At 40.8% G+C, this 126,020-nt stretch overlaps 2 protein-coding genes and 2 long non-coding RNA genes across 7 annotated transcripts; 1 reads left to right on the top strand and 3 right to left on the bottom strand.

Moving 5' to 3' along the window:
* The first annotated feature begins 5,606 nt into the window (after positions 1-5,606).
* MBL1 (mannose binding lectin 1) lies at positions 5,607-12,490 on the top strand. Of its 2 annotated transcripts, none has more exons than XM_084993207.1 (5): positions 5,607-5,677; positions 7,183-7,375; positions 8,054-8,170; positions 9,207-9,281; positions 10,229-12,490. In XM_084993207.1, exons 2-5 carry the CDS (start codon positions 7,192-7,194, stop codon positions 10,600-10,602), a joined length of 750 nt encoding a protein of 249 aa, XP_084849333.1. In that variant the 5' UTR covers positions 5,607-5,677; positions 7,183-7,191; the 3' UTR covers positions 10,603-12,490.
* A 9,172-nt stretch (positions 12,491-21,662) lies between these two features.
* SFTPD (surfactant protein D) lies at positions 21,663-39,393 on the bottom strand. 3 transcript variants are annotated; one of them, XM_005671145.4, is made up of 9 exons: positions 39,352-39,370; positions 38,380-38,464; positions 36,360-36,561; positions 29,333-29,449; positions 28,952-29,068; positions 28,535-28,651; positions 28,068-28,184; positions 27,360-27,443; positions 21,663-25,222 (listed from the first exon to the last, which is right to left on the bottom strand). In XM_005671145.4, exons 2-9 carry the CDS (start codon positions 38,398-38,400, stop codon positions 24,837-24,839), a joined length of 1,161 nt encoding a protein of 386 aa, XP_005671202.1. In that variant the 5' UTR covers positions 38,401-38,464; positions 39,352-39,370; the 3' UTR covers positions 21,663-24,836.
* A 21,354-nt stretch (positions 39,394-60,747) lies between these two features.
* Positions 60,748-125,595, bottom strand: LOC110256704 (uncharacterized). Its single transcript, XR_014828216.1, has 4 exons — positions 125,404-125,595; positions 116,053-116,234; positions 63,247-63,366; positions 60,748-62,210 (listed from the first exon to the last, which is right to left on the bottom strand). It is a non-coding gene; the product is annotated as an uncharacterized LOC110256704 (long non-coding RNA).
* LOC110256703 (uncharacterized) lies at positions 119,136-123,407 on the bottom strand. The gene is made up of 3 exons (XR_014828215.1): positions 123,301-123,407; positions 121,997-122,401; positions 119,136-121,144 (listed from the first exon to the last, which is right to left on the bottom strand). It is a non-coding gene; the product is annotated as an uncharacterized LOC110256703 (long non-coding RNA).
* Positions 125,596-126,020: the final 425 nt, after the last annotated feature.

The raw sequence follows: 126,020 nt of genomic DNA, 5'->3' as shown, positions 1-126,020 counted from the left end.
TTGTGTGTCATGACACCATGCCTCCAATTCTCCATCCAGCCCCCTGGATATTTTCCATAACCCAACAGTGTGGCATTCTGGGCTCTGTGAGCCACTCAGGTCTGCATGGAATGGAACCATGGCCCCCATGCTCCAAGGCTGTGTGGGAATCAAATCATGTCCCTATTTGCTGGTGACGGCAACCACATGTATGTCCCATCACCAGAAAACTCCCCACTTCTCCCACCTGCACCTCTTCTAATGCTCTCCCTCACTGCATATGCTTCTTTGGTGGGGGCAAGAGAAAGCTCTGGATCACAACCCCCAAAACTTGATGGGATTGAGCAGACATATTTCTCATTCTTTTATAAAAGTGAAAAATTTTTTTTAATCTGGTTACCCTGCCACATGTGCTTAGGGCCCAGCACACAAGTTATTGAGTCTTCCTAAAAGTCAAAAAAGTATTTTCCCTATTTTATAGATGAACAGTCTAAGCCCCTGAAAATGGTTGTCCTCTCATTTCTCACTAGGTTTATGTTTATGGTATTATTATTGGTAACTATTGTTACCATGTTATTTTTATTACATTTTAAGTTAATTATTGCTAATTTATAAGAGAAGTACTGATTTGTTTTTAGTTGATCTTTTTTTTTTTTTTTTTTTTTTTTTGGTCTTTTGTACTTTTAGGGCCATACCCATGGCACATGGAGGTTCCTAGGCTAGGGGTCTAATCAGAGCTACAGCTGCCAGCCAATGCCAGAGCCACAGCAACGCCAGATCTGAGCCACATCTGTGATCTACACCACAGCTGACAGCAACGCCAGATCCTTAACCCACTGAGAGAGGACAGGGGGATTGAAACCACGACCTCATGGTTCCTAGTTGTGTTTGTTTCCGCTGTGCCACAATGGGAACTCCCTATTTTTAGTTGATCTTTTATCCAACCATCACTTTGGATTATCATTTTCCCCTTAATATTTCTAATATAATTGATTCTCTCTTTTATAATTATATGGTTATATTTATAAATGACAGAAATTTTCCCTCTTCCTTATGATATTTGTATTTCTTATATCTCATTCTTATCTTTCTATAGGGTCCAGGAGACCCTATATATTGGAGAAGACAGTTATAAATGATATCTTTTGGGGGCATTGCATGTATAATGGAAACATTTCCAAAATTTTTCCATTGAAAATGTTGCTCCTTTTATGTTTCCTTCTTTCCCCCCCCCCCCAGTGGCAATGAAAAAAAAAAAGCGTGTGGAAGTTCTCAGGCCAGCAGTTGAACCCACTCACAGCTGCAGCCTGTGCCACAGCTGTGGCCACACTGGATCCTTAATCTACTATGCCAGATGGGAACTTCCAGGTTTCTAATACCTTTTATCAAGGCAGAGAAGTTCCCTCCTTTTCCTCTATTCATTTTCATCCTGAATGTGTATTGAATTTTATCAGTGTTTTTTTATTTGTTTATTTATCTGGGGTTTTTTTGTTGGTTGGTTGGTTGGTTGGTTTTTTACATTTGCTTTAGGCTATTAACATCAAACGAATGTCAAATATGGGTTGAGTCATTGCCTGTTCCTTGGCACCTAGAGCCCATGGGTGAGATCAAGAGGCTCTAGGTGACTCATCTTTTAATGATTCCAGGGGGTTCCAGGCACCCCACCATGGAACCTACAAAGAGAGGGCTGTTCAACAGGAGCATTTCGTAATTCCCATTCTGCTGTCAGTATAAGGAAACTAAAGAGGGGAAAGCAAACTGACCTATCTTGGGTGACATTTGTACTATTATCCCTTCCTCTCCTCTCCTAGTGAGATGAGGAGGGGACTGTCCTATCCTAACCTTTACAAATAGGGATGCCCACATTACTTTGCCTTCCCCAGTTAAGTCACCTAAGGCAGGAGTGGGGGATCATCTTCTGTTCTAAAATTGCTAAAGTGCTGAGCCAGCAGAGGGCCTGAGCTTGCTGAGGCATGGAGAGATGTAAAAAGGGGAGAACAGAACTGTGAGCAGGAGTGTTCTGGGGAAATGTGGATTTCCTCCACTTGGATGGAGTTTCTCAGGAGCTGTCAATATCAATATCAACATGTCACTCGCAGCATATGGAGATTCCCAGGCTAGGGGTCGAATTGGAGCTGCAGCTGCCGGCCTACACCATGGCCACAGCAACACCAGATCCAAGCCGTGCCTGTGACCTACACCACAACTCATGGCAATGCCGGATCCCTAACCCACGTGGGAGGCCAGGGATTGAACCCAAAACTTCATGGTTCCTAGTCGGATTTGTTTCTGCTGTACCACAACGGGAACTCCACTCTTGTCACACTTCTTGCTAGGCACTATACTTCTATTAACACATGCAGTCCTCATTAACCCTATTATGTAGATGCTATTATTATGCTCAATTTACAAATAAGACCATTGAGACACATTAAGGTTCAAGTGATTTTCCAAAGATCACACAACCAGTTCATGGCAGACATGGGCTATGAATACAAGAAGTCAAATTCCAGGGATTGTGCTATTAGCCACTGATGCATGACTGGATTTGAATAGCTGTTTTTTACTTCAAGCTTTCAAGGGGGGTTATGTTTGCTTCACATCATTTAATTATTCCGATATTATAGCTACTAGGGACATAGTTTTTCAACATGTAAAGCTATAAGTGCATTTAAAGCTACTGTTCCCCTGGTGTCTGCTCACGGTCCCACAGCCAAGCCATATATCAAAGGGGTTGGGGATTTACGTCACATACTCTAGTGGGAGGCTCTGTAAAATACCGTGACAAAGGGCGTGGATATATATCTGTGATTAGACATGAAAAATCAGAAAATGAATTACCATGGTTACATTTGCCAAGATTTTTTTGGTAAAAAACCTTTTTTTTTTTTAATTTTATCAATAGCTCTATAGTTATTTTCATATTCTAGTTCATTAGTTTTACTGTTTTTTATTTGTTCCTTCCTTGTTTATTATTCCTTATTTATACTTTTTCTTTTTTTTTTTTCTTTTTATTGTCACACCTGCAGCATATGGAAGTTTCTGGCCTAGGGGTCAAATTGGAGCTGCAGGCCTACACCGCAGTCACAGCAATGATGAATCCTTAACCTACTGAGTGAAGCCAGGCATTGAACCTGCATCCTCATGAATAATATATCAGGTTCTTAACCTGGTGAGCCACAACAGTAACTCAATATACTGTCCTTTTAAAACTATCAACTTATCTATTGTGTAGAGATGGTAGGCCCTGGAGGCCTATTTTTAAGTCTTATATCAGTCATTTTTCACTCTACTTACTCCTTGCTCTGAGGTAGTTTTTACAAAATGAACTCAAATTTACCTGATCTCCATCTGAGAAAATCCTGAGGTGCCTGGGTTAAGGGTAAGATCCTCCATTGCTTTTGCAACCCCATGGTCCACTAGGCTGTAATGAGCTGGGACACTAGAAAAAAAAAAAACCAATTTTTCATCCTGGCATAAAGGGCAAAATTCAATAATAATAGTAATCATAGCAAAGTAATACTAATAAGCATAAATTCAAACCCCAGATCTATGAGAGGACAGAATTAGGGAAATATCTTCTCGAGGGAGGGTCTTTTTTCCCACCAGAGTCAAGTACTTTTTTTTTTTTTTGCTTTTTAGGGCCCTGCCTGAGGCATATGCAAGTTCCCAGGCTAGGGGTTGAATCAGAGCTTCAGCTGCTGGCCTACACCACAGCCACAGCAAGTTGGGATCCAAGCTGCATCTGCAACCTATACCACAGCTCACAGCAATGCTGGATCCCCAACCCACTGAGCAAGGCCAGGAATTGAACCTGCATCCTCATGGATACTAGTCAGATATGTTTCCTTTGTACCACAGTGAACTCCTAGAATCAAGTACTTCTTATTGTCCCTTTGCTCACAGTGCACACCCCTCCTTCCTCTGTTCTATACTCTCCCTTCTTCCAAAGCCACCCTTCCTCTAAGTCTGTGGGATATATAGGGTCCTGGTTTTATGCGCATTCCTCAGTTCCAGATTTCCACCTTTCTGGAAGATCTGCTCATTTGCCATTATGGTTTGAGTGTTCTTTGTCTTCTGAGCCTATGGGCCTTTCAAGTTGTATGGACGGCATCAGGAAACAGCCCTGAGAGGGGTCTTCTTTGCAATGGGCCCCTCTCAGTGCCTGGCAGGTTCCTTTATAACAGGAATCTGGGAGGCTTGCCAAACAGGGTATGGTGACTTGAGTACCCAAGGGCTGATGACCCTTGAGGAGCCGAAACCCCAATCATAAGGCAGAGTAAAGGGAAGTTGCCCCACCCCTGCTTCCCACCAGGGAAAAAGCAAACCTCTAGAGTTGTTTGGTGAGACTAAGTGTTTCAAAGAATGGGTGTAAGTTTTGGGAAGGCAGGAACCAAAAGTTACCTCAGGAACTTGAAAAAGGCCACTTCATTGGAATCTGGAGATAAGGACCAGACACCCCTGGAAACTCAGGCCTGGAGGAGCCATGGGCTGATCTGGTATCTGCCCCACTCACGGTCTCTGCTTCTCTCCTTACTCTCTCAAGGGATCCTCCTGGTGCGCCCAGGTTGGGTTGTACCCTGGAGACAAGGAAGTGAATCAAATGCATCGCCTGTGCTAGAAAAGTAAAAGCACTGTGAAAGAGGGTGTTGAAAGTAGCTCAAGCTGGAGGGAAGTCAAGGTGGTTTGGGGACATGATGCTGGAGGATTCCTTTGTTCCATAATTTTTTTTCTTTTTTCTTTTCTTTTTTTTTTTTTTTTTGAGCCCTGATTTCATTTCCAAGCCCTCTTCTAGGTGGGATGTTATATCCCTGTTCTGGTAAAGTTGCTGAAATTCTTGTCTTTTTTTTTTTTTTTTTTTTTTTTTTTAATGGCTGCATTTGCAGTATGTGGAAGTTCCCAGGCCAGGGACTGAATCCAAGCTGCAGTAAACCTACGCTGTACCCGTGGCAATGCTGGATCCTTTAATCCACTGCACTGGGCCTCTGTAGCAACCTAAACCACTAGTCACTTAACCTACCATGCCACAGCAGGAACTCCTGGAGTCCCTATTCTGAAGGAGTGGGATGGTCAATAAATATGTGACCAAAGACATAAGACAATTTTACATAGGGGTGAATCATAGGCAGCTAAAAAAAAAACAGCATTATAATTTTGTGATAGAGTAGTTAGGGAAAGCCCTTTCTCCAGAAGTGATATTTAAGCTGAAATCTCAATGACAACAATTATGCAAAGAAGGAGGGACATGTCCTCACCTGATACAGCGGTGTGTCCCTGTAAGTGTGGGTGTGTCCCTGTACGTGTATGTGTGTGCACGTGTGCATGCACGCACACGAGCATATGTTTGTTCAGTAGGATGTCCGTGCACATCTCTTCAGAAAATAAACATTCTTTGGAAAGAACTATCTTCTGTGATTCTGAACTGTGATCTGAAACTCTACAATTCTGGAGGGTCAGAGAGTCGAGAGGCAGAGTCAGGAGCCATTGAAGGAGGAGTTTGGGGGCTCACAGTAGAGAGCTGCCCAGTGCTAAGCTGGAGACCCCACCAGCAGCCCTGGAGAACTGCCCAGGATGGTTGTTTATTAATCTGGGGTTGAAGACCAGTCCAGCAGGCTCCCTGGTCACCAGATTAATTGGGGCTGACATTGCCGAGACATCTGCCAGAAGCCTAGGCTGGAGGACCAACTTCCTTGCCATAGCTTCCATGCTCTGAGGAGGCCCTCATAAGTCATCTCTGAAGGACAGAGGTGCAGCCCTGGGTCAGGAGTCTGGCTACTTGACTTGATCCCGGTGAGTCCCAGGCAGGGGCTGCGGTGGGGTTGTCAGGCCCACTGAGGGCCTCTGTCTCCCTCTGACCTGTGGCCTTGAACCTTTCCTGGATCCACCTGTCCATCTGCAAACTGAAACATAGCCTTTTCAACCAAAGGGAAGAATGAAGTGGGGGTGTATATGCCAGCAACATGTTTAGCCCTGGCTTTGGACTCCAGCAAAATCAAGGGAGGTTAAAAAAGACAGAAATAGGAAAGAAGGAGAACAATATGATCAAAAAATTTCCCTTCTAACTTGCTGCTTCTCCCTGAGTCCTGGGAAGGGAAGGGTTAAAGGAGATGACAGGCCAGGGTAGGCAGAGGCAGATATAGTCCTTATGCAGCAAGGTCAGAGATGCTGGGATTAGAGGCCAGAGAGGAGCAGAGGGAGAGGCCCTTGGGGGCTGGGCTGCAAAGGCTTCCTGGAAGGGGGCCCTCTTGAGCAAACTAGATGGGATTCTGATGACCGGATGGGAGCACAGGGCTGGAGAGGCAACTGGGAAGCACATAGAGAACCTTCCAGGAGAAGAAGAATGAGATGACCCTGCCAGGCCCTGGGTGAACAAGTGTTAGAGCCTGGGTTCTGGCTGGAAAAAAATGGCCTCTCGGTGGAAAACTTCAAAGGAAGGAGGCAAATCTAAGACTCAACTAGCCAGGATCTATGACCACAGAAGATCCCATTCCCAGGGTCAGAGCCATACCTCCAGGCACTCTGGGTTCTGAGTCCCAGCAAATGCTTATCACATGGTAGAGACTTTATTAGACAAGTTGATTGACAGACTGTTGGAGTAAAGGCCGTGGTTTGGAGGGTAGTTGGGGCCCTGGAGTGTAAAATGGATTTTTATGTGAAATTATACAATGGATGTTATAAAACAGTTCCCACCAAGAAATGGGCCTTGTGGGACCTTGGGTCACTTGCTATAATTTGTCTGGCTTTAGGGTCCATAGGAAGGGGAGGAGAGGGAAATTTAGGCTCCCTTGGATTTCAATAAAGGGAGTTGAGAAAAAGAGCAGCCAAAGCTCACACAAGCATGAGTTCTCTTTGCCAGGCCATCAGGCACAGGGCTTGTTTGTCACTTCCAGACACTGTGAGCTCTTGTGCATGGGGCTGCCTAACCCACTAAGTCTTGTACCCACAGAGCCTGAGAGCCCCAGAGAAAATGGGCCCCTATTATATGACTCTGGCATCTATATTTTTTTCAGTGCTGATCTAACTCTAATACATTTTACCTGTCCGTCTCCTTAGTAGCCTGGCAGTGACTCAGAGCCAAGGGTTGTGATCGTCCCCTCTGTGTCGGCTGCCCTGAGCACAGGGTCCAACACATCAGAGATGGTAGCAAATATTGACTAAGCAAAGTGGGATGGATTTATTTTCTTTGACTTTCTCCACTCTAAGGTAAGGACCATGCTCCTGTTTTCATCACTTCCTGTCCTCCTTCTGTGTGTGGTGACAGCATCCTACTCAGAAATAAAAACCTGTGAGGATGCTCAGAAGACCTGCTCAGTGATTACCTGTGGCATCCCGGTCACCAATGGCACCCCAGGCAGAGATGGGCGAGATGGACCCAAAGGAGAAAAGGGAGAACCAGGTATAGGAGAAGCTGCTCTGACTTTTTTTTTGTTTTTTGCTTTTTAGGGCTGTACCTGCAGCATATGGAAGTTCCCAGGCTAGAGGTCAAATTGGAGCTACAGCTGCCGGCCTACGCCACATCCACAGCAATGCAGGATCAGAGCAGCATCTGCAACTTGGATCCTTAACCCACTGAGTGCGGCCAGGGAGCAAACCCACATACTTATGGATGCTAGTCGGGTTCTTACCCCAGCCCCTGAGCCACAGTGAGAACTCCCATAGGCTCCTCTGACTTCTTATCTCTTTAACCCCAACAGGAGACCCTTCTCTCTAAGGGGTCTAGCACAGAGGTGTGACAAACTCTCCTTTCATTATGATGGATGAGACTTCACTCAGAATAATTTCTGTAAAGGGTCATTCTCTACACAATAAAGATGCATCCCTGGGTCCCCAGGATCCCTCATTTCCACACAAGAATGGGTGATGTGCAGTTGTCCTTATAGAAGGGGTGTCTTGCCTATGTAGGGAGCTGGCCCTTAGGACAGGCCATCCCCTGGGATGCAGGAGGCTCTTCCTTCTTTGCATCACCACTAGTTGACGGACAGTTTCTTGGGCTCAATGGGAATGAAGTATTGAGACTTTGGAGAAAGAGAATGAGTGATGGTTCCTGGGTCGCCTTTCCTTCCTCTTCCAACAGGGCCAGGGTTCAGAGGCTCACAGGGCCCTCCAGGGAAAATGGGACCTCCAGGAAATATTGGGGAGACTGGGCCTCTGGGACCAAAGGGTCAGAAAGGAGACCCTGGAGACACTTCAGGTGAGGAGTTCACTCTAGCATGTGGTGTGGGCTGAGGGGACCCAGGGCCCTGGGAACTTCAGGGATTGGGGGAGGTGGCCTTTGTCCTGCTGCCTGCATGGGAGATGCTCAGCTCTGCTTCCCACCTAGTATCCTTGACCCTCTCAGCTCCTCGGGGGCCTGAGGGGATTCCCACAGTACCTGGGGACTGACCCACACCCCACTGGCCGCTCCCTCAACAGGCCTGTAGGCCACATGCCTTAGCTTATCTTTAGCAGAGACAGTTCAGTGAGTGGTTCCAGGCTGCCACGGGGGAAACCGGTCCTCTCTGCTGTTGGTGTACATCTGTTGTCACAAGAGTGGCATGAAAAATGTTGGCCTCAAAGGTCCCCTGGATGATGGGGAACATCATAGCAACTTAATTCAGAGTTCTGTAAGTTCAGCAACAACAAAACCGAAAGGATGAGCTTTTACTAATATAGTCCATTGGCTCATCAAAATATTAAAGAGTTTGCTTGGAATAAAAATGAAAACAAGATTAAGAAAAATTTTCAAAACGGGAATAAATAGTTGGGTCTTTCCTTTTTTCTCTTCTTCTTTTTTTTTTTTTTAATCTTTTTTTGGTTCTGTGCACAGTACATGGAAGTTCTCAGGCCAGGGATCGAAACTGTGCCACAACAGTGACCTGAGCTGCAGCAGTGGCAACACCAGATCCTTAACCTGCTACACCACAAGGGAACTCTAGTTGGGTCCTTTCTTATAAAAAAATTATAATATTGCAGTACTTAAGCAGTATGTGAAGAAAAGGACCCAGAGCCATCATTTATAAGTTATTTTTTTATTATTTCCAGAATTATAGTTTATAATAGTTACTAAGTATATCTAAAAGGGCAGGATTACAGTTTTTTTCCCTTTTGCTTCTTGTTGGCTTCCTATTTTTCTAGAATAAACACACTTTTCAGTAAGCTAGTCTTTTTTTGTTTGTTTTCCATGATACCCTGCTCTCTAATTTAGGGTCTTCTTCTCAATAAAAACCCTTCTCCCTATTGCTTTCTAGGTGTTGAGGCTAAGCTGGCAAACTTAGAGGGACAGATAAGGATCCTGAAATCAGAACTGGATCATGTCAAAAAGTGTAAGCTTTTTTTCTGCCCCTGATGTGTTCTTGGCTCCTACTTTTTTCCTCCAGAGTGCCCTAGGTTTTGGGACGGGTGGAAAAGAACTAGTTTTTGTGACCACTTTTCATATACCAGGCCTGGGTTGGCATTTTCTTTTTTTTCTTTTCTTTTTTTTTTTTTTGTCTTTTTGCCTTTTTCTAGGGCCGCACCTGCTGCATATGGACATTCCCAGGCTAGGGGTCTAATCAGAGCTACAGCTGCCGGCCTCCACCAGAACCACAGCAACGCAGGATCCGACCCACGTCTGTGACCTACACCCCAGTTCTCGGCAACACTGGATCCTTAACCCACTGAGTGAGGCCAGGGATAAAACCTGCAACCTTGTGGTTCCTAGTCAGATTTGTTAACCACTGAGCCACGACAGGAACTCCTAGGTTGGCATTTTCTCATAATATGGTATCATTCAATCCTCTTGCCATCCCTACTTGTGGGTATTAAGCCAATTTTATTCACAGGCGAAAAAAAGTAGGTCCAGGAAGCATAGTGTATTCATTCAACAGCACACACTTGGGAGGTGGGGGGGAGGGTGGCACGGAGGTCTGCTGTCTTGGGAATCTCTGCTCCTTCCTCAGCATCCACTGTCCTCAGATGGCCGTCCATGCCTTTCTCATCCCAGGACCCAAACCTGGCAATGGAACCTGAGCACATTTCCCTCTGTCCACCTGTACTGGGACAGTTTTTAACAGATATTTGTCATAAGGATGGGAAATCCCAGGAGAGCCCCGGCTTGCTGCCAGGGATGTGCTGTCCACCTGAGGAGGCTCTCTTACTAGGACCTGCCCAGAAGTGGTGGAGCACAGGGCTCAACCTCAGACTCTTGAGTTCCCAGAGCAGGGCTTTTTCATCTACTATCCTAGGCTGGGCTCCAAGCCAAATCAACCTCATCTATTTTTTGTGATTTCAGTGCAAACCTTCTCCTTGGGCAAAAAGTCTAGGAAGAAGCTCTATGTGACCAATGGTGAAATGATGCCTTTTTCCAAAGTGAAGACTCTGTGTGCTGAGCTTCAGGCCACCGTGGCCACCCCTAAGAATGCTGAGGAGAACAAAGCCATCCAGGACATGGCCCCCGACGTTGCCTTCCTGGGCATCACAGATGAGGTGACCGAAGGCCAGTTTATGTATGTAACGGGAGGAAGGATGACCTACAGCAACTGGAAGAGTAATGAGCCGAATGACCATGGTTCAGGGGAGGATTGCGTGATCCTCCAAAGAGACGGGCTCTGGAATGACATCTCTTGCTCTTCCTCCTTTTTGGCAGTCTGTGAATTCCCAGCCTGAGGAGGCAGGCGCAGGTTTCTCCACCCGCTCCTTGGCTCCCTGCTGAGCTCTCTGCTGCTCTGAAAGAGAATTCAGTGTCACTTTTCCCCTGCCCAGTGCTGACTCATTCTTGGGGATGGGAGGAAAGTGAAGGGGATGTATTTTATTGTGGGATGAGGCTGCACCAGAGGTGAAAAGAGGCTGACCTTGGGGCATGAGGGTTTCCAGTCCAGTCCATGGCAGAGGACACCATCTGTCCTGCCTGAGAGCACAGCACTGGGTCAGAGTCATAGAAAAAGAAGTTCAGACCCCTCTCTTTCTCTCTCTCTCTCTCTCTTTTATTTTTTTTTTTTAAGGTTGCACCCATGGCATATGGAAGTTACCAGGCTGGGTGTCAATTCGGAGCTGCAGCTGTTGACCTATGCCACAACAGTAGCAATGCCAGCTCTAAGCCGCATCTGCAATCTATGCTGCAACTTGTGGCAATGCCAGATCCTTAACCCACAGAGGGAGGCCAGGGATAGAACATGCATCTTCATGGATACTAGTCAGGTTCTTAACCCACTGAGCCACAACAGGAACTCCAAAACCTTCTTTTTTGAGTGAGGACACTGCAGCCCACTAGATGGATCAATGGAGGACCACATCTGGGTCAGAGCAGGCAGTAGCCCTCAGCATCCAAGAGATACAATTCCTATTTCTCTGAGTTACCCCTACTTGGTGCTCAAGTCTCCCTCCCATGGCTATCCCAGCCCTGTCTGTGACATGAGTGTTGTTTTAGCTGTTCATGAGCTGCACCAGAAAACCCTTCACCACAAGGCTGTAACACTCAGCAATATCTAACATGAGCAACAGTGAATAGTCCTGGGAACCCCCTCACCTGCCCAAGAGGCCATGGCTTCCCTATAACCACTAGAGTGATCTTGGGGACAAAGCAGCCATCCCTCCCTGCATACTTTTAGGGGGGTGATCGGATAGCATGGCATGTGCCAGCATCACAGGAGGAGGAAACAGTCAGACACGCTGTGTCCTTCCCTACAGGGCATCATTGATCTTAGTCCCTCCACGTGCGGCATCCCCTTCCTCCTTGACATCCTTTTCCCATTATAGGTCAGTGGGTCCATTATTAGTAGAGGCAAGTGGGAAAATCTCCTGAAAGGTAAATTTTACACACTGTGTGGGAGGCAAATTATGCAGCACCATCCAGTCAGCAAATCAAACCTCTCTTCTGAGGAGAGTTCTGATGCTGACAACCATGGACATTCTTGAACAATCTCAGGGTGGATGGAGCTGAGATTTTACAGAGCCCAGGCAGCGGACTGAGGGAAGAGAGGGAATTCCAGCTCTAGTTGTATGCCAGTCACAAAGTGAGATTGAAAATATTTCATGAGGAGTTCCTGTTGTGGCTCAGCAGGTTACGAACCAGATTCCGGTTTCGATCCCTGGCCCCGCTCAGTGAGTTAGGGATTCAGTGTTGCCATGAGCTGTGGTGTAGGTCACAGATGCAGCTTGGATCTTGTGTTGCTGTGGCTGTGGTGTGGGCTGGCAGCTAGAGCTCCAATTTGACCCCTAGCCTGGGAACTTCCATATGCTACAAATGCAGCCCTAAAAAGCAAAAAAACAAAACAAAACAAAACAAAAACAAAAAACAACAACAACAGCAAAACCAAAAACCCAGAACAAGAGAATTATTGTCACTCAACATTAAAGTTACATCTGAATTTTCTCATTGCCAGGACAAAAATCAGAAAATGGGCAGGTAACTATTATACCTTTCTTTCTCTTTTATGTGTGTGTGTAGGGGGCAAGGACCATGTGTCCCCAAGATGACTGTCTCCTTTGTTTGTACTGTGCATTAAAGATGGTGTCTCTAGCTGTAAAATTGTAGACAATACAGTCATGTACTTCATAGTAATTGCTTCTCAGTGTGTAATGATTGACCCCTCAGTCAGGGAAGTGCAGTAAAAATCTGCAGACGAGTTCAAATTCTTCCATTTCCCCTTTAGGCTTCTTCTAGTGTCTTCCATGGTGCTCCCTTCCCCCTCCATCCCTCAGTCACTGGAGCCTCATTCTCCTCCTCTGAGAGCTTTCTATGCCCCCACTGAGACCTGACCCTGCTCCCCTACCCATGAGCCGTCCCCACTGAAGATCCCCGCCGGTTCTCTCATCTGTGACCCACCTCACATGCATGAAGACTTCTCCCCAGGCTTTTGGATGGGTGGATAGAACCACTTCTTCCCCTGGTCCAGCACCTGGTCATCTTTCCAGAATTCCTAAATGTATCCCTTGGCCTGTGTTCTTCCCCCTGTCTAGGATTGAGGCAACACCTCCCTGTATTCGCTTCCCAGTTCTTATCAGCAAGCTGTGGGGCCCCATGCAAGTTAGCTCAAGAGGAGGTAGAAGAGGAGTTCCCATCATGGCTCAGCAGTAATGAATCCGACTACTATCCATGAAGACACAGTTTTGATCCCCGGCCTCGCTCATTGGGATAAGGATCTGGTGTTGCCGTGAGCTGGGGTGTAGGTCACAGATACGGCTTGGATCCCACGTTACTGTGGTTGCGGCATAGGCTGGCAGCTATAGCTCCGATTCAACCCCTAGCCTGGGAATTTCCACATGCCATGGGTTCAGCTCTAAAAAGCCAAAAAAAAAAAAAAAAAAAAAGAGAGAGAGAGAGAGATGGTAGAAGATAATCCATCTAATATAAAGATGCTGGATTCTCAGGAGAGTCCAAAGATAGAAGTTGCTATTCATCCAGGCTTCCCAAGACCTGGACCAAGAGGGAAATTATGGATTCAAGATGACTGTCCAAATCATCTCTCTCAAACTCAAAGGCTGAGGGCAGGTTGTTTCCTTTACTAAGGGACATATGATGATTGACATCTCTTGCCCAGGGGACCTAAGAAGCCAGGTGCTCCGAGGACAGATCTTAGGAGCCTCAGGCTGCACACTCTCCTAGGAACATCAGAAATGGAGACGGGAGCTTCAGGACTCTGAGCAACCTCTTGAGCCCTTTTGTTGGTTCTGATGGAATAGCAGTCTTCACCATGGCATGCTGGCTCCCTGGGCCTCAGTCTCCTTATCTGTAAATTAGTCTGTAAAGGCTTCTCCCTTTTAACACTGGATCAATCAATGATCACACCGAGATTCAGAACTGCAGGGCCCACTTCGGGGGCAAAGCTACAGGATCTGAGAACTATCTTCTCTTTTTGTTACCTGCCAACGTTTTCCAAACTCATTGTGGTCTGAACACTTATCACCAATTTCTCAGGTTCATAGAAACCAGCCTAAGTGCATTAGAATGGCAATTCTAACAGACCTCTCCTCTCAAGATGGGGACTTTGAGTTTAAATTGTGTTTGTAAGCCACACGTATAAGCGGAAGTGTAGATACAATGTGATTGTGATTTGCTTCCTGTACCAGGAGGAAAATAACTACCAAAGCTGACAATATTCAAGGCCCAAGCGCCGACCTGGGTTCTGAATCCTGGTAGGGCAAGGCTTTGCTCCTTCAGGATAATCTTTCTTTGGAGTCTTCCAGCTCTACTGTTTCTTCACTTTTAGCCATGCCCAAGCCAGAGGATAGGTGCTGGGGGTGACAGCTGAAGACCTAGCATTCATATTCTTCCAATTCCCTTTCTGCCCAGGATTAGCCCACCTCCCTTCTCTGTGGCTGTCAGAGATGGGCCAGCACCAGGGGTCACAGTTTGCTCCTTGTTATCAGGGTTGTTTGCTCATTATTGTGTAACTGAACTGTGCTTTACAACCTGCCAGGAATCAGGGATTTTTTTTTTTTTTTCTCATTAACCAGGAAGGGATCAAATATTATCATGGAGCGTGCGCTGGAGATATTGGGAAATGGACTTTGAAAGCAATGTTGTCCTTATAACCCTGAGTGGCTGGTGGGGAGCTGGGAAGAGAGGAGGAGCTCCCGGGAGGTGGTCCACCTGGAAGGTGTGCCCTCAGCCCTGGCGGCAACTTCTGTGGGGAGGAGACAATGTCCCCAGCTGTGGACCCATGGTTTGTCCAGCCAAATTCAGTTGTCATGCTCAAAAGAAATGAAATGCAAGTAACCATTTATTAGCCAAACAAACACTTGGGCTGGGCCAGCCACCCTCAACCCCAAATCCAGTCTGCCCTGTCCTGACCAGCACAACACTTATACCACTTCAGGCAGCTCTTCAAAGCAGTGACCAGCAGAATTGCCTGGAATGTTCTACAAAATTATAGACTCTCAGCTCCACTCTGGACCAGTGAATCAGAATCTCGGAAATCAGTTAACTTCAGGAGGCCCCAAAGTGACACGGGTGTTTGGCCAGTTTCGGAAACCACAGCTCTCAGAAATACAGTCACCATAGCAGCTTTCTGCCTTCCCCTCACTTTTACAAGAGGGCCCAGAGGCAGTAAGCCAGGCTTCCCCTTTCTTTGCAGGCCCTTCATGAGGTGAACGGGGTCCTGCTTCACTCTCTGTTGTCAGACCCCAAACAATCTCCTTCAGCTGATCATGTCCTGCTGATGAAAAGCAACTGCTGACTAAAATCCTTCCCTGTGCATCTCCAGAGTCTTCCTGTGACCTCGGGGAGTGGGTCTGGGCCTGGAACGGCCCTGTGGAATGTCAGAGAAGGTGAGGCCTGGGCAGGTGAGACTCTTAGTAGGGAATTGTGTGCTCCCAGATTTGGGAGTATTTATATGTATTTTTGTGCACATGTGAGTGTGTGAGTGTCTGTAAGAAAACCAAGAGACCTGGTGCTTAAAATTTGCAACATCCTCTCATGAGGGGCTCAGCCTCTGCCCTCCCGCTAGCCTGTGCCCAGGACGCTCTCTGCACACCCCTCACTGAGGACCACTGGCTCTGGGTGGTTCCAGGGGTTCTGGGCGAGGGGTGTGGGTACTTGGTTATGAACTAAAGGGTCCACAAGTGGCTGTGAGCTGTGCACTGGGACCACCTAAGGCTCAACAGAGATTGTCTGGGGGCTAATGTGATTGCCCTCCCTAGCCAGGTCTTGGATTGTATGTCACCATTATTCCCTGGCTCCAAAGTCCTTATTTGACTACTGAGTCAAGGTTGGCCCAACCCCAGTCACCCTCACAGTGCCCTATTTTCCCTTCTTATTAGCAGTTACAGTCACCTGAAATCATCTTGATCATTTACCTGTTTAAGTTATGTCAATGTAGCAAAGTTAATTAAGAGCCAGACTGCCTGGATTCAAACCCTGGCTCTACCACTATGTAGCTGTGTGACCCTGGGCAAGTCACACACACTCTCGGTGCTTCAGTTCCCTTTTGGTGAAATTGGGATAATAATAGTGCCCACCTCACAGGGTTGTCCTGAGGGTTAAATAAACTGATAAGAGTAAGGCACTAAGTAAAGCACTGGCCTGCAGTAAGTGCCACGTGAGCATTTATTCTAGCTTCTGGTATGATCATTTTAAAACCCTGTAATTCACCTCTGCAGTTCTGGGGCCTAGAAAAGACCCGCATGCACACTCAATATCTGCGAATGAATAAATGAATGAACAGATGAATGGCTAATTCTCAGTCATCCCCAAAATGTGTGACCTGATTCCCTTCTCTAGAGCTCTTCTCAGCTCTAAGCTGGATCCAAGAGAGAAGAAGCCAAACTTCTGTTGCAATATGGCTCTGGGCATTGCCTCCTTTCTCAGGTAATTGGATTCAGTGTCTTTGTACCCCAGGAACTGTGGCCTCCTGCTGCCTTGTGCTGGTTGTCTCTAAGACAGAGCTGGCACATTCAGAGATCGCGTGGGGAGCCAGGCGAGAGGTGAGCCTGTCTGCAACTTTAGATGATCCTACTTTCCTCCTCTCCCCCTTCTCCCTGGTTGCTACACTTACTTGGGAACCTTTCCCTAAAATCCCTTCCCTGCAGGGCCCAATCCAGATGCCCTCTCCCACTGGGTGACCACACGTCTCCCACACCCTGGACCCAGACAGCCCTCACTGCTCAGCAAAGCCCACAGTACTGGTGGAATTCTCTGCTCCTTGTCTGTGTGTCTGTCTCATTTCCAAACAGAGGGGACTTGCATGCTGCCCCCACACTCCCTGTTCTGCTCACTCTCTCAGATCTCTGTGTCCAGGGTCATTTGAGATCCTCCCAGGGACGGGACTGCACTCTGCTCCTGTGTGGGCCCTGTGGGGGCTGAACACGTGGGCTTCTCCCTGGGTTCTCTCTGTGGACTTTCGGGGTATCTCTCTGAAGTCCTATCAGAATCAAGCCCCAGGCATTTTTTGTTCCCCTCTCAGCATTAGCAGGAAGAGATTCTGAGCTTTTCTGTGAATCAGCTTCTTTTGGAGAACACTGCCGAGTGTTTACTTGTGATCTGAGTGTTTAATTGTGACCCCATGCCCTCTCAAAAACACGGAGGAGGAGGAGGAATTCCCCTTGTGGCTCAGCGGTAACAAACGTGACCAGTATCCATGAGGATGAAGGTTTGACCCCTGGCCCTGCTCAGTGGGTTAAGGACCCGGTGTTGCTGTGAGCTGTGGTGTAGGTTGCAGATTCGGCTTGATCTCAAGTTGCTGTGGCTGTGGCAGCTGCAGCTCTGATTTGACCCCTAGCCTGGGAATTTCCATATGCTGCAGGTGTGGCCCTAAAAAGCAACAAAACAAAAACAAAAACAAAACACCACGCAGGAGTTGAGGCTGAGGGTACCAGCAGCGGGTCCAGCCTGCAGTTGGTGGTGATCCCTGGAGGTCTCGAGGGGAGATGAGTAGAGATGACCTTGCTGTCCCACCTGCTGTCAGTCTGTGTTGTAACTCTGTCCTTGGGCTTCCTGGAGGCCTGGCTGATGGAAGTACCATGATTCTTACAGAGGACCTAAAGGTGCCTTCACCTGGCTCCCTGATGAAGCTCAGGGTCCTCCCCATTGATGGGGTCCCTCAGGTTCCACAGAGAAGCGTCCTCTTAAGGCAAGAATGGCAAACACTAGCACACATGTTGCTCCCTGCTCCTGTAGCTGGTTAGCAGACATAGTGCCACCCACTAATTACCTCCTGCTCAGCCTGAATGAGACCCTGGGAGTCATTTTAACCCTGTGGTTACTACCAAGGGATCTGAGATGGTATGTGGAAAAGAACTCACTGTCCAACCCTGCCTGGTGCTCCCAAGTCCAGCTTCCTGCTCACATGAGAACCTGTGGCCTGGGTGATCAGAAAATACCATCAAATGCCACATGCATCTGTGACCCTTTCCCCAGGTGGGCATCCTCCAGAGAGCTGACCTTGTTCAGCCGGGCAGGCCCTTCCCTGGGCGCTGCCTGGGAGCAGCTCCTGGGTGAGCATCTCCCCTTACAGTGAGGAGATCTGGCTCCCAAGCACTCCAAGAGCAGGAATCAGTAAAGGCAGTATGCACTTTGGATTCACTATGTGAACAGGGCATGGGGAGTCCAGAGGTGGAAGCACCTCTGAGATGGAGGCTGGATGGACACTCCTGAAGTGGCTTAACAGCACATTCACTGTTACATGGTCATTCTTGACCAATGCACTAAGGTCATGGGCTACATTCCAGACCAGAGAAAAAGTAGTACAATGGTCCTCCTTGGCCAGGGAGCTAAACCCCACCTGGGGCTCCAAGGCGAGAGGGGTCAAATCTGACCCCAGGCCACAAGGTAAAAGTGGGGGAGGGCTGAGAAGAGACGCCAAATTCCCTTCATCCTTGCCTTGGTTTGTTTAATTATGACCAGTGCCTTAAAGGAGATGAATCCATAGATTGAAAGTTGTCTGGGTTTATTTATTTATTTTTTTGGCTGTGGTGTGCGCCAACTTGATGTGGAATCTCAGTTCCCAGGGATCAAACCAAGGCTGGGGTGGTGAAAGCACTGAGCTCAAACCACCCTCTGCCTTAAGGGTCTTCTAATCTTTTTCACATTTGTGGTTCCAGCACTTTTCTTATCACTACTACTCTGCAGTTGGTGTTTTGTCTTTTTTTTTTTTCTCATATAGTTTTATCAGGATACATTTTTCAGATTTGCCTTTAAAAAATTCTGGTTTCTAAGTTAATTTATCATTTCTCTTATATATATATATATATATATTTAAATATATGTGTGTGTGTGTGTGTGTGTGTGTGTATATATATATATATATTTTTTTTTTTTTCTTTTTACAGCTGCATGTGCAGCATATGGAAGTTCCCCTGGCAAGGGGCCAAACTGGAGTTGCAGCTACCAGCCTACACCACAGTCACAGCAACACCAGATCTGAGTCACATTTGCAACCTACACCACAGCTCATAGCAAGGCTGGATTCTATAACCCACTGAGTGAGGCCAGGGATGGAACTCACATCCTCATGGATACTATGTTGGGTTAACTGACTGAGCCACGATGGAAACTCCTACTTTTTTACATTTCATTCATTTCACTTTTAAAGTTATTTCTTTTGTCCCTTTCTGTTTTTAAAATTTTTTTTAAGGAATTCCTGGCTTGGTTCAGTGGTATATGACCTGACTAGCAACCATAAGGACACGGGTTCGCTCCTTGCCCTCGATCAGTGGGTTAGGGATCCAGCATTGCTGTGAGCTGTGGTGTAGGTTGCAGATGCAGCCTGGATCCAGTGTTGTGTAGGCCTGCGGCTATAGATCCAATTCAACCCCTAGCCTTGGAATCTCCATGTGTAGTGGGTGTGGCATTGAAAAGACAAAAGACAAAAAAATAAAATTAAAATTAAAATTAATAAAATTTGTTTCAAAAAGATAAACATTCAGTTCAATTATTTTCAGCTCACATTTTTATGGTTTTTAAATTTTTATTAATAAAAGTAAAATATATTTTCCTCTGAGTATAGCTTTAGCTCTAGCCCATAGGTTTTTGGATACTTACTGCTGTTTAATTTAAGCTTCTTCAATTACTACTAAGAGCATGCCTTTTTTCATGTTTCAATATTATTAGCCATCAGTATTTCTTCTTTTATGGATTTCCTCTTCTTACTCTTACTAATCCCATTTTTTTCTACTTAGATATTAATTTTCTTCTTGATTTATCTGTTGTGTACTTTGCAAATAAATCATACTTTTAATTTGATTTTATATCATGTTTTATTTTTTGGCAGAGATGTTTTATATACTTTTTTGTGTAGATATATCAATATTTTAATTGGGTTTTCTTCTCTGATATTCTTGGATAGCTCTTTTCCCTTCTAAGACTAGATAATCATTACTTATATTTTCTTCTCATTTTCAGTTTTTTATTTTTGGGGGGCACTGCATGGCATATGGAAGTTCCCAGGCCAGGGACAGAATCCAAGCCGCAGCCGGACCTGTGCTACAACCCCTGCATTTGCTTGGTTTTCCAGAATCCTGATTTTGATTTTTATATGTAACTAAAGAACCTGCTCTCATTTTTCTTCTAAATGCTTAATCATTTAGCTCAGCATTATCAATTGAACAATTCATACTTTTCCTACAATTTGGGTATTCTATTTTTATCTTTTATCATATATGCATATATACACTTGGACCCACTTTTGTTCTTTGTGGGTTTTTACATTGTTTTGTCTCTTCCTGTGTCAGTAACACACTGCTATAATTATGTTAGCTTTTTAAAACCCTTTAAAATAAAATAACCACGTCAAAACTTGTTATATTTTTAAATTAATCTTTACGACTATTCTAGGATGTTTATTCTTTTATAAGAGCTTTAGAATTATTTGTTGAAGTCCTTACAGCCTCAAGCACTTTTTGGGGGGAGTTGAGTTTTTGGAAAATTCACATCTCTTTCACTCAGCAGACTCTTTCTACTCTCCCAGACTCAGCAGCCGGGGGGGCCAGGCATCCCAGGCTTGCTCAAAATCCCACCACTGGTTTTCCTCCCCTTTCTGCGCCTGTCCAATCCTCTAGTCACAGAATGCATTTGCTTGGCCTGAGTTGTCATCTGACCTTTCTGCTCTGGCCTGGCCCCAGCCACTTAGACCTGAAATGAAGTTTTCAGGGAACTAATAAATGGGCAGAAAGGCTGGCCATGAGGACACAGTGCGATTTCTTCATATCAAAGAGCCTGGGAGCATCTTGAAACCACTTACTTCAAGTCTACAAACAGACTTACAAGTAGGAATTATGGCTTCTATTCACTCAACTCTTCCACTTATTCCCTTTATTCATTCTGTCTCCTTACTAAATAAATATAAAAAGTGCCACTCTGCTCAGGCAGGGTCCTCTTGAGTCCCTCTGTGGCTCAATGTTGTTTCAGCCAGGCAGTCTGAGAGAGACTACATTGCTTAAGTCAATGGAGGTCAAAGATGTGAATATTCAAAATGTATCCAGTAAGGATGGGCTACATATGCTGTAGGAACAACCCCCAAATCTCACTGGAAATCCAAGTGAAAGTAGGTGATCCCCAAGGGCAGTTGTTTCCTATGCATTTGCTCAAATTTCCAAAATCTCAGATCATCCAACCTTATAACCACCGATGCTCCTGTGCTCACCATGGCAATAGAAAAGAGTGTGTTTTAGAAAATTACATTGGCTCTCATCTGCTTCTACCCAGAAGCAACAGTAACACCTTAGTGAAACTGTAGTGAAAAGCAATAAAATCTACCGAAAGGTACCAGTTATCAGCTATACAGAGCCCTGAAGGTCACAGGCCTCTCTTAGTGAACCATTAGTGAAAAGCAATAAAATCTACTGAAAGATACTAGTTATCAGCTATACAGAGGCAATTAGGTTGAACACTAGTAAGTGTCTTGTCCTCTGAGTCTTTTGGTGCTTGCACAAGCGGATGGCTCCCCTCTATTCTCCTGGTTAAAAGGTTTTATAATCCATCCACTCATTCCCAGTCTACCCCTTGGATACCTCCACTGCCCACTGCTGATACACAATTCTGCAGCTCATTTCTGACGTTAAGGAAGTACAGGGCTGTAACATGTTATGGGGGCATGACCACTGTTGTCATCTGTGTATCCAGTGCTTAAATAAATATTTGGCATATAAATTAATGTTTTATTTCTCCTGGCAGGTACCTTGTTTCTTTGCTCTGCTATACAGAATGCAGGTAACCAGAAAAGGTCCAGCACACCATTAAATTTGCATTAAGGACATCTGGAAGGTAAGAATGATTGAGGATGCTCTGAACGTAAGTGACTCAAATATCAATGTTTTATATGAAGGAAATTCAGAACAAAGACAGGATCCTAGAAAAGTAAACATTAGAGGGCTTCCCACAGGATGTTCAGTATGGGATGTGGGCTGATGTGGTGACAGAAGGGTTGAGAATCAGGAGGCGACTTGAGAATATACTATAAAACAAGGGGCTTCCCTATGAAACTGCTATGGTTGTCCCCCTTCCATTCATGGAAGGATTCAGAGTGTTCCCATGATGTCACCAAGAGATGCCAACATCTCTTGAGAATGTGAGAGTTATATAGCTCTGGCTTCACTCGACACCTAGGGTACTAAACCAGGGACCATGGCTACTATGGCTGGGGTGGGGCTGATGCTGTTTAAAATCTATGTTGACCTTTGCCTATGAGTGTTGGCCTAGGAAAGACCTCTGTGCTCAAAAATTGGTAAGGACCTGCATTTTCTGAAATACTTTCCTCAATCCGCTGCTTTAATCAGATTGCCTGCAGAGCTTAAATAACCCTTCTTACTTGCTCTCTGTGTTGGAACGCAAACCAGACCCCCATGGCCCATGGTTTAGGTTGACCTGAAGATTCTTCCTAGGTTTTGAGGGTCTCAGCATTCCTAGCCTTCAACATCATAGATTTTTTTTCCCTTCCCATGGAATCCATAGTTCTGCCACTCTTTCCCTCTTATCAAGAAATAGACTTGTTTTACATACTGGGATGCATAGTGATCACTTATAGAGCATTTGCCCAGACCACCATGACCTCACATGGATCCCAGTGGCCATACTGTACCTTGTGGTCCCCTCTCTGCCAGGATTAGTTGATTGTACCAGAGATATACCTGAGGCGAGCAGGTGCATTTCCACAGAGTTTTGAATTGATACCAGGCAAGAGTTCCTGATCTTTGGGACACACGATTCACTATGTTGGGCAGTTGAGAGAGCTGGAGGCAGAGGAGGTTGGCATGTAAAGGAGGGAAAGAAGTGAGAAGAGAGAGAGGCAGAAGCCAGAGAGTTGGCATGACATTGCCTATGCACCACCCTCCACCCCCTCACCAGTCCTTCTTGAATTATTCAAAATTCTCTCTTCTCAGAGAAAAAAAAAAAAAAAAGCTTACCTGGATCCAGTTGTTTTTTCCTATTTGCAATAAAAACAGACCTTTCTAAACTCCCTTGATAAGTGTACCCAAGCAAGGCATTTGTACTGGAGAGTTGTTTGCTCATCATTGTATAACTGCTTATGTTTCAGAAGATGCCAGGAATTGGGTTTTGATTTTTTTTTTTTTTTCAGTAGCAGGAGAAAAATCTTAGAAGGGCGCTTAACTGCATGCTTCTGAGAGGTGTGGCTTTTGTTTTCAGACATGCTGTCCTATAAGTGAAGTGCTACAAGAGTGTTGGGAAGGGGGTAGGGCTTGGAGGTCCCATTCAGAAAGGGCCAGAGAGGCCAGTCCTCCTGATCCCTGGGAACAAAGGAAAGAGTGGTTTCCTGACTAGGGGAGGGATATCCATTGCCCCCTCCATGAGCCTGCGACATCATTCCAATTTCTTTAGCACATGTGCCATTGAAACCTTTTTTTGCTGTAGTGTGTCAATAAAGTCAACTATGCAGAGATCTCATTGTTGTTTTTATTTGGCTGCCCCCAAGGCACATGGAGGTTCCTAGGCCAGGGATCCAATCCAGGCACAGCACTTACCTGAGCCACCGCAGTGACAATGCTGGATCCTTAACCCACTGAGCCACCAGGGAACTCTAATACATAGAGACCTTCAGCCTAAAAATGTGCAAGCCAGAAGTACAAGCTTGGGGATCAGATGGCCTTTTTCACAAGTGAGCTGTGGCACTGATACTACCTGTGTAAGTCCCCTCCCTCACTGTCTTGGTGTCTATGTCCATAAAACGAGGAGGAAGATTAGACTAGATTATCTCCAAGGCAGCAGGGAAGAACATCCCTGTAACCGCCAGGCAGGAGGAGGTTTGGGGATGAGTTGGAACATGGCTGCACATCCTCTGGGCCTGAGATTTCAGGATTAGGATTATACAGATGGGGTTAGGATTATGCAGATGGTATGCTCTCGCATGAGCCAAGGGTGGTCACGCTAACATGGATAGAGGGGGATCCTGAGTAGTTAAGGATGCAGGGGTGTGAGGCCATGTAGTCATGTAGTCTGGCTGGAGAGGCAGGTGCCTCCCTGCTAGGTTATGCCTCCTTACTGTGCAGCCTCCAAGGCTCAGGGCTTGAAGCAAGAGGCAGCCACTGAGACCTCCCAGCCCCGGGGCTCCAGCTTGCATTGGCTAGAGGAATCTGGGACTCAGGGAGAGGTTCTGAACAGGGATCCACCTGGGAAGCCATCAGTAGAAGGAATTTAAAGTCATTGTACAGGAGTTCCCGTGGTGGCGCGGCAGAAACAAATCTGACTAGGAACCATGAGGTTGTGGGTTCCATCCCTGGCCTCGCTCAGTGGGTTAAGGATCCAGCATTGCTGTGAGCTGTGGTGTAGGTCACAGATGCGGGCTTGAACCTGGTGTTGCTGTGGCTGTGACCTAGGCCAGCAGCTGTAGCTCCGATTAGACTCCTGGCCTGGGAACCTCTATATGCCTTGGGTGCAGCCCTAAAAAAGACAAAAAGACAAAAAAAAAATAAAAAATAAAAAAAAGTAAAGTCATCGTACAGAATGAGCTCAAGCATGGAGTATAAGGAGAGAAGGGAACCGGAGTTGAAGTTCCAGCGGTCCTCCATGGTGTGGTCCAGAAGAGGAGAAGAGGCCTGCAAAGGCAACTGATGCGGAGCAGCCAGGAGGATAAAAGATAGCAAGTGAGAATGGTCGTCCTAGAAACCACAAAGAGGAAAAGGGAAGGAGGAGGGCGTGATCCCCTGGGTTGACTGTGGCCGATAGCTGGAGGCAATGGAGGGCTGAGGCAGAGACCCTGGATTTTACAACAGGGAGGTCTCATTTTATCCCTCGCACCTAGGAAAGCGGGCTGGCCCCTCCTTCCTCTGACAGGTCTTCCCAGTGTGAGGCCAGTTTCGTACTTTATTCTGAGGGAGGCGTTCCATAGGCTCCCTACCTTCTGGCCTCGTCCCACGGCTCTGTGGAGAAGCCCTGGCCAGCAGAAGGTCACCTATTTATTGGGACGTTGGTAGCACACAGCTCTGGACACCGCCCCTCCCTCCCCAGGGGCTCAGAACTCGCAGATCACGAGGCGCAGTTCTCCGCAGGCCTTGTCATTCCACTTGCCATTGGGAAAGATCTCCACACAGTTCTCTGCTCCGCTGCTGCCACCATTGTTGTTGGGCTCCCCAGGGGCCCAGTTGGCATAGACCAGGGGCTCCCCCGTGGGGTAGGTGAAATTGCCCTCCGTCTTGATGTCAGTCATGCTCAGGAAAGCAGCCTTATTCTGAGCTGTGACCAGCTGGCTCAAGGCCTCGTTCTCAGTCTCAGAGCGTGGGGAGGCCATCTGTCCCCCGGCCTGTGTGCATACCTGCTGAGCATCCTGAAAAGTCTTTTCAAAGCCTCCCGTCTTGAAGATCTTCTCCCCGACACCTCGGCCATTGGGGAAGAGCTCCACTAGGAGAAGGGGAGAGTCAGGGTGGGGTTGTGGCAGGACCTAGAACTTTGTGCCCCAACCGGAGCCCCCAGCCTCCCACCCAGGGTATCAGCAGGTTCCAGAGCAGCCCTGGATCGGTGGTGTGCCCTGCGAGGGGTGCCCCGGTCTCCAGTTACAGTTCCCTGGAACTGAGGGAAGTTATATAAGAGGCCCAAAGTCACACAGCTGTCAAATATAGAGTTAGGATCAAACCTTGTTTGTTGTGACATCTAAGCTGAGACGTGCACTTTCCATTTCATCCCATGTCATACACGGGCCAGAAGTGCTTTTTCAATCATTACGTAGGGTTGGAATGACTTTGGCCAGAGAAATGACACCGTGCAGCCTGGGGCAGTTCTTGAGAGTGAAGAAAACAGCCTGCAGGGCCCCCCACCTCCAAGCCTGGCTGGGGTCATAGGGTTGTCAGAGGCGGGGGAGAGGGGTGTCTCTGCTGCTTGAAAGGATGAAGGAAGAGGAGAGGGTGGAACATCTGAGGACAGCAGCGTACTCATCCCTACATTGCATGCAGCCCAGTGCTGGCCTCTTGACGTGGGTGATGCCCCAGCCAGTCAGCCTCCCTGGATGCTGGGCAAGGGATGAAGTCATCTGAGAAGTATGTTTGTGAGTGGGCGCAGGGGTGGGATCAGCACTGGAGAGAGCCCTGTTTGTGAGTCAGAAGGCCATGTGTTCAGCTCCCATTTGGCAATGAGGGTCCGGGTGGGCAAGGGAAAGCCACTTCCCTTTTCAGGGTTTCCCAGTCCCTATTTCCAAAGTAGGGGTATGCTACACACACCTGTGCAACGAGTCAATTATTTCTTTTTATTCCATCCCATCCCCATCCCTTTGACTTCTAGGCCCATGCATGGAAATTATCATGGCCCCAAGAGGTCTCAGGGACTGGTTAGGAGTCCAGGCTGCACCCTGACCCACTGCCCCTCTCCTCTGAGTAGCTTCAACGAAGACTCAGGGCCCAGAATCGCCATGGAGTCAGGATGGCACCCAGAGCAGCTCTGGACCAGGTCAGTGCAAGTTCATATGCCATGATTGGGACATGTCTGGCTAGGCACACATGTGTATGCTTCGACATATCCATACATCCATCTGAAGGTGCATGAGTGTGAATATTTGTGTCGCATATGTGTGTGTGTGCTCATGCATGTGGATGATGTGGAGTAAGGGTTGGTGTTTACACACACCTGTGGCAGGTATATTTCCCACGTTCTCTTTTGTTTTCATTAGTGTACATATGAGTGAGTGAAGACATATGCAGAGATGTCTGAGGATGAAGGCAGACATGCCAAAAGCTGGGAGCTCATCCTTACTACCTAGGTATTTAGTTGGCTTGCGTCCTTAGGACTCACCCATCAGGCCCCTTTATGCTTATTCCTTCAGAAAACTCTTCTTTTGGATCAATGAGTTTTGATGAATGACATGGACTCAACTGATGTTGGTGAGAGCAGAGAGGTAGGAGGGGCAGTTGGGGACTGAGGTGGAGAGTCCCAGAGGCACAGGGCACTCAGGTGTGTGCTCTTAGAGGCCTCTGCTTCCTTAGGAGTCCCATATTAGGGAAAAATCTCTGCTTTGAGCACCTAGGGATGTGCAGGGAGGGTCCAGCACTGGCCCTGCCAGACCCAGGAGCATCTTTAGAGTAAGATACTCAGTAGCCATACACCAAGGTCAGACCCCCACCAGCCTTGAACACCATAGGCAGCATCCCAGCCCCTGCTCTCTGGACAGTGCCTGGATTCTCTGCTGCCTTGGGGGTGCAGCTGCATCTCTGGGCACTTGCACACCTGGCCCCACAGTGGGAAGGAATGCATCCTGGGTTGGGTATCCCTTGTCTATCATTGGGACCTGCCCAGGGGCAAAAGTCTGCCAAACTGGTGGTAAGGACTATATCCTCCTCCTGTCCCTTGTATCTATTTGCAGCTCCTGCAGTACATGGCTGCACTGCTCCGTCCCAGCTCTATCCTCACCCCGCTCCCTGCCCCAGTTTCAGTCCAATGGTCCCAGCTAAGTCCAATTTTAGACCCAAGCCCAGCCAACTCTAAGTCAAGACCTTACCCAGTCTGAGGCCTACCCTTGGTGCCTGGCCCAGGTTCAGGTCCAGGAACTCACCTTTCTTATACTGAGAGAAGGCCTTCTGGAGGCGTTGTACCTGCCCCTGTAAGGTCTCCACCTGTTGCCTCAGAGCAGTGATGCCTGCAGGTGAAAGAGGCAAGTGAAGACTAGTCCAACACAGCCTGGGATCTGCTCAGAGCCTGGCCTCAAGGGAAGGGTGCCCAGTTGCAAGCACATGTTGGGGGTGGGGGAAAAGGACTGGGATGGACCCCAGGAAGCCTGCATCTGCTGATACAGCTGGCTCCTGCTGCCCATGGGATTTTCTGTGGTTCTCCTGTGAACAAAAGGTCTCCTGAGTAGGTACCTGCACCTCACTGACCCTGAACCACATGGCATTTTAATTTCAAATTCTAGCCATCTGAGAGCACTTCCTTTTTGTGAGGAGAGGAGTACATGTAGCTTAAGTCCTTCCCATCCACTGGGTTATTTGAAGTTCAAAGCGATCTGATGCATTGGGAAGGGAGGTATGTTTTTCCCAAAAATTAGATGGAAAACCTGCTAAGGTTGCCCTCCAGCGAGTAGCAGAGGCTAGGACCAGGGCCCACGTTACCTTCCATTTGGTCAGCCTTTCCTGCTTCTTACCCACTTCCTGTAACTAGTGGGAACATCTGAGAAGAGGGGCTGAGTGGAAAAGGGCCTCCCCCAGCCTTCCCTCCCCACCTGCGCCCTAGTAGGGGCTCCCAGAGCTAGGGGACACTGCCTTACCTGGGAGTCCACTCTCTCCCTTTGCTCCTCTTTCTCCGGGAGGACCTCTGTCCCCTTTCAGTCCTGGGGGACCCCTGGCACCTGAAGGGCCCTGAGGGCCCGTGGCTCCAGCAGGCCCTGGGGTCAAAGAAGAAGAGTTGGGTGAGTTCTGTACACACTTTCCAGCATTTTCACCCTCCCAGTATCTGGACTGTCTTACTGCGCAGCAGTACACCCTCCCCATAGACATAGGTCCCTCTGTTCCCAGAACCCAGCCTTTCATCCTGGACACCAACTGTCCCTGTCACCCAACAACCAACCTTCCCTGGAGTGTAGACCGTCCCTGCTGCCCACGCTGCCCTCCCTAGAGACAGATAGTTCCCAGTGCCCCGCACCTGCTGCCCCCCCAGGAAAGCTAATCCTGACCAGATGGCTGGCCATGGTGGGCATAGGAGAACAGGAGTCCAGCCCCAACTTCCATTGCTCACCTGCTGCCCCAGCACTTCCAGGGGCTCCACGCTCACCGGGGGCACCTCTCTCTCCTTTAAGACCTGCAGGGCCTCTTGCCCCTGTAGAGCCCTGCATGCCCAGGGCACCCACTTCTCCTGAGGAAGGAACAAATTGAGATGACCACAGCCAAGAGTGCCTTCATCACACACCATTACCAGACTTTTTGCCCACAGCTCCGAGGTGAGAGAGCAAACTGGGAGACTGTGCTCCTTACTGCCCGGCCTCCTCTGGGGAGGGTGAGGGGAAATGTGGGGGGAGAGGCCCCGACCAGGCCTGCCTGATATGGATGGTCTGGGCTTTTCCAGGCACTTTGTGTATACTTTAGGTACCATCACTCACTGCCACTGTCATCCCCCCTTCCTCCCTCCCAGACCCACCGCATACCAACCACCTACCTTTGGGCCCAGTCTCTCCTTTGGGGCCTGGTGTGCCTGGAGGTCCTATGTTCCCCTGCTGCCCTGAGGGACCTTCTTTTCCGGCTGGACCAGGTATACCTGGAGGTCCTGGAGGCCCTGGGGAAGAGGACCAGCCCCCTCAGTGACACTAAACTTCCTTGGAAGTGGGAGTGCATGAACAATGAGGGCAATACCAGAAATCAGAGAGGCAGCTTCTAAAGATGATGGCCAACAGTCGTTCTAGTCTTCCCTGAAATAACCCAGTGCCATCTTGAGAATGACCTTTCTTCTTCCTGGGATGAAGTCTGTGCCTGCCTACTGGCATGTCCTAGTGGCAGCACACCACTTGCAGACATCTGCATTCCAAGCCCAGCTGCTCACCGCATGGTCCAATGTCTCCCTTTGCTCCGGGTTCTCCAGTAGAGCCGTTGTCCCCTTTGGGCCCAACTGGGCCAGCCAGTCCAGGCATCCCCGCTCGCCCTACAGCTCCTGGCAAACCTGTAGCAGCAGAAGAAATGGGCAAAATCCTAGCCCCGGGCCCAAAAGAGCCAGCTGCCTGCAGGGTCAGGCCCCTGGTATTCTTTCAGGGTTTTACAGGGTATAAACACTCCTTCTTTACACTTAGTCCAGTGGTGACCTAAGAATGAAGGGCCACATCCTCCCTTTAGAGGTGAAGAAAGAGACTTGCCAGGGTTGAAGGCAGATTCAAAGCAAGACCTGTCTGACTTTCCATGCAATGCACCTTCCCCTGCCCCATGGCTACAGTGTGCAGGGCAAGCAGTCTGTTGGCATTTACCTTTGATCATGGACTCCTTGCCCTCCCCTTCCCAGAACCAAAGTTTATATCAGAAATGACACTTGATACTAATCATCAGGAATATGCAAATCAAAACCACAATGAGATACCACCTCATACCAGTCAGAATGGCTTTAAAAACAAGACAACAAATAAGTGTTGGTAAGGTTGTGGAGAAAAGGGAAACCTCATGCATTGTTAGTGGGAACGTAAATTGGTACAGCCACTAGGAAAACAGTATGGAGGTCCCTCAAAAAAAATTTTTAAATGGAACTACCCTATGATCCAGCAGTTTTACTTCTGGGCATTTCATCGACGAAAATGAAAACATTAACTTGAAAAGATATATGCGCCCCCATGTTCATTACAGCATTGTTTATGGTAGCCAAGACATGGAGGCAACTAAGAGCCTACGTATCTGTTGATGGATGAGTGGATGGAGAAAATGCAGGGTGTATATTCAATGGGATATTATCCAGCCATAAGAAAAAATGAAATCTTGCCATTTGCAACAGCATAGGTGGACTTTGAGGGTCTCATGCCAAGTAAAATAAGTCAGAAAAAGACAGCATATGAGCTCACTTGTATGTGGAAACTAAGAAAACAAAACGAATGTACTCATAGATATAGAGAACAGATTGGCGGTTGCTAGAGGTAGAGTTGGGGAGTGGGCAGAATGGGTAAAGGTGGTAAAAAAAAGTACAGACTTCCACTTATAAAATAAATAAGTCCTGGGAATATAATTTATAGCAAGGTTACTATAAATGCTGTTACATGCTTGAAAGTTACTCAGTGAGTAGATCTTAAAATTTCTTGTCAGACACACACAGATTGTAACTGGGTGTTGATGGAGGTTGACAAGATTATTGTGATGATCATTTCACAATATATAAAAATATAAAATCATTACAGTGTAGACTTGAAACTAATATATATCAATTATATTTTAATAAGAAGAAAAGAAAAAGCTATATACTATGCTCTTAAAGCTACAGAAAATAGACCAAATTATTATCTACTACATCAAGTGATAAAAGCATGTCATAAATATGACATTCAATATGATTCTGTTTCATAGATATGTGCATTCATGTGTAGGGTGTGCACATGTAATACACGTCAGAAAAGCCACAAGAACAGTGTATGCAAAAGTGTTAACAGTTGCTTTTCTAAGTGGAACAGTTATGGTAATTTTTATTTTCTTCTTCTTCCTTTTCTTTTTTGGCCACACTCGCAGCATATGGAAGTTCCTAGGCCCAGGATCGAATCCTAGACTCAGCTGCAACCTACACCACAACTGTGGTAACGCAGGATACTTAACCATGGCTTAGGGCTGGGATCTCCATGGAGACAAGCCAAATGGATCATTAACCCACTGGACCACAGCAGAAACTCCTCAGTTTTAAGAATTTTACACACAGTTCTATGATTGGTTATTCTTTCTTTTATTGAGCTGAAATTCATGTAACAAAAAAATTAATCTTTTAAAGTAGGCAATTCGGTGGCATTAGCACATTCATGACATTCAACTACCACCTCTATTTATTTCAAAAATATCTCATCAACTCAAAAGAAAACCACATACCCATTTATCACTTCCTCCCTGCCACCTCCTAGGCCTGGCTTTCTGTCTCTAACCTATTCTGGATGTATTTTTTATTTTCTTTTATTTTTTGGTCTTTTGTCTTTTTAGGGCTGCACCCACAGTGTATGGAAGTTCCCAGGCTAGGGGTCAAATTGGAGCTGCACCTGCCAGCCTACACCACAGCCACAGCAATGCAGGATCTGAGCTGCATCTGCAACTTACACCACAGCTCATGGCAATGCTGGATCCTTAACCCAGTGAGTGAGGCCCGGGGTGGAACCCACACCTTCATGGTTACTAGTCGGTTCTGCTACGTCACAATGGGAACTTCTGGATGTATTTTTTATTCAAGTACAGTTAATTTACAATGTTGTGTTGGTTGCAAATGTATAGCAAAGTGATTGTTACACATATATTCATATATATGTATTCTTTATCAGATTCTTTTCCATTATAGGTTATTACAAGATATTGAGTATAGGAGTTGTGCCTCAGTGGGTTACAAACTCGACTAGTGTCTATGAGGATGTGGGTTCAATCCCTGGCCTCACTCAGTGGATTAAGGATCCAGTGTTGCCCTGAGCTGTGTGTAGGTCGCAGACGTGGCTCAGATCCTGAGTTGCTGTGGTTGTAGATGTGCCAGCGGCTGCAGCTCAGATTCCACCCCTGTCCTGGCAACTTCCATATGCCACAAGTGTGGCCCTAAAAAGCAAAAACAAACAAACAAACAAAAAAAACTTCCCTGTGCTATATAGTAGGTCCTTATATTTAACCTATTTTATATACAGCGATGTGTATATATTAACCCCAAACTCCTAATTTTTCTCTCCTCCCCCTATTCTAGATATTTTATATAAATTCATATAATATATGACCTTTCGCATCTGGTTTTTCAACTCAGAATGACGTTCTTGAGACTCATCCAACTTGTAGCACATCTCAGTATTTCACTCCTTTGAGTGGCTGAGCAATGGTCTATTGTGTGGCTCCAACCCATTTTGCTTATCCAGCCACCAGCTGATGGACATTTGGGTTGTTTCTATCTTTTGGCTATTGTGAAAAAAGCATTCATGTGCCAAAAGACAAGAAAAGAAATGACATCTGTCAGGTCCTGCTAACTGGTTCATTTACTTCTTTGTTTCTTTCCTCATTATTTCATGTATTTGTTCACAAAGAAACTCTGTGTGGAACATACTTAGCCCGGGGCAAGATGTAAATGTTAGCACCAGACCCTGGTCTGCAGGGGATTTGTAATCAAAGCTGAAACTGTGAGGCATGGGTAACAGGGAGGAAGATAATCCTCGCCCATCATAGCACCACCGACCCTAGCACACACGTACCTGGAGGAAAGGGTTCTTCAAGGGTGAAGAGGATTGAGAGAGTCTTGGAGAGAAGGTGATGTTTCAGATTTGGAAACTGCTCCCTCAGAGAAGGAGGAGCCAGGCCTGCCTGGAGCAAGAATATGCTGGGGGTGGGGGCTGGGTACATTTGATGGGTGGCTGCAAGGCTTTATGCAGGGCATTGGGTCCTGCTTTTACTTACAATCCTCACTAGGAATGAAAAGGAAGCATGGAGGATGGGCCCCATATCCCAGATCCTAGAGTGCACCATGCTCAGCTAGGGACGCTCTGGCCCCAGGTTGAGCATCTCTTGAGCGTCCCCCATCTGGAATGACAGCAGGGAGATGGGCCAAGGGAAAAAAACATTCCTTAGAAGAGAGCCTGAGGAGTTCCTGTTGTGGCTCAGTGGTTAACAAATCCAAATGGGAACCATGAGGTTGCAGGTTCGATCCCTGGCCTCTCTCAGTGGGTTAAGTATCCGGAGTTGCCATGAGCTGTGGTGTAGGTCGCAGACGAGGCTCAGATCCCATGTTGCTGTAGCTGTGGTGTAGGCTGGAAGCTACAGCTCTGATTAGACCCCTAGCCTGGCAATCTCCATATTCCATGGGTGTGGCCCTAGAAAAGGCAAAAAGACCAAAAAAAAAAAAAGAGAGAGAGAGAGCCTGAGAGGGTGCCCATCCTTGGTGCACAAACCATGGAAGCCATGAGAACACTGAGGTGGAGGAGGGGCCAACCTTTTCAGCACAAACACCATGCCCCCAAAGCACTCATTTTGCATCCCAGCATCCCCCAAATGCCTCAGCCCATGTCTTCCTGCTACCCAAAGTGAAGCTTTATGGGCCAGCAATGTGGCCAGGCTTAAGTGCCCTACAATTCCTCCTCTCCTGGCATTCATTCATCCCACAGGTATTCACTGAGCTGCTACTAGGTACAAGGCCCTGTACTAAATGCTGGTATGTAGTATTGAAAGAAACAGACCAAAAAAATCAAATCCCTTCCTCAGGGAGCTTAACCTCAACTGTATAGAAATAGATAATCAAAATCAAAATGTACAATATATGGTGTTTTTTTAGATCAGAATAAGTGCCACAGAGGAAAAACAAAGCATCGAGAGTACTGGCGGGATGTCTTCTAAGGATGGTCAGAGAAGGACTCTGTGGGAGTTCTGGTTGTGGCTCAGTGGGTTACAAACCCAACTAGCATCCATGAGGACGAGGGTTCAATCCCTGACCTCGCTCAGTGGGTTAAGGATCTGGCGTTGCCTTGAGCTGTGGTGTGGGTCACAGATGCGGCTTGGATTCTGAGTTGCTATGGCTGTGTGTGGCCAGCAGCTATAGCTCCAATTTGACCCCTAGCCTGGGAACTTCCATATGCTGTGGGTTCAGCCCTAGAAAGCAAAACAAACAAAAAAACACCAGAGAAGGGCTCTGTGAGTAAAGCCATGAAGGAAAGAAGAGTGAACCAGGGGGATGTGTGTGGAAAGAGCAAGGACAGGGTCCTGGGAGGCAGGGGGCTGAGGGTGCTTAGAGACCAGCTAGGAGCCAGTGAGGTCAGAGCCCAGGGAGCCTGGGAGGAGGAGAAGAAAGTGAGGCCACAGAGGTCAGCAGGGTGGAGAGTGACCTAGGGGACGGCCCAGGGGTGAGGTTTTATTCTAAAGGAGATGCATGCCCCTGGAGGGACCCCCCTTCCCTGAAATATAGCCTCCCCAGCAGGGGTAGGGTCTTATCGGCCTAGCATGATATGCCACCGTGGCCCAGCTCCATCCTCCACCTCTGCTCGAGGGTCTCTCCTCTCAGCCCCACCTTGTCCTTTATAGCAAGTTCTTGGGACCATGTGCATCAGAATCTGCCGGGGAGGTTGTCCCAAGTGCAGACTTTGGCCCCACCCAGACCTACTTGGTTCAGGATTCTGAGGATGCTCCAAGGTCTCCAGGAAATTCTCAGCCCCAGAATGGTTGAGTGACTAAAGTGCCTGGAATTGAGGAGCCAGAGTGGAGCAAAGCATTGCAGTGTTTGCTCTCCAAGCACCAACCCGAGGCCAAGCTTGGAATGCACTAGAAAGGGGGCTCTCAGCCACACATCATGCTGCTCAGAGGGCCACTGTAGGAAAGGCTTCAACCCAGGGCCCCTCTGCTGGAAGCTAGAGAAAGCTGGGATTCTCTAAGAGAGCTGGTGCCTTGAATACCACCCCTCTCCTGAGTTCACTTCCAGGCAGCCTTCCCCTAACCCCAGTCCCTTCACTTTGGGAACCACTTTCTGTCTATAAAGGACAGACAGATACTTGTTTGTCCCTTACCCTGCAAAGCCTGGGGAATGTTACCTATTCTTTCCCACGTAAATGTTGTTTCCTTCCTTCTCAACCAAAATGCAAACTCCAGAATATAAAGACCACAACTGATCCCTCCATAGCCCTAGCCCAGTGCCATCATGGTCCCTTCGTCCTTTTGGGTGGTTCATTGAATTCTTACTTCTTAACAATATAAGACCCAGATTCTCCCCTGTGGTGCAGTATTTCTCTAATGATTCCCTTAATAATCAGTGCCTTTGGAAACCTCAGGAGAATTCACCTAATTGATACAGCAAGGAGATGCAACTTTATTCTGAAGACTCAACAAAAAATGAAGCCTTGGCTCAATTACTTGTTACTGTGTGGTGATATTATACCCATCTACAGATGAGCAGACTGAGACTCAAAGGCACTGAGGGGCTTGTCCCGGGGTGGGGTGTCTGGGGAGGGGGAGGTCCCTACTGTGGAGATGGAGCTAGCAGTCAAGCACAGATGCATCTGATGCAGAAGCCCAAGTCCATTTCACCTTCCAGATTGGCTGTCATTTTTTTTTTCTTTTTAGGGACACACTTGCGGCATATGGAATTTCCCAGGCTAGGTGTTGAATCAGAGCTACAGCAACACCAGATCCAAGGCACGTCTGTGACTTATACCACAGCTCCTGACAATGCTGGATCCCCGACCCACTGAGCGAAACCAGGGATGGAACCTGCGTCCTCATGGATAATAGTTAGGTTTGTTACCGCTGAGCCACAATGGAAATTCCCCAGACTGGGTGTCATTTAGCATCTCTCTGTCATAATTTTCTTAACTATCAGACAAGGTTAATACATCCCTTGTAGACTTTTGGTAACTACTCAAGTGAACATCCAAGCACAGGGCTGGACAAAGGCATGTGAGCTCCTCTTCCTTCTCTCCTTAATGTATTTAGGGAAAATCCTTTTGATCAGGCCTGAGTATGGGACCACAGACCCTCATCCCTTCCCACCCTTCATGGGATAGATTTAACTAAATATTTAAAATATTTAACACTCTGCAGAGGCACCATTTACTCAGAATGAACAATGGTTAAGTGATGGAGCAGGTTCTAGAGGTGCCCAAATACCAGTCATTTACTTACTGTTTGCTCATTCTTGGAGTGGGTGGAGTCAGAAGACCCTAGAGGAGGAATCAGGGCAGGTGGTGATGGGGGGAGGCACTTGGGGGCTCGGGGCAGCCTGTCTTTGCCAAGCCAACCAGCCAAGCCATGTTTTGGGTGGGCTGAATATCTGGGAGAAACCCACCTCCTTGGGAAGAAGACCATCTCCAAAGTTTCCACAGCAGAATTCTCAGTTTCTGGGTTGGTTACAATTCCAGCGCCCACCCCTCTCCACCAAGACAAGCCCGTGGGCCCAGCTGTACCTGGATCCCCCTTCTCGCCCCGAGGGCCCTCTCTCCCATCCCGACCATCACGACCAGGCAGGCCATTCTCCATGGGGCTACACATGACCAGGGCGCAGGCGTTGGCCACTGCTCTCTGGGAATAGGTCTTCATTTCTGCTCCCAGTGACCTCGGGGGCTGTGTGAGCAGGATCAGCACGGAGAGAGGGAGGAGAAGCATGTCCTAGGCAGGTGAACAGAAAGAAAGAGGAGGTGCTCTTGGTCCTAGCACACAGATGAGGGTGTGGTCCAGCTCCTGGAGGTCAGGAGAAGCCCCTCCCCCAGCTCTTCTCCCCATCTCTGGGACCAAGAGCAGCAGCGCTCTGGAGGCAGTTTAGGGACAAGGTGGCAATAAGTTCTGGCCCGGGAAGGCATGAGTTAACCAGCTGGATCTCTGACATGGGCTGCCAACAGCAGCCACCTATTCTCAAATACTCTGTATCACCCCTTTTTGTGACTCCCCTTGGGCACTGCCAAGGGCACCATGGCTAGAAAGTAGAATTCCTCACTGAGGCCATTTGTCACCTCAGGAAGGACTCACCAAGGGCCCTTAGGCAGCACCTTTCCCCTCTCCAGACTTTCTCTCCCTTTCCGATCCATCAAGGTGATTGGCTCAGCTCCAACAAGGCAGAATCATTTCCTCTCTCTTGCTGCCTTGGATGGACTAGTCCTGGTCGTCTGCGCTGCTGTCTGAAAAGCAGCCAGAGACCTGCATGCTTGGTGAAATATGTCCTGGGCACCAGATGGCTTCATGTTTGTCAGGAGACTTGCCATTTCTGGGCTAGACACTCTCCATGAGGAAAGTCCCAGAGAGAACCCAGGCGAAAGTTCTCAGAGACACTAAATTAGTGGCTGGAGAGACCGTGGGACACCTAGAGCCCTGCTCAGACCTCCTGAGAGAACTTGGAACAGGGGCCCCTTGTGGAGGAAGGGGACACAAGAGATGGGCCCAGTCAGAGGAAGGCTAATTCTGAAGGGCAAAAAAGAGCAGATGTCCCACAAGGTATCTGGTTACCATCTGAAAGGAACTTAGGAACTAAGTGAGATTAGGGGGGTGTTCAGGACAGGGGTCACTCCCACTACGGAGCTTCCTTCCTCTCTTGGAGAGAAACGGTAAAGTTATGAGCAGAAAAGGCTCATAGGAGTTGGAAGCTGGTAACAAAGCCCGCGAGGGACCTGCCAAGGGGAGGAGAGTCACCAGGCTGGCTGAGGTGGTGGGAGGGGAAGGGCTTCTTGGCCAGAGAAGTGCTCCTTCCCTGAACTGCCAATTCATTGCTGTGGATGAGCCCTATTGTGCACTAGCCTCTATCGGGTTTTTTGTTTGTTTTTTTGTTTGTTTGTTTGTTTGTTTTTGGTCTTTTTTGCCTTTTTCTAGGGCTGCTCCCACAGCACATGGAGGTTCCCAGGCTAGGGGTCTAATCAGAGCTGTAGCCGCCGGCCTACACCAGAGCCACAGCAACTCGGGATCTGAGCCATGTCTGCAACCTACACCACAGCTCATAGCAACACCAAATCCTCAACCCACTGAGCAAGGCCAGGGATCGAACTTGCAACCTCATGGTTCCTAGTCGGATTCGTTAACCCCTGAGCCATGACGAGAACTCCCCTCTATGGCTTTTTAAATTTAATTTCTTTTTTTTGGGAGGGGGGCACCTGCAGCATATGGAAGTTCCTGGGCTAGGGGTTGAATCGGAGTTGTAGCTGCAGGCCTGCACCACAACCACAGCAGCGCCAGATCAAGCTGCAAGTCTGGATCCTTAATCCACTGAGTAAGGCCAGGGATCAAACCCACATCTTCATGGATACTATGTCAGGTTCTTAACCTGGGGAGAAACAATGGGAACTCTGTCTTTCACTTCTTTTGGCTGCCCTGTGGCATATGGAATTCCCAGGCCAGGATTCAGACCCAGCTGCAGTTGAGACATAAGCTGTAAATGTGGCAGCACCAGATCCTTAACACACGGTGCTGGGCTGGGGCTCAAACCTGGGTCTCAGTGCTCACCAGACGCGCCGCTGATCCCATACCACAGCAGGAGCTCCTGTCTTCACTTTTGAATCCACCACTTCCTCAGGGATCCTGGGAGTCTCTACAAATACCCAGATGGGTTCTCAGGCCAGCTGCAGTTGCCTCATTGTACTTGTGGCAGAGCTCAGTCATGGTACCAAAGGACCCAGGCCAGCACCAGGACATTTGACCTCTGACCTCAACACTGGGGCCCGAAAAGCAAAAGGTATTCTGCCCAATGGCTCAAGATGGGAGGGAACGTATCATCACCCACTGTAGCAGGAAGGGCCTTGGAGAGAGAAAACTTACAGGTTTTCAGACCAAAAATTCAGATGAGGCATCTTACCTGGGACAACAGAGAGAATGGGAAGATCCATAGCCCCTTCAATATACATGATGTTCTGTTTATACCAAACTTTCAGGTTAAGATTTTATTGGGGAAAAAAACCAATGACCCCTCTGAAAATTGGTCGAAAAATCAGTGACCTAGTCCAGAAAGCTTTTTAAGATTGAGGCTGAGAGAAGCAATGTTTATCCATGCCTCACGGTCATTAGATACCGGGATGGACTTAGAACTGACAGAGGGACACCTGGTCTGTTTCTCGGCTACTACTCTCTCTGAAGAAATCAGGGATGGAGAGGAGCCAAGAGGAAAATGAACTGCATTTTCCACGGGGGCTTCCAACAATGGCATTTGAGGTCTGGTTGGGTATCATACCCAATTCACCTACCCTGTCCCAGACCAGGAAACAAATCTCCCCCTGAGTTAAGAGAGCAGAGTGTGGGGAAGAAGAGTGCTCCTTATTACCCCACTGTGCCCCCCACCTCCAACACCCACCCTCCTAGGCCTGAACAGCTCCACAGACCCTGCCTTCCTCAACACTGGTAGGATAAGCCACCCATAGAGGCAGGGAGCTACTCACTGGACATCAGGAGAACAAAAGGAGATGCAAGACCAGAAACACTCACAGTTGCGTCCTCTAGAGCTCCAGAATCTCCAGGCAAACTAAAGTTTTCTGGGCAGGCACTGGCTATTTATGACTGCCCTGTAACCTGGGCCTCCCAGCCCCAGTTTCCTGAGAACCCTCTTCAAGAAGTAGATAGAGCAATTTTCTTCCTTGTTGACTCACTCGATCACCTGCATTCTGGACACCTGCCACTGATGTTCATAACACTACACACCCATCACCTTAGAGTTTATAGAGCACCTCAGTCCACGCTCTCATCTGCATCTCATTGCAACCCTTGGAGTTAAGTGGCAGCAACAGTGTCTGTATTTTACAGATGTCCAGGAATTCAAGGTCCAGAGAAGACCAGCCAGTTGCACAGTGACCTACAACTATTGCAAAAGCAACCTGCATCTGCAGAATCCAAGAGCCAGCACCTACTGTGCCCACTTCTCTTCCCCCTTCACCTCAACATTACTGCCTAGATATTAGGAAAGAGCTGGGAGCTCCTTGTATACCTGAGTGGGAGTAGCCTTGTAGAGGAAGTGCTAGGTAGCAGCCTGGGGTGGGGGCAGCGGTTGGAGGAGCTACCACCTAGCAGGGGTCACTCTTTTGCTCTCTGCTCTGGATCTAAGAGTGCCCCCTGCCACTTGCCTTTTGTGGGATGGCCTTCCTTGCCCAAATCTCTCCATCTCTTTAGCTTGTGTTTGCCCATTACATTGCTCTAGTGGCCAGTTTGGACCCCTGAGCTGCTGATACACTGTCGTAACCATCCCCAGGGTAACTCTAACTTCTAGTGACTGTAGGGCATTTCCCCACCCTACTGCTGTGGCTGTCAGCTCTGCTTGCTTTTAGATCCTTGTGACTTTATCTCTTCCATCCACCCTTTGCCTAGGTCTATACACCAGCAGCCGCATGTTTCCAGTCCTTTCCTATGGGCACCCCCTTGGAGGTGCTGACTTGCTCCTAGCTTTTGATGCCATCACCTTGTATACTGTGGAACCTATAAAGCCAGTTTTCCTCAGTTGATAAGAAAAGGTCTTCTGTTTCCCATGTTGCAATTTTTTGAAGCAGGATCCCATAGCAGAGCACCTGGGCCCCTAATGTTTGAGCCCTTTCATCACTAACACAGCCCCCTCTATTCTAGGATGTTCTTGTGCCCCTGGAGATCTAAGTCAGCATGGAGGCTGAACTGAACCCTTGTTCTCCTCTCCCCACAAATCCTAATTGTCAAGTCTTATCCTGGTGGCTAGACAAAATTCTTATTTAGGATGACCCTTATTAAAGGAGTCCTATACTTTGTTTCTTCCTGCAAGCTGACTTCTGTTAACTGCTAACTCCTAGGGTGTCAGATTCATCCCTCACAATGCCCTTGGACCCCATTATAGCAAAGAATATGGAGTTTCTTTATCTAACTCCACATTCCACCAAGGTCCAGGTCTACTTATGATCCAACCCAGACACTCATGTTCCAGTGAAAACCTTTGCTTTTCTCAGTTACACAAGTGAGAAGAATCAGATTTGATCTGATTTTATATTTTGGGCTGCACCCACAGCTTGTGAAATTTCCTGGGCCAGGCACTGAACCTGAGCCACAGTGGTCACAATGCCAAATCTTTAACCGCAAGGCCACCAGGGAACTCTGAGAATCAGATTTTAAATGGTGATCACAATGGCTTTCATGCAGAGGATCACTGGCTCACCCTCTCTTCCCAAGATGAGGTCAGGATAACTACATGCTTTCTTTGGGAGCTAGTCACCACTGCTGCACTGCAGCCCAGCAATATCAGAAACCCCTGGTGGATTTCATTAGCTGCACCTTTGTCAGAGCTAAGCTGTAGCCTCTGGTATTTTACCAGCTGATTGCCCACATTACTGTGGAAACTCCCAGCTCAGTGGACATAGGTATAGTCAGGTCATCCAAGACGGCTGTTCTCTTGCTCTCTGTACATCACCAGCTCGGCCAGACCCTACTTCACTCATGTGACTATCCAATCCTTTTAATTATAGATCTTAATTGGTAAGTACCCACATGCTTTCCCCTGCTCCAGCTGCTGGTTTCCTTGGCAACTGGTGAGCCAACTTGACGTCAGTTCCCCCATAAATGATAGCCTCCTCCCACCAGCAATGAAGTTTGCTGACTGTCCTGCCATACACAGTGGGGGTGTTGCTCTAGGACCCTTCTGCTTTGGAGATGTAAGATCCCCTGTCCAATAAGCCACTGATGGCTCTGTCAGTGTGTCTGGGCTCTTTCTTCCATCTCAAGGTTGGGCAACTACAAGGCTTGCAGGCCTGCAGTGGGTGGGCAGCCCAACAATTGAGGAGCCAGCCAAGAGGCCAAGGAAACTCCTGTGAGTGCCGAGATGTCAAGAAATAAGGAAAAGGTATGGAAAGTTAGGGGGGTAATCCTGAAGTGGTCGTCCACTGCCATGTGGGGTCCTGTGGCATCTGACCACCATGAGAGATGTCTTTCTCTTCCATTATATTGACATTGTTAGCCACAGAGTCTCTTTCCAGCTTAAAAGTAGCAGCCTTGTGCTTGTGGTTTGTCTGATGGCATGGGGATGGCTGGTGAATCCAGACAAAAACTCAAGGACCTAGATTAGCCACAAAATACAAGCATACCCCTGACCCAACACCCCTAAATAATTGGAGACATAGACGTTAGGGATATTATCTCAGAGATAGGCTTATGGATTGGACATGGCCAGTTTCCCAAAAGGGTTTGGTTGTGGCCTGTGGCAATGGCAAAATAAGAGTATCCTTGGGTCCCATCTGCAGAAGGGGGCAGAGCAACAAGCAATAGTGTGTGCTAGAACAACAGCTGTATGTAGTCTACAAAGTGTTTCAGCAGGTGGACGGCATTATAAAAGGCCTACCAGAGTCATCAAGAAACCCTAAAAAGCCCACTTTACTGGCCAGGAAGTTTTGGAATGGGCCAATAAAAATGCCATTCCCTGACATTTCCACCTGCCCTACAATCCTGGTGCTGCCGGGCGAATTGAAGGATGAATGAACTCCTTAAATAACAGAGGCTGGAAGCCTACTTTTTCAATGGGTGGACCAGGAAGCAAATCAAGCCTACAAACTGAACATGCCAAGAGCAATCAGCCCAGGGCCTACACCATGTTAACCCAGAGACAACTAGTCAACACCATCTGAGTTCAACTGTTGACCACTCAAGGACAAGTGCCAACTAATGGTCAGGACAATAACTCACTTTTGCCCTTGTCACAGGATCTACCCTCGGGGGGACATATTATTATAAATGGCCCTGGAACTGGCAGATAAATCCTCAGTGGTATGGATTTGCCACCCCCGTGTGGATTAGGACTAGAAAGGGACTTGAAAGATTTCACCTGTCTTCTACCCAACCTAGGACTACTAAAGTAATTAATCCAGGTTCCCTACTGGAGAAAGGCACCATTATATTAACCCAGTGGTCTGTTGTTATACTGCTCCTCCAATATTCAGCACAGGCTGTGGGTGGGCAGGTGGGATGGTACTACTGCAGGCCAGGTTGAACAATAGGCAGGGTGGTATGATCTCAGAATGATGATCATGCTTGTATTTTGCTTCATGGTCATGATCGTCTGTATATTACGCCTGCTAAACATCTTAAATTTCATCTCTAATCTGAGTGATGGGAATCTAGTCTCAGACTGGGCAACAATGGTGGCCTCATTGTGAAGTGAGTTTGATAGCTGGGTCAACCGAGAGATGCCACTGTCGTCCTTCTCTGGAACTCCATTCAAAATTGACATGATAAGCACCTACTCCAGTTTGTCCACCTGCTGGACTCTTGATAACCCTTTAGCTGCTGTTGTCTGTATTGCATTTGCTCTATTTGGTTGCAGTGCACCTCTACTATACCTGACTCTAGGGATACTGTGGAAGAGGGTGGACAAAGATGGTAAGGGCTGTGCAGGATATGCCAAGGTGAAGTGTATGGTCAGCCTCCTCCCCCCGCAAGATGGCTGTTCTCTTGCTCTCTCTACATCCCCTGCTCCACCAGACCCTGCTTCCCCTCTCATAACTAACCAATCCTCTTAATTACATGGCTTAATTGGTAACTGCCCACATGCCTGCCCCTGCTCCAGCCATTAGTTTCCCTGGTAACTGATGAGCCAACCTGATGTGAGTTCACCCTATAAATGGTAGCCTCATTCTCCCTCAACTCTCCAAGATTGCTGCCATGTCCTGCCTGCCATCTGCTATCCATGGTGGAGTATTGCTCTAGGGCCATTCAGCTTTGGATGTGTAAGGTCCCCTGTCCAATAAGCCACTGATGTCTCTGTCACTGTCTCTGGCTCTTTCTTCGGTCTCAAGGCTGAGAATCTATAAGGCTTGCTGGCCTGGGGAGTGCAGCTCAACAACTATGGACAGGTTGCTTTTGCCCCAGAAAACATTAGGGCTTTCTTCCAGGTCATTCATGAACACACTTCTGCTCTGCATGCTGAGCTCTTTGGTTCTAAAACCCTATCTAGGACAGAAAAAAAGTTAGGGACGTCAGAAGTGAGAGTCCAGCTCTGTTTCCCCTGATCTGTCCAGCAGAGGGCAATGTCTATTAGGCCTACTCTCAGGGATTCTATTATACCTTTCACCTGGTCCTTGCAAACTAGGTGCAATTTCAGGGCAACTGTCCACACCTGGCTAGGAGTGGCTCCTACACTGGTCGGCTAGAAAGCAGGCTCTTCACACACTTTCCATTACTTCACTTGCCCTTTCCTTTCCTGGAACTTGATGTCTTAATATCACCCACGTTATTATGAATCCTATGGCAAATAGCGATCTGCCTCCCCTTCCCTAGCCAGAATACTCCAAGTCCTCAGGCATAGAGGGAGTCCTTAAAACCTCTCCCCTGTCTGCTAATAGCTGTGACCCAAATGAAAAATCACCTTATCTGGCTCAGATGCATCCCTGGTTCAGGCCTGTGTCCACTTGATATGTCTACAAGCCCATCTCTTATGGATAGACGTAGAGACACAGGCAGCCACCAAATCCAGATGAAAAACACCTGGGTCTAGAATCAACAGACTATCCTCAAGTCAGGAAAGGAGCTCTCCTGATGAGGCTGAATTTCTTCTCCAACCATAGAGAACAGAGGTGAGAACTCAGGTTCTGGCAAGCCATTTGAAATAGAGTCATAAGTTCTGGGATACGAATGAGAATTTTTCAGACTGTTGTGATAAACCTTCAAACTTGCTTCCTAATTCATATACCCCAAACCACTGTCTCCATAACAGTTCTCAACAGGGGCAATTTTGTCCTCACTCCCAACCGAGGATAAGGCCAGTGGCCATAGATGATTAAGTTATCCTGAAGAGTAGCGGAGGTGGGATTTGGGGCAGAGTCTGAATGGGTGCCTAGGGTCCTCAGGCCCAAGATGTTGATAAATATTACCTCTGTTTCCATAATGATTTACTTCAAAACTTACCAGATGGGTAAGCACAGAGGGTACCTTGGAGGTAAGGAATAAAGGAATAAACAATATGCCCAACTAGCCTACTCTTTCAGTGTTTCATGGACTTTCCTTCCTGATCATCAATTCAAATACGCTTGGAGGCACTCGGCCACACTATGGCCAAATGTTCCCAAGGAATGCACATTCGTCACTAGCATTTGAGTAAATGCTGTCTTGGACACCCAGAAATTGAGCATCAGGAGAAATGTCTTCTACCCACCATGCCCTCTGACTGAAGTTCCTGTAACCCATGGCTTATTAGGAACCGTAACATTTGAAAAAATCTGATCTCGAGAACTGCTTGAGTAAATTATTTGTGGCTAGTCTGAAAATGGCTTTGCCTGAAATAATTATTTTCTATCCAACGGTCTCTTTGATCACTAGATATGTTCCCATTCCTTTTAATATTGATTATTCCATTCAAAATTATTCTCTTTGTCTGTAATCTGTCCTGCCTGTCAAAGCCATTAGAAATGGTAGTACGAAAAAGGAATCCTGGCCTGAAAACTGGGAATATAGGTACCATTTCAATCCAGAGTCCTCAATACTACATACTGTTATTCTGTAGTACTGATTGCAGGGGTCAATAACATCAAACCAGGATCATGTTGACTTTATTGCTCATATTCTCTATAGTGTCCACATGTGACTTGATTTTCTACTGTGAGGTGAATATCCAGTACAATGCCCTTACCCCATCAGTGACTGCACCAAACCAAGTTCTCCTCCATGGGTAGAAGATGTAGACAAATTTATTGTATTTAATCCTTCACAATGCATAACATGCAGAAACCTTTTAGGAAAATACCTGATAGAAGATACTGAGTCAAAATTGGTAGCCCGGACTGTCTCTTTACCTTAACCCTAAGAGACAATGAAAGAGAAGTTTAAGCATACCTGGATTCTAATTTCTGAAATGCCAATTTTTAAAAAATTGACATATATTTGATATACAATACTGCGTAAATTTAAGGTATACATGTTAATTTGATACATTGTATATAATATGATTGCTGCTGTGATAATGAGCACCTCTATCATGTTACATGATTATCATTTTTAATGGATTTAGTGGATTATTAAATTCTAGTCTATTGCATGTTTGACTGTAATAGAATGTTGTTGCCTATATTCACTATACAATGTATTTGATCTCTAGGACTTATATGCTACGCATTGCAAGTTTGTACACTTAAAAAGGATCTGTTCTAACCTCCCACCCATTATCCCTTAGTAACCAACATTGTACTGTTTTTATGAGTTTGGCTTTTTTTAGATTCCATGTATAAGTGATATCATACAATATTTGTCTTTTTCTGTCTGGCTTATCTCACTTAGCCTAATGTCCTCAAGATCCATCCATGTGGTTGCAAGTGGCAGGATATACTTCTTTTCATGTCTGAGTAATATTCCATTGCACATGTACATATACCACATCATTTTTATCCATTCATTTGTTGATGGGCATGTAGGTTGTTTCCGTATCTGAACTGTTGAGAATAATGTTACAAAATACATGGGAATGCATATATCTCTTCAATATTGTGTTTTTCATTTCCTTTTTGTTTATGCCCAGAAGTGGGGTTGCCAATCACATGGTATATCTATCTTTCACTGTTTTGAGGAATCTCCATATTTATTTCCATAGAAGCTGAACTGACTCCCATTCCCATGAATAGTGTACACATGTACTCTTTCCTCTGCATCCTCGTCAACACTTGTTATTCCTGTCTTCTTCCCCCAACCTCCCCCCCACCCTCCTGCACCCACAGCATATGGAATTTTCCAGCCAGGGACTGATCTAGAGCTGCAGACGTGACCTATGCCACAGCCGTGGCAATGCTAGATCTTAACCCACTGAGTCAAGCCAGGGATAATACCCCTTTGCCACAGAGACAACACCAGATCCTTAACCCCCTGCACCACAGCAGGAACTCCTATCCCTTGTCTATTGGTGATAGCCATTCTAAAATGTGTGAGGTGATAGCTTATTGTGGTTTTGATTTATATTTTCATGATTAGTTACCTTGAACATCTTTTCATTGGCATATTTTCCTTGGGGAAAATTTTTTTTTTCTTTTTTTTTTTGTCTTTTTAGGGCTGCAGCTGTGGCACATGGAGGTTCCCAGACTAGGGGTCGAATCGGAGCTGTAGCTGCTGGCCTATGCCACAGCCACAGCAATGCCAGATCTGAGCCACATCTGGAAACTATACAACAGCTCACAGCAATGTCAGATCCTTAACCCACTGAGCAAGGCCAGGGATCGAACCTGTGTCCTCATGGATACTAGTCAGATTCGTTTCCACTGAGCCACAGCAGGAACTCCATCCTTGGGAAAATGTTTATGTAGTCCCTGTGCCTATTTTAAAATCAGATTTTTCATTGTTGCTGTTATTGAGTTGTATGAGTTCTTTATTTATTTTGGATATTTACCCCTTATCTGATATATGGTTTACAAAAATTTTCTCCCATTCTTCAGGTTGCCTTTTCGTTTAGTTAATTGGTTCCTCTGCTATGCAGAGACTTTTAAGTTTGATGTAGTCCCATTGGTTGTTTTTGCTTTTTTTTTTTTTTCCCCCACTGCACAGCATGGGGATCAAGTTATTCTTACATGCCTACATTTTTTCACCCACCCTTTGTTCTGTTGCAATATGAGTATCTAAACATAGTTCTCCATGCTACTCAGCAGGATCTCCTTGTAAATCTATTCCAAGTTGTGTCTGATAAGCCCAAGCTCCCGATCCCTCCCACTCCTTCCCCCTCCCATCAGGCAGCCACAAGTCTCTTCTCCAAGTCCATGATTTTCTTTTCTGAGGAGATGTTCATTTGTGCTGGATATTAGATTCCAGTTATAAGTGATATCATATGGTATTTGTCTTTGTCTTTCTGGCTCATTTCACTCAGGATGAGAGTCTCTAGTTCCATCTATGTTGCTGCAAATGGTATTATGTCATTCTTTTTTATGGCTGAGTAGTATTCTATTGTGTATATATACCACCTCTTCCGAATCCAATCATCTGTCGATGGACATTTGGGTTGTTTCCATGTCCTGGCTATTGTGAATAGTGCTGCAATGAACATGCGGGTGCAAGTGTCTCTTTTAAGTAGAGTTTTGTCCGGATAGATGCCCAAGAGTGGGATTGTGGGGTCATATGGAAGTTCTATGGATAGATTTCTAAGGTATGTCCAAACTGTTCTCCATAGTGGCTATACCAGTTGACATTCCCACCAACAGTGCAGGAGGGTTCCCTTTTCTCCACAGCCCCTCCAGCACTTGTTATTTGTGGATTTATTAATGATGGCCATTCTGACTGGTATGAGGTGGTATCTCATGGTAGTTTTGATTTGCATTTCTCTTATAATCAGCGATGTTGAGCATTTTTTTCGTGTGTTTGCTGGCCATCTGTATATCTTCCTTGGAGAACAGTTTATTCAGGTCTTTTGCCCATTTTTCCATTGATTGATTGGCTTTTTTGCTGTTGGGTTGTATAAACTGCTTATATATTCTAGAGATTAAGCCCTTGTCGGTTGCATCCTTCAAAACTATTTTCTCCCATTGTGTAAGTTGTCTTTTTGTTTTCTTTTGGGTTTCCTTTGCTGTGCAAAAGCTTTTCAGTTTGATTAGGTCCCATGGGTTTATTTCTGCTCTTATTTCTATTGCTTTGGGAGACTGACCTGAGAAAATATTCATGATGTTGATGTCCGAGAGTGTTTTGCCTATGTTTTCTTCTAGGAGTTTGATGGTGTCCTGTCGTATATTTAAGTCTTTCAGCCATTTGGAGTTTATTTTTGTGCATGGTGTGAGGGTGTGTTCTAGTTTCATTGCTTTGCAAGCAGCTGTCCAGGTTTCCCAGAAATGCTTGCTGAATAGACTTTCCTTTTCCCATTTTATGTTCTTGCCTCCCTTGTCAAAGAGTAATTGATCATAGGTGTCAGGGTTTATTAGTGGGTTCTCTCTTCTGATCCACTGGTCTGTCTGTCTGTTTTGATACCAGTACCACACTGTTTTGATGACTGTGGCTTTGTAATATTTCTTGAAGTCTGGGAGAGTTATGCCTCCTGCTTGGTTTTTGTTTCTCATGATTGCTTTGGCAATTCTGGGTCTTTTGCTGTTCCACATAAATTTTTGGATTGTCTATTCTAGTTCTGTGAAAAATGTCATGGGTCATTTGATAGGGATTGCATCAAATCTGTAGATTGCTTTGGGTAGTATGGCCATTTTTAAAATACTGATTTTTCCAATCCATGAACATGGAATATCTTTCCATTTCTTTACATCTTCTTTGATTTCTTTGATTAAAGTTTTATAGTTCTCGGCATATAGGTCCTTTACCTCCTTGGTCAGGTGTATTCTGAGGTATTTGATTTTGTGAGGTGCAATTTTAAAAGGTATTGTATTTTTGTATTCCTTTTCTAATATTTCATTGCTGGTATACAGAAATGCAACTGACTTCTGAATATTTATCTTATATCCTGCTACTTTGCTGAATTTATTAATTAGTTCAAGCAGTTTTTGGGTGGAGTCCTTAGGGTTTTCTATGTATAGTATCATGTCATCTGCGTACAGTGACAGTTTTATCTCTTCTCTTCCTATATGGATGCCTTTTATTTCTTCTGTTTGTCTAATTGCTGTGGCTAGGACTTCCAAAACTATGTTGAAGAGCAGTGGTGAGAGTGGGCATCCCTGTCTTGTTCCAGATTTGAGTGAGAAGGCTTTCAGTTTTTCCCCATTGAGTATTATATTTGCTGTGGGTTTCTCATAAATAACTTTGATTATGTTAAGGAATGTTCCCTCTATACCCACTTTAGCGAGAGTCTTGATCATGAATGGATGTTGAACTTCGTCAAATGTTTTTTCTGCGTCTATTGAGATGATCATATGATTTTTGATTTTTCTTTTATTAATGTGGTGTATGACGTTGATTGATTTGCATATGTTGAACCATCCTTGTGAACCTGGGATGAACCCAACCTGGTCATGGTGTATAATTTTTTTGGTATGTTGTTGGATTCGGTTGGCTAAGATTTTGTTGAGAATTTTTGCATCTATATTCATCAATGATATTGGGCGATAGTTTTCTTTTTTGGTGGTATCTCTGTCTGGTTTTGGAATGAGGGTGATGGTGGCATCATAGAATGTCTTTGGGAGTATTCCTTCTTCTTCAACCTTTTGAAAGAGTTTAAGGAGGGTGGGCACCAGATCCTCTTTATATGTTTGATAAAATTCTCCTGTGAAGCCATCTGGTCCTGGACTTTTATTTGTAGGGAGTGTTTTATGACTTCTTCAATTTCATTTCTAGTGATCGGTCTGTTCAGTTGGTCTGTTTCTTCTTGATTCAGTTTTGGCAGGCTGTACGATTCTAGAAAATTGTCCATTTCTTCCAGATTGTCAAACTTGTTGCCATATAGTTGTTCATAGTATTCTTTTATGGTTTTTTGTATTTCTGCTGTATCCGTTGTGATTTCTCCTTTTTCATTTCTAATTTTGGTTATTTGAGTTTTTTCTCTCCTCTTTTTAGTGAGTCTGGCCAGGGGGTTGTCAATTTTGTTTACCTTTTCAAAGAACCAGCTCTTGGTTTTATTAATTTTCTCTATTGTTTTTTGAATCTCTATTTTATTGATTTTGTCTTTGATCTTTATAATTTCCTTCCTTCTGCTGACTTTAGGTCTTTTTTGTTCTTCTTTTTCTATTTCATTTAGGTGGAGGGTTAAGTTGTCAATTTGGGATCTTTCTTCTTTTTTTGAGAAAGGCCTGTATAATTTCCTTCTGAGCACTGCTTTCGCAGCATCCCATAGATTTTGAGAGGTTGTGTCTTCATTATCATTTGTTTCAAGGTATTTTTAAAATTCCTTCTTGATTTCTTCATTGACCCATTCGTTTTTTAGTAGCATGTTGTTTAGTCTCCATATAGTAGGTTTTTCTCATTTCTTTTCCCATGGTTGATTTCTAATTTCATGGCGTTGTGGTCAGAGAAGATACTTGAGATAATTTCTATGCTCCTAAATTTATTGAGATTTGCTTTGTGTCCCAATATGTGTTCAATTCTTGAGAATGTTCCATGTGCATTTGAGAAGAATGTGTATTCTGCTTTTTTTGGATGTAGTGTCCTGAAGATATCAATGAAGTCTAACTTTTCTATTGTTTCCTTTAGGATCTCTGTTGCTTTATTGGTTTTCTGTCCAGAGGATTTGTCCATTGGTGTGAGTCTCCTACTCTGATTGTAGTCCCATCAATTTCTCCCTTTATGTCTGTTAATATTTGTTGTATGTATCTGGGTGCTCCTATATTTGGGGCATATATGTTGACGATAGTAACATCCTCTCCTTGGATGGATCCCTTAATCATTAAATAGTGTCCTTCTTTGTCTTTCTTTATGTCTTTTGTTTTAAAGTCTATTTTGTCTGATATGAGTATTGCAACTCCTGCTTTCCTGTCATGTCTATTGGTGTGAAATATTTTTTCCCACCCCTTCACTTTCAATCTGTATGTATGCTTTGTCCTAAGCTGAGTTTCTTGTAGGCAGCATATTGAAGGTTTTTGCCTTTTTATCCACTCAGCCACTCTGTGTCTTTTGATTGGAGCATTCAGTCCATTGACATTTAAGGTGATAATTGATAGATGATTATTTATTGCCATTTTGAACCTCGTGTTCCAGTTGATTCTATGGTTCTCCATTCTTCCTTTCTTTTCTTTTCTTTTCTTTCTTTTTTTTTTTTTGGTTGGATGGTCTCCTGTTGTTATCTGCTTGAGTGTATCTTTTTTTTCCATTTTTTGCAAATGCAATATTTGGTTTTGGCTTGTGATTGCCCTGTTTTTTAAGTATGCTAACCCCTTCCTATAATTGTGTGTTTTAGCCTCATGGTCCTGTAGGTTCAAACACTTCATTACTATATTAAAATTAAGAAGAGAAACAAACAAACAACAAAAAAGGGTGTATGTATTTCCTAACATCCCTTGCCCACATTTTATGATTTTGATGACTCTTTTTTTTCTTTTTAATTTTATTTTGTTTGAAACATGTTCATGATTAAATCTGTATGCTGGCTTATTTGAGTGACTGCTCTCTGATTGTGGTTTCCTCAATCCTAGTTCTTCCTCTTCTTCTTCTTTTTTTTTTCTTTTTCTTCCCTTTCTTTTTGGTTTAGAGAAGCCCTCTCAGTATATCTTTTAGTCTGGGTTTTGTATTGCTGTATTCTTTTAGCTTTTGTTTGTTGGAAAAAAATTTTTATTTCTCCTTCTATTTTAAATGATATTCTTGCTGGATAGAGTATTCTAGGTTGCATATTTTTTTCCTTTTAGCACTTTAAATATCTCTTGCCATTCCCTCCTGGCCTGTAGTATTTCTGTAAAGAAATCAGCTGATAACCTTATGGGGGTTCCCTTGTAGGTAACATTCTGCTTTTCTCTTGCTGCCTTTAGGATCCTCTCTTTATCACTTACTTTTACCATTTAATATCTCTTGGTGTGGGTCTGTTTGGGTTCAGTTTGTTTGGGGCCCTCTGTGATTCCTGTATCTTGAACTCAGTATCCTTTAGATTTGGGAAGTTTCCAGTGATAATTTCTTCAAATATATTTTCCATCCCCTTATCTTTTCCTACTCCTTCTGGAATTCCTATTATGCATAGATTGGCTCGCTTTATATTATCCCATAGGTATCTTATATTGCTTTCCTGTTTTTTGATTCGGTTTTCTGTCTGTTGACCGGATTGAGTGATTTCCATTATTCTATCTTCCATATCACCGATTCGTTCTTCTACATTATTCATTCTGGTTTTTACTGCCCTTAGTTCAGTTTGTATCTCTGCAAATGAATGTTCTAGTTTTTCTTGGCTCCTCCTTATATTTTCTAGTTCCTTTCTGAGGGTATCTGCATTACTGTTCATATATTCTCTTAATTCCTTCAGTATCTTCACTATTTCTCTTTTGAACTCCAGGTCTGTCAGACTGCAGAGATCTGTTTCATTGTTGACTGTTTTAGGTGAGTTCTCCTGTTGGTTTGACTGGGGGTGCTTTCTCAGCTTCTTCATCTTGCTTGTTGTTTTCTTTTTCCTGGTGGAGTTGTACTCTCCATGGCTGGGCAGTGTTTGCCTTGTCACTGCCATGGAATGTTTCCTGAGGGCTGGCATTGTTGATCAATCTTCTTTGAGGCAGTGTGGCTTTTCTGGAGGGTGGATGGGGCTGGCAGAGTCTCTCTGAAGCAAAGGAGGACTTCCTGAAGGCAGACAGGACCGGGAGGTCCACACTACAATGGGAGCAGATTTCACTTGGCCAGGCAGAGCTTCTGGTGTTTTTGGGCTGTGGCACTCTTGCAGGGGGCTGGCGGTCCTGGGCAGCTGTTCCTCAGGAGTGCAGTGCCCCCCAAGGGCTGGAGCAGCTATCTGGGTCACTGAGAACCCAAGAGGCTCTTCCCCAGGGCAGCCCGACTCAGAAGGACTGTCCAAGAATGTAGGCAGATCTTTTCACAGCCCAGCCAAGCTTGTTCTAGTTTTTCTGGGCTGCGGGGGCTCTTTCAGGAGGTTTGCAGTGCTGGGGAGCTGTTCCATGGGAATGCGGCACCCCCTGAGGGCTGGAACTGCTAGCTGGGCCACTGTGAACCCAAGAGGCTCTTCCCCAGGGCAGCCCAACTCGTAAGGACTGTTTGAGAATGTAGGCAGATCTTTTCACAGCCCGGCCAAGCTTGTTCTAGCTTTTCTGGGCTGCAGGCCTTTTCCCGGGGGTTGGCGGTGTTTGGTGCTGCTCTGTAGGGGTGTAGCCCCTCCAAAGGGCAATAGGCCAGGGCAGGGACAGCCCCTGCAGTGGTAGGCTTCTGGCAATTGTTGAGGCCAGCCCTCCCAGATGGCAAGCAGCCCCAGGGGTGGCAGGGGTGGCAGGGGCGGGGGATGCACTGGGAAGCACAGCTTTCTGATAGCTGGGGGGCCAGTAAGCTCGCTGTGGCATGGGGAGTATTCTATGGGGGCCCACCCCTTCACTCCCCTCTCCAACACTGGTGCAGACCCAGCTCTTCTCCCAGGTTCCTTCTGATGTGGCTTTCTACTTCCCTACCCTTAGCGTATTGCTCCCTCCCCCCGCGAACACTCTACTTACTAGTCTCGCAGGCAGTCTCTGCCCTGTCAAACTTGACAGACCAGTTCCTAGATCTCCCAAGCAGTCTCCACTCTGCCCCACCCCAGCCCTTTCCCGGGGAATAACCTCTGGAGCCGAGGTCTTGGTGCCCAGCCCCCACCCAAGCATCTCAATTTTTGGTGACTGTGCCAGTAGTTCAGATGATCTGTTCGGGTCTCGCTCTGCTTTTCAGAACTCCGACTTACTGCTACATTCTTCTCTGCATCTGGATATTCCTCTGTTTTAATTGATATTTCCGTTGAGTAGGTGACTTTCCAGGGTGTGGATCCCTTTCTCCTCCACAGTTCCCTTTCGGGAGTGCCCGTCCAGCTCGGATTCACCTTCTCTCACTCTCCTCTTTTCTCTTGTTTTACCTAGAAATGTCCCTAATTCTTGCCATTATTGGAGTTTAGGTTCTTCTGCCAATGATTTGTTGCTGTTCTGTGCAAGTCGCTTATCCTATAGATGTGGTTTTTGTTGTTGTTGTGTTTGTGGGAGAGGGCAAGCGTGTCCCCCTATTCTTCTGCCATCTTGCCTCCTCTCCTGTTTTTGCTTTTGTCTGTGCTTTTGGTGTCATACCTGAAAAATCATTGCCAAGAGTGATGTTGAAAAACACCTGTTTTCTTCTAGGTGTTTTATGAGATTAGGGCTTATGTATATAATTGATTTTTAATTAATTTTTTTTGGCTTCTTAGGGCCACACCTGTGGCATTGGAGGTTCCCAGGCTAGGAGTTGAATCAGAGCTGCATCTGCTGACCTACACCACAGCCTCAGCAAAGCAGGATCCAAGCTATGTCTGTGACCTACACCACAGCCCATGGCAATGCTGGATCCTTAACCCACTGAGCGAGGATAGGGATGGAATCTGCATCCTCATGGATGCTAGTCAGATTTGTTACCACTGAGCCACAATGGGAACTCCTCAAATTAAATTTTTATAAGTGTCCAATTTCATTGTTTTGCATGTGTTTATCCAGTTTCTCCAATATCATTGATTGAAGAGACCATCCTTTCCCCATTGGGTGTTCTTGTCTCCCTTGTCAAATATTATTTGATCATATATGGAGGGTTTCCTTCTGGGTTCTCTATTCTGCTTCACTGCTTTATGCATCTGTCTTTATTCTAGTACCATACTGTTTTTATTACTATAGCTTTATAGTATATTTTGAAATCAGGAGGCGTGGTCTTCAGTTTCGTTCTTTCTCAGGATTGCTTTGGATATTCAGGGTCTTTTGTGATTCCATTCAAATTTTGGGATTTCTTTTTTCTATTTCTTTTTGATAGGGTTTGTATTGAATCTATAGATGTTGATGGTAGTATGAACAGCTTAACAATATACTTTCAATTCATGAACATTGAACATCTTTCAATTTGTTTTTGCTTCTTTTATTTCTTTCAGCAAAGTCTTGTACTTTGTTGTACATATCTTTCTCTTCAGTTGTTAAATATTTTCCTGTTGAGTTCCCACTGTGGCACAGTGAGTTAATGATTTGGCTTGTCTCTGTGGTGTTGCTGCTTCAATCACTAGCCTGGAACAGTGGATTAAAGGATCTGATCTGATCTTAGGTTACAGATGCAGTTTGGACTCAGTGCCTGGCCAAGGAACTTCCATATTCCACGGGTGAGGCCAAAAAAGGAAAAAAAAAAAAAATTATAGGCAGTTTACTGTTTTTAAACGTATTGAAGTGGGCTAGTTTCCTTTATATCTTTTCAGATGTTTCATTATTCATGTGTAGAAATGCAACTGATCTCTGTATGTTAATTTTTTTTTAATCCTTCAACTTCACTTATTTTTGTTGATTATTTTCAACAATTTTTGGTTAGGGGTTTTGGAATTTTCTATATATAAAATTATATCATCTTCAAATACCAGCCCTTCACATTTTTTAAAATTTGGATGCACTTTCTCTTATGTAATTTCTCTAGCTCAGACTTTAGTACTATATTGAATAAAAGTGGTAAGAGTGTGTATCCTTGTCTTGACAATGATGTTAGAGGAAAATATTTTAATTTTTCATTATTGAATACAGTGTTAGCTGAAGGTTTGTTCTACATGGGTTTTAATATGCTGAGGTGAGTTTCTTCTATATGCAATCTGTTGAAGGTTTTTATTTTTTTAATCATGAAATGATGTTGTCAATGCTTTTTCTACATTACTGAGGTGAGTAATTTTTATCTTTCATTTTATTAATGTGATATATTTATTGATTTGCATATGTTGAATCATTCTTTCATCTCACGGATAAATCCCACTTGGTCATAGTGAATAATCCTTTTAATGTGTTCTTGTATTTGGTTTACTAATATTTTTTGCATCTGTATTCATCAGGGATGTTGGTCCATAATTTTCTTGTAGTGTCCTTATCTGACTTTGGTATTAGGATAATGCTGGCCTTGTAGAATCTGTTTGGGAGTATTATCTTCTCTTCAATTGCTGGGATGAGTATGAGAGGAATTGGTATTACTTCTTCTTAATTGTTTGGTAGAATTCACCCGGAATTTTCTATGTTTCCTGGAATTTTCTATGTTGGGTTTTTTAAAATTACTCTTTCAGGAGTTCCTGTCATGGCGCAGTGGAAATGAATCCAACTAGGAACCATGAGGTTGGGGGTTCGATCCCTGGCCTTGCTCAGTGGCTTAGGGATCTGGCATTGTCCTGAGCTGTGGTGTAGGTCACAGATGTGGCTCAGATCCTGCATTACTGTGGCTCTGGCGTAGGCCAGCAGCTGTAGCTCTGATTTGACCCCTAGCCTGGGAACTGTCATATGCCATGGATGTGGCTGTAAAAAGAAAAAAAAAATTACTCTTGTAGTTCCTCATTATTGCTCTGTTTAAATTTTGTATTTCTTCCTGACTCCATCTTGGTAGGTTGTGTGTTTCTAGGGATTTATACATTTCTTCTAGGTTATCTTATTTGTTGACATATAATTGTTTATAGCTTCTTATGATCCAATGCATTTCCATAGTTTCAGTTGTAATGTCTTCTCTTTTCTAATTTGAGTCTTTTTTCCTTTAGTCTAGATAAATGTCAGTTTTTTAAACTTTTTGAAAAACCAGCTTATAGTTTCATTGACAATTTCTATTTTTCTGTTCTTTATTTCATTTAGTTCTGCTCAGACTTTTATTATTTCCTTCCTTCTGTTAACTTTGTTCTTTTTATATATATATAATGCTTTTTATTTTTTTCCATTATAGCTGGTTTACAGTGTTCTGTCAATTTTCTACTGTACAGCATGGTGACCCTGTTACACATACATGTATACATTCTTTTTTCTCACATTATCATGCTCCATCATAAGTGACCAGACATAGTTCCCAGTGCTATACATCAGGATCTCATTGCTAATCCAATTTGTTCTTTCTCTAGTTTCTTGTGGTGTAAATTTAGGTTGTTTTAGATCTAATTTCTTAATATTTGTATAAAATCTGCATAAAATTTTTCTTTCAATGGATTTTGCTATGCTCCCAGGATTCAATATGTATGTTTCCATTTTCATTTTTCTCAAGATAGTTTATTTCCCTTTTGACTTCTTTTTGACCCATTGGTTATTTAGAATGGTGTTGTGGAGTTTCCACATATTTGTAGATCTTTCAGCTTTCCATTTGTTTTCTAACTTCAAACCATTGTGGTCAGAAAAGATAGTTGGTATAATTTTCAAATTTCTTAAATTTGCTAATATTTGTGTCCTTTCATGTGATCTACCCTGGAGAATTTTTAATGTACAATTGAAAAGAATGTGTATTTTGCGGGCTGTGGGACAGAATGTTCTATATATGTCTGTTATGTGCATTTGGTCTAAAGTGTAGTTTAATTCCGTTTTCTTGTTAATTTTCTGTCTGGATGATCTATCTATTGCTGACAGTGGAGTACAAAATTCCCTACTATTATTGTATTGTTATCCATCTCTCCTGTTTTCATCTATGCAGCTAATCTGTGCCTTTTTGTTGATGAATTCAATCCATTTATATTTAGAGCAATTTTTATATGTAAGGACTAACTATAGCCATCTTATTGTTTAGCTTCTTGTTTTATATCTCTATTGTTTCTTTTTCCCTCTGTTTCTGCCTATATTTACATAGTGGTGGTTTTTTCATGGTGGCATTCTCTGCCTCTCTGTTTTTTTGTGTTTCATGGATCTACTCTAAATTTTGGGGTTTTGTTACCATGGGGATTATATAAAACATTTCATAAATAAAACAGTCCATTTTATACTGATAGCAGTTTATCTTCATTCACCTATAAAGACTCCACCCTTATACCTGTCCCCATTTATATTTTTGATGTAAAAATTTGCCCCTTTTTATGCTGCATATTTGTTAACAAATGATAGTGACTATCATTGTTATTAATACTGTTTCTTTAACTTTTTTTTTTTTTTTTTGCTTTTTAGCACCACAAACATGGCATATGGAAGCTCCCAGGCTAGGGGTCGAATCAGAGCTGTAGCTGCCAACCTACACCACAGCCACAGCAACGCCAGATCCTTAACCCACCAAGCAAGGCCAGGGATCAAACCTGCAACCTCATAGTTTCTAGTTGGATTCGTTTCTGCTTCACCACAATGGGAACTCCTTTCTTTAACTTTTATACTATAGTTGTTAAGACGCCATTCTAATATAGGGTGAAAATTTTCTGATTTTGTCTGTATTTTGCACTTATCAGAGTATTGTGTACTATCATATGTTTTCTTGTCATTTATTAGAGTCTTTCTATTTCAGCTCAAGGAAGTCTTTTCAGAATTTCTTACATGGTAGGTCTAGCACTGGTGAACTCTCTCAACTTTTGTTTTTCTGGGAAAGCTTTTATTTTTCCATTATATTTGAAGGATAACTTTGCCAGATAAAATATCCTTGGCTACAAATGTTCATTTTTCAACACTTTGAATATGTCATTCCACTCTCCCTTAGCCTCTAGAATTTCTATTGAGAAATCCACTGATAGCCTAGTGGGAGTTCCTTTATAGGTTACATTCTTTTTTTTCATGGCTCTCTGGTGAGTGGGGTAGGAGCAGATTTGACAATTACTTTGGATCCTCAGCCCTTTATTTTCTTTTAAATGACTTTTATTTTTTCCATTATAGTTGGTTTACAGTGTTCTGTCAATTTTCTACTGTATAGCAAAGTGACCCAGTCACATATACATATATATATTCTTTTTCTCACATTATCCTCCATCATGATCCATCATAACTAGATATAGTTGATCCATCATGACTAGATATAGTTTCTGGTACTCTATAGCAGGATCTCATTGCTTATCCATTCCAAAGGCAATAGTTTGCATCTATTAACCCCAGATTCCCAGTCCATCCCACTCCCTTCCCCTCTCCCTTGGCAACTACAAGTCTGTTCTCCAAGTCCATGAGCCTCTTTTTTGTTTGTTTTTTGTCTTTTTAGGGCCACACCCACAGCATATGGAGGTTCCCAGGCTAGGGGTCTAATCGGAACTACAGCTGCCGGCCTGTGCCAGAGCCACAGCAACACCAGATCTGAGTCGGGTCTGCGAACTACATCACAACTCACAGCAATGCCAGATCTTTAACCCAATGAGCGAGGCCAGGGATTGAACCCCCAACCTCATGGTTCCTAGTCAGTTCGTTTCTGCCACGTCATGACAGGTACTCCAAGATTCTTTTCTTATTTGTGCCACATATTAGATTCCAGATATGTGATATCATATGGTATTTCTCTTTCTTACTTGTTTCACTTAGTGTGAGTTTCTAGTTCCATCCACGTTGCTGCAAATGGCATTATTTTGTTTTTTATGGCTGAGTAGTATTCCATTGTGTATATATACACCACATCTTCTTAATCCAATCATTTGTTGATGGACATTTAGGTTGTTTCCATGTCTTGGCTATTGTGGATATTGCTGCAATGAACATACAGGTGCGTGTGTCTTTTTCAAGGAAAGTTTTGTCTGGATATATGCCCAAGAGTGGGATTGCTGGGTTGTATGGTAGTTCTATGTATAGTTTTCCAAGGTACCTCCATACTGTTTTTCATGGTGGTTGTGCCAATTTATTCAGCCCTTTTTTATGCACAGATAGGCTAGAAACCTCCAGGATCTTTTAAAAAAATATTACTGTGTTTTTTTCTCTTTTGTGGATATTTCTTTGTTGTGATGAAAATTTCTCTATGTGCAAGCATTTGGAAATAAAGTCTTCCAGGCCCCTGGTCTGCAGTTTTTGGTCTGCAGTCCCTGACCCCAGTCTGTCACAGCCCCGAATGAGTAGAGAAATGCACAGCAGGAGGACCAGGACAAGGCTGAGCGCCTGGCCTGGGGATCTGGCAACCAAGCAATCCTGATGTGTTCATTCACTTGGCTGTCTGCCTGTTGTCCCAAGACCTCTTGTGTAATGTGCAGATTACACAAGAGGTCTGTTTGGGTACGGATGTTTAATTCATTGTTTAAAAAGAGAGGGAAAAAGGAAATGACATTGATGTGACTCATTTAGAATGCCAATTTCTTTGACCAGTCATTCTCTGGTAGTTAGCCCAGGGTACAGTTTCTGTGAAATAATGCAGAGTGTCCTGACTAAGCTTTAAAACAATCCTGCTTCACCAGGATCTTGCTGGGACTGAGCCTGTCTTAGAAAAAGGCCTTAGAAAAAGCCTGTCTTCAAATCTGGTGTGAGCTCATGCATTCTGCCATGTGGAAACCTTCAAATTCTAATGAATCTATTTTGACTTTATGGATACACCTAATGTCATACTGAATTGCACAGAGGGTATGACACATGTACTTAAGAATGGGTAACTATCAATGAACTAGGTATTCATACCAACTCCTAACAATCCATAATGTAACATGGAAAGAAAAAGGGAAGCAAAAAGAAAGTCATCAATGAAAGGAAAATGTAACAAGTTTATTTTTTTTCCATTTTTTAAAATTATAGTTGATTTACAACATTGTGCCAATTTCTGCTGTACAGAAATACATGTATTTCTGCTGTACCCAGTCATATATGTATACACATTCTTTTTAAAAATATTATTTTCCTGTTGTGGCTCAGCAGAAAGGAACCCAGCTAGTATCCACAAGGATGTGGGTTTGATACCTAGCCCCACTCAGTGGGTTAAGGATATGACTTTTCCATGAGCTGTGGTGTAGGTCGCAGACATGGCTTAGATCTGGCATTGCTGTGGTGTAGGCTGGCCTAGGAACTTCCATATGCCAAAAGTATGGCAATAAATAAATAAATTTTTCCATCATGATCTATCCCAGGAGATTGACTATAGTTCCCTGTGCTATAAAATAGAATCTTATTGTCAATCCATTCTAAATGTAGTAGTTTGCAGCTATTAACCCCAAACTCACAGTCCATCTCACTTCCCCCACCCTTGATAACCACAAGTCTGTTACCCATGTCTGAGTCTGTTTGTTTCTGTTTTGTACATAGGTTCATTTGTGCCATATTTTGGCTCCATGTATAAGTGATATTATATGGTATTTGTCCTTCTCTTTCTTATTTCACTTAGGATGATAATCTCTGGTTGCCTCCATGTTTCTGTGAATGGCATTTTTTTGTTCTTTTTATGGCTGATAGTATTCTATTGTATATATGTACCACATCTTCTTAATCCACTCATCTGTCAATGCACATTTAGGTTGTTTCCTTGTCTTGGCTATTGTGAATAGTGCTGCAATGAACATAGGCATATATATATCTTTGAATTATAGTTTTGTCTGGATATATGCCCAGGACTTTGGATTACTAGATTATATGGTAGTTCTATATTTAGTTTTCTGAGGAACCCCAATACTGTTTTCCATAGTGGTCATACCAATTAAAATGTAACAATTTTAAATTACGAAAATACAAAATATGGTTTATTAAAATTTAAATTACATTTCTATAAACTTTAAAATGTTGACAATCATGTACTCTTCTCTGTATGTAGGATACCAACTTTGACGTGGCAACCATGATTCCCATTAGTGTGAAGGCAAACTTTATTTTTCATCCAAGGGTCAAATATCAAAGCCTCCTTCAATTTTGTGACCAAACTTATCACTGAAAAACAGGCCTGTAACAATCAGTCCTTGTGAACACAGTTGTAATTTAAACTTTCCTAAATTCAGGAAAAGAAACAAGATGTTTGGATTCTGAAAGGACAGAACACAGAATCTGATGGGAAATTACCACACGAAGTGCTGATCAAATCCATATGAGGAGAGTCACCTGGATTCCATAGAGGTTGCTGGCCAACCAGGCAGCTCCAGAAGCACAGGATTTGTCGAGGCTCAGGATGACCCAATAATTTCTTAAATTCCTTCCTCTTTCAGCCCTCTACTGAATACTTAAGACCTTGAAAAAAATAAGGTGACACAAGTGGAAGTTGAATTTCAAGTGTTAGCAGAGAGCTACCAGGTACTTTTGCAATGGTCATAATTCTTTTCCCTGTATGACTTTGATTCAGGGCTCCCTAGTTTTCACATAGGAAATAGTTTGTTCTCTGTTACATTCCATTACTCTGGGTTATTCATTATTAAGGGTGGCCATATTATGTATTATTTCAAATACAGAAAGCCCCAATTTGCGTGTACTATTCATGTGCCTCTCAGCATCTCCTGGAGCACATTTCATTCCATCCACAAATAAGATTGTTTATTTTAGGATGATGACTGGCTTAGAACACTTCTGTAGGTGAACTGTTACTGGAGGTCAGGCCATGGCTGATGCCAAACTACATGGAATCCTGGTTAGGGGGTAGCTCATCTTATGCCAATAAAAAGTATGGTACAGGTTTTTCAGCTGACAAACCCATGAGGCAAAAACCGTATATACGGAGGAGAAAGAGACTATCTGTAGTTGGGCTCTCCTTCCTTAAATCCTATCTTCAGTCTAAATCAAGAGATCCCTGGGCTCAGAAGAGGCTTGCAATGATTAACAAAATGGTGGAAGGGGAAGATGATTAAACTGTGGGAAGTATAATGTGAGGGGCATAGCATTGAAAGATAAATTTTTCTTTCATACAAGATGAAAATAAAAACCTGAAGTGCCACTTGGTATTTTTTTAAGGTCTTACAAAATTGACTTAGATGATAGATGCTACTAGTAAATCATTTCAATTGAGAATAGGCTCTAGAAAATTAACATAGTGTATACTTTTTGCCCCCAGAAAGCTGAGAAGCTCAAGATGTGTACTAAAATAAACACAAGAAACATATCCAGAGTCAACAGGGGATGGGGCTAATTACATCAGGGACTAAATGTAATCCATTAGATTAAAATAATGCTAGGGGTGTGTGTATAAGTACCAGAAGAGCCTTCTGCTTTAACTAAAGGAAACATTGTTAGTTTTGATAAAAGCAATGTCTTGTGGAACCGGTAAGTGACTCACCTAACTTAGTTGTCAGCTGGGGCTTGTTTAAACCATCTTTACAGGACAGTAAATCCTGTGGGTGGGAGGACTCTCAACAGGTTATAATAAACTTTCTTTGATGGAAAATTTGAGGCCTCTCTGTTAAGAAAAAAAAAGATGTTTGCATAAGTTGGAGTGTGTTGTTGAGCTAGCTGCATGATGGAAAATTTTGTCATTGTTCACTTTTTGCCAACTTTTTTTTTTTTTTTTTTTTTTTTTTTGTCTTTTTCAGGGTCGCACCCACAGCATATGGAGGTTCCCAGGCTAGGGGTCTAATTGGAGCTGTAGCTGCAGGTCTATGCCACAGCCACAGCAATGCTGGATCCTTAACCCACTGAGGCCAGGGATTGAACCCGAAACCTCATGGTTCCTAGTCAGATTCGTTCCTGCTGAGCCACGATGGGAACTCCCCCAACTTGTTTCTTTTTAAGCACTTGAGGTATATTTGACATGTAAAATATATATATAACATAAAAATATAAATGTATTTATATAAATTATATAATTATATAATTAGTACATATAGACATATATACATACATAAATTACGTTTATATAAATATATATATAATGTATGCAATGAGATTAGAGATAAGTATAATGAAACAATCACCACCAAGTATATAAACATCTATGGTTCCAAAATTTCCTCCTCCACATTTTTTTCCTTTAGGGTAAGAAAACAAGATCTACCTCTTAGCAATGTTGAAGCATACAATACAGTATTGTTGGCTTAAACACTATGTTGTCTGATAGATCTCCAGAACTTATTTATGTTATGGATGTGAAACTTTGCACCTTTTAACTGTCACTTACGCCTCTTCATTTCTCACTACCCTATTCCCTAGCAATTACCACTTGACTGTTTCTTATGTTTGTGACTATTTTAGATTCTTATAATCTGCTTTTTATTCTTATAATCTGCTTTTTATTCTTTCATGATTCCATAATTTTTTATTCTTGCATAATTTTTTTATTTTTTTATTTTCATTATTGCATAATTTTTATTCTTACATAATTCCATAATTTTTACTCTTTTTTATTCTTATAATCTGCTTTTTATTCTTGCATAATTCCAAGATCATGCAGCATTTGTCTTTCTGTGTCAGGCTTATTTCACCTAGCATCATGCCCTCCAGGTCCAAACAAGTTGTTGCAAAAGGCAGGATTCTCTTGTTTTAGGCTTAATAATCCATTGTATATATACTACATCTCTTTATACACTCATTGATGAGAATTCAGGTAGTTTCTATCTTGGCTATTTGAATAATGCTGCATTGATCATGGGAGTACAGATACTCTTTTAAATACACAGAAGTGATACTGACATATCATATATATATCAATTTTTTAAAAATATGTAGTTTTTAAAAAATGTTTTGAAGAAACTTGGTAATATTTTCCTAAAGGTTTTACTAATTTCATTTCCATCAACAGTACATAGTTTGTTCTCTATACTCCATTATCGTGGTAATCCTTTGGCTTTTTGATAATAATCATTCTAGTAGATGTGAGTTGATCTCCTGCGTGTTTTCCTGTTTTGTTTTGTTATGTTTTGCCTTTCAGGCCCGTACCCTCGGCATGTGGAAGTTCCCAGGATAGGAGGTTGAATCAGAACTACAGCTGCTGGCCTACACCACAGCTCACAGCAATGCCAGATCCCTAACCCACTGAGCAAGGCCAGGGATCAAACCTGCATCCTCGTGAATCCTAGCTGGGTTCCTTAACTGCTGAGCCACGAAGGGAACGCCCTGTGTGTTCCTGTTGATTAGTGATGTTAAGCATCTTTTCCTATATGTGTTGTCTATTGGTATGTCTCCTTTGAGAAATATCTATTTGGGTCTTTTGCCCGTTTTTAAACTGGTTTAAATGTTTTCATTTTGTTGTGAAGCTGTATGAGTTCATTATATAGTTTGGATGTTAACCCCTTATCAGATATACTCTGTACAAGTTATTTTCTCCCATTCCATAATTTTGTTCATTTTTCTTTTTTTTTTTTTTTTTTTCCTATTTTTGGCTGCCCAGCAGCATATGGAATTCCCAGGCCAGAGATCAGATCCAAGCTACAGTTGCAATCTATACCACAGTGCAGCAATGCCAGATCCTTTAACCCCCTGTGCCAGGCTGGGGATCAAATCTGTGTCCTGACACTGCAGAGATGTGGCCGATTCTGTCACACCACTGTGGGAACTCCACCTTTTCATTTTTTTGATTATTCCTTTTGCTATGGAGAATGTTTCTAGTTTTACGTAGTTCCAATTTATTTTTCCTTTCTTTGCCTGAGAGTTTAGTAACATAACAACAAAAAAATCATAGCCAAGATAAACATCAAGAAATTTTTCTGTTTTCTTCTGGGAGTTCTGTGGTTCAGGTATTATGTTTAAGTCTTTAATCCATTTTCAGTTGATTTTTGTGAATGGTATAAGTTAAATGTCCACTTTTGCCGAGACCAGCTCAGCAGGATGGGCTGAAGAACGGGTGCTGTGGAACTTAAGGAAAAAAGTTAACATAAAACAAGACACAGAGACATTTATCTTAAATAAAGGTGGGAACGGGGGACTCAAAGTCTCAGGGACCAAGAGCACCGCCTTGAGAAACCACACTGCTTTTACTGTGTTTTTTAGGATTAAGTCAAGTGGAGTTCCCGTCGTGGCGCAGTGGTTAACGAATCCGACTAGGAACCATGAGGTGGCGGGTTCGGTCCCTGCCCTTGCTCAGTGGGTTAACGATCCAGCGTTGCCGTGAGCTGTGGTGTAGGTTGCAGACGCGGCTCGGATCCCACGTTGCTGTGGCTCTGGCGTAGACCGGTGACTGCAGCTCCGATTGGACCCCTAGCCTGGGAACCTCCATATGCCGCGGGGAGCGGCCCAAAGAAATAGCAAAAAGACAAAAAAAAAAAAAAAAAAAAAAAAAAAGGATTAAGTCAAGTGAGAAGGGGGTTGTAGGTGCAGGATATAGGGGTTTTTAAAAGTTATTTTAAAAGTCACATAGCTGGTTGCTGATTAAGCTTTTACTCTGACCTTGAGGCATTTAACAATCATTAGCATTTGAAGAAGCTTGGCATCAGCTATCTATGCATGGCATCTAGAGAATCACCATTGTGCTTCTGCAGATGGCGGGCCTATCTGCAGCAACCCAGCGTGCCCAGGTTTACACTTCAGTTCTCCTTGCTAATTCATATCCTGCTAACGACCCCTCATAAACCCCTTGGGGCCGTGAGGCTCATCTTTTATTCTTAAGAGGACGTATCATGCTGTGCAAACAGTGTGCCAATCTGCACAGGTCCGGCTGGCCTAGACCAATGCATTAAGTCCTCATTCAGCTGACCCTATGAATAATTTTTGCCTTTAGGTCTTTGTTCTTAAGATTAAGTCATTCACCAGCACTGTGACTGTTTTCCAAGCAGGAAGATGGGGTAAAGTAAAGCAGGACAAGACGGAGTTTTCAGCAAAGAGGCTAAGAAAATATTGTAGAAACATGTCTCTTGACACACTTTCATTCTTTTGTATGTGGATATTCAATGTTGCTAACACTATTATTTATTTTTAAAATTAATTTTACTGGAGTATAATTGATTTACAAAGTCATGTTAGTTTTAGGTGTACAGCAAAGCAAATCAGTTGTACACATATATCTATTCCTTTTCAGATTATTATACAATATTGAGTAGGTTACCCTGTGCTATATAGTAGGTTCTTATTACCTGTTTTATATATAGTAGTGTGCATAGGTCAAGCCTAACTCCCTAATTTACCCTCCCCCCCCCCACATTTCCCCGTTGGTAACCATAAATTTGGCTTCGAAATCTTTGAGTCAGTTTCTATTTTGTAGATAGGCTCATTTGTGCCATATTTTAGATTCCACATATAAGTGATATCATGTGGTATTTATCTTTCTCTGTCTTACTTCACCTAGTATGATAATCTCTAGGTCCATCTACGTTCCTGCAAATGGCATCATTTTTTTGTATGGCTAATATTCCATTGTATATATGTACCACATCTTCTTTATTCATCCCTGCGTCGAAGAACATTTAGGTTGTTTCCATGTCTTGGCTAGTGCTGCAATGAACATTGGAGTGCATGTATATTTTCAAATTATAGTTTTTTCCAGATATATGCCCAGGAGTGGGATTGCTGGATCATATGGTATTTCTATAGTTTTATATGGTAGTTCCATACTGTTCTCCATAATGGTTGTGCCAGCTTATGTTCTCACCAACAGTGTAGGGGGGGTTCTCTCTTCTCCACACCCTTTCCAGCATTTCTGATTTGTGGACTTTTTGATGATGGTCATTCTGACTAGTGTGAGGTGATACTTCCTTGTAGTTTTGATTTGCATTTCTCTAAGAATTAGTGATGTTAAGCATCTTTTCATGTACCTTTCGGCCATCTGTCTGTCTTTGGAGAAACATCTGTTTAGATCTTCTGACCATTTTTTAATTGCTTTTGGTATAAAACTGTATGAGATATTTGTATATTTTGGAGATTTATCCCTTGTCTGTTGATTTGTTTGCAAAGATTTTTCTCCCATTCTGTAGGTTGTCTTTTCATTTTGTTTATGGTTCCCTTTGCTGTGCAAAAGCTTTTAAGCTTAATTAGGCCCCATTTGTTTTTAATTTCCTTAGTCTAGGAGGTGGGTCAAAACAGACATTGCTGTGATTTACATCAGCGTACTCTGCCTATGTTTTTCCCTAAGTGTTTCATAGTATCCAGTCTTATGTTTAGGTCTCTAATCCACTTTGAGTTTACTTTTGTGTATGGTATTAGAGAGTGTCCTAGTTTCTTTTACATGTAGCTGTGCAGTTTTCCAAGCACCACTTATTGAAGAGGATTTTTTTCCTCTATTGTATATTCTTGCCTCCTTTGTCATAGATTAATTGACCATACTTTCTATACTGTTCCACTGATCAGTACTTCTGGTTTTGGGTCAGCACCATATTGTTTTGATAACTGTAGCTTTGTAGTAAAGTCTGAAGTTGGGGAGCCTGATTTGTTTTTTCTGAAAATTGATTTGAGGTCTTTTGTGTTTCTATAAAAATTTTAAAATGTTTTTGTTCTAGTTCTGCAAAAAATTCCATTGGTAGTTTGAGAGGGATTGCACTGAATCTATAGATTGCCTTGGGTAGTAATCATTTTGACAGTGTTGAGTCTTCCAGTCCAAGAGCATGGTATATCTTTCCATTTGTTTGTGTCATCTTCAATTTCCTTCTTCAGTGTCTTATAGTTTTCAGAGTATAAGTCTTTTTGCCTCTTTAGGTAGGTTTATTCCTAAGTATTTTATTCTCTTTGATGTGATGGTAAATTGGATTGCTTCCTTAATTTCTTTTTATGATCTTTTGTTTGTGTATAGAAATGCAGGAGATTTCTGTGTATTAATTTTGTATCCTGCAATTTTACCAAATTCATTGATGAGCTCTAGTAGTTTTCTGGTAGCATCTTTAGGGTTTTCTATTTATAGTATTATGTCATCTGCAAAGAATGACCATTTTACTTCTTTCCCAACTTGGATTCTTTTTATTTCTTTTTCTTCTCTGATTGCCATCCAACATCATTTATTGAAGAAACTATTCTGCCCTCATTTTGTATTCTTGGTACCCTTGTGAAGGTATATGTAAGGTTTTATTTCTAGGCTCTCTATTCAGTTCCAGAGGTCTGTGGGACTATTTTTATGACAGTACCACACTTAAAAAAAATCACCATAGCTGCAGAGTATTATTTATCATGTGTGATACTCCTGATTCAGTTAAGTTTGCTTTGGTTATGTGGGGTGATTTATGGCATCTTATAAACATTAGGGTGAAAAATTCCATCTTAATTTTGATAGATTGTTTTGAATCTGTAAATCACTTTTGGATAATAGGGATATATTTTAACAATATTAATTCTGTCAATCCAAGAATGCAGGATAAATTTTCATTTACTTGTGTCTTCCTTAAATGATGTTTGATAGTTTTCAGTTTACAGAACTTTTACCTCTTGGTTAAATGTATTGCTATGTAGTTTATTCTATTTAAAGTTGTTGTAACTGAGGACAATTTATTAAATTATATTGCTTTAGTATTCTGAAACTTTACCAAATTCATTTATTAGGTCTGTTTTTGGTGGAGTCTTGAGGTTTTTCTTCATATAAGATCATGTCATATGCAAACAGACAATTTTATTTCTTCCTTTCTGATTTGAATGTCTTTTATTCCTTTTTTTTTTTTTTTTTTCCCTCACATAACTTCTCTAGCTAGGACTTTCAGTACATTATTGAATAGAAGTGAAGATAGTAAGCATCTTATCTTGTGTTCATGATCTTAGAGGAAAAGCTTTTGGCATTTCATGTTTGAGTATAAAATTAGCTGTAGATTTGTTATAATCTTTATGTTGAGATACACTCCTTATATGTCAAATTTCTTCAGAGTTTTGTCATGAAAGTATCTTGAATTTTGTCAAATGCTTTATCCACAACTATTGATGTAATAGTTATCGTTCATTCTATTAACATTCATCTACAAATGTCAATCCATCCTTGTGTTCCAGGTATGAGTCCCACTTGATCATCATATGATCCTTTTAATGCACTGCTAAATTTGGTTTGCTAACGTTTTGTTGAAGGTTTTTGCATCTGTGTTCATTAGAGACTTTTGCCTGTCATTTTCTTTTCTTGTAATGGTGTCAGGGTAATGCAGGACTCTTAACATGATTGTGGAAGTGTTCCTTTTCAAAATTTTTGTAAGACTTAGAAAAGGATTGGTGTTAAGTCTTTAAGTGTTTGGTAGAGCTCATCACTGTACGTCTGGTCCTGGGACATTTTTTTATTGGGAGGTTTTTGACTACTGATTCAATCTCCTTATTCTTTATCAGTCTGTGCAGGCTATTTTTCCATGATTTAGTCTTAGCAGGTTGTATTTCTAGGAATTTATCCATTTCAAAAATTATTTTAATTTGGTGCAATATAATTTTTTTTCTTATTGTATTCCCTTATGAAGCTCTTTGTTTCTGTGGTATTATTTGTAATTTCTCCTTTTGTTTATAATTTTGAGTATTTATTTTTTAAGGTATAGTTGATTTACAATGTTATGTCAATTTCTGCTATATAGCAAAGTGACCCAGTTATATATACATTCTTTTTCTCACATTATCCTCCATCATGTTCCATAACAAGTGATTGGATATAGTTTCCTGTGCTATACTGCAGGATCTCATTGATTATCCATTCCAAAGGCAATAGTTTGCATCTACTAACACCAAACTCTCAGTCCATCTCACTTCCACCCCCTCCTCCTTGGTAAATGCAAGCCCGTTCTCTATGTCCATAGTTGGTTTCTGTTCTGCAGATAGGTTCATTTATGCCATATATTAGATTCCAGATATAAGTGATATCATGTGGTATTTGTCATTCTCTGACTTTCTTCATTCAGTATGAGAGTCTCTAGTTCCATCCACATTGCTTCAAATGGCATTATTTTATTCTTTTTTATGGCTGAGTAGTATTCCATTGTGTATACATACCACATCTTCTTAATCCATTCATCTGTCAGTGGACATTTAGGTTGTTTCCATGTCTTGACTATTGTGAATAGTGCTGTAAGGAACATAGGGATGTATGTATCTTTTTGAATTGCAGATATGTCTGGATATATGCCCAGGAGTGGGATTGCTGGTTCATACAGTAGCTCTATATTTAGTTTTCTGAGGAACTTCCATACTACCATATTATTTTCCATAGTGGTTGTACCAATTTACATTTCCACTCATAGTGAAGGAGGGTTCCCCTTTCTCCACAACCTCTCCAACCTTTGTTACTTATAGACTTAATAATGACAGCCATTCTGACTGGTGTGAGGTGGCACCTCATTGTAGTTTTAATTTGCATTTCTCCAATAATTAGTGATGTTAACATTCATCTGTACATGACTCTGAGGGACTCATACCTGGAACACAAGGATGGATTCACATGTAGATGAATGTTAACATCACTAATTATTTGTAGATGAATGTTAACAGATGTTGAGCATTTTTTCATGTGCCTGGTGGCCATCCATATATATTCTTTGGAGAAATGTCTGTTTAGGTCCTCTGCCCATTTTTCAGTTGGGTTTGTTTGGGGTTTTTTTGCTGTTGAGTTATACAATTTGTTTGTATATTTTGGAGATTAAGCCCTTGTTAACTGCATTGTTTGTAACTATTTCCTCCCATTCCAAATGTCTTTTTGGTTTTTTATGGTTTCCTTTGCTATGCAAAAGCTTGTAAGTTTGATTGAGTCTCATTGGTTTATTTTTGTTTTTATTTCTATTGCCTTGGGAGACTAACCTAAGAAAACATTTGTATGGTTGATGTCAGAGAATGTTTTGCCTATGTTCTCTTCTAGGAGTTTCATGGTATCTTTTCTTGTGTTTAGGTCTTCAAGCCATTTTGAGTTTTTCTGCATGGTGAGTTTTTGTGCATGGTGTAAGTGTATGTTCTAGTTTCACTGATTTACATGCAGCTGTCCAGTTGAAGAGACTGTCTTTTTCCCATTTTATATTCTTGCCTCCTTTGTTGAAGATTAATTGACCATAGGTGTCTGGGTTTATTTCTGGGTTCTCTATTTTGTTGCATTGGTCTGTATGTCTGTTTTGGTACCAGTACCACACTGTCTTGATGACAGTAGCTTTGTAATATTGTCTGAAGTCTGGGTGAGCTATGCCTCCTGCTTGGCTTTTTCCCCCTCAGGATTGCTTTGGCAATTCTGAGTCTTTATGGTTCCATACAAATTTGTGGATTATTTGTAGATTGCTTTGGGTAGGATGGTGTTTTTAATGATAATTTTTTCAATCCTGGAACATGGAATATCTATTTATTTGAATCCTCTTTCATTTCCTTGATTAACGTTTTATAGTTCTCAGCATATAAGTCTTTCTTCTCCCTGATCAGGTTTATTCCTAAGTATTTAATTTTTGGGGGTACAATTTTAAAAGGTATTGTACTTTATATTCCTTTTCTAATATTTCATTGTTAGCATACAGAAATACAACCAATTTCTGAATGTTAATCTTGTGCCCTTCTACTTTGTTCAATTTGTTTGATCAGTTTGAGTAGTTTTCCTGGTTTCTCTGGCATACTCAGTTCTCTGATGGATACACAAAAAGTTGTTGAGCAATTCCCTGGTGGCACTGTGAGTTAAGGATCTGGCATTGTCATTGCAGTGGCTCTTGTTCCATCTCTGGCCTAGGAACTTCTACATGCCTTGGCAGCCAAAAAGAAAAATAAAAAAAGTTGTTGACTGCCTTTTTTTTTTTCTTGGGGTTACTTCCAAGTTCTTTACATGGTGGTTCTTTACATTGTGGTTTCAAAATCAGAAGTCTTCTATTTCAAGTATTTTTTGCCTGCATTAGTATTGTTCCTCTCCTCCTGTGACTCCAGTGGCATGAATATTAGACTTTTAATAATTTCCCACATGGTAGCTCTGTTCACTTTAAGTTTTTGACAATTCTTAGTAAACCATCAGCAAGTTACTTAACTCTTGTTATTTCCATTCATTATCTTCTGTGAATATTTTATTTCTGTTATTGCATTTTTTTTACTATGGATTAGAGATGTTAGGTCATAATTTACATATACACTCAGTAAGTAGCTTTAGTTTGCTTTTCTGAATGTCTATGACCACCGACACGTCCACCAGAAGTATATGAGAATTCCATATGTCTAACAGATGGCACAACAGATTTCTAATTTTTGCAAATCTAATACATATAAAGTGTTATTTTTATACTTAATTTGAAAAGGGCAAAAAATAAAGGTATAATTTACCCACAATAAAATGAATAGCATATAGTATATTTAATTATACAGTTTGAGTTTTGATAAACATGTACACTTACATAAGAAGCATCAGGCTCAATAATTAGAACATTTTTATTACCTCAGAAAGTTCCCTTGTTACATTTTACAGTTAATTTCCTATCCAGAGCTATCACTGTTCTAATTTTTATCACCAGACTTATTTAGCCCATGCTTACAGAATCTTGCAGCTTGTACTTTTTTGTGTAAGACTTATTTTGCTTAATATACAAATTTAGATGAATCTCAGAAACCTTATATTTATCTGTATTCATTGCTTTTGATTTTGGAGTAGTATTTTATACAATTTGCTTCTCTCTTCATCTATTGATGGACATGTAGTTTTTTTCCAGTGTGAGGCTATTATGAATAAAGCTGTTATAAATAATGGTCAGTATTTTCACTTTTTTTTCTTTATAGGCATCTTCACAGGTTCATAGTGAAAGTATACATTTAACTTTGGGATATTTTCTTATAAAGTTTTTCCAGAGTGGTTGTAACACTTCATGTTCTCAAAAGAAATGTATGGAACAAGATGCTCTACATTCTCATCAACACGTGCTGTTGAGAGTCATTCTAATTTTAACTATTCTATAAGCAGGAAGAGTGTTTTATTGTATTTAATTTTATTTGCTTTTTAGGGCTGCACTTGCAGCATATAGAAGTTCCTAGGCTAGGGGTCAAATCGGATCTGCATCTGCTGGCCACAGCCACTCGGGATCCAAGCCACATCTGTGACCTACACCACAGCTCACAGGCAATGACAAATGCTTAACCCACTGAGTGAGGCCAGGAATCAAACTTGCATCCTCATGGATACCAGTTGGGTTTTAACCCGCTGAGCCATAATGGGAACTCCTTCAGTGTGGTTTTATTTTCACTTTTCCTGTTAATGTTGAGAACTTTCTATGTGAATATTAGCAATTTGTATCTTTTTTTAAAATGGTTTTTATTTTTTCCAACATAGCTGGTTTACAGTATTCTGTCAATTTTTTTATTGTACAGCAAGGTGACCCAGACATACATTGTTTTTTCTCACATTATCATGCTCCATCATAAGTGACTAGATATAGTTCCCAGTGATATACAGCAGGATCTCATTGCTTATCCATTCCATAGACAATAGTTTGTATCTATTAACCCCAATTCCCAGTCAATCCCACTCCCTCCCCCTCGGCAACCACCAGTCTGTTCTCCAAGTCCATGATTTTCTTTTCTGTGGAAAGGTTCATTTGTGCCATATATTAGATTCCATATGTAAGTGATATCATGTGGTATTGTCTTTCTCTTTCTGACTTACTTCACTTAGTATGAGTCTCTAGTTCCATCCATGTTACTGCAAATGGCCTTATTTCATTCTTTTTTATGGCTGAGTAGTATTCCATTGTGTATATATACCATATCTTCTTAATCCCTTCATCTGTCAATGGACATTTATGTTATTTCTCCATGTATTTCCATGTCTTGGCTAAGCAATTTGTATCTTATTTCATGAAGTGTGTGTTCAAGATTTAATCTATTTCGTTGGATGTTTTACCTATTTATTACTGATTTGAAGTATTATTATTTGCAATAGATATATAATTTCTCCTTGTCAGTGGCTTGCCTTTTCATTATATTAAACATATTTTCATGATCAGAAATTTTAAAGTAGACGTTCCCATTGTGGCTTAGCAATAATGAACCTGACCAGTATCCATGAGGAGGTGGGTTTGAGTCCTGGCCTTGCTCAGTGATCCATGGTGTAGGTCACAGATGGGCTCAGATTCCATGCTGCTGTGGCTGTGATGTAGGCCAGCAGCTGCAACTCAGATTCGACTCCTAGCCTGGGAACTTCCATATGCAGCGGGGGTGGCCCTAAAAAAGGAAAATGTATTTAAAGAAATTTTTAAGTGAATTGATAAATTTGTTAGTGCAATATGTTCTGCTAGAAAAATTTCTTTGAGTACTCCAAGGTCACAAAAAAATGTCCTTTTATGTTTAATTCTACATTATGCTCTTTTAGTCTTTAAATTTATAACCCATGTCAAATTAATTTCTTTATAATTTGATAGAACGTAAATGCTGATTTATTTTGATGGTTTAATTATGGTTACGTATGAGATTTTTGGGAGAAATATACTCTGAATTTATGAGTAATGTCACATTATGTGTGCAACTTGCTATCAAGAGTTAGTAAAGAAGAGAGAAGAGTAATGGCATAAATGTTAAGGAAATAATCCCATTTACCATCCCATAAAAAAGAATAAAATACATGGACACAAACTTACCTAAGGATGCAAAAGACCTGCACTCCTAAAACTATAAGATGCTGATGAAATAAACTGATGACTACAAACAGATGGGAAAATGTATTGTGTTCTTGAAAGAATCAATGTTGTTCTTGCAAAAATCAATATTGGAAGAATCAATTTTGTTAAAATGTCCAGACTACTCAAGGCAATATACAGATTCAATGCAATCTCTTATCAAATTATTAATGGCACTTTTCACAGAAACAGAACAAAATTTTTAAATTTGTATGGAAATACAAAAGACCCTGAATAATGAAAATAATCCTGAGAAAGAAGAAGAGAGCTGGAGGGATCACATTCTCTCAGGTCACACTGTACAAAATTGCAGTCATCAAAACAGTACGATAATGGCACAAAAACAGATGCATGAATCAATGGAAGAGGATAGAAAACTCAGAAATAAATCCATGCACTTGTCAATTAATCTACAAAGGAGGCAAGAATATACAGTGGAGAAAAGACAGTCTCTTCACTAAGTGGTACTGGGAAAACTGGACAGCTACATGTAAGAGAATGACATTAGAACCTACTCTAACACAATATACAAAAATAAACTAAAAAATGGAAACAAAAAACAAAAAATAAATGACACCTAATTAAACTTAAAAGCTTTTACATGGCCAACGATGGAAAAGATAACGTATGTAGTGAGAGAAAATATTTGCAAATGATTCAACTGACAAGAGATTTCCAAAACATACAAAGAGCTCACACAGCTTAATATCAAAAAATCAAAAAAAGCAATTAAAAAATGGGTAGAAGACCCAAATGGATCTTTCTCCAAAGACATACAGATGGCCAAAAGGCACATGAAGAGATGCTCAATATTGCTAGTTAGTAGAGAAATGCAAATCAAAACTACAATGAGGTATCACCACACACCAGCCAGAATGGCCATCATCAGTAAGTCTACAAATAATAAATGAGAGGGTATAAAGAAAAAGGAGGAGTTCCCGTCGTAGCACAGTGGTTAACGAATCCGACTGGGAACCAGGAGGTTGTGAGTTCGTTCCCTGCCCTTGCTCAGTGGGTTAAGGATCCGGCGTTGCTGTGAGCTGTGGTGTAGGTTGCAGACGCGGCTTGGAACCCGTGTTGCTGTGGCTCTGGCGTAGGCCGGCGGCTACAGCTCCGATTCGACCCCTAGCCTGGGAACCTCCATATGCCGCGGGAGTGGCCCAAGAAATAGCAAAAAGACCAAAAAAAAAAAAAAAAAAAGAAAAGAAAAAGGACCCTTCCTACACTGTTGGTGGGAATGTAAATTGGTATAACCACTATGGAAAACAGTATGGAGTCTCCTTAAAAAAAAAAAAAGAAAATCTAGGAGTTCCCACCATGGCTCAGTGGTTAATGAACCTGATTAGTGTCCATGAGGATGTGGGTTCAATCCCTGGCCTCACACAGTGGGTTAAGGATCCATTGTTGCTGTGAGCTGTGGCATAGGCTGGTAGCTACAGCTCCAATTCAACCCCTAGCCTGGGAACTTCCGTATGCCATGGGTGCAACCCTAAAAAAGACAAAAACAAAAAACAAACAAAAAAAAGCTAAAACTTAGAGCTATCATATGATCCTACAGTCCAACTGGTGTGCATATATCCAGAGAAAACCATGATTCAAAAATACACATGCACCCCCAATGTTCATAGCAGCACTATTTACAATAGCCACAACATGGAAGCAAACTAAGTGTCCATTGATAGATGAATGGATAAAGAAGAGGGGTTATTTACATACAATGGAATATTACTCAGCCAACGAATGAAATAATACCATTTGCAGCAGTATGGATGAACCTAGAGATTATCATACAATAGGAAGTAAGTCAGATAAATATCACGATATCACTTATGTAAAATCTAAAAGTGATATAAATGAACTTATTTACAAAACAGAAATATACTCATAGATATGGAAAACAAATTTACAGTTGCCAAGGGAAATAGTAGGGTTGGGGAGGGATAAATTAGAAGTTTGGGATAAACATATACACATGGCTATAGAATAAACAATAAGGACCTACTGTGTAACACGAGGAACCATACTCATTATCTTATAATAACCTATACTGGAAATGAATCTGAAAAAGAATGTAAATACGTATGTGTATGTATCAGTTTGCTATACACTTGAAGCTAATGCAACACTGTAAATTAACTATTTTAATTAAAAAATGGTTTGGGGAGTTCCCATTGTGGTGCAGTGGAAACGAATCCAACTAGTATCCATGAGGTTGTGGGTTCAATCCCTGGCCTTGCTCAGTGGGCTAAGGATCAGGCATTTTGTGAGCTGTGGTGTAGGTGGCAGATGTGGCTTGGATCCTGCATTGCTGTGGCTGTGGTGTAGGCTGGCAGCTGTAGCTCCGATTCGACCCCTAGCCTGGGAACCTCCATATGCCACAGATGCAGCCCTAAAGAGAAAAAATAAAATAATAATGGTTTTTAAAAAGTTAAAAGGGAGCTGGGTAAAGTGGGAAAAATTATACTTTAAAATTTTGAAAAATTACAAGTACAAAACTGAAACATTTAGCTATAAACCCAGAACTGATGTTCTCTACACTGAACACAATACAACATCACTTAGTGAGATTAAGGAAGGTATATAACATGAATACATGGGTTGGAAAACTCAGTATTGCAAATGAGCTGTTCTATAGCTTTCATAAACTTCCAGCCATTTTTACTAATGTGGCCTGAACCTCTGTTTTTCATCATTTTCTGTTAAATTATCATTAGAGGTTAATTAAATCACTTATAATAAACAATGTGATAAATTTAAAAATACAATGATTTTTAATCTTAACACTAAAACCAAAAATATGATTCAACAATTTAAGGTGGTCTTTCATTGAGATAAAAATCAAACCTTTAAATCTCATTCAATTGCTTCTACCCAGAATATTACCCAATAATATTGCTTGTACCATTCCAAAATTTTACCTTCAATTCTGTTGGTGAGTGAAAAATCTCATGAAAACATCTCTGTAGGAATTAGAGACATTAGAGGAATGGTGTGTCCATTAAAATTCTGTGTGATTTTTTTTCCTTACCATGATAAGGAAGAATTTTGCTCTTCATGAACAGCTTAGATGCAACACAAAGACTTTGAATATTATCCATCAATTATTGAGGCCACTTTTTTCCTCTTTGGGAGAGCACAGAGCACTTTGAAAATCCTACTGTCACTCTTGATCAGCACCAAAGGGCAGAGCATTGAGTAACAGGATGAGAAAAAGACACTGATACCCTATTAAGATCTTTGTAATGTGAACAAGAAAGGTGCATGATGTGGAAGGAATCGATTAAATTAAAAAAAGACAAACCATGTCACCAGGTAAAGGATTGTTCATGTGGCTTGCTTCTCTGGGAAGATCTTCTGGGTTTTCTTGCCCTTGTGCCAACTCTGAGCTTTCTTTTGATGTCTCTGCAGGAGAGTCACCATGTGAATACTGGCCCAGACCATGAGGAACACAAAGAGAATGTCACTGGTAAGAATGACATAAATGCAACACGAGGGCCAAATGTTGTACAGTATTTCAGAGGAAATCCATATGTGAGAAAAGTGATGTTTTTTGATGCCCTACAACCTCTTATGATCTAGATGGTGAAAGTACAAAAGAAGAGGAAAGAAGATAAAATTAAATTGGATGCTTTGAGTTTGAGCCATAGCAAGATGAATTTGCTAGGACTGATGGTGATGGCCTGAAAAATGCCCAAGAGACAAGTGGAGCAGATAGAAAGTCCAAGTGCAACTCTGTAGATGGGTATCACCACCTAGCACCCAACATCGTCTAGAATATGTTTACTTCCAAAAGAGAACATCACTTCTGGAATACCTCTACAAAGTATGGTAACCATATTACAAAAAGTCAGATGGATGAGAACATTATCTGCGGCCTTCATCTTACATGTGTCAATTAAGGAAATATAAGCATATGCTGTGAGCAACAGTGAGTTCCCTGAAACCCCAATGCAGGTTTGAGAGAGGAACAAAATTCCAATGATCACATCACTTGAAAACATTTTTATGTGTCTTTGTTATAATTAGGAACAATGCCCAAGGAGGCCCCCGGATACCTAGTAGAATTATATATCACCTGATAAAAATCAATTGATACATAGAAAATGAAAAATAGTGAAAAATTCTACCAAGAGCAAAAGGAAAAACTACAACAGACCTTGAAACTCTATATGATACACAAGGGGACATTCTTTTTGGCATTTAAGAGATCAATACAGGGACCAATTATAAGATAACCAGAAACAGTCAGGTCTGTAAATATCACAAAATTTCATTTGCTTCCTCAAGAAAGCAGGCTACAGAAAAGAGCAAACACTTATGATCACTGCATGGATAAAACTACTGTTAATTATGTTAAACTTAAGAGTTATTAAAGTTAAATTGAAGAAGTTTGGGGAAAAAACTGTAATGCAATAGTTTAAAATATGCATAATCCTATCCATACACAGGTAAACACATTTAACATTTTGTTACACTCTAAAAAGTTAGAACGTAAAAAAGCTGCAGTAAAGAACTGATAATGTATATAGAATTTGGTATGTTTGCAGTTGATAAACATTTTTCCTATAAACAGAAGTGCTTTGTAAAAATATTTAAATATTAAATATTTTTAGTACTTCAAAATTTCTGAAAGCATTTTTATATTTCTAAATTTGCTTACAAGAAATAGTCCTGTGTTCTTTAGGTACAAAGCTTTATGTACAAATGGCAATAATTGCCACATTATTTCCAGAAAAGTTATACAAAAATAAACTTATCTTAAGAATGTATATATAAGAGTTCCCGTCGTGGCTCAGTGGAAGTGAATCTGGCTAGTATCCATGAGGATGCAGATTTGATCCCTTTGCCTCACTCAGTGGGTTAAGGATCCAGCATTGCAGTGAGCTGTGGTGTAGGTGGCCGACACAGCTCAGATAGGGTATTTCTGTGGCTGTGGCTGGCGGCTACAGCTCAAATTTGACCCCTAGCCTAGGAACTTCCATATGCCCAGGGTGCGGCCCTAAAAACAAAACAGAAGAATGTTTATATAGGGAGTTCCCATTGTGGCTCAGCAAAAATGAACCTGACTAGTATCCATGAGGGTGCAGGGTCAATCTCTGGCCTCACTCAGTGGGTGAAGGATTGGGCATTGCTGCAAACTACAGCTTGGATCCAGTGTTACCATGGCTGTGGTGTGGGCCTTAGCTGCAGCTCTCATTTGACCCCTAGCCAAGGAACTTCCATAGCCACAGGTGCAGCCATAAAAAGAAAAAATTTGTAGTATCTAACTCTAACCAAACCAGCATAGAATAATTATAATAATCTTTGACAATTTAAGAAATAAATTAATATGGCTTTTGAATTTGAATTAGGTTGAACTTTTAAAAGGTTTGCCCTGCATTTTTCATTAAATGTCAAATTGAAATTAATGATTTGCACTCGCTTTGTATGGCTGATATTACATTTTGTATATTTAATGATTCTCAATATGTATGTTGCCATTAAATTTTGTTCATATGTTTCCTAATTTATTGAAGAATCTAATTGGCTGTACACAAAAGTATTTTGTCCTTTGGCACTTTGGTTTACTTAAGAAAGTTGTCCATCAACTTTGGAAATTTACTTCCAAGACTTTTAATTATTTAGTAACAACTTGATTTTATCTGGAATTTATAGTTTATCTGGAATTTATAGATTCTACAAGTATAATGCATACTTATGTGTATACATGTAAATATGTGTATGTTTATGTGCATATATCCTCTATCAAGACCAATTAAAATTATGCAATGAAAAACCAAAAAGTATGAGACATGGTGAGATAACATTTGCAATATATACAACTGAAAAATGTCTTCATATCTCCTTCATATGTTGAAATTTCCTTAAAAACTAAGATGGGGACATAAAAGGAATCTGGACAATTTATGGAATAATAATCCACAGAAGGGGATACACAATCATCAGATAGTGTTTGAAAATATACTCAACTTTAGTAGCAATTACAAAAATGAATACTAAAAGGATAGGAAGATACTGTACTTCACCGTATTACTGACAAAAACACCAAATAGATAATTTCAAGAACTGCTGAAGCTGTGGGAAAATAGAATCTGTCAGATACTACTGGTGGCCTGGTAATCAACTATGTCGATTCTAGAGAGCAATTTCGGAAGTATTTATTGAACTTAATATGTACATGCCATTGGATACATCAGTTTTTCTTTTTTGTTTTTTTTATTTGTCTCTTTAGGGCCACACCCACAGCATATGGAAGTTGCCAGGATAGGGGTCAAATCAGAGCTACAGCTGCCAGCTTACGCCACAGCCACTCTAGATCCGAGCTGCATCTGCACCCTACACTGCAGCTCATGGCAACGCTGGATCCTTAACCCACTGAGCAAGGCCAGGGACTGAACCTGCATCCTCCTGGATACTAGTCAGATTTGTTTCTGCTGAGCCATGATAGGAACTCCTGGATATATCAGTTTTATGCCTGAACATATACTCAGCATAGATAGATATTTATAGGAAGGCATACAAAACTATTCACCAACTCAGATATAGGTGAATAAAAACATAAATGATGTAAATAAAAAATATGTGAAAGATACTAAGAATGATTCAGATTTAAATCATTAACATATAAAGATCAGAAAAATAATGCTGAATGAAAAAAACAAATCACAACAAGCAGTATCACACAAAAACAATTCATGCACATTAAATACAAATCTGTCAACAAGAGATGCTAGAGGGAAAAGAATTTAGGGAATGGGCTTGAGGGAACTGAATATATATTAATATATAAACGTACAGACACACTCCTGGCTCCAGAATGATGAAAGCAGGGTGCTTGAAGTGAGGTATGATGATGAACCAGTACAAAGAAGACAGAGATACAGAAACACTAATCTCTACAACTATCTAGCACTTCACTATTTAATAAAATATAATGCAAGTTATAGTGTCATTTGTAACTTTATACTAGCTACACTAAATAAGAGGAAACAAATGAAACTGTTTAACCATATTTTAAACTCAAAATATCCAAATACCATTTCAAGGTATAATCCATATAAAGATAATATTCAAAAGAATGTAAAACATCTCTAAGTCTTTAAAATTCCATGTATATTTTATATTTAAAGCATATCTTGGTTTGGAATAGCCACATTCCAAGTAGTCACCAGCTAGTGGCTAGTAGTTAACCATACTGGACAGCACACATGAAGAGGATGTTCTTTTCATTCTTTCCTAATACTTAATGCTAAATTATTATATACAAGCTGCTTATATTTCCTCTGATTTGCTTTTTAATGACCTACTTCTTTCCATTGAATAATTGAATTGTTAATTAATCATTATTACGGATGTTTATTGTTGCTTAAATGTAGTCAAATAACTGTCAGGGCATATGATCAGATTTTTCATTTCCTCTTAAGTTTTTATTTTTATTTATTTATTTATTTATTTATTTTTTGTCTTTTGTTGTTGTTGCTATTTCTTGGGCCGCTTCCATGGCATATGGAGGTTCCCAGGCTAGGGGTCGAATTGGAGCTGTAGCCACCAGCCTACGCCAGAGCCACAGCAACGCTGGATCCGAGCCGCGTCTGCAACCTACACCACAGCTCACGGCAACGCCGGATCATCAACCCACTGAGCAAGGGCAGGGACCGAACCCGCAACCTCATGGTTCCTAGCCGGATTCGTTAACCACTGCGCCACGACGGGAACTCCTCCTCTTAAGTTTTTAAAATAGTATTTCTCACATTTTCCCATTATTTCCAAAGCTTTAAGAATATTATGAATTCTATCTCCTTAAAAAGTATCATTTCAATTTTAACACTAATTCACAAAATTCTTTATGCAGTTTATAGAATATACTTTATTTAGAATCTAGAATGTTATTAACATAAGTTTCTATAGCACTACAGATACTCTATGAAATAGAAACATTTTCTATTAGGGTAATGGAATATTTAATGGAAAAAATAGGTATAAAAAAGAAAGTAGATGTACATATAACATGGAGAAATTTTTCGATATAGGATTTTTCTAATCTTCTTGAGGACTTTTCATCTATCTTTCCCACAGCACTTATCACACTACTAAAATTATCTGGGTTTCTGCTGCTTCTACTAGAAATTGACCATATAGGAAATATCCATTTCTGAGCTAACAGATGTGATTATCTCATAGAAGCTATTTTTTTAACTACTATAAAAATAAGAAAAAATATAGGTGATCATTTAAAATATTTAAGAGCAAATACTGAGAGCAAGTGAAAAGTCAAACTATAATGGGAAAAAAAGAGTAAAGAATGTAAAATATAGCAGTTCCTGTCGTGGCTCAGTGGTTAACCAACCTCAGTGGCCATGAAGTTGCAGGTTCGATCCCTGGCCTTGCTCAGTGGGTTAAGGATCTGGCATTGCTGTGAGCTATGGTGTAGGTCACAGACATGGCTCAGATCTCACGTTGCTGTGGCTCTGGCATAGGCTGGTGGCTATAGCTCCGATCAGACCCCTAGCCTGGGAACCTCCATAGGAGTGTCTCAAGAAATGGCAAAGAACTCAACTTCTATCCTAAAAACAACAAAACTCACAACTAAAGACTAAGCAATCTCCAGCCAAATGGACCAGAAATCTTAAAAAAAGATAACCCTACTCCAGAAAAAAAAGAGGAAGGCAACATCAAGAGGTAGGAGGGGCGATTTCACAATATAAACAACCCCATACCTCTGGGGTGGGAGGCTCCACAGACTGGAAACTAACTGGTTCACAGAGATTCACCTGGAGTGAGAGTTCTAAGCCCCACATCAAACCCTCACGTGTGGGGATCCAGCACCAGGAGAAAGAGCCCCTGGAGCATCTGGCATTGAAGGCCAGAGAGGCTTGTGCATAGGAGCTCCACAGGACTGGGGGTAATGGAGACCCCATTCTTAAAAGGTGCACACAGACTTTCACGTGCACTGGGTCCCAGGGCAGAGCAAGGTCTCCATAGGAATCTGGGTCAAACCTGACTGCAGTTTTTGGAGGACATCCTGGGAAAACAGGGGTGAATGTGGCTTGTTGTGAGGGAAGGACATTGAAGGCAAAGCTCTCGGGAATATTCAGCAGCTGCCTTTCTCTGGAGGTGGCCATTTTGGGAAAATCTGGCCCCACCTGTCAGTCAGCTGAGAAGCCCCAGGGCAAACAACAATCCAGGAGGAATCACAGCCCTGCCCCTCAGTAAACAGGCTACCTAAAGAGCCTTCAGGCACACAGCTGCCTCTAATCCCATCCAGAGACTAAGCCCCACCCACCAGAGAGATTAGAATTGGCTCCACCTACCAGTGGGCAGACATCAGCCCCTCCCATCAGGAAGCAAGCTCCCATACTGACTTCAGCCACAAGGGGGGCAGACATCAGAAGTAAGAGAGGCTACAACGCTATTATCTGTAAAAAGGTCACCACACCAAAAACCTATAAAAATGAAAAGACAGAGAACTATAACTCAGACAAGGGAGAAAGGAAAAAAAACCAGAAAAACAGCAAAGTGATGAGATTCTCAACCTCCAGGAAAATGACTTTAGACTGTTGATGCTGAAGAGGATGCAAGACATTGGAAAGAAACTGGAGGCAAAGATGGATAACTTACAGGAAACACTGACCAAAGAGATACAAGATATAAAACTTAAACAAGAAGAGGTGCAAAATTCAATAATTGAAATAAAAAATTCACTAGAGGCAGCTAACAGAATACAGGAGGCAGAAGAATGAATAAGCAAGGTGGAGGACAGATTAGTAGAAATTACAGATGCAGAACAGAAAAGAGAAAAAAGATTGAAAACAAATGAAGAGAGTCTCAGAGAACTCTGGGACAACGTGAAACGCAACAACATCTGTATTATAGGGGTACCAGAAGGAGAAGAGAGAGAGAAGGGGACAGAAAAAATATTCCAAGAGATAATAGCCGAAAACATCCTTAACATGGGAAAGGAACCACTCACTCAAATCCGCACAATGAGTACCATATAAAATAAACCCAAGGAGGAACACACCAAGACACATATTAATCAAACTGACCAAAATTAAAGACAAAGACAAAATCTTGAAAGCAGCTAGGGAAAAGAAACAAGCAACATTCAAGGGAACCCCAATAAGGTTATCAGCAGATTTTTCAGCAGAAACTCTGCAGGCCAGAAGGGAGTGGCATGACATACTTAACGTGATGAAAGGAAAAAACCTCCAACCAAGATTACTCTACCCAGCAAGGCCCTCATTTAGATTTGAAGGAAAAGTAAAAACCTGCACAGAGGAGCAAAAGCTGAGAGAATTCAGCAACACTAAACCAGCCTTACAACAAATACTAAAGGAACTTCTCTAGGCAGAAAAGAAAAGACAGAAACGGGAAACAAAAAATTCCACAAACGACAAGGCTCACCAGTAAAGGTATATATACAGTAATGATACAAAATCATCCATGCACAATTATACCACCAAAATCAGCAATCATGAGAAGAGGAGGGTACAAATGCAGGACACTGGAGATGAACTTGCAATCAAGAGAACAACAACTTAAAACAATCTCACATACATATAGACTCTTCTATCAAAACTTCAGAATAACTGCAAACCAAAAATCTACAATGGATACACAAACAAGGAATCTCTGGAGAAGAAATATATCTCATAGTAAATAAGTGTATAATCCACCATGAAGGGGGTCATTTGACATCACTCTTGGAATGCTGAAGACTTCTTACATCTGATTCTGATTTCCTCTCCATCAAAGAATTTATGATAACTATAATTAAACAATGCAAGTGTACAATTAAATAATACAGTTCTACAATTGTATTATTAATAACCATTTCTCTCCATGGTACAATGTAAGGTCTATAATGTCTTGTTTATCACATCACCTAGAATGGTGTAATGCCTATATTGAAGAATCAATAAGATGTAACAACTTGTGAGGACATATTTATATAGTTACACTGTTTTTTAACCAATTTATGCATTTTATATTTTACTTATTTTCAGAGGGAGTATTATTTTTGTTATTCTTACCAGTTAAGTTATTCTTTTTATTATGCTATATAAAATATTTAATGGTATATAAGGCTTTCTTCTTTATAAATTTTAGTTGCATAATATACACAATTTTAATATAATGCTAATTTTTAAGGAAAAATTGAATGTAATAGATAATACTAAATAGTAAAGATGAAAGCCATACAAAATGGGAAAAAGTATAGAATAGATTTCCTATTTGTCTCAGCATATTTTCCATTCCACTTCTCCAGAGGGAGTCACTTAATCTATTTCTTAAGATCCATGATAGAATAATCTGTATGAATATAATTGTGTTTAAATATATATATTCTGTAAAAAAAATAAAAATAAAATTTCAAAAAGAAAAATAAATAAATAAATAAAGAATTAAAAAAAAAAATAAGATTCAGCGTTGCCATGAACTGAGGTACAGGTCACAGATGTGGCTCAGATTCCAAGTTGCTATGGCTGTGGCTAGGCCAGCAGCTACAGCTCCGATTCAAACCCTAGCTTTGGAACCTCCATATGCCAGGGGTGCAGCCCTAAAAAGACAAGAAAGGAAAAAAAGTATTTTACTGTGATTTCATAACTCTTACTGAGATGGATAAATAAAACTTAAAAACTTAATACTGATTTCTTTTGAAATAACAAAATTCCCACCCTAGACTACATTTACTAGAAAGTGAGGTATACCAGAACCAACCAAGCATCTCTCAGCACCAAAGTCAACAACCTTTCAATCAGAATCCACCAGAAAAGAAACTGTACATGCAATATCAAGAAGAATATTTTTTCCTTTTTTTTTTTAAAGCGAAACCTCGCAAGAATTCTGACTTACATAACCAACAATCTATAAAGTTTCCATGTAGAATAACCATCCCATTCTTCAATAATTCTAAATGCACACATGAACACATACACAGCAATGGTAAAACCATGATAGACTGATTATTCATCAGTTTCAAATTATTCTCAGAACAATGCTGCTTTATTCAATCTACTATTACTCTTAGAGATCTTCATTGTTACTGAGAATGCCAGGGTCCATAATTAATACTTGAACACTAGAGTGCTAAAGTGCACAGTGTGCCAAATAAGCACATAAAAGAGAAGGTTCCCAGATGGAAGAGTTTATACTAAAAGTTAGATAAAAGGCAATCTTATTTTAAAAGCTAATTAATGTATGGAATTTGGGGAGGCTTACAGATGGCAAACCGTTTAATAAATTTCAAACAAGATTAGGGATTTCTATAAACAATAAAAGCACCTTCATATTATACACATAAAGTTTCAAAGGTTGTCAATGCACATGCTTCATACTGAAAAAATGAAAACCATCTGTAGCCAAATACTCTTTTCTTCCCATAGAAGAAGGTACAACATTTCTGAAAATGCAGTAAATACTCATTAGTAGTAGTAAATACAAAAGATAAATATAGTAAAAACATACAAAAATCCATAGGAATCACAAAACGTGAAGTCTTCAGCTATATGAATAAAAATTTATTCTGTATTTCTAGACAAAAACTATATATAATTTTCAGATTAAATACACATACATATTGTTTGGTTTCTTGGTGGGGGAAATACTTTACCAGAAAAAAAGGATTACTGCTGTAAAATTGGGTTATGATGATCGTTGTACAACTATAAATGTAATAAAATTTATTGAGGAAAAAAAAAGAAATGGCAAAAAGACAAAAAAGAATGTAAAATATATTCTTTACTTGTATTCCCCCTATATAAGGTGAAGGGGGGTGTGAGCTAAAATAGACTCTAGAGAAACATTTAATGAACTGAAATCAATTATACTTTTAAAAATTAAAATTAAAGTCCAAAAAATTATTGAAGAAAATAAGACAAACTTCTCTTAATACATTTAAAATAATGTATTTTAAATATGATTTAAGAATATAAATATGAAAATTAATGACATTAGTATTAAAATCAAAATAGGTTCTAAAGTCTTACTTAAAAATTGATTACAATTAGTTATGAGGGATGCAGCTAGAGATTATCATACTAAGTCAGAAGGAGAAAGGCAAATACCATATAATATCACTTATATGTAGAATCTAAAATATGGCACAAATGAACCTACCTACAAAACAGAAACAGACTCACAGACATGAACAATAGACTTGTGATTGCCAAGAGGGAAGTGGGAGGGAGTGGGATGGACTGGGAATGTGGGGTTAGTAGATGCAAATTATTACATTTAGAATGGATAGGCAATGGGGTCCTGCTGTAGAGCCAAGGGAACTATATATATCCAACCTCCTAGAATAGCCCATGACAGAAAATAATTTTTAAAGAAAGTTTGCCTGACCAAAGTTTCACCTAAAAACAAACCCACAGCCACCTATTCCTGCAACCATGGTTGTAATTCAAACTTTCATAAACCTTGGAAAATAAGGTTTTTATTTGGATTATCAAAGAACAAAGAGGCTGATGGGAACTAATGTTTAAAATGTTGGTCAAGTTCACAATGGCGAGAGCCCCCTGGATTCCAGTGACCCTGGTGACAATACAGGCGGAGCTTGAAGCACAGGACTTAGAAACGCTGAGAATGGTCCACTTATTTCCTTTTTTTTTTTTTTTTTTTTTAATCTATGGCTACACCTGCAGCATATGGAAGTTCCCCAGGCCAGGGATTGAATCCAAGCCACAGCTGAGACCTACGCCACAGCTGTGGCAAAACCAGATCCTTTTAACCTACTACACCAGGCTGGGAATCAAACCTGCACCTCTGCAGCAAGGTGAGCTGCTGCAGTCAGATTCTTAACCCACTGCACCTTGAACTCCTATCCACCTATTTCTTAAATACCTTCCTATTTTAGCCCTTTATTAGATATTTGAGATATTAAGGCCATCGAATGAAGCAACAAGAAGTTGAATTTTATTTTTTAGATCAAATGACTTTTAATAAGAGGAAAAAAGTTGAAAGACTCACACTATTTGGTTTCAAGATTCACTATAAAGCTATGATTCAAGAGGGTGATATTGCCAAAAAAGACATACAAATCAATGTGAGAATATCAAGTCCAGAAACAGATCCATATAGAAATGATGAGTGATTTTTGACAAATGTACAAATGTAATTCAAAGGATATAATCTTTTCAACAAATGATGCAGGGATAACTGGACACCCATATGCAACAAAACAAAAAAACAAAAATACCACCCCTCACAAACTCTTCAATCCATACTTCACACCGTATATAAAACTTAGGCCCAAATAGGTTATAGACTTAAACACAAAAGCTAAAACTTCTTGACAAAAATTAAGTCTTTTTGGCAAAGAATTTTTTTTTTAGGGCCACTCCCGTGGTATATGGAAGTTCCCAGGGTAGGGGTTGAATCAGAGATTCAGCTGCCAATCTATACCACGGCAATGCCAGATCTGAGCCATGTCTGCAACCTACACTACAGCTCATGGCAACGCTAGATCCTTAACCCACTGAGCAAGGCCAGGAATGGAACCCGCACCCATATCCTATGGACACTAGTTGGGTTTGTTAACTGCTGAGCCACAGTGGGAACCCCCGTGGCAAAGAATTCTTAGAAATCATTTCAAAATCACAAAACACAAAAGAAAATGATAAATTAAATGTTACCAAAATTTAAAATTTTTGGCTCTATGAGAGACAATGCTAAGAAAATGAAAAGATAAGCCACGGACTGAAGAAAAACATTTATAAATTGTTTATCTGACAAAAGACCTGTAGCCAGAATATGTAAGGAATTTCTAAAAGTTCAACAAAAAGAAAACAAAGCAATTACAAATTATGGAAAAGATTTGAACAGATACTTCACCAAAGAAATACAGATGGCAAATAAGCACATGAAAAGATACTCAAAATCATTAGTCATTAGAGAAATGCAAATAAAAACAATGTGATACCATTACATACCTAACAGTATGGCTAAAATTTCAGCCTTGTGAAATAAAAATTGTATTTATACAAAAACCTGTATATGAATGTTTAGAGTAGTTTAATTTTAATAGGCAAGGCTAGAAACAACACAAATAAGGAATAAATGAACAAACTATGGTATATCCATATAATGAAATATTTCTCAGCAATAAAGAGGAAGAAAGTATTAAAGTATGTAACAATATGGATGAATCTCAAATGCATTATGATTAACTGAAAGAAGCCTGACTCAAAAGGATACATGTTATATGGTTCTATTCATATGATGACATTCAGGGAAAAAACAAGGACTGAGAATTGATTATTAGTTATTGAGTGTTAAAGAAGGTGAAAGATTTGAAGGTCTGACTACAAAGGAGGAGTAACAAAAGGAAATTCTGTGAGAGAGTGATTGAACGGTTCTACAGGTTGATTGCGGTGATTATTATACTATTATGCCTTTGTCCTAATTCACAGAACTGTTCCTGGGGCAGGGATTGAATCCATGCCACAGCTGAGACCTACACCACAACTGTGACAACACCCAACCCTTTTAACCCACTACACCAGGCTGGGGATCTAACCTGCACCTCTGTAGCAAGCCAAGCTGCTACAAGTCAGATTCTTAACCCACTGCACCATAGTGACAAGTCCAGTCCACTTATTTCTTAAATACTTTCCTATTTCAGATATTAAGACATCAAGGCCATCAAATGAAGCAATAAGTTGAATTTTAGATGGAAGTATAGCTACTATTAGGCAGTTTTCCATCTCTCAGCTTTACCAAATACAGCCTTGATATGAGGCTCCCTGGTTTTGAAATATCAAAGCATTTTGACTGTTATGTCCAAGTACTCATTTCTTCATTATCATGCTTAGCCATATTACTGATAATAAAGTGCTTGCTTTGCTCATGTACTTTGCACATTTTCCTCAGCTTCTCATATTTCATTTCATTAAACCCAACCATTAACTTTAGGACAATGATAAGGAAAATTATACTGGTGAAATGAGCTTAAGGAATTTATGAGACACCATGATACAGACCAGTATATAATATACACCTTATGGAAGTCATTGAAGGACAAGAAAAAGGGCAGAGAAAACTCTGAAGAAACAATAGCTGAAATCATCCCCAATTTGAGGGAGTTTGTCCCTGAAAAATGAGCAAGAAAATAAGACATTTCCAGATAAACAAAAGCTGAGGTCATTCACTACCCATTGACACGCACTACAAGAAATGTTAAAGTGCCCTTCACATTAAAATGAAAAGACACTAGACAGTAACTCAAGGCAATGTAAAAATATAAAATTCACTGAATATATTAAAAAGATCACACACCATGGTCAACTGGCATTTATCCCAAAGTTGCAAGGATTTTTCAATATCCACAGATCATTGCAATACACTATATTAACAAATTGAATAAAACCCCTACAATCATCTCAATAGATGCAGAAAAAGCCTTTGATAAAGTTAAACATCCATTTATGAAAAAAACACTCCAGAAAGTGGGCATGGAGGGAACATACCTCAACATAATAAAGGCCATATATGGACAAACTTGTAGCTAATACCATACTCTGGTGAAAAGCTGAAAGCATTTCCTCTAAGGTAAAGACAAGACAATGATGCCCACTCTCAAAACTTTTGTTAAACATAGTTTTGGAAGTCCTAGCCAGAGTAATTTCAGAAAAGAAAAAGTAATAAAAGTAATCCAAATTGGAAAGGAAGAAGCAAAATTGTCACTGTTTGCAGATGATATACTATATACAGAAAATCCTAAAGATGCCACCAGAAAATTACTAGAGCTCAATTAATTCAGTAACATTGCAGGATATGAAATTAATATACAGAAATCTATTTCAGTACACTGACAATGAAATACCACAAAGAGAAATTAAGAAACAATCTCACCATCACATCAGAAAGAATAAAATACTTAGGACTAAACCTACCTAAGGAAGCAACGAAGTATAAGATGCTGATGAAAGAAAGTGAAGACCACACAGATGGAAAGATACATCAAGGTTCCAGGACTGTAAAAACCAATATTGTTAAAATGACCATACTACCCAAGTCAGTCTACAGATTCATTGCAATCCCTATCAAATTACCAATGGCATTTTTCACAGAACTAGTGTAGGGAGACATGTTGCTACAATATTTTCTTAGCCTCTCTGCTTCTATTTTCTATGCTGAAAACTCCATCTTGTCCTGCTTTACTTTACCTATATTTCTGCTTAAAAAACAGTTGCAGTGCTGGTAAATAACTTAAGAACAAAGATCAAAAGGCCTAGGTTATTCATGTGGTCAGGTGAAGGAGGACATAATGCATTGATCTAGGCATGTTGGACCTGTGCAGATAGGCAGGCCATTTGCACAGCATGATATGTCCTGTTAAAATAAGAGAAAGAGGAGCTGCATGAGCCCCAGGGGGTTTATGAGGGGTCATTAGCAGGATATGCATCAGCAAGGAGAATGAGGTGCAAACCTAGGCACACCAAGTTGCTGCAGATAGGTATACTGTCTTCTGCAGACACAATGATTCTCTAGATGCTATGCATGGACAGCTAAGGCCAGGCTTCCTCAATGCTAATGACTGTTAAATGCCTAAAGATCAGAATAAAAGCTTAACCAGCTATGTGACTTTAAAAATAATAAAAGAACTATATCCTGCTCTTACAACCCCCTCCTCATTTGACATAATCCTAAAGAGCACAATAAAGACAGTGTGGTATCTTGAGGCAGTGCTCTTGGTCCCTGAGATCTTGAGTCTCCTGGTTCCCACCTTTAATTAAGATCAATATCTCTGTGTCTTGTTTTATGTTAACTTTTTCTTAAATTTCACAGCACCTGTTCTTCAGCCCTCACTGCTGAGCTGGTCTCGGCAAACTCATACAAAAAAAAAAATTTTTAATTTGGATGGAAACAGAAAAGACCCTGAATAATCAATCTTCTTTAATTTAATAATGACTTTTTTCCATTATAGCTTGTTTACAGTGTCCTGTCAATTTTCTACTGTACAGCAAGGTGACCTAGTCACACATACACATATACATTCTTTTTTCTCACATTATCATGCTCCATCTTAAGTGACTAGATAGAGTTCCCAGTGCTATACAGCAGGATCTCATTGCTTATCCATTCCAAAGGCAATAGTTTGCATCTATTAACCCCAGATTCCCAGTCCATCCCACTCCCTCCTTCTCCCCCTTGGCAACTACAAGTCTGTTCTCCAAGTCCATGAGTTTCTTTTCTGTGGAAAATTTCATTTGTGCCATATATTAGATTACAGATATAAGTGATATCATACGGTACTGTCTTTCTCTTTCTGACTTCACTCAGTATGAGAGTCTCTAGTTCCATCCACGTTTCTGCAAATGGCATGATTTTGTTCTTTTTGATGGCTGAGTAGTATTCCATTGTGTATAGTATTCCATTCCTTTTTTTTAATCCATTCATCTGTCAATGGACAGTTAGGTTGTTTCCATGTCTTGTCTATTGTGAATAGTGCTGCAATGAACATGCGGGTGCATGCGTCTTTTTCAAGGAAGGTTTTGTCCAGATATCAGCCCAAGAGTGGGGTTGCTGGGTCATATGGTAGTTTTATGTAGAGTTTTCTAAGGTACCTCCATACTGTTTTCCATAGTGGTTGTACCAATTTACATTCCCACCAACAGAGTAGGAGGGTGCCCTTTTCTCCACACCATCTCTAGCATTTGTTACTTGTGGACTTATAAATGACGGCCATTCTGACCAGTGTGAGGTGGTATTTCACAGCAGTTTTGATTTGCATTCCTCTAATAATCAGTGATGTTGAGCGTTTTTTTCATGTGCTTTTTGGCCATCTGTATTATGTTCTTTGGAGAAAGGTCTTTTCAGGTCTTTTGCCTATTTTTCCATTGGTTTTTTTTTTTTTTTTTTTTTTTTTTGCTGTTGAGCTGTATAAGCTGTTTTTATATTTTAGAGATTAAGTCCTTGTCCATTGCATCCTTTGAAACTATTTTCTCCCATTCTGTAAATTTTCTTTTTGGGCTTTTTTTTATGGTTTCCTTTGCTGTGCAAAAGCTTGTCTGTTTGATTAGGTCCCATTGGTTTATTTTTGCCTTTATTTCTGTCGCCTGGGGAGACTGACCTAAGAAAACATTTGTTAGGTTGCTATCAGAGAATGTTTTGCCTATGTTCTCTTCTAGGAATTTGATGGTGTCTTGTCTTATGTTTAAGTCTTTAAGCCATTTTGAGTTTATTTTTGTGCATGGTATGAGGGTGTGTTCCAGTTTCATTGATTTACATGCAGCTGTCCAGTTTTCCCAGCATCACTTGCTGAAAAGACTGTCTTTTTCCCATTTTATGTTCTTGCCTCCTTTGTTGAAGATTAATTGACCATTGGTGTCAGGGTTTATTTCTGGGTTCTCTATTCTGTTCTATTGGTCTGCATGTCTGTTTTGGTACCAGTACCACACTGTTTTCATTACTGTGGCTTCATTTACAGAAAAATTTTGAGAGGATTCTCAGAATGTGTAGTGAGGCTGATTGGTGAAGGTCTTCGTATGAAGCCAGTCTATCAAGACTAAAGAAAAGGCAATTTTTTGAAATTGATGCATGTCAGCACAAATTAAAAGGACTATGAAGAAACAGGAAAATATGTCCAAAACAAAATAAATTAGTCACCTGGAACTAAATTGAAATGAATGAAATATGAACTACCAGAAAATTTTTAAAGAATTTATAAAGATGCTCAATGAGTACAGCCACTATGGAAAACAGTATGGAGGGTCCTCAAAAAATTTAAAATAGAACCACCATATATATGATCCAGCATCTTGACTCTTGGTGTACACCTGAAGAAAATATAAATTCAAAAAATATATTCATCCCAATGTTCACAGTAGCACTATTTACAATAGCAAAAATAAGAAATCTAAGTTCTTTATCAACAGATATATAAGAAGAGATGTACACATTCAATGTAATATTACTCAGCAATAATGTTTTAACATTTGCAATAACATGAATGGACCTGAAGTGTATTATACTTATTGAAGTAAGTCAGAGAAAGACAAATACAGTATGTTTTAGCTTACATGTGGAATCTAAAAAATAAAACAAATGAACAAATACAAGAAAAAAAACAGACTCAGATGCAGAGAACAAATTAGTGGTTACTGGTATAGAGAAGAAGGGAGGGTCAAGACAAGGGAAGGAGATTAAGAGGTACAAAGTACTAGGCACAAAATAAAGATAGAGGGAATATAGGCAATATTTTATGATAACTTTAAATGGAGTATAATCTATAAAAATACCAAATCATTATGCTGTACACCTGAAATTTATATAATAATGTAAATCAACTATTCTTCAATAAAATAATGCTTAATAAGCTCAAGATTTTTGTCAATGTATTCAAGAGGATATGGCTCTTTATTCTGTTAAGGTAGTATATCATATTTATTGATTTGAGTATGTTGAATCATCCCTGCATCCCAAGGCCAAATCCCAATTGATTGCGGTGTATGATCCTTTTAATATACTCTTGAATTGGCTTGCTGGTATTTTGTGAGATTTACCTCTAGGAGCTTAGCCAGGTTCCCACAACAAATACCACAGAAAAATTTCTGCGCTCTGCCAAGAGGATGGCAAAAGAAACCACTTTGAAATTTTCCAGAGTGTTATTCTTCCCCTCCCCTTTTTATGGCTACTCCTGCAGTACATGGAAGTTCCCAGGCTAGGGTCAGATTGGAGCTGCAGCAGCTGACCTATGCCACAGCAAGGCTGGATCTGAGCCATGTCTGTGATCTATCTACACCACAGCTTGTGGCAACCTTAGATTCTTAACCCACTGAGCGAGGCCAGGGATCGAATACACACCTCCTTGACAACATGTTGGGTTCTTAACCCACTGAGCCACAATGGGAACTTCCATTCTGTTATTTTTTTTATTATTACAGTTGATTTACAATGTTCTGTCAATTTCTGCTGTACAGCAAAGTGACCCAGTCATACATGTATATATGCATTCTTTTTCTCACATTATCCTCCATCCTGCTCCATCACAAGTGATTGGATAAAGTTTGCTGTACTATACAGCAGGATCCCATTGCCCATCCACTCCAAAAGTAACAGTTTTCACCTACTAACCCCAAATTCCCAATCCATTCCACACCCTCCCCCTCTCCCCCAGCAAATACAAGTCTGTCCTCTATGTCCATGATCTGCTTTACAGATAGATCATTTGTGCCATTCCACATATAAGTTCTTTCATTTGGTGTCTTTCTCTTTCTGACTTACTTCACTCAGTATGAGAGTCTCTAGTTCCATCTGTGTTGCTGCAAATGGGTTGTTTTTTTGTTTTTTGCTTTTTAGGGCTGCACCCGCTACATATGGAGGTAACCAGGCTAGGGGTTGAATCAGAGCTACAGCTGTCAGCCTATGCAGCAGCCACAGCAGCATGGGATCTGAGCTATGTCTGCAACCTACACCACAGCTCATGGCAACGGCGGATCCTTAACCCACTGAGAAGGCCAGGGATCAAACCCAAATCCTTATGGATCCTAGTTTGGTTCATTAATCGCTGAACCGTGAAGGGAACTCCTGTACCACATCTTCTTAATCCACTGTTATTCTTAATAAGCCCTGCACTCAGGAGAAACTAGGTAATACACCAGCAGGCTAGGATCAGGTTATCAAAAAGTGACCTTGTAGGGAGAAAAACACCTAACTAAAGCCAACTCTAGCCTTCCATATGGAAGAAGGGAAATACCAACTCCAGACCATTCTACCCATCCTCTCTCAGCAAAAGGTGAACCAAAGAAACTGAGAAACTTTGAGTCTCACAGTCCAGAGGTATAGGATTACTAAAAGACTGAGACCTAATCATAGGATGATAGAATGCTTCTCCTAACTCCATACTTTATTAACCACATTATTAAAGGTTTATCTACAGGAGTTCCTTTTTCCCAGTTCATCATTTCCAGCTGTAAAGAAAAAGTCACATACTGTATGATGTCACTTACATGTAGAATCAGAAAAAGCTGAACAAATAGAAACAGAGTATAGATTAGTTATTGCTAGGGGTTGGAGAGGGAATGAGAAGATGTTGATCAAAGGGAACAAACTTCTAGTAATAAAATAACTTCTGGGCATCTAATGTAAAGCATGAGGTTTATACTTATTAATGGTGTATTGGATGCTTAAAATTGGTAATTATGTGATGGATGTGTTAACTAACCTTATTTTAGTAATCATTTCCCAATATATACATGTTTCAAATCATATTGTATACCATATAATATGTAACAATAAATTTTTCTCAGTAAAGTCAGAGAAAGTTACAAGGGATGTCAAAAGACCAAAACAAAACAAAACCCCCCACTATTTGAAGAGGCAGAGTGTCAGAATCAGACTTGACAAGGATGTTGGCATATCAGACCTAGAATTTAGAACAACTGGGACTAATATTCTAAGGGGCCTAATGGATAAAGTAGATAGCACGCAAAAACAGATGAGGAGTGTCTGATGTGGAAGAGATATGGAAAAACTAAGAAAGTACCAAAAAGAAATGCTAGAGATGAAAAACGCTAAACAGGAGTTCTTGTTGTGGTATAGCAGAAATCAATCTGACTGGCATCCATGAAGATATGGGTTTGATCCCTGGCCTCGCTCAGTGGATTGAAGATGTGGTGTTTCCATGAGCTGTGGGGTAGGTCACAAATACAGCTTGGATCCGGTGTTGCTATGGCCGTGGCATAGACCAGCAGCTGTAGCTTAGATTCCACCCATAACCTGGGAACTTCCATATACTGTGTGTGCGGCCCTAAAAAGAAAAACACTAAACAGAAATGAAGAAAGCCTTTGATCAGCTCATTAGTAGAACTGGACACAGCCAAGGAAAGACTGTCTGAGCCTGGCGATTACCTCAAAAGCTAATAAGATTACTTTGAGGAGTTCCCATCGTGGCACAGTGGAAACGAATCTGACTAGGAACCATGAAGTTGTGGGTTTGATCCCTGGCCTCACTCAGGGGGTTAAGGTTCTGGCATTGCCGTGAGCTCTGGTGTAGGTCGGCAGCTGTAGCTCCAATTAGACCCCTAGCCTGGGAACCTCCATATGCCACAAGTGCTGCCCTAAAAAAAGAAAATAATAAATAATAAATGGAAAAATACTTTGAAAAACTCTATGCCTATGAATTTGCTAACCTAGATGAAATGGACACATTTCTTGAAAGACACAATCTGCCAAAACTCACACAAGAAAAAATGAACAAAAAAGTAGAAGAGGATGTCAGCAAGAGAGAGGGCCCCCATGCTCATCTCCCCTACAAAAAACAAAAACAATAAATAACTACAGACCAAAGAAAATAGTCCATAGATGAACTACAAAGAAACAGCATCAAAAGCCCTGTGGAGCTCAAAAATTGAGGACGATCATACAGAAAAGTATAGGAATCATTACCTCCACTCCCTGAGCCCCATTCCCTACATCCCAAGTAGAATGTATGAACCATCATTGCTAGGACTGGCCAGTTGCTGCCCGGAACCCTGGCCCCTGGGTCCCAGGTCATGGCTTTGACCCATCATTTCTGCAACCATGCTTCTATTCCCCTGAGCTTCATGACCCATCCCAAGTTGCAGCCTTAACATGTCATGACCCAGAAGCACTCTTTCTGCCCTGTCAATCACCAATCCATTCTCTGTATCTCTGAGTTGCTTCAGTTTTGTTTTGTTGTTTATTTTTTATTTTTTGGTTTGTTTTCTAGATTCCACATATACATGAAATCTGTCTTTATCTGTCTGACATTTCATTTAGCATATAATACTTTGCAGGTCCATCCATTTTGTTGCCAATGCTAAAATTTCATTTTTTTACAGCTCAGTAGCTTTCCATTATAGATACACAGGTCACATCTTCTTTATTCATTTATCCATTGATGGACACTTAGGTTTTATCCATGTCGTGGCTATTATAAATAATTCTGCATAAAATATTAGCAAACTGAGTCTAATACATAAAAAGGATCATACACCATGACCAAGTTGGATCCATTCTCAGGATACTTCAATATTTGCCAGTGTGATATACCACATTCACAAAAGGAAAAACACATGCTCATCTCAACAGATGCAGAAAAAATTCAACATAAGTTCATGATCAAAACTCTCACCATAGTGAGTTAAAGAAGGAACATATCTCAACACCAAAGAACATATCTCAAAGGCCATTCATGACAAACCCACAGCAACATAATACCCAATGGTGAAAAGCTGAAGGCCCTGTCACCACATTTAAGACCATGACTTGTATGCCTACACTCACTACTTCTTTTCAACATAATATTGGAAGTGCTAGCCACAGAAATAAGGCAAGAAATAACAAGTATCCAAATTGGAAAGGAAGAGGTAAAACTGATACTCTATAGAGAATCCTAGTCTCTAAAATCCTAGACACAAAACTATTAGAACTAGTAAATGAATTCGGCAAGGTAGCAGGGTATAAGATTAATACACAGATTTGTTGCATTTATTTACATTAACAAAGAAATGTCAGAAAAAGTAAAAAACCAATCCCATTTAACATTGCATCAAAAAAGTACCTAGGAATAAACTTAGGTGAGGAGGTAAAAGACCTATAACCTGAAAACCATAAAATTTTGATAATGAAAACTGTAGATGATTCAAAGAAATGGAAAGATATCCCACACTCTTGGATTGGAAGAACTAATATTGTTAAATGGCCATTACTATCTAAAGCAATCTACAGATTTAATGCAATCCCTATCAAAATACCCATGATAATTTATATGGAAACATAAAAGACCCAGAATTGCCAAAGAAGTCCTGAGGAAAAGGAACAAAACTAAAGGCATAATATTCCCAGATGTTAGACAATACTAAAAGTCTACAGTAATCAAAACAACATGGTATTGGCACAAACACAGACATATAGATCAACGGAACAGAATAGAGAGCCCAGAAATAAACCTACACCCCTACGGTCAATTAATCATCAACAAAGGAGGCAAGAACACAATGGAGAAAAGATGGTCTCTCCAGCAAATAGTTCTGGGAAAGCTGGAAAGCCTCATGTAAATCAATGAAATTAGAACACTTCCTTACAACATATACAAAAATAATGTGCATAATATATGTATATATAAAGTAGAATACTATTCATCCCTAAGAAAGAAATAATGCCATTTGAAGTAACATGAATGGACCCAGAGATTATCATAATAAATGAAGTCAGAGAAAGACAAGTATCACATTATCACTTAAATGTGGAATCTACAAAAGAGATACAAATGAACTTATTTACAAAACAGATATAGTCTCACAGACACAGAAAACAAATTTATGGTTACCAAAGGGGAAAGAGGGAGAAGGGATAGATTAGGAGTTTGGGATTAACAGATAGATACTATTGTAAGTAAAATAGTAATTACTATAAGTAAAATAGATAAACAACAAGGACCTACAGTATAGCACAGGGAAACAGACACACACACACACTTTTTTGAGGGGCCATGCTTGCAGCATGCAGAAGTTCCCAGGCCAGGGATCAAACCTGTGCCACAGCAGTGACCCAAGGTGCTGCAGTGACCACGCTGGATCCTTAACCTGCTGAGCCACAGAGCACTCCAGAACTATATTTTTTAAAAAATGGGTGGGAGGCCTAAACAGATATCTCTCCAAAGAAGATAAACTGATGGCCAACAGGCACATGAAAAGATGATTAACATCCTAATTATTAGAAAAATGCAAATCAAAACTACAATGAAGTATCACCTCACAACTGTCAGAGCGGCTATCATCAAAAAGTCTACAAATAATAAATACTGGAAAGGGTGTGGAAAAAGGGGAACCCTCCTACACTATTGGTGGGAATGTAAATTGGTACAACCACTGTGGAAAACAATATGGAGCTTCCTTTAAAAACTAAAAATAGAGTTACTGAATGATCCTGCAGTTCTACTCCTGGGCATATATACAGAAAAGATAAAAACTAATTTGAAAAGATACATGCACCCCAAAGTTCATAGCAAGAGTATTTACAATAGTCAAAGACATGGAAACAAACCAAGTGCCCATCAACAGACAATTGGGAAAACAAAAACCAGACAATTGGTTTAAGATGTGAGGTGTGTATGTATACATATATGTACATACATATTATATATACATAATGGAATATTACTCAACTATAAAATGAAATGAAATATTACCATTTGCAGCAATACTGATGGACCTAAAGATTATCATACTAAGTGAAGAAAGTCAGGCGAAGAAAGACAAATATCATTTATACATGGAATCTAAAAAATAACACAAACAAGTCTATGTACAAAACAAACTCTAAGTTTGTTTTCTATGACAGACATAGAAAACAAACTTAGAGTTACCAAAGGGTAAAGGAGGGGAAGGAGGTAGCAGATAAATTAGAGTATGGCATTGATAGATCCAAACTACTCTACATAAAATAGATAAGCAACAAAGATTCACTGTATAGCACAGGGAATTATATTCAATATCTCATAATAACATATAATAGAAAAGATATATATATATATGATTGAATCACTTCACTATATACCTGAAACACAATATTGTAAATCAACTGTACCTAAAAAAAAAAAAAGTTCCCATTGTGGCTCAGTGATAATGAATCCAACTAATATCCATGAGGATGAGGGTTCAATCCCTGGCCTTGCTCAGTGGGTTAAAGGATCTACTGCCGTGAGCTGGGAATTTCCATATGCCACAAGCATGGCCCTAAAAAGAAATTAAAAAAAAAAAAAAAAACCACAGAACTAAACTCAGGCACTTATTCTCAACTAATACGTCACAAAGGAAGCAAGAATATGCAATGGGGAAAAGACAGTCATTCAATAAATGATGCTGAGAAAACTGAACAGCTACATGTAAATGTTTAAAATTAGAATCTCTTCTCACAGCATATACAAAAATTAACTCAAAATGATAAAGACCTAAACATGTGAAACCATAAAACTCCTAGAGGAAATAAATATTTGCAAACAATACATCTGATAAGGGGTTATTACCCCAAAAATATATAAAGAACTCATAGAATTTAATATCTGAAAAACACAAAAAACCTGATTTTAAAATGGGCAGAAGACCCAAAGAGGCATTTTTCCCAGGTAAACATAAAGATTAGCCAAGAGGCACATGATCACTGATCAGGCAAATACAAATCAAAACCACAATAAGATATCACCTCACACCTGTAAGAATGGCTATTGTCAAAATAAATAACAAGTATTGGCAAAGATATGGAGAAAAGGAAATACTTGTGCACTGCTAATGGGAATTAAATTGGTTCAGCCACTATAGGAAACAATATGGAGATTCCTCAAAAAAATTAAAAATAGAGCTCTCATATGAATGACCCAGCAATTCCACTCCTTGGCATTTAACTGAAGAAAATAAAAACACTAACTTGAGGAGTTCCCACTGTGGCACAACAAAAACAAATCATACTAGTATCCATGGGATGCAGGTTCAATCCCTGGCTTTGCTTAGTGGGTCAGGCATCTGGCACTGCCATGAGTTGTGGTGCAGGTTGCAGACATGGCTCAGATTCCAAGTTGTTGGTATAGGCCAGCAGCTGCAGCTCCAATTTGACCCCTAGCCTGGGAACTTCCATATGCTGTGGGTGCAGTCCTAAAAAACAAAAACAAAACACTAATTTGAAAAGATACCTGGATTATACTGCTCATAGCAGCATAATTTACAATTACCAAGATGTGGAAGCAGCCTAAGTGTCCATCAACAGATGAGTGAATAAAGATATATATCTACAGTGAATACCACTTAGCCATAAAAATGAAATTTTATCATTTGCAACAACGTGAATGGACCTGGGGGGTATTATGTTCAGTGAAATAAGACAGAGAAAGACAAATACTGTCATTTTCGCTTATATATGGAATACAGCAAATGAACAAATATAACAAAACAGAAAGATTCACACATTCAAAGAACTAGTGGTTACCAGAGGGGTAGGGGTGGGCACAGTGACAAAAATAGGTGAAGAGTATCAAGAGTTACAAACTGCTTGGAGTTCCCGTCGTGGCTCAGTGGTTAACAAATCCGACTAGGAACCATGAGGTTGCAGGTTTAATACCTGGTCTCGCTCAGTGGGTTAAGGATCCGGCGTTGCTGTGAGCTGTGGTGTAGGTTGCAGAAGCAGCTCAGATCCCGAGTTGCTGTGGCTCTGGTGTAGGCCGACGGCTGCAGCTCCAATTAGACTCCTAGCCTGGAAACCTCCATATGCCGTGGGAGCAGCCCGGGAAAAGGCAAAAAGGCAAAAAAAAAAAAAAAAAAAGTTACAAACTACTAGGTATAAAATAAGTTATAGGGCTGTAATGTACAGCACATGGAATATAGTCAATTTTTTAATAACTGTATGGAGTATATTCTATAAAAAATCTAATTACTATGTTGTACACCTAAAACCAACATATAAGTCAATTATTTTTTTAAAAAGTCAACTCTATAGAGCGAGGGAAAATAAACTGGACAAATTAGAACTATATAGAGCTATATAGACTTTGTGGCAGAAATTGATAATATACAATAAATACCATAGTGCATGGAAAATGTAGACAATTATGTCAGTTCCCACTATTCTGACTCTGTAAATCAGCCAATGCAGAAAAGAAAAAGGAATAAGGACTTGATAGAAATGAAAATGTCGTCATTGATAAATGATGTAATTTTGTGCATATTTAATCCAGTCAGATGCTAGATTCATTCACATTTACATAAGTTGTTTCATTATATAAAAGGTATATTTTATACATTTCCTTTTCCTCCTTGCCCAAACTGAATATAAACCCAGTCTACATTTTTTAAATGTTTGCTGCATATGTATACATGTATTTGTATCCAAGAATAATCAGTATTATTTATTGCTTTATCCCTTTTTCATAATTATCATACTATACAATTAATAAGGCAATTTGATGTTTCACTGAACATAATTCTATATCCTAAGTTCAAAATTATGAAAACCATCTTCAAGTTGGAGGTACACAGACTTTTTGTCAAAAACTCAGGTTACCAATGGGATACTCAGATGCTCAACTGGGTACTCCCAGATCTTGTGACATCTTGTTGCTCCACATCCACAGGTGACTTAGTCACAATACTCTGAATTCCCAGGCAGCAGCTCTCAGTGAAGGGGGATGCTCTGGGCTGCACAGCTGATCCAGCATCCTCCTGGAGCTCTTTAGAGTACAACAGCTGGTCCTGCAGCTCCCTTGGAAGTTCCTGCCTTAATTGGGGAAACCTCAGGAGGCTTCAGTGAAGGAGCTTTCTTCGAGATGTATGGTGACCAGCTGAGGTCCTTCACAGTCATGGCTTCAATGAAGCTAGCTGCAGGAAGACATATGGCTGCTGTCTTGACTCCACAGAGTAGAAAGCTTTGCAATAGCATTTTGTAGGCCTCTCATCCAAAGGTTACTGCAGTTGTGACCTTCATGTTCTTGTACTTCTTGTTGGGTATCTTGCTTCTGAAAGGAAAACAATCGCTGGGGGCAGGTTTTGTGCAAGAGACTTTTTCTTCCAAAGTACCAATTGCTTTGAATTTGGCATCTGCTATTATTTGATGGTTGTCTTGCTGTTAATTGTGTCCACTGGTTTTGTGCTCTATACTCTAGCCAAGCTTTCTATATGTCACTACAAGCTGCCCAATAAGGAGCTATGACACTGATGGACCCTGATGCTCTACCAGAAATGATCAAAAGCTGTTTGAGTTTGCCTGAAGACACTATTTACAGGCTCTGGAGAGGCCTTTGCCTTCAGATGCTGTGTAGATAACTGTGGGATGAGCTATAACTGTTTTCTGACGTTTCAAGTCATTTCCTAGAGCCACATTCTTGGTCCTCTGCATTTAGACAGAACTGACTCCCAGCTCTTCCCTAGACATACTAAATCTTCCCCACAACTTTGTTTCACTCAAGTCTTCTTTATTTACCCCCATCAGAATGAATTCATCACTCGATGTATTCTATTTTTTTTTCTTTTTTTTTGTCTTTTTGCTATTTCTTTGGGCCGCTCCCACGGCATATGGAGGTTCCCAGGCTAGGGGTCCAATTGGAGCTGCAGCCACTGGCCTACGCCAGAGCCACAGCAACGCGGGATCCAAGCCGCGTCTGCAACCTACACCACAGCTCACGGCAACGCCGGATCGTTAACCCACTGAGCAAGGCCAGGGACCGAACCCGCAACCTCATGGTTCCTAGTCGGATTCGTTAACCACTGCGCCACGACGGGAACTCCTCGATGTATTCTAAATTATGTTCTTAAATTGTTTTCAAAGCCTACTTATAAACAAGCAAAATACTGAGTAGTAACTTGACTGTGTATTTTATATGTGATCCTAAGTATTTCATTTAACATCTTTAGTCTCCATTTTTTAAAAATTTATTTATTTATTTATTTTTTGTCTTTCTAGGGCCGTACTCACGGCATATGGAGGTTCCCAGGCTAGGGGTCCAATCAGAGATATAGCTGCTTCCCTACATCAGAGCCACAGCAACACAGGATCCAAGCCGCATCTGCAACCTACACAACAGCTCATGGCAATGCAGGATCCTTAACCCACTGAGTGAAGCCAGGGATCGAACCCATGTCCTCATGGATGCTGGTCGGGTTCATTAACGGCTGAGCCATGATGGGAACTCCAGTCTCCATTTTTTAATTCTCCCTAAAATGAGGATCATTATACAGGCCAACCACAATCACTAGGAGGAAGAAATGATAAAATTGGTTTTTTGGACAATCCATCCTAATAAGCCGTAGTTGATAAAGGCACAGAGTCATACAGCACAAGACACGGTGTCGGGGGCCTTTTGTCACTTGTTCATTCCTGGAACAGCAATGCCCCTGGCCCCCACCATTGCCAAGTTCAAAAGTACTTTAGCACTGAAGCTAGGAGGACTTCACATACACGCTCATGACAATTGTTTAAAACTCTGTGCACAATGAACCAGACCCCTCCAAACATGCTCTCATTTTTTACCTCATAACTCCACAACATAGATCATTTTATAGAAAGCTGAATTGCAAGACCCAATTTATCAAATGTTACAGGGCCAATTAGGAGATCAATCTCATGAATATGCAAAGGAAAAACTTTCTCTAGTCATGTTCACTTTCTTTAGTTTGACAACTCCTATGATCTTCCTTTAGCTTGCTTCCTGATCACATCATAAGTACTTTCTCTGAACATGTGCAGCTCAATTCAGTTCAATGTAATTTGGACAACCATACCTGTGAACTTCCAATTGTAAGTCTATCCTTCTGACACAACGGAAAAACTTTCTCTACTTTGGAAGAATTTAAAAACTGATTAAAAAGCAGTTTGACTCGATTAAAAAGCAGAAACCCAAATGGTCATAAATCCATAAACGTAAAGAAAATATAGTAGGAGTTCCCGTCATGGCTCAGCAGAAACAAATTTGACTAGCATCCATGAGGACGTAGTTCAATCCCTGGCCTTGCTCAGTGGGTTAAGGATCCAGCCTTGCTGTGAGCTGTGGTGTAGGTTGCAGACACAGTTTGGATCCCGCATTGCTATGGCTGTGGTGTAGGCCAGCCACTACAGCTCAATTCAACCCCTAGCCTGGGAACCTCCATATGCTGCAGATGGGGCCCGAAAAAGGCAAAACAAAACAAAAAAAATTTTTTTTTTTTTTTGTCTTTTTGCTATTTCTTGGGCCGCTCCCGCGGCATATGGAGGTTCCCAGGCTAGGGGTCCAATTGGAGCTGCAGCCACTGGCCTACGCCAGAGCCACAGCAACGCGGGATCCGAGCCGCGTCTGCAACCTACACCACAGCTCACGGCAACGCCAGATCGTTAACCCACTGAGCAAGGGCAGTGATCGAACCTGCAACCTCATGGTTCCTAGTCGGATTCGTTAACCACTGCGCCACGACGGGAACTCCAAAACAAAAAAAATTTTAAGTCCTGCCCACTCTCAATTCTTTCCTGACCCCTACCTTACCTTATTCAGATTTTCTATTTATTTGTATAAATTGTAGAAAATACCTTGAGACAAATGAAAGTGAAAAATATAATACCAAAGTTTATTTTCCTTGAAATGTTTCCAGTTCATAAAAATTTTTATGATATGGTATTATTATATATATTTTATTTGGCTATACTTTTATCTTCTAAAGCTACTCTTGCACGCCTTATTTCCACTAAGATAATGTCTTCCTATTATCAAGCAAGCAATAAAGTCCAATGATCTATAAACTATTATAGAACAAAGAGAAATATGGAAATTCTTAATTGTGTATGTATTTTAAAAGTACAATTCTATCAAATTTCATGTAGCTATTACCAATCATTTCTGAAAAACAGTCACATCTGAGTTCCCCAAATAAATGGTTATGAAGTACCTACTGAAGCTGTGAGGTATTATGCCACACGGTGGGACACTATCAAACCTAGACCTTTCTCATGCACTTCAGACATGTGTATCCAACTGTTCACTATGTCCTCTGGGAGGTCTAATAGTCATACTAAACTTACTTTGTCCAAAATGAAACTCCTAATGCCTATGGCATAAACCAATACCATCCCCAGGCCTCCCAATTGTAAAGGCAACTCTAATCCTCCATTTGCTTAAGCCAAAATTTTGGTGCCCTCCTTACTGGATATACAGTGAGAAAATGCAGAGATATCTCAGCAAACTATTAGTTCCACCTTCAAAATAATAAAGACTTCGCAGTTCTCTATGCTGCCACAGCTAGTACCCTAGTCCAAACCATGATTGGCCTTACCCCAGGTAACTAAAATAGATTCTTAACTGATTTCTGCTTCCAGACTTGCCCATAGTCTATTCTCTTACAAAACTTATATATCACGTGCCTTCCCATATGATAAATAAGCAAAGTGACCATGTGTCACTTTGTTCTATGTGATAAATAAGATAAATAAGGAAAGTGACCATATGTCACTTTGTTCTATGTGATAAAATGCTATTAAATTTTCATAACTTTTTCCAATTTCCATATAGTCTATGAAAGAGATATGTCCAGACTCATCAAGAGAGAAGACCCAAATCAATAAAAATAAAAACGAAAAAGAAGATATAACTGAAACCAGAGAAATACAAAGGCTTGTAAGAGACTACTACAAATAACTATACTAATAAAATGGACAACCTGGAAGAAATAAACAAATTCTTAGAAAGGTACAATCTCCTAAGACTGAACGGGGAAGAAAGAAAATATAAACAGACAAATTACCAGTAATGAAACTGAATTACTAATTTTAAAACTCTCAGGAGTTCCCACTGTGGCTCAGCGGTAACAAACCAGTCTAGTATCCATGAGGATATGGGTTTGATACCTGGCCTTGCTCAGTGCGTTAAGGATCTGACATTGCTGAGCTAGGTTGCAGATGCAGCTCAGTCCTGGTATTGCTGTGGCTGTGGTGTAGGCCACAGCTGTAGCTCTGATTCAATGCCTAGCCTGGGAACTACCATATGCCATAGGTATGGCCCTAAAAAGACAAAAAAAATTCAACATCCATTTATGATAAGACTCTCCAGAAAGTGAGCACAGAGGGAACATATCTCAATATAATAAAGGCTATATATGACAAACCCCTATGCAAGAGTGAAAAGAAGAAAGCAATTCCTCTAAGATCAGGAACAAGACAAAGAGCCAATTCTCACTACTTTTATTCAACATAGCTTTGGAAGTCCTAGCCACAGCAATCATATAAGAAAAAGAAATAAAAAGAAATCCAAATTTTGGAGTTACCCTTGTCACTCAGCAGTAACAAACCCAACTAGTATCCATGAGGATGCAGACATGAGTTCAATCCCTGGCCCTGCTCAGTAGGTTAAGGATTTGGTGTTGTTGTGAGCTGTGGTGTAGGTTACAGACACAGCTCAGATCTGGCATTGTTCTAGCTATGGTGTAGGCCAGCACCTGCAGCTCTAATTTGACCCCTAGTCTGGAAATTTCCATATGCTATGGGTATGGCCCCCAAAAACAAAACAAAACAAACAAAAAGAATCCAAATTGCAAAGGAAGAAATAGAATTGTCACTGTTTGCAGATGACATGATGCTATATAAAGAAAATCCTAAGGACCCTACCAGAAGACTGCTAGAGCTCAACAATGAATTTGGTAAATTGTAGGATACAAAATTATATATAGAAATCTGTTGCATTTCTATATACTAACAACAAAGTATCAGAAAGAGAAATTAAAGAAACCAATCTTACTTACCATTCCATTGAAAAGAATAAAATACCTAGGAATAAACATACCTAAGGAGGAAAAAGACCTGTACACCTAAAACTTAAGGCTGATAAAAGAAATTGAAGACAACACAAATAGATGGAAAGATATATTGTGTTCTGGGATTGGATCAACATTTCTAAAATGACCATACTACCCAAGGCAATTTACAGATTCACTCAAATTACCAATGGCATTTTTCACAGAACTAGAGTAATTTTAAAATTTGAATGGAAACACAAAAGACCCTAAATAGCCAAAACAATCTTAAAAAGAACAGAGCTAAAGTAATCACAGCTCTTGACTTTGGACTATCCTACAAAGCTATAGTGATCAAAACAGCATGGTACTGACACAAAAACAGACACATAAATCAAGGTAACAGGATAGAGAGCCAGAAATAAACCTACACACTCATGGTCAATTAATCTACAACAAAGGAGGCAAAAGCATACAATGGAGAAAAGATGGTCTCTTGAGTAAGTGGTGCTGGGAAAACTGGACAGCTACATGTAAGAGAATGACATTAGAACATTCTATTATACTAGATACAAAAATAAACTCAAAATGGATCAAAGACCTAAATGTGAAACCAGAAGACTATAAAACTCCAAGACGAAAACATAGGTAGAATATTCTTTGACATAAATCATAGCAATATTTTTTGGATCTGACTCCTAAAGTAAAGGAAATAAAAGCAAAAATAAATGGGACCTAATGAAGCTTATAAGCTTTTGCAAAGCAAGGAAACCATCAACAAAACAAAAAGACAACCTACTGATTAGGAGAAGATATTAGCAAGTGATATAACTAATATCCTACATATGTAAACATATAATACAACTCAAAGGAAAAAAAAACTGATTTAGAAGATGGGCAGAAGAATAGGCATTTTTCCAGAGAGGAAATTCAGATAGCCAGCAGACATATGAAAAGATGTTCAATATGGCTAGTCGACAGGGAAATCAAAACCACAATGAGCTATCAACTCATACCTATCAAAATGGCTATTATTAAAAGAACACAAATAACAAATATTGCTGGGGATGTATAGAAAAGGGAACCCTCATACATTAATGAAGGGAATGTAAGTTGATTTAGCCATTGTGGAAAACACTATGGAAGTTTCTCAAAAAACTAAAAATGGAACTATTATATGACCCAGCAATTCCACTCCTGAGTATATATCTAAAAAAACAACAAAAAAACCACTAATTCAAAAAGATACATGCACCCGAATGTTCATAGCAGCTAAGTTGCTAAGCTATGTATAAAGCAACCTAACTGTCCATCAACAGTTGAATGGATAAAGAAGATGTGTTATAGGAGTTTCCATTGTGGCTCAGTGAGTTAAAAGCCCACTAGTATCCATAAGGATGTAGGTTTGATCCCTGGCCTTGTTCAGTGGGTTAAGGATCCAGTGTTGCTGAAAGCTGTAGTGTAGGTCACAGATGCAGCTTGGATTTGGCATTGTTGTGGTGTCGGCTGGTGGCTGCAGCTCCAATTTGGCCCCTAGCCCAGGAACTTCCATATGCCACAGGTGCAGCTCTAAAAAGAAAAAAAAATATGTGGTATTATGTGTATATATACACACATACACACACAAACACACATACAATGGGAAACTACTCAGCCATTAAAAAAAAAAAAAAAAGTTGCCATTTGCAGCAACATGGATGGACCTGGAGGCATTATGCTAAGTGAAGTAAAGACAAATACTCTATCATTTATATGTGGAATCTAAAAAATACAGCAAACTAGTGAATATAACAAAAAAGCAGACTCAGATACAGAGAACAAAAGGGTAGAGGAGTGGGAGGCACAAACTTATGTGTAAGATAGGCTCAAAAATGTCTTGTCTAACATATGGAATATAGCCAAAACAGCCAAATATATTGTAATAACTGTAAATGGAAAGTAACTTTTAAAATTACATAAAATTTAAACTTGAGAAAAACAAAAAACCCCACAATTACATGGAGACTAAAGAACATGCTACTAAAAAAACAAATGGGTAAGTGATAAAAATCAAAGGAGAAATTAAGAAATACCTCGAGACAAATGATAATGAAAGTACAACCATACAAAATCTATGGGATGCAGCAAAAACAGTTCTTATAGAGGGAAATTCACAGTGATACAGGCCTTAAGAAACAAGAAAAACTCAAACGACCTAATTAATCACCAAGAAGAATTAGAAAAAGCACAAATAAAACCAAAATCAGAAGAAAGGAGATAATAAAGATCAGAGAGGAAATAAATAGATTTTAAAATCAATAAAACCAAGAGCTGGTTCTTTAAAAAGTAATCAAAATTAACAAAACTTTAGCCAGACTCACCAAGAAGAAAAGATAAGACCCAAATGAACAAAATAAGAATGAAAAAGGAGAAATCACAACTAATATCACAGAAATATTAAAAAAACCATAAGAGAATACTATGAACAATATGCCAAAAAATCAACCTAGAGGAAATAGATATGTTTTTAGAAATATTAAGCCCACTAAAATTGAAATAAGAATAGAATATAACTTAAACAGACTGATCACTACAAGTGAAATAGAATCTGTATTAAAAAAACAAACAAACAGGGAGTTACCATGAGGCTCAGTGAAAATGAACCCAACTAATATCCATTAGGATGTGGGTTCAATTCCTAGCCTCACTCAGTGGGTTAAGGATCCAGAGTTGCTGTGAGCTATAGTATAGGATGCAGACACAGCTTATATCCTGCCTTACTATGTCTGTGGCATAGGCTGGCAGCTGCAGGTCTGATTAGACCCCTAGCCTGGGAACTTCTATGTGCTGCATGTGCAGTCCTAAAAAACAAACAAACAAACATGGAGTTCCTGTTGTGGCACAGTGGTTAACAAATCCAACTAGGAACCATGAGGTTGTGGGTTCGATCCCTGGCCTTGCTCAGTGGGTTAAGGATCTGGCGTTGCCGTGAGCTGTGGTGTAGGTTGCAGACGCAGCTCGGATCCCGCGTTGCTGTGGCTCTGGCGTAGGCTGGCAGCTACAGCTCCGATTAGACCCCTAGCCTGGGAACCTCCATATGCCACAGGAGCGGCCCAAGAAATGGCAAAAAGACAAAAAAAAAGACGATTGAAGAGGAGGAGCACTCCCAAAGACAGACATTTTATGAAGCCATCATCACCCTGATTGCAAAATCAAAGACACTGCAAAAAAAAAAAAAGAAAGAAAAGAAAATTATAAGTCAATATCTTTGATGAATATAAATTCAAAAATTCTCAAAGAATTATTAGCAAACTGAATCCAACAACACGTAAAAAAGATCATACACCATGGCCAAGTTGGATTCATTCCAGTGTCACAAGGATGGTATAACATATGCAAAAATCAATGGGATACAACACATCAATAAAAGACTGGAGTTCCCTGGTGGCCTAGCAGTTAAGTATCCACTTTGTCACTGCTGTGGCATAGGTTCAATCCCTGGCCCAGGAACTTCTGCATGCTATGGGTGTGGCCAAAAAAATACAAAATCAAAAACCACGTGACCATCTCAATAGATGCAGAAAAGGCATTTGATAAAGTTCAACATCCATTTATGATAAAATTCTCACCAAAACAGGTATAGAAGGAACATATCTCAACACAATAAAACCTATTTATGACAAATCCACAGCCAATATAATACTCAATTGTGAAAATCTGAAAGCCTTCCTGCTAAAATCTACAACACAAGGATGTCCACAATTACCACTTCTCTTCAACACAGTTTTGAAAGTGCTAGCCACAGCAATCAGACAAAAAGAAATAAAAGGTATTCAAAGTGGTAGAAAGAAGTAAAACTGTCATTATATGCAGATGACATGATAATATATATAGAATACCCTAAAGACTCCACACAAAAACTACTTGAACTGCTAAGTGAATTCAGCAAGATAGAAGATTAACAAACAGAAATCAGTTGCATTTCTTTTCACTAACAATGAAATATCAAAAACGGTATGTAAGAGTTCCTATTGTGGCTCAGTAGGTTAAGAACCCAAATATTATCCACCAGGATGCGGGTTTGATCCCTGACTTTGCTCAGTGGGTTGAGGATCCAGCACTGCCACAAGCTGTAGTGTAGGTCACATATATGACTCAGATCATAGGCTGCAGTAGTGTGGGCCAGCAGCTACAGCTCTGATTCAACCCCTAGCCCAAAAACTTTTTCATATGCCACAGGTGTGACCCTAAAAATGAAAAAAGGGAGGAGTGAACAAATGATCCCTTCTAAAATCACATTTAAAAAAAAAAAGGAGTTCCCATCATGGTTCAGTGGTAACAAACCTGACTAGTATCTATGAGGACATGGGTTCGACCCCTGACCTCACTCAGTGGGTTAAGGATCCGTCATTGCCATAAGCTGTGGTATAGGTCATAGATGTGACTCAGATCTGGTATTGCTATGGCTGTGGTAGCTCTGATTTGACCCCTAGCCTGGGAACTTCCATATGCCACAGGTATAGCCATAAATAGACCAAAAAAAAAACCAAACAAACAAACAACAACAACAACAAAACAACTTGGGAATACACCTGACCAAGGAGGTGAAAGACATATGCTGAGAACTACAAAATATTTTTAAAGTATAGTTGATTTATAGAATACAAAATGTTAAAAAAGGAAATGAAGATAATTCAAAGAAATGGAAAGATATCCCATGCTCTTGGAGTGAAGAATGTAATTAAAATAGCCACACTACCCAGAGCAATCTACAGACTTAATACAATCCCTATCAAATTACCCATGACCATTTCCCACAAAACTAGAACAAACAACCCTAAAATTAACATGGAACCATAAAAGATGCAGAGTTTACCAAAGCAATCCTTATGGGGGGAAAAAAAGCAAAAGGCATAATTCTCTCAGACTATACTATAAAGCTACAATAATCAAAACAGAATGGTATTGGCACAAAAACAGACATATGGAACAGAATAGAGAGCCCAGGGATAAACGCAGATATCTATGGTCTATTAATCTTTGAACAAGCAAGAATATACAAAGAGGAAAGAGAGAGTCTCTTCAACAAATGGTGTTGGAAAAGTTGGACAGCCACATGTAAATCAATGAAGCTAGAACACGCCCTCATACCATACACAAAAATAAATTCAAAATGGCTTAAAGACTTGAAAATAAGACATGATACCATAAACTCCTATAGGAGGTCATAAGCAAAACATTTTCTGACATAAATCATACCATGTTTTCTTAGATCAATCTCCCAAGGCAATAGAAATAAAAGCAAAAACAAACAAATGGGACCTAAAAAAATGTAAAGCTTTTGCACAGCAAAGGAAACCATAAACAAAGTGAAAAGACAACCTACAAACTGGGAGAAAATATTTGCAAAGGATGCAACAGACAAGGGGTTATATTCCAAAATATACAAATGGTTAATACAAATCAGTAACAAAAACAATAAAACAACCCAGTGGGCAGAAGACCAAATATATAATTCTCCAAAGAAGAAATACAGATGGTTAATAGACACATGAAAATATCCTATCATTAGTTATTAAAGAAATGTAAATCAAAACTACAATGAGGTACCACCTTACATGGATCAGAATGTTCATCATTAAAAATTCTACAAATAGTAAATGTTGGAGAGGGCATGGAGGAAAGGGAACCCTCTTACACTGCTGGTGGGAAGGTAAATTAGCACAGTCACTATGGAGGTTCCTCAAAAAACTAAATGAGAGTTGCAGTTATGATCCAGCAATCTCACTCCTGGGCATATACCCAGATAAAACTATAATTCAAATAGATATATGCATATCTATTTGATAGCAACACTATTTACAATACCCAAGACATGAAAACAACCTAAATATCCATTGGAAGATGAAAGGATAAAGAAGATGTATATATGCATACACACTCACACATATACATACACACACATACAATAGAATGTTGCTAGGCCATAAAAAAGAATGAAATAATGTCATTTGCAGCAACTTGGATGTATCTAGAGATTATCATACTAAGTGAAGTACATCAGAAAAGGAAAAGACAAATATTTTATTATATCACTTATATGTAGAATCTAAACTGTAATACAAATGAACATATCTACAAAAGAGACTCAGAGAACAGACTTGTGGTTGCTAAGCAGGAGAGGGTGAGGGAGGAGAGGATTTGGAGTTTGGGGTTAGCAGATGCAAACTAGTATATATAGGATGAATAAACAACAAGGTCCTATTGTGTAGCACAGGGAGCTATACTCAATATCCTGTGATAAGCCGTAATGGAAAATAACACATTATGTATAACTGAGTCACTTTGCCGTACATTAGAAATTAATACAACACTATAAATCAACTATATTTCAAGCTTTGTTTAAATTATATACAAATGTTTTAAAAATAGTTGCACAACAACAAAAGAGACATATGAATGCATGGCTTTCACTATGTCACTTACGTCAGTTACATTCACTTTGCAGTGCAATTGTTCTTTCAGTTATTTTCAAGCGGCCAAACCAAGGTAGGGATTCTCTTCAAATATCTGATTGGGGTGCATAATTCAACTTCAGGAAATTTGTTCTTTTCCTTTTCCTCTTCTTCATTTTGTCTCTCTTATTTCACTATGACCACCTTCTTCAACTAGAGATCATGAAGTACGTATAAATGGAAAGAGAAAAGTATTGGGGAATATTGGTATTATCTAGAAAGATATGACTATTCACTGACTAACCATTTTAAAAAGATGTTCTTAAAATAAAGCCCTACCCCATACCATTTATAATAAGTCTAATAATGTGTTAAAGGCCTATCTTTAAAATTATAAAGATAAAATGAGATTTATGTCCTTTAGAGTAAAATGATTTAACAGTCTTTTTTTTTTTTTTTTTTTTGGCTATTTTAGGCCTGCACACTATAATGGAAAAAGACCGATGAAAAAACTCAGTCTCAATTATAATTGAAGAAATATAAGTAATCCAGCTCATATTCATTTGATAGTCAAAAATTTTAATGTATGGGGATGAGGAAAAAAAAATAGACCTGTGGTTGCCGAGGGGGAGGGGGAGGGAGTGGGATGGACTGGGAATTTGGGGTTAAGAGATGAAAACATTGCCTTTGGAATAAGCAATGAGATCCTGCTGTATAGCACTGGGAACTATATCTAATCACTTATGATGGAGCATGATAATGTGAGAAAAAAGAATGTTTACATGTATGTGTAACTGGGTCACCTTGCTGTACAGTAGAAATTGAAAGAACACTGTAAACCAGCTTTAGTGGAAAAAATAAAAATCATTATAAAATAAATAAAATTAATAATAATAATAATTAAAAAGATACACGCACCCCACTATTCATTCAGAACTGTTTACAATAGCCAAGATGTGGAAGCAACTTAAATGTCCATCAACAGAAGAATGGATAAAGAAGATTTGGTACAATGGAATATTAGTCATAAAAAAGAATGAAACAATGCCATTTGTAACAACATGAATGGACCTAGAGATTATAATACTAAGCAATATAAGTCAGTCAGAGAAAGACAAATATCACATGATATTATTTACATGTGGAATCTAATAAAAATGATAGAAATAAACTTATTTATAAAACAGAAATAGACACAGATTTTGAAAACAAATTTATGGTTACAAAAGAGAAACATCAGGTGGAGGGATAAGTTAGGAGTTTGGGATTAACATATACACACTGCTGTATGGAAAATAGATAAGCAACAAGGACCTACTGTAGAGCACAGGGAACTCTACTCAATATTCCGTCATGGCGCAGTGGTTAACGAATCCGACTAGGAACCATGAGGTTGCGGGTTCAATCCCTGGCCTTGCTCAGTGGGTTAAGGATCCGGCGCTGCCGTGAGGTGTGGTGTAGGTTGCAGACGCGGCTTGGATCCCGCGTTGCTGTGGCTCTGGCATAGGCCGGCGGCTACAGCTCCAATTGGACCCCTAGCCTGGGAACCTCCATGTGCCGCAGGAGCAGCCCAAGAAACAGCAAAAAGACAAAAAAAAAAAAAATTCTGTGATAACCTATATGGGAAAGAATCTGAAGCAGTATGAATATATGTACAACTGAATCACTTTGCTGTACACCTGAAACTACCACAATATTGTAAAGCAACTACATTCCACTAAAGTAAAATAAATGTATGGGGGTAAAATAGGGGGAAGAATAAAAATGAAATAGGAAACTCGAATCAGGGTTGGTATCAATTGTTAGAATCACTTTGGAAGTAATTTTACTCTACACAATCAAATTCAAAGTGTAACATACCCCTTCACAGAAATCAAAGGGCATTTCAAAACCACTAGGAAATTTTTGTAGTGCATTTACATGAACAGTTAATAATAAAAACAGGATTCAACTATATGCTGTCTATAAGAGACTTAAACTTTAGATCTAAGGACACACATAGACTAAAAATGAAAAGAGAGAAAAGATATTCTACATAAATGGTAACCAAAAGAGAGCAAGAGTGGCTATACTAATCCAATAAGATATACTTTATGTCAAAAACTATTCAGAAACAAAAAAGGACCTTATGTAATGATCAAAGGGTCAATTCATGAAGGAGATAAAACAATTTTAAATATTTATGCACCAAACCTCAGATCTCCCAAATACATGAAGCAAATATTGACAGAATTGAAGGGAGAAAAAGGCAATTGCAAAACAGTAGGAGACTTAAATGCCCCACTTTTCAAAAATGGATTAAAAAAAAAAGATCAATAAGGAAATACAGGACTTGAACAACACTACAGACTAATTAGACATAACATATACAAAACACTTAAGAGCAGGATATAATTTCTTCTTAAGTACGCATGAATAGATCACATATTGGGACACAAACAAGTCTTAATAAATTCAAGGATACTGAAAGTTTACAAAATATATTTTCCAATCACAATGGAATAAAACTAGAAATCAAAGCAGAAGGAAAACTGGAAAATCCACAAATCCATGGAATCAGTCAATACACTGTTAAAGAACCAAAGGGTCAAAGAAGTTAAAAGGCAAATTAGAAAGTACCTTGAAACAAATGAAAATGAAATACATAACACCAAAAATAAAGAGATGTAGTGAAAACAGTGCTAAGAGAAAGGTTTATAGTTGTAATGAGCACACTATTTTAAAATCTTAAATAAAAAAAATCTAACTTTATACCTTAAGAGACTAAAGAACTAAACCCAAACTTAGAAGACAAAAGAATATAGTAAAGAGTAAAGCAGAGAGAGATAAAATTGTTAATTTTTTTTTAATTTGAAAAGATCAACAAAACTAATACAGCCATCCTTCAGTATCCACAGGGTATTGGTTCCAGGAGTCCACACATATACCAAAATCTGAGGAAGTTCAAGTCCTTTATATAAAATGGTGTAATTTCATTGACCCTGTGTACCCATGGGTTTCATGCAAACCCTATGAATATAGAGGACCAACTGTGTAGTTACTGGAAAAAAAAATAATCTGCATATAAGTGGACCCACACAGTTCAAACTTGTGTTGTTCAAGAGTTAACTGTAGTTTTTTTTTTTTTGAAGAAATCAAATTTTGACCAGATTAAAAACGATTCAAATAAAAATCAGAAATGAGAGCATTACAATTCATGCCATATAGATAAAGGTGAATATTCTGAACAAATGTACACCAAAAAAAGAAAAGAAAAAAGAAAATGGATAACCTAGAAGAATGGATACAGTTCTGGAAACATATAACTTACCAAGACTGAATCATGAAAAAAATCTGAACAAGCCTATAACAACTAAGGAGACTGAATCAGTAACCAAAATCTCCAAATAAAGAAAAGCCCATTACCAAATGGCTTCACTGGAGAATTCTACAAAACATTTTAAGAATTAATGCCAGTCCTTCTTAAACTCTTTCCCCACCCCCACCCCCAAAAAAATGGGAGAGGAGAGAACACAAACTCACTTTAGAGGCCAGCAGCACTCCGAAAACAAAACAAGACCCTCCCCCAAAATACTACAGTACAATGTCCCTGATGATTATTGATGCAAAATCCTTAAGAAAATACTAACCAACCAAATTCAACAGCACAGTTAAAAGTTTTACACCATGACCTAGTGGGATTTATTCTTGGAATGCAAGAACAGTTTTAATATTACCCCCCCATTACACCCTCCCATATTAACAGAAAGAACAAAAAACATTATCATTTAAACTGATGAAAAAAAGCATTTGAAAATTTTCAACACCCATTCATCATAAAAACACAAACTAGGAATAGAAGAAAACTACCTCTACATAATAAAAGCAACATAAAAACCCACAACAAATATAATATTCAGTGGTGAAAGACTGAAAGCTTGTCCTCTAAAATCAGCAACAAGGCAAGAATGCCTGCTTTCACCACTTCTATTCAACACAGTAATGAAGTTCTAGCAAGAGCAATCAGGTCAGAAAAATAAATTCAAAAGGCATTCATGTCAGAAAGGAAGAATAAAATTGTCTCTGTTCACAGATGTCATGATCTCATCTGGAGGAAAAGTCCCCACCACCACCCCCACAAACATAGAGAGAGAAGGAGGGAGAGAGAAAACATTATAACTAATTTAAAAATTCAGTAGGGTTGCAGGAAACAAAAATCAACATACAAAAATCAGTTGTATTTTTAAACACTAACAAAGAACAATCCAAAAAGGAAATTAAAAAAAAAAAATCCCACTTACAATAGCTTCAAATAATGAATAAACCTAACCAAGGAGACAAAAGACCCATATACTGAAAATTACAAAACACTGCTGAATGAAAAAAAGATGACAAATAAATAGAAACACATACATATTAGTGGACTGGAAGACTAAATACTATTAGGATGTACATACTACCCGAAGTGACCTACAGATTCAATTCAATCCCTGCTAAAATCCCAATGACAATCTACAGATAGAGAAAAATACTTTTGGAATCACAAGGAACCCTGGGTGGCCAAAACAATCTCTGGGGGGGAAAAAAAAAAAAGAACTTGCAGCTCCTCACACTTTGATTTCAAAACTTATTACAAAGCTACAGTGATCACAACTACGAAGCTGTGATGCTGACATACAACAGATACATAGACCAATGGAACATAAAAGAGAGCCCAGAAATAAACCCTCACATATATGTTCAAATAATTTTTGACAAGGGTGCCAAGACCTTTCGCTGGGCAAAGAGCAGTCTTTTCAATAAAATGGCCAGGAAAACTGGATATCCACACACGAATGAAGTCAGACACTTAACAGCATATACAAAGTCTACCTGATATGGATTAAAGAAGCAAATGTAAGAACTAAAACTAACATTTCTAGGAGTTTCAATGGTGGCTGAGTAGTAACGAACCTGACTACTATTCATGAGGATGCAGGTCCGATCCCTGGCCTCCCTCAGTGGGTTAAGGATCCAGCACTGCTGTGAGCTGTGATGTAGATTGCAGATGTGGCTCAGATCCTGTGTTGCTGTGTCGAAGGCAGGCAGCTACAGCTATGATTCAACCCCTCACCTGGGAAATTCCATATGCCACACATGCAGCCCTAAAAAAAGCAAATCAAAAACAAACAAACAAAAAAACACTAACATTTCTAGAAAAAAACAGGGCAAAATTTTTATGATAACAGATTTGGCAATGATTTCTTAGATAGGGCATCAAAAGTACAGGCAACAAAAGAAAAAATAAGTTGAACTATACCAAAACTTAAAACTGTGCATCAAAAAACAATGTTCCTGTTGTGGCTCAGTGGTTAACGAAACTGACTAGCATCAATGAGAACGTGGGTTCAATCCCCAGCCTTGCCCAGCTGGTGAAGGATTTGGCATTGCCATGAGCTGTGGTGTAGCTCGCAGATGAGACTCAGATCCCACGTTGCTGTAGCTGTGGTGTAGGCTGGCAGTTATAGCTCTGATTTGACCCCTAGCCTGGGAACCTCCATGTACCTCAAGTCAGTGCGGCCTTAAAAAAAAAAAAAAGAATTCAGACTAACTCCAAGACATATCCTACTAGAACTATTAGACTGTAAAAACAAAAATTCCTCAGTGCCTCCAGGGGGGAAAAAAATTTAAGGGCAAAGGAATTAGAATACTGGATTCATCAAAAACATGTAAATTAATGCAACTTAGAGCAGGATTTTCAACACACTTGAGCAAGAATATGTGAACTATATTGAGCCAAGTGGGAAGTGGCCTTCTTCCTGAGGCTCTGGAAGGTGCAGAGTAGAGCAATACCTATCAGGCCTGAAGGTTTGATTTGACCTTTGACCCTTTCAGTTAATTGATTGGGCTTAGTACAGATGAGATCAATAACATTCCCTGAGTGTTAAATAGCCTCTAGTTCTGCAGCAATCACTCCATACTATCCTCATTTGGGAATGGAATGGGAAGAAAATTACCATTATTTGTGTTTGAGACATTCCTTGATCACTTTTATTTTTTCATATAGGTAACTAATCTAATCTTCACAAACCAGCAAAGTATCTGAGTATCATTACAGGTTGCCATCCGCACCCTGCAAACTGAGAGACTCCAAATCTGAATCTCTGCTTGCGAAGGGAAGAGGAGCTCTTCATGAAGAAGTTTAAATTTGGAAATTCCAGGGTAATTTTTCCCATTAAGCCATCTTTAGCCTTTGTCGATTGCGCCGGGATTATTTCAGACCAAGTTAGGGAGGCCTGGGACTTTTTCTGCTTTCCTGAGCTGAGATAAGAGACCTAGCAGGCCCAAGTCTTTTCCATCTCCCAGGCTTGTAAAGCTCCAAATTCTTTCTGAACTTCACAGAGTATTTCATCATTCGTGAACTAGGGAGAAAAAAAAAAAATCCCAGGGCCACTTCAATTCTTCCATGATAGCTCTTTTGGTTTGGGGAAGATTTTTATCCTGTTAAATTTTAAACATACTTGAAAGAGACAAGATGAAGATAATGAACCTGATGACCCCATCACTCACCTCTGATGTATAGCAACACCTGGCCCATTTTATTTCATCCACCCACCCATTCTACTCCTCTCCTCAAATGCGCCACCATCCGAAATTATTCTGAAGTGATTCCCGGATACATCATTTCACTCAAAAATACGCCCATGTTTATCTCTAAAATATAAAAATCTTTTTTTAACCACCTCTACATTGCTGAATATTTAGGTTGGTTCCACTTTTTCTTTTTTTCTAGTTTTATTGAGTTATATTGGCAAGAAGTCCCTTTTAATGTAACCAAAAAGTTCATTTTTAAATCCCTGACCCTCTCAGCAAGTCCGCATTCCACCATACAGCAACCACAGACAATTATACCAGTGACATGAGCTGGCTCCAACCTATAAGCCTATATTTTTTAAAAATGAAAGCTCAGGGAGTTCCCGTCGTGGCGCAGTGGTTAACGAATCCGACTAGGAACCATGAGGTTGCGGGTTCGGTCCCTGCCCTTGCTCAGTGGGTTAACGATCCGGCGTTGCCGTGAGCTGTGGTGTAGGTTGCAGACGCGGCTCGGATCCCGAGTTGCTGTGGCTCTGGCATAGGCCGGTGACCACAGCTCCGATTCGACCCCTAGCCTGGGAACCTCCATATGCCGCGGGAGCGGCCCAGGAAATAGCAACAACAACAAAAAAGACAAAAGACAAAAAAAAAAAAAAAAAAAAGAAAGCTCAGACTCCTGTAAAACACTAGTATATCAGCTAGGCTGTCTCCCACTGAAGAAACTCACCCTGGGAAGCCGTGCTGAGTCTCCAGTCCAGGGTCTTTGGGAGAAAAACTGATGAGCTCTGGAGAGGCACAAACACACCTCTGAGGTGCTCACCCTGGACATAGCTCCACCCCAGCCACACTTAATCACTTTATCTAACCCACCTTTTCAAAACCCAGCTTCTCCTCATTAAGGACCAACTGAATCTCATGTTCTTATTTAACCTCCTTATTACCCTTATAACATAGATACTATTTTATCCCCACTTAGGCCTGAGAACTCTGGGAGTAGAGAGGTTTAGACCAAAGTGAGCTTCTGACCAAACCACTGTGACCTCTGACCTCATGCTTGTCACTGTCACCCTAGTATGTTATAGACCACAGACTGTGTGAGGACAGGAGCCTTGTCAGGCTCACAGATGATCCACATTGTCGACATATAATTGGCTAAGGAACTAAGAATGGAAGCCTGAGAGGCCAGAAACTAATAGTGAACAAGGATTGCAGACACTGGTTCATTTGCTAATTCATCTTACCCTTAAAACAGCTCTCCAGATAACCCAAACCTCCATTTTACAGATGAGGAAATTGAAAGCTTTTAGGGTTTTCTTCCCACATGTGTGAGAGAAGGTTATTTTATACTCAGGTATGGAAAATACAACACATGCTTGACAGCTGTTTCAGATTAATTCATCTGAATTCTGAAGGGTCCACATGTCCCCCTTTCTGTTTAAATAAATAGCTATAAATTTATGTGGCAGGCCCATAGAATAGATCTTTCGTACATTACCTTACTTAAATCTTACAGTGGCCCTATATAAATATATAATATGCATATCCATGGATTCTAAGAAGAGGAAAATTCCTAGAAAAACATAAAGCAGATGAAAGGTTTGTAATTGAGCAATAGCTGAAATGAAGGTGAGAGAGAGCACATGTTTCTGGCTTAATTCCAACATGAATCATGCCTCACCAACCAAAATGAAGAAGCGTGAGGAACAGACCTGACGGGCAGATGAAATCAAGGGAGGTGATGTTAATAGGTTGGCACTATAGTTGGGTCTTATGCTGTCTGCTTGGGGTCTGAGGCTCAACTGGCCCATTTGGCAGTATCAGGTGCTTTGAGGGAGGTGAGGGGAATATTTGGGGAGCTGGAAGTGTTGGAGATAGACCAAGAGAGCAGAGCAAATCAAAATAAGTTTGGGCCAAACCTGATTTCTCTGGATCCCCCCTCAATAATTCAAAGTTCAGATCAACTTTGCGGGGGGGTATATTTTTTCTCTCAGAACCTTGAATTCACACTCAATGGCCAGCTTTCCTGTGCCTCCTCCATAAAGCTGCTTCCAAAAACCGCTTTTTACTAGACATCTTCACTTCCCCACTTTACATTTTTTTTTCAACTCCAGTCAGTCCTGCCCCTGTTTCCATCCCATCATTTAGACATCACTGGCAAAAGCCAACAAACCAGCCCCTCGAATGCCTGATCTTGTGGTTCATCCTTTCCCTAAGTCATCAAACTTCGCTAACCACATCTTTTTTTAATTCTTAAATTCTGATTTCAGATTCTCTAAGGTAACCTTGGCTTCAAGGGGTGTCCACTGAGACTTTTATACTTTAAAATATGTCAAAACAGTAAGAGCCCAAGATATACCAGGTCCTGTGTATTGAGGCTTGTGATACAGCTGTGAAAAACATGAACGCAGGCTCCGAGCTCAGAAAAACCGACTTTTTCTGAACTTTAGATGAACTTTTTTTTTTTTTTTTTTTGCCTTTTGTAGGGCCGCTCCCGTGGCACATGGAGGTTCCCAGGCTAGGGGTCGAATCGGAGCTGTAGCCGCCAGCCTACACCAGAGCCACAGCAATGCAGCATCCGAGCCGCATCTGCGACCTACACCACAGCTCACAGCAACCCTGGATCCTTAACGCACTGAGCAAGGCCAGGAATCGAACTGCAATCTCATGGTTCCTAGTCGGATTCGTTAACCACTGAGCAACCATGGGAACTCCTAGATGAACTTTTAAAAGTACTTAACTCCCAATGATCACCTGCAAGGAAAAGTCAGACTTTCTAGCAAGCCTAACAGGGAGTTTCATGACCTGGCCACTACTTCCATTTCAACCTTACCTTTGAGACTCCATGACTTTCTGCAAACTCTTAGCTCTAACCAGGCTTGGCCACTTCCAGGCACTGAGATATCCTCTGCCCTTCTAGCCTACACCTCGGCTTCAGGTGCCATGAAGAAAAGCTTCAGGTGACTTGAGAGGAAAACAACCAAAAGCCAATTGATTAACATGGCAATCTGACGAAAATGATCATCTGGGGAAAAAGAGAAGGAAAAAGGCAACATTAACTACAGATGGGCTTAAAAATGTGGTGCTCTGTAGTTTTGTTTTCCCTGTTTTTCTCTAGGGTTTACACACCCACACTTCTCTGAATTTTGCTATTTCCTCTACTTTTTGGATCCAATGAATTTTTTTTTTTTACTCATTTTCCCCATTGTTTTTGAGATATTCAAAGTTAAGTGCCCCCAAATATGGTTCGTCCCCAATTTGCCTACTTCAAAAATACAACATTTTTCTTCTACTTGGAGTTTTGAAGCAGAATATTGCATTCATTATTTATCAAATAAATATATCTAAGCTCCTACTATGGTATTTGTTATATCCAAATTTAAGTCATTTTTTTCTTCATTTTTATTTTTACAAAGGTGTTGCTTTGCCTCTAGATACTTTTCTTTCTTC

The sequence above is a fragment of the Sus scrofa genome, chromosome 14, assembly GCF_054392235.1.
Source record: "Sus scrofa isolate SSC_HxYL_T2T_F1_AM1 chromosome 14, Sscrofa_HxYL_maternal_Yorkshire_Landrace_v2.0, whole genome shotgun sequence".
NCBI lineage: Eukaryota > Metazoa > Chordata > Mammalia > Artiodactyla > Suidae > Sus > Sus scrofa.
Note: the sequence above shows the minus strand (reverse complement) of the source record. Positions and strands in the feature narration are given on the sequence as shown.

Bases quoted from the DNA above. Each gene is read 5' to 3' on its own strand.
- MBL1 (XM_084993207.1), top strand. From the start codon at position 7,192: ATGCTCCTGTTTTCATCACTTCCTGTCCTCCTTCTGTGTGTGGTGACA. The intron at 7,376-8,053 runs GTATAGGAGAAG...CTCTTCCAACAG, and splicing joins AGGAGAAAAGGGAGAACCAG to GGCCAGGGTTCAGAGGCTCA. The intron at 8,171-9,206 runs GTGAGGAGTTCA...ATTGCTTTCTAG, and splicing joins AGACCCTGGAGACACTTCAG to GTGTTGAGGCTAAGCTGGCA.
- SFTPD (XM_005671145.4), bottom strand. From the start codon at position 38,400: ATGGGATCAGCGGCGCGTCTG. The intron at 28,185-28,534 runs GTGAGCAATGGA...CTTTGACCCCAG, and splicing joins TGGAAGTGCTGGGGCAGCAG to GGCCTGCTGGAGCCACGGGC. The intron at 25,223-27,359 runs GTGAGTTCCTGG...CCCTTCTCCTAG, and splicing joins CTTCTCTCAGTATAAGAAAG to TGGAGCTCTTCCCCAATGGC.